Raw genomic sequence first — 125924 nt, 5'->3', positions numbered from 1 at the left:
TGTTATAATATTTTATTACACATTTTTTTGTAAAAAGTCAAAAATAAATTCCCAAGCATGCATATTTTTTTTCTCTACTTTTTTAATTAAAAAGTCAAAAAGTACATTTATATAGATCATCCCAAACAACCACTTAACCTAAGTGGACTTTAACAAAACTTGGCCCCTTGAAAAAAAAAAAAAATGATTTGGTACTTTTAGAAATAATTTTTTGAGTTTCAATCCATATTTTTTTATTAATTTTTTTAATATTTTTATTTTTTTTACTTGTTAAATTCACTTAATTTGTGAGGCCCCTGACTTTTTTTGTAAACCTTATTAGGTCCCTAAATTTTGAATTATTATAATAAAGTCCTTAGTTCGTCGATTAATCGTAAATTAAGCCCTAGGACTGAAAACGCATCACGGGCGAATCCATACAAACCCTAATCGATCCTGGAAGCTTAGAAATCACTTCTAACACTCTAATATTAACTACTTAACTCTCAAATTTTAGATCAATCGCTCTAAACCTTAACTTTCAATTTTTACAGTCATCGTTCGGTTATTTACCTTTAAATTCAAAGCAAGATAATACAAACTGAATTTTTTTACACTTGAAATAGATACTTTAATTGAACCCAAGCCCGCACATTTTTATTAAATCACAAATTGACCCCAAACAAGTACTATTATATATTTATATATGTACACTTTTACCCAAAAATCTTTTTTAATAATATATTTTACAATTTCCAAGATTTGTACAATATATATATATATATATATATATCATGTCCATCAATTCACCATCACATGGCTAGCCATCATAGCCCCCCTAGACTATAATCATTGTACTTTAAAATCTCTTGAAATCTTGGAGCAATAATGACTTTGGTACCTATAAAGATTTGCTATATATATGTGTGTACTTCTAACTAGAAGATATTTACATTAGTCCTAGACCTAACTAGATCATAATTAAATACATCATTAAGGTTCTAATCCTCCTCATTTCATTACATTTAATGTGAAGCCCCGGAAAAATGTATTTTCTTTTTTTTAAAAAAAAAAAAACCTTTACATTTGAATTATTTCCTTAAAGCCCCTCAGTTTCTTAAACTATCTCGAATCTTGCCTGATAGCATTTTTAATTTTTATCGGAACAGGAATTACACTAGCCGGAACAGGAATTACACTAGCCGGATTAGGTTCCCTAACCTAATTTAATTTAATTCTACATAAGTAAGGTTCCAATACATGAGTTTAATTCCAAGCCCTCACTTCTTTATTTAAATTCTAAATTTACCCCAAACTAGTACTTGTACCTTGTACCTTGGTATACCATCAATCTTGCAATATATATATATATATATATAGGTATATGTACACCTTGAGGGATGTGCCTAGGACCAAAATTAATTAAAATAACAACCCATCACACTTCCCCAAGACAATGATTAAGATATTCTAGGAAATCCAAACCTAGTGACCTACCTAGGATACAAAATCCAAGAATTAGTTTTATTACAACTAGATGTGGCCTAAACCAATGGAACACACCTCCTAAGTCCCTTCCATTCCTTTAGAATTCAAGCAAAATCCTAACTTTCCATCCGATTCCAACTAAAGGGCTTTTATGTCCTTTTACCCCCTATTTGCCTATATATATATACCACACCCTCTAGCTTACAAACTCACACAGCACACTCACTCACACACACATTTTGGTTAGAGAGAGAGAGGAGAGAAAAGAAGAGGAGTCTAGAGAAGGAGAGGGAAGAAGAAGAGATTTTTTTGTGCAAAGCTAGAAGGTAAGCCACCAACACAACCTTCTCTTCATTTTCTTTTCTAATGCATGTTCTTTTTTTAAAGATTTTAAGTGATGTTTCAGATCTGTTATTATCATGTTCTCATGTTAAAAATACCAAGATTTGAGTATTGTTTCCATTTCTCTTGTATTTTCCTCATTTTGGTACAAACCATCTTCTTTTTGTACAAATCTCTCAACCTTTCAAGGGTACTCTTTCAAACAAATTTTCTGAGTTAAACATGGGATAGTTAGCATGTTTTCTTCACAAAAGAAATGAAACTTTTCCATGGTGGAACCCCCTTTTTATAAATTTTCTTGTTTTGGCATTCCACCTTAAAACCTGTTTTTTTCAGTCAACTTTCAAAAATTCCAGAAAAATGTACAAAAATATTCTGAACCTCTATTTTATGTCAAAACCTTCCTTAAGGAGTTAGCTTTCAACTAAAATTGGTTTCATCGAAAATGAGTGGTTTGCAAGAAAATCAAGTTTTCGTAACAGTCGACAAATTTGGGCAGATTCTGGACAGATTCTGGAACAGTGCTAGACTATTTTCTAAATAACTTAAAATCGGGAAAAGCAATCCCATTTCCGAAAAATGTTCTAGGAACTAGATCAAATTCTCTACGAACCATAGGAAAACCGAGTCCGGTGGATGAACCTAAGTAGTCCTTCCATATTAACCTTCATGTGATGTTAAATCTGGAAATTTGTTATGTTTGGATGTTTTATACCCTTGTATTCGTGAAAATGTTTAATGGCTTATTATCATATCTTGGCATAATGTTGTATGGGTATGTTATGTTATTTATCTTCTTATCTTGAGGAGGCATGCTTATGTGAATTTTATTTTATCGTTTAGTTGAACTAACCTTGACTTAAAACACCTAATTCAACGGGAAACCTAATTGGGTGGGTATTGGGTTTTCGAACACTTGAGTAATGAAAAGATGAGAAAATGTGATATATGGACTGTTGGGATGCGTTCCCTATTCGAAAGTTAAAGTCTTGCGCAAGTGGTTTTCGAAACCCTTGAACGGAGCGGTTGTATTCGGACCCTAGGTATTTGGTGTGAGGAGGGATTTGGGCAAGGCCCTATTTTACCGTCTCTTTTGAGGCCCTGCGGTTGGCGCTACGCGGTATATAACCGTTGGTAGGCATCCGAGGTTAGTTCTGCAACAAAGCAGCAAAAGAGGGGGCATACCGAATAATCCGCGTCCGATTCTTGTGGTTGGGAGGACGAAATCTCTTTGGGGGATTTCTAGTTGCTAACACCTAACCTAACCCTTTATTTATTTATTGAAGTATCATACTTTACTATTTGACGTTATAATTGTGATTGTGTATTGGATTGGGAAAAAGGGGTGGGGTGTGTGTGTGTGTTTACTGGGCATTCAAAGCTTACGGCGTATCATGCCAGGTGACGAAGCGGAATTTATAGCTGGAGACGACGAGCCCGAAACCTTCGAAGACTTTTGGCTATCTTAGGAAAGCTAGAAATTTCCTTTTGTAATTTTGTAAGAACGCATGTGAAGTTTTAAAGCTTTTTTTGGGATGTAATGTAATAGAACAAGCTTTTGAAATTAAGGATATTCGTGGTTGTTATGCACTTATACTTTAATATTTACATGTATGAACCTTATCGTTGCTTATGAGACCTTGTGTCAATACCTTTTAAGATCTGTCAAAAGGGTAGTGCGATGCCTAAGAAAGCTGGACTTAGAAGGGAGGCTAATCTGACTCCTCCGGCGATCTGGGATCTTATTGGTTATTGACCATAGGACTCATTAGTGACTCTCCTTTGACTGCAACCAATGGTGTAGAACCGGGGCGTCACAATATGGTATCAGAGCCTAGGTTCAACCCTTACCCACGCGTTTCGACCTGAGGTTAGAGACTACCTTGCCCAGACTATGTTATATTATTACACTACCTATTCTATCAAGGACATCGAAAATAGAATATTTCTTGACCTATCTTAGGAAATTTCTTCGAATTTCGAGCACGCCAAGATCAACTCATGAGGACCTACTTCAGGATCGTGAAATGGTTTTAACTTTGAGTGCGGCCTCATCGCGCAGTAGGGAGGGTACTATTAGTTCTACGAGTCTTCTATCGATTGTCGTACCCTCATCTTGTATTCGTAGCCTTTATTCAATGTCACCCTTTCCCAAAACTTAGTCTTGTCCATCTAGTCTTGTTTTATATACCACTATTTGTAAATTTGACCTCCTTGACCTTTGAATATTTTGTTTAGCTCAAGGCTTCTTGTAAATAATTTCATTTTCTTTGCTCAGTGGTGAATCTTGGATATTCAGTTTGAAACACGGATGGCAAACGCTGTTTCAAGTTAAATATCTAGTTTAGTCACTACATCTATAACCTTGATCACATTGAAGTTTGAAACCATAACATCATACCATTCATCCATATTTCAGTTAATCCTGATGTTATCACCATAACTGCTTCGTATTCCTCATCTCCACTTCAATCCAATTTTAGGGATCTTGTAATTATTATTATGTATATATGAAGTGATGATGTGTAATTAAAATCTAACTTAAGATTAGTAGCTTACCCATAAGGAATTGCCTCTGACCCATAAGGAATTGCCTCTGTAGTTAGAATTTGACTTGCGCCTCACCCCATTCAAAGGACAACAAATGGTAGACCATACTTTGAGACAAGTAATAGCATGAGCTTGCAAGCAACAATAGAAATGCGATACCAGGAAATTGAAACCTTAAGAATGGACTAGCAAGCGTGGCTAAAACCCCGAACCCTATCAAGAATCAAATTTTGGAAGAGTCTTACCATCTTTGTGGAAATAATCGGCTCAACATTGACCTCAGAACGAGGGGAGGTAGAGTCCAAGAGGACTCGGAGCTTGTGGAAAGGAGACCCAACTTCATAAGGGACCAGAAAGGAGCAACCGGCAGAATCTTCGCCTTGCAAGAGGAAGAAGCGGACCCGTCTGTAATTTAGTACTACACAATTCTTGGGTGCATGTTTTATTTGATACTGGTGCATCATATTCTTTCATATCCTCTGCAGTTCCATCTGACTTTTTCTTGCAAAAGAGGAGAAATAAGCCTTCACAAAATATGATACTATGAAGGAGCTTTGGAAAGCGCTGGAAGACAAGTTCATGACAAAGAGCATTGAGAACCGACTCTACTTGAAGAAGAGGTTGTTGCGTTTCGACTACAAGAAAGGTATTTCAATGAATGAACACCTAAACAATTTCAACAAAATTCTTGCCGATTTGAAAAACCTGGATGTTCAAATCAATAATGAAGATAAAGCACTGTTATTGTTAAATTCCTTGCTTGACACATATGACCATCTCACCACCACTTTACTGTATGGTAAAGAAAAGATCAAATATGTTGATGTTTCAAACGCCTTGGTAAATAATGAGTTCAGAAGGAAAGATAAGTCTACAAACAGGGACTCAGCATCAGAGGCATTGACAGTCAGAGGCAGGACGAATAACAGAAGATATACAGGGCGAGGAAAGTCTCGCTCAAAATCTAAAGGGAGATCATCAGATAGAAGATGTCTTGCAAAAGACGAGTGTGTTGCATGTCGCCATAAGGGGCATTGGGCAAAAGATTGTCCCAATAAAGACAAGAAAAAGAAAAAGCTGAGCGTTGCACGAGATGAAGATAATGGTGAAGGATCAGCATTCATAATTTCATCACTTGGCCATTCTGATGAATGGATTCTAGATTCCAGATGTTCTTACCACATGTGTCATAACAAGCAGTGGTTTTCGAGCTTACAACAGTTCGATGGAGAAATTGTGCTAATGGGCAACGACCAAGCTTGCCAGACAAAAGGGATTGGAACAATTCGACTAAAGATGCATGATAGAATAATCAGAATTCTCGAAGATGTTCGGTACATACCGGATTTGATGAAAAATCCCATCTTAATGGGAATTTTAGACTCCAAAGGTTACAGAGTAAATGTGGAAGGTGGAGTCCTCAAAGTTGTTAGAGGAGCATTTGTTGCAATAAAGGGTACTCGGAAGGGAAATTTATATTTCCTAGACAGCTCTACAGTCATAGGGATAGTGATTGTCTCTACCAGCTCAGAAGATGATGCATCAGACACTTCCAAACTTTGGCACAACAATTGGTATCGAACAAGGCCTAGGGCATGTCGGTGAGAAAGCTTTACAAGGGTTAGTAAAGCAAGGCCTGTTGAAAGGCGCCAAAACAGGGAAGCTTGAGTTCTACGAGCATTGTGTACTGGGCAAGCAAACAAGAATCAAGTTTGGTACTGCCATTCATCGTACCAAAGGGATTCTAGACTACGTTCACACAGATGTTTGTGGACCTTCCAAAAATTCTTCTTTGGGAGGTAAACACTACTTTGTGTCATTCATTGATGATTTCTCAAGAAGAGTATGGGTTTACACAATGAAACATAAAGATGAAGTATTAGACATCTTTCTTACATAGAAGAAAATGATTGAGACCTAGACAGACAGGAAGATCAAGAAGCTTAGATCTAACAATGGCGGTGAATACACATCAGATCCCTTTTTTTGAGGTTTGCTAAAATGAAGGGATAGTGAGACATTTCACAGTTAGTGAAGCACCGCAGCAAAATGGAGTTGTAGAACGCATGAACCGCACTTTGGTAGGAAAAGTCCGATGTATGCTGTCACATTCAGGATTGAGCAAGGCATTGAACTATGCTTGTCATCTTGTCAATAGACTACCTGCAGGAACACTAGATGGCATGACTCCCATGAAGGTATGGTCAGGAGTGCCAGCTAATGATTATGATCAGCTACGTATCTTCAGATGTCCAGCTTATTTTCATGTTACAGAATCTAAGTTGGATCCTAGAGCCAAGAAAGCTGTCTTCTTGGGCTTTAGTAATGGTGTTAAGGGATACAAACTCTGGTGCCCTGAATGAAAGAAAGTTGCCACTAGAAGAGACGTTACCTTTGATGAGTTTACAATGATGAAACAACCAAATCCTCAAGAGAATGAGGAAGCTTTGAAGAAGTCAGTTCAGGTGGAGTTTGAGACTCTAGCATAGACTATTTAGACAGTCAAGAATCCTGAAGAAGTTTCAGTTGATAGCTCTGAAGAAGATGCTGAAGAGAGTTCAAATGAGAATGAAGATCTAGAGGTCCCACAACAGTTAGAACCCATTGCAATCAAAAAAGAAAAAAGAGTTACTAAGCAACCTAGTTGGATGACCGATATGGTAGCCTATACACTTCCAATCATTGATGACAATGTTTCATGCACTTTCAAAGAAACCATGCAGAATAAAGAAAATGTCAATAGAAGGAGGCTATAGATGAAGAGATTCGATCACTCTATAAGAACCAGACTTAGGACTTGGTACAACTTCTAAAGGGCAAGAAAGCAATTGGGTGTAAGTGGGTTTACACTAAGAAAGAAGGCATCGTAGGCAGAGACAACATCAGATTCAAAGCTAAATTGGTAGCTAAAGGCTATGCCTAGAAAGAAGGAATAGACTACAATGAGGTATTCTCACATGCTGTGAGGCACACATCTATTTATATCTTGCTATCTTTAGTTGCACAGTTTGATCTCGAGCTCACCTAACTCGATGTCAAAGCTGCCTTTTTACATGGAGATCTTGAAGAAGAGTTATACATGTCCGAGCCAGATGGTTTCAAAGTTGCTGAAAAAGAGAATTGGGCTTGTAAGCTAAACAAATCATTGTACGGGTTGAAGCAATCCTCGAGACAGTGGTACAAGCGATTTGATCAGTTCATGAAAGAGAAAGAATAAGTCAATTGATCATTATGTATATTTCCGTAAGCTTTCCGATGGTTCCTTTATCTATTTGCTCTTATATGTAGATGATATATTGATTGTATCTAAGAGCACGTTAGAGATTGACAAACTCAAGGCACAGTTAGTAGGAGAGTTTAAAATGAAGGTTCTTGGCGAAGTAAAGAAAATGCTTGGCATGGAGATCAAAAGAGACAGGAAGAATGACACGGTTTGTTTGACGTAAACCCAGTATTTGAAAAAGGTGCTAGATAGATTTGGCATATATAGGGGGGAAAAAAAAAGCTGTGAGTACACCATTGGCCCTCATTTCAAGCTTAGTGCTTCGATGTCTCCACGCATAGAAGAAGAACTGAAGCATATAGCACAGGTTCCATATGCAAATGCAGCTAGTGCATTAATGTATGCTATGGTTTGTACAAGGCCTGACATCTCACATGTTGTGAGTATGGTAAGCAGATATATGTATGCTCCAGGAAAAGGTCATTGGTAGGCAGTGAAATAGATCTTGAGGTACTTACATGGCACAGTTAATATGGGTTTGAAGTTCGAGAGAGATCTTACACTCGAACAAAATCTGGTTGGATATGTGGACTCAGCTTATGCTGGTGACTTGGACAAACACCGGTCAACAACAGGGTATTTATTTATGCTTTCTAAAGGGCCGGTGAGTTAGAGGTCAACGCTTCAGTCAACGGTGGCTTTGTCTACTACAAAGGCAGAGTACATGGTAGTAACAGAAGCCTTTAAAGAAGCTATTTGGCTACATGGGTTGATTGAGGACTCGGGTATTGTTCAGAAGTACGTTGAGGTGTACTGCGATAGTCAGAGTGCCATTTGTTTGGCAAAGAACCAGGTTCATCATTCTCGGACCAAGCACATTGATGTCCGTTTCTATTTCGTCCGAGAAATTATGAATAAAGGGGATATTCTGCTTCAAAAGATTAGCACTGCAGATAATCCGACTAATATGCTCACAAAAGTGGTTTCTGCGATCAAGTTCCAACATTATTTGGACTTGGTCAACATCTCTTGGAATTGAGTACCTTCGGGTGCGTGGAAGTGTTGATCAATCACTATGTTGGATAGAGAATCCTCGCCAAGGTGGAGATTCGTTGAAGATTGGCTCTGATTTTCTTTGTCAACAATGGTTGCTGATTAAAGACAAATGAAGAAGCTAAAGATTCAGCCGAGCTACTCCATGGTAGGGTGGCTGATTTTCAGATCCTGTTGGTGGCTGCCATAAATGTTGTCGGTGGCTTGTTGAAGACTTTGGCACTCCCATTGCATCTATAAATGGTTAGTGAATGGGAGGGGTTCGGTGTGGCAATCAGAAGAGAGTGTAAGCAACTGAGTGAGTGTGAGTGTGAGTAGAGTAAGAGTATTGTCTCCTCCTCCTCCATTGTTAAAATCTTTGTATTTCTTTCCATAAAGTGAAATCCGCTACCCGTGGACGTAAGCGCATTGCTGAACCACGTAAACCTTATGTTCCTCTTTTCTGTGTGTGTGTTTGGTCACTTTGGCATAACAAAAGGAAGGGCCTATTGATGCCATCGACCCAGGAGCTATTGGTGATTGAGCTTCTTGTATTTGAAATATTCATTCACCATCATCACTATCAATCTTGCAGTCATGGACGCCAATCTGTATACAAACAAACATGATAAATTAATACTAGTGCATAAATATGTATGTATTTATTTATTAAAAAAAAATAGTAATCTTAAAACTTGTGAAGATTCTTCACCGACCTTAGTGTTGTTAACATCCATGCTTTCCTTACAGAAATGTGGGGAGTGGGCTTTTTCCCTTGGTGGTGCTGTGGGTGGGAAAGATGATGCATAATGCGTTTGTTTTTGGTGTTTCTAAATGGTAAAGTATGTGTTTTTTTTCCTGGGAAAGAAAATAGTGGGAAACTTCACCAAGTTTCTAAGAAGTAGAGAGTAAAAAAGCGCACTTGGCCCATTGAAAATAATTGTTGAGGTTGGAAAAGTGTGTGTGTGTGTGTGTGTGTTTTTTTTTTTTTTTTTTTTTTTTTTTTTTTTTTTTTCTTTTGAAAGAAAATAATGAGAAACTTCACCGAAGTTTTTAAGAATTAGTGTAAAACAACACTGAGCGCATTAAAAAAAATAAATGTGGGTGGAAAAAGTGTTTTTCCCTTGGTGTTAGCAACACAGTTGCATTCCAATTTATGAATTTGAAATGAAAGAATTTCAACATTAAAATAACCTTGCTATAGATTTTGGTATTGAATTTATGAGTTTTACCGTAATGGATGATTATAATGGATTTAATAATAATACAAAAATAATTATTGAAGTCATTTGTACTATGAATATTATAATTGTACAAAAATTAACTGATAAGGCTAACTCAGTTTGCCAACAATGTTTGTACACTTCTAGCTAGAAGGTTAGGATCCAATCTTTGCTAAATCCATAAATTGATAATTTCTTTCATATTATGGGAATTTGTTAGGCTAGTGGTTTCTTCTTCATTATAGTGATCTTTTGTTGAACATATATATAATTGTCTATGTAACACCTCATTACTTGCTAGGCCAAGTAACTTGTGGGTCAACCAACAATACCCAAAAGCTTACGTCCAAGTTACTTAGTAGTAAGGTAGCGGTGCTTTATATGCCCAAGATCACCTATGCAAACTTCCGATGAGGGACAGGGTGTTACAAACTCCTCCACTTATAAATCATCGCGTCCTCGTGAGGGTTTATAATCAATCAGAATACCACGACAAGCTCGTGGCCAGCCCAGAATAAGTGGCCCACATGGTTGTGTGCATGGGTCGACTCTGATACCATTTGTAACGCCCCACTACTTGCTGGCCCAAGTAACCTGTGGGTCGACCAACAATACCCAAAAGCTTAAGTCTAAATGGGTGATCTTGGGCATATAAAGCACCACTACCTTGCTACTAAGTAACTTGGACTTAAGCTTTTGAGTATTATTGGTCGACCCACAAGTTACTTGAGCCAGCAAGTAGTGGGGCGTTACAAAGAGTATCAGAGCCGACCCATGCACACAATCATGTGGGCCACTTACTCTGGGTTGGCCACGAGCTTGTCGTGGTATTTTGATTGATTATAGACCCTTGCGAGGACGTGAGGATTTATAAGTGGGGGAGTTTGTAACACTCTGTCCCACGTCGAAAGTTTGTATGAGTGATCTTGGGAAAATAAAGCACCACTACCTTGCTACTAAGTAACTTGGACTTAAGCTTTTGGGTATTTTTAGTCGACCCACAAGTTACTTGGGCCAGCAAGTAGTGGGGCGTTACAGTCTAATTGTAATTTTATATATTATAAATACTTTGATGGAAAAAAATTATAAAATATAATTATTTTCTTACTCTACTTTAACTTTTCCTCCAATTTCGTAATTATCAATAATAATCAATTCTCTTAAATTTTTATAAAATTTAACTTCAAATAATTTTATTTGAAATATATCTATTCAAACGGAACCTAAATTGACCCGGAAAAGAATAAGGGTGGGAATTTCATATTTGTAGATGGATCGAAATAGTGATTTTGATAATATAAAAAAGGATTTAGCTTGTCTCCAGGCGAAAGTTGAATTGAATCAGACAGTTGAGATCTTTGATCGATAAGAGTTATTAAACGGAAGATTCAAATTTGTAAGAGTTTATGAAAATATGGCCTAGTTAACTTTTTTTTCAAAGGTTCTTATCAATAAGAGTCTTTCGTTTAATAACTCTTACTAATTAGAGACTTCAAATATTCAATTAAAATTTTAATTAGAAACAAGCCATTCCTTATTAAAAATAACCTTCTCCATTGAAAGCAAAATAGAGGACCTCAACCAAAGATCATGATATTTGGATGATAACAACGTTGGGCCCATTGAGGAAAATTTTTGAGGGACTTACCAGCCGGTCCCATGGAAGTAAGTTAATACCGGCCAAGTCATGTCCTATTTTCGTTTCCAATTTTACCCTTCAATATCACACCACACGCATGAAGCAAGAAGCTGCTCACGAGCTCTCCCCTGTGAGCTCTCCCCTGTATGTTGTCTTCCTTTTGTTCCTTATATGTTATTTCTTTTGTTCCTTTTGTTCTCTCATACTCACATACATACACACTCACTCACTAATTCACAAAAACACATCCACACACTTACTAATTCATAAAAGCAAATTTACAATAATTTAGCAGTGATAAATTTATCACTGATAAAATGTTATCAGTGATAAATTTCATACTCAAATACATATATACTCACTTACTAATTCAGAAAAACAAATTTACAAAAATTCAACAGTGATAAATTTATCACTTGTTTAAACAAATTTATCATTGGTGTATCACTAGTTTAAATAGATTTATCACATTCTTCATTAATACGCATACCTCTAAATCTCTTTCTACATATTCAATGGACTATCTGTTCAAATCTCATTCATTCCCAACCCATTCTCTCTCATATCTTCTCTCTTTTTCTCTTTCTCTCTCATCAATCTCAGATCTGAATTGCCACCACCATCGCCGTACGTTGTCCTTCGCCACTCCACCGTCCACGTTGCGCAATCTCAGCGTGGACGATCTCACCATCCCTGTGTAGCTCGACCGAGCACAATCGGAAACTCGTCGGAAATCATCCATGTGTAGCTCGGCGATGGTGGACCACGACAATTATAGATCTAGACTTCGTAGTGAACATTCTCCTTGAATGCGGTAGCAATGGTGGCAGATTCTCTCACTCTCTTCCCCCCTGACCATCCATGGTATAGATATGCTCAACCTCTCGGTTTCTGGATCTGGATTCATAAATCTGGCTTCTTCTTCTTCGATCGGACCATCCATGGTGTCGTCGACAGTCCACCAAGCAAATATATGTTTCCTCTCACAACCATCTCTCTCTCTCTCTCTCTCTCTTCATTTTTCATTTACACATCTAAGTATAAAAACATGAGGGCAAAAACGGAATAAACAAAAATGTTCAAGATCTATAGGTAAAAGAGTTTCCATTAAGGACCTGTCGGGTAATAACCCTTGAAAATAGGACTAGCCTATAAAATCCTAATTTTTTTTTATTGAGATTGTGGTATGCATCTTTTTTTTTTATTTTTTTTTATTTTTTAAGGGCAATTATTGTACAGTGGTGTCAAAGAAAAATTTATACATTAATAATAGAAACTTTCATTTTCATTATTAGTATGTACAATATTTATCACATTTTAGTAATTTTTTTCTCTCTAACCATCACTAATAAGTTATTTCTCCCCTTCTTTTTGGTAAATTACAAATACATTTTCTGAAATTTCTAATTTCATAACAAATCGCCTTTTTAGTAATAAATTATCAAATCAATTAACAATTTTTAATAATGTTAAAAACATGCTTCAATTAATAATTTAAGTAATTTTATTATTGTATAAGAGAGTAATTATGAATTTCATTTTTTTCAGTTAATTTAGTTAAATAAAAAATTATGACAATGAGATATTTGTAATTTTTTAAATTATAAGAGGCAATCTATATTTTAAGCAAATCTCAAAGAGTGTATTTGTAATTCAACCTTTATTTTAACTGTGTAACTTGTAACATTTTTCCATAAGTGTAAGACTAGTTCAATCCATCAAAATGATCAGACTATTAGTTTGGATATGTGAATTCATCACGCATTATATTATTATGTAAATATTTGTGTAGAAATTATTTATTAGAAAAATATATTTATTTGATAATTATAGTTACGTAGTTTTGTAAACTTGTTTTCAAACAATAGACAAACATAATTTTAAAAATAATTAATTAATTTTTTTAAGGACAAATATAACAAAACTATGTAATTACAATTATTGAATTACTATAATTTTTTTATGAATAATTTAAAAATGAATAGAATCTAACAAAATTGAATTCATGCATAGGCCATATTGGACAACTGTCTCCAATTAATAATTGGGGAAATTGGATATATGTGCAGTAGTGGAAAAAAATTACATTACAAATGGATTTTTTTTGGGTGTAACTCTGACACACAAGGAGAATTACACTAAATATATGAATGTATTTGTACCATGCACATAGTAGAATTGTACCATACCACCATGAAAATGTAATTTTTTTCCCACTATTCCGCTAAAATACAATTTTCCCTTAATAATTCGGTCTCTCCAATTATGATGTGGTCGCGCTCAATAGAATTTAACAAAACAATTCAAGATTTGAATCTGGTAACAAAATGAATCTTCAATTTTTAATTTTGTCAATTTATAATCTAATATTTTGATATGTTTTTAATCTATACTATTTAGTTATTTTTGTTAAGTATCATTATTGAAAATATATATTTTAATCACTAAACTAATTGAAAACGGGTATTTTCGACATTTTTTGTACACCTATAATGTGTTTAATGAATAAAATATTTTTTTTTGGGGTCAATTTTACTTAATGAAAATAACAATAGTTTAGATTGAAAATAAATCAAAATATTAAAATTTAAATTGATAAAATTAAAAATTAAGGATATATTTTTTTACAAGGCTTCCCTAAACCACTCCAACATATCCTATCATTTTAAGGGTAATCATCGGGAGTACCATGGAGTATAACATTTTGGGAATTTATGTGTAGGTCCTAATAAGTGGATTTATTATCCAATATATCCTATGATAATTAATGATATTTTTATCAAATACTATTAAAAAAAAGTCACTAATTGTTCATTTTTAACGACCATTTAAAAATTGTCACAAAAAATATCACTAATTATAAGTTTTAACATTAGTTTTAAAAAAAAGTCACTAATTTTCAACTTTCAGCGACAGTTTGAAAAATTCGTCACAGAAAAATGTTACTAATTGTAAGTCTTAGTAACAATTTATAAAAACTGTGATAAAAAAAAGTCACTAATTGTCAATTTTTAGTGACATACAAAAAATCGTCACAAAAAAATTTATTTTTAACAACAATTTGCTAGTACTTGTTTTTAATAAGACTTGATTAGAATTAAGTCAAACTATTAGAATTTATTGGTAGTTTACCCTAACATATTTCTTACTTAGTGTTCTAAACCAATTATGTAGTGAAAATTTTATCGCTAAAACATATTGGCTCATCTTAATTAGACAGGTAGGAGATAAAGGATTTGTTATCATTTTTTTATTGATTGAGAATACTATGTAATGGTACAATGACCATTTATTTCTGAGATCTTATCTTATCATATGACATATCAAAAAATATTGTCAACATAATATTTTAAATATACATAAATTATGAAACCCATTACATTAATATTGTGTTAACAAATTATCATAAAATTGTTGTTTCTCAACATCCATGTCCCTTTTCCTCTTTCTATTATCATCTAATTTTCCAACATACTGTTGGTGGTGTGCTTGCCAATAATATTACATATTTCGAAAAATAAAATGAAAAATCATAAAATTCTTAAAATTATTGGTCAGATCAGAGCAAAGAGTTAAGAAATCAATACTCTCAATATGTATATATATATTAATTACAAATACAAGCATTACATTAAATTGGACAGTTAAAGTTCAACAATAACTAGAAAGCAAATAATCACCAAGTCTAACAACCACCATAAGAAATAGCTTAAACTTACAAATATCACAATGGGAGAAAAATAAACACCATAAAATATATTAAACTCCTCTCCATAAGAAATGAACTGACAATCTCACACCACAAATCACTAGGCCAAAGGCCCTAGTTAATACTACCAAAATAGCTACATTGCATAAAATATAAATACTAATTAAACTCATTAAATTAAAGATAGAAATCAAATTATGCCCTTCATCAGTTGCTCCTTTCATATTAGCAACTGTAGAAATTGCTCTGAGAAGACAAAAGATATTGAGAAATTCAAGCCTTCCAAATCCTACCAAGAATGCAAAAATATATGTCAGAATATGTAACAAAAACTTTGTAAAAAGGAATCATGGAAAGAAATAAAGGAACGTAAATCTACAAACAACTATTAGAACAGAGTGATTTGAAGTTGGCCCTTACAAATTGAGGCCTATGACTCACGTTGATACTGTTGGGATCTGGGATCCCGCCCAAGACCTTATAGAAATTATTCCATGCAGAAAAACACACCCACACTCAAGGAGACACAATATTTAACGTGGTTCGGCCTCAATGCCTACGTCCACGGGAGAGTAGCCGGTTATCACTATAACAATGGAGATATTACAGAAAGATTACAATAGAGGCGGAGCTCACACTCTCCTCACTCACCCACTCACCCGTCTCCCTCGCTCACATCGAGGGAGACGGTCTCTCCGCCTCACATATCTCACTCTCTGTGGCTTTTGCTCTCTATCTCAAACCCTTCCCTTAACCTTCATTTATACTCAATCAGAATGGAGATGGAGAGGCTGGCCAACACATGGCCAGCTTGTGCCACTTCTTCTTCACATGGCTTCCTAACATGGCCAGCTCATGTGTGTTGGCTTTGCACATTGCCAACACTTGCAGCACATGGAGGATCACCCCTCACATGGGGTGATGATATTCCACAAATCACCCCCTCAACCCATGTGAGGTGATCCACTGTACACATTGCTGCTAATCTTGTCACGCCCAAATTCAACACAGTTTGCATCTCCTCACTGAGACGCTGCATCCCTTGAAAGCTAGAGATAATACACCAGAGATACAGGAGGAGGAGGAGGGAATCCTACATTCTCAACTCAACTCACACCACTCTCTGATTTGGAGAGAACCGCTGCTCCTATCTCCTACAGATCTCTTCCACGCGTCCTATCTCGGATGTCTTCAGCATAGTCTGCATCTCCTCACTGAGATGCTTGCACCCCCTGAAGCTAGAGATAATACACCAGAGATATAAGAGGAAGAGGGAATCCTACATCCTCAACTCAACTCACACCACTCTCTGATTTGGAGAGAGCCTCTGCTCCTATCTCCCACAGATCTCTTCCACGCTTCTATCTCGGATGTCTATACCTGCTATGCTTGAACTTGCGCAACCAAGATATCCGACACCCCCTGATTGGATGTCCTGCACCCCCTGCTAGGATGCCCTTGACTGTCATGCATTACCGTGCAACTCCTTGCATGATGAACACGGGAGCAACTAGAAAACTTCAGAGTTTGACACATCAACATCCTCAATTTTCCTTGCTCGGAGCTTATTTCTGAACAACCAGCCTTTGCTTTCTGCACTTCAGAACAACTTCCCAGCGATCTCATACGCCCGTTGTCTGTGCTGCAATCCCTGATGTTTGGTTCTGTCTCACTTGTACGTCCGTACTGATGTTTGACAGTTAGCCCTTCTGTCAAGACAACTTCCACCGGTTTGTACAAGTTACCACTATGCAACTCCGTGCATAGTGCTCACACTCATGGCTTCTGGTCTCCCTGCGTCAAGCTTGCTTGAGAGATCTGCATCAACTCTATCATCTGCTGCCATGGAACTAAAGAAACCACCATAGAGAAATAAGACTTGCCACTCCTTGGCACGCACTTTTGCGTTTTACCTGTCTCAATTTCTCTGTCTGGAAGTTCCTGTGAACTGTCACCAACCTGTTGCTGCACACTCTTCTCGCGCCTAGGATGCTCTTCTGCAACTATTGTTCTACATGTCCACATACCATTAGTACCTACTCGTATACAGTAGCTCCAACAGCCACAGTATTTCCCTGAGCCTGTACTGGTTTCCAAATCATCTATCCGTCGATGAATGGTCTTCTCTTTTGATTGAACCAGATCCTCCAACGAACTCCGGAGATAATTATCTTTGCAATCCTCTTATCACCCCTGACCAATCCTGATCTCCCTTGATTTGCCATTTGATCAAGCCTGATCTCCTCTGGTCTTCAATGATCTATCTCAACCTGTATCTGGTTGTCCAATCTGGTCAGAATCTGCCCATTCTAACCTCTTCAGTGAATTCGCAGCATTCCATAATATCCGGCAACCTTCCTTCGAGTATTGAAGATGGCAAACACCTATGTTTTTTCAATCTTTCCAAACCGTTCAGAATTTCACTATTCTAACCTCGCGGTTGCTTTCGGAGCGGTCCGTTTAGCTAGAACCAACCTTTGCTGCATTTCCGGGGACCTCACTGAACACTATCCCCGAAAGCTGGGCCACACCACAATTTTCTGAAAATTCTGGGCCAAATTGCAATTTTCAGAAGTTCAGGGAATATTCCGTGTACCAACAGAATATTCTGTCCACTGTCCCTGATGTCGTTCGTCTCTTTAATCTGCCTCCTTTTTACAGAAACTCCATCTCCAGAATCTGACTGTACGGATGTGTCCGGAATACTCCAAATAGTTGAAAACCACTATTGGATCGCCAAAAACGGACTCCAAATGGCTTAGATCTAGCCAAAACATTTTGTACGCCTCAGATCTGCGGCTGCACCGTAGCCGCGTCGCACTGGATTTTTCTTCAGAGTGATGACGTGGCGCGGACGTGTCTGCCACGCGGCGATGATGTGTCTGACACATGGCGATGATTGGACGATGACATGGCGACCACGTGGCAGCCCCTGGCTGACAATTGTGCCACGCGGTGATGACGTGGCGAGATGACGTGGCGCGCATGTTGATGGCGCGTGTATGGCACGCGCTGTTCCCTCAGTCGTCGTCCTCCTTCATCCGCACGTGGGGGCGCGTGCCTGAGACTGGGCCGACGCGCCGACTGCCTTCACGGCGCGTGGAGGCGCATGCCGCGACTGGGCCTCACGCGCCTTCTTCAGGAGGCGCGTGAGGGCGCCTGGGGACTCCTCTGGGTGTCTGCTTTAGATGGTTGGACTCCTCTTCTCGAGCCCTTGCTCCTGGTATGCTCAAAACTTGATTTCGAGCAACTTGATTTCTGGGCAGTTTCAAACAACATGCTGTTTTTGTTCCGAAACGCCACCGACGAGGCTCTGATACCAATTGTTGGGATCTGGGATCCCGCCCAAGACCTTATAGAAATTATTCCATGCAGAAAAACACACCCACACTCAAGGAGACACAATATTTAACGTGGTTCGGCCTCAATGCCTACGTCCACGGGAGAGTAGCCGGTTATCACTATAACAATGGAGATATTACAGAAAGATTACAATAGAGGAGGAGCTCACACTCTCCTCACTCACCCACTCACCCGTCTCCCTCGCTCACACCGAGGGAGACGGTCTCTCCGCCTCACATATCTCACTCTCTGTGGCTTCTGCTCTCTATCTCAAACCCTCCCCTTAGCCTCCATTTATACTCAATCAGAATGGAGATGGAGAGGCTGGCCAACACATGGCCAGCTTGTGCCACTTCTTCTTCACATGGCTTCCTAACATGGCCAGCTCATGTGTGTTGGCTTTGCACATTGCCAACACTTGCAGCACATGGAGGATCACCCCTCACATGGGGTGATGATATTCCACAGATACAACTTTGACATAGACAAGAAGTGTTGGGATTTTTACATCCCACTCCACGAATGTGAATGGAAGCACATCTCCACACACCATAGAGAAAATGCACACAGAGATTTAAATGATTCTGCACATGCTGTGTACCACGAGATAATTTCCCAAAGTTGCTACTTATCAACCAACCAATGAATTCTAGTCTCACTCAATTGTTAAAAGACAAAACCCATTCCAGATTCCACAACCCAATCCAAATACATATACGTTGTATTTGGTTGAGAAATTTGGGAAGAGATTTGGAAAGCAAAAAAAAAAATGTAGGTAAAATGTGAATAAAATATACCTACATTTCACATAGTTTCACACCTTTTTCCTTTTTCTTTCCAAATCACTTCCCAAATCCCCTTACCAAGCACAGCGATAGAGAAAAACAATAATTGTATAGTCCCACATAATACAAGGCGCGCACACAAACAAAGTTCAAACTATGAGGTGTAGCTTGCAACCAATCATGACATGGGTGAAATCCCTATCCAAATTTATCACCCCAACACAACCTGAAAAGAAGTTTAATTATATGTCATAATCAATTTATCAACCTCAACTCCTACTACTTCTATTGCACTTTGTATCATTTTTATTGTCAATTTGATCTACATATATGATGATATCTTGCAAAATTGGATTTACCTCATCAACCATGAAAACAAGCTCCATTTATTATTGCTCTCTTCTCCATCAACCACTTGAGTAGAACTACCCAGCCCTCTAACCAAAGTAACAGGAAAAGTCTGAACCTCTTGTCCACAAGAATCACAGTAGTTGTTACCTCTCGTTCTTGACCATTTAGCTGCACATTCTTCATGGATGAGGGCGTTACCGCATTTACATTCCGTCTTGAGTATATTTTCTTCTTTCAAATTGTGAAAACAATTTTTGCAAACTGCCTCTTCTTCAAAAATCTCCTCATCACCTTCCATTGGAGCTGGACCATTGTGTTCTAATTTGCAAAAAAGGACTTAAACGTTATATGGAAAGTAAAACTGAAACTGATATATGCCAATTACAAGAACATCAGGTCAACAATTTATCCAAGCAATCTAATTATGGTTTATTCACAATCCTATACATAGCAGGTGTCCAAAAAAAAAAAAAATACAATTAGTATTGTTAAGAGAAAGTAAATGGTTTAAACTTTAAGGAGCAAAATGAGTAAGAAATTGAAATATTAGATAATATGTGCATAGGATGTACCTTTAGGATTTGTTTGACCCAAAGTTCTTGGTCTTACAAGAACAATGTTTTGGCCAGGCACAGATTGGCTTGTGATTGTAGCCCTAACCTTAAAAAAAATAAAAATAAAGGAAAAGTAAAAGTTTAGATTAATTTCATCTATCATTACACTTCAATTTGCTTCTATGGTAGTTTTTATCAAGCATGCATAGTGCCTTCTCTCTTTTTCTTTTTATTTATTTATTTATTTTCAAGCGTTCACAACGCTAATTGTCACAAGTTTAATCAATCACTATACTTTCATGGAAAATGTTATTCATACATAAAATTCATATAAAAAACACAATACCATTTTGGTAAAGTGAATGGTTTATATTAAGCCACATCATTACGTATACAAATTTTGTAAGAATTTTTTAGTTGTATATTATTACTCTACGTTCATTTTTATTTTTCTTGAAAAATGTTGCATTTACATGGTAATTTTCGTCATCCTCATCAACATTAAATGAATAGAACAGTAATATTTTACCTTAGACTTAAATGTGTAAAGGGTGTGTTACAATTAAAATGAAAGGACTAAAATAAAATTTCACTAAAATAATAGGATGGTAAATGTAATTACCCATGTGAATAATATTAAAAGAAAAGGTAAATTACACTTTTTACCTTTATAATTTGACTTAAATTTTACTTTAATCTATATTATTTCATCGTGAACAATTTAATCTCTAAACTTTAAGTTTAGTTTCAATTTAATCATTCCATCCAAATTTCTATTATAGCTTTCTACGTGTACACCTTACGAGATTGATAAGTGTTTTAAAATAATTAATTTTAATCTTTACTTTAAATGAAATGACCAGACTGAAACTTAAGTTAAAAAATAAAGACCAAATTATTTAAATTGAAATAATAAAAATTAAAACAAAATTTAAACTAAGGAAGTTAAAATCATAGTTTACATATATATATATATATATACGTGTGTGTGTAACCTACATGATCAGATGCCCTCCGTCTAGCTTTTCTAAAAAATGAAGGGACGATACGAGGGGATTTGGCTGACTCTTGTGTGCATGGCAATGCTCGTTCAATCTGCACGCAAAACCAAAATGATAGACAATTTTTTTATTTGTTTTGAAGTTAGAAAAAAAAAAAAAGATAAAATAAAATAATGCATATGATCCTTATAATTCATTTCTTGTATTAATTTGATCTATATAATTTTAATTGTATTAATTTTTTCTTTTAATTTTTTATAATTTATCAATTTAGTCTAATTTAATAACACTATTAACAAATTAGACAAAAATTAATAATAAAATAGTCAATTAAAAAAAAGTACCCATTTTAACCATTGATTTCATGAATAATTTCACCATTTTATGACTTCATAGGATTTCCCCCCTTGGTGCTGTGGGTGGAAAAAATGTGTTCGGATTCTTTAGGGTGAGAAACCTCGAGTATCAGTGCAGCTCACAAAACGACGAAGTTTTGTGAAATGCAGGCAAAAAAAAACTACACCACAGAGTGGTGTGAGTAAATTTTAATTACAAATAAATATTATAATAAAAGTTAGGGTGAAGCACCAACAAATTTCAAAATGTAATCTTGCATTAAAGTGGAAATTATATAAAAAGACAGTCACTTACACGTTTAGGTTTAATTTTTGATGAATAAAAGTAGGTTTCTCCAAATGTGAAATTACATATTTAGGCAATCTACACTATAGAGATTTTGGATTTTCCATTCTTTTGGAACAAATCTCACATTATGAATAAGAACGTAATACTTCAATGTAACATACTAAAAAATCCTTTAGTGTATTTTTTCCAAATGTAACAACGTAACACTCCAAAAAAATTCCTTTGTATACTTTTTTCCAAATATAACATTTCAGTCAATGTAAATCTAAAGTAACATTCTAATGTAACACACAGAAATACTAAAAAATTTCTTGGTGTACTTTTTTCCAAATGTAACACGCACAATTTAAAATTGTACATTTTGTCCAAAACTTACTAAGGAATTTTTATACTCCTTTTTGAATGGTTTGAAGAATCCCATAACCTTCTCTTTTATTTTTTTGAAGTGTTGTTGGAGTGTTAGTTTGGAAAAAATAAATTAAGGAGTTTTTTTGTGTATTACATTGAAGTGTTACACTAATGCTATGTTTGGTTGACAGATTTGGGAAGAGATTTGGACAGAGAAAGGAAAAAGATGTGTAAAACTTGATAAAATATAAATATATTTTATTTACATTTCACTTACATTTTTCCTTTACGTTTTCAAATCCCTTTCCAAATCCCCCAATAAAACACGACGTAAGGAGTTTTTTTTTAGAGTATTAGATTGGAGTGTTACATTTATGAAAGTACATTAAGAAGTTTTTTGGAGTGTTACACTAAGGAGTTTTTAAAAAATTTCATGTTTGGGACAGTACATTATGGATTTTTTGGAGTGTTACATTTGAGTATTTTATTGGAGTGTTACAGTTTGAAATTATACATTTATCTAAATCTTACTAAAGAATTTTTGTACTCTTTTAAAATGTTTGAAGAATCCCACATCCTTTTGGAGTGTTTAAAGAATCTCATATTTTAAGTAATTTTTGTATTCCTTTTGAAATATTTGAAGAATTTCACATTTCAAGTAATTCCAAATGAAAAAGATTCACATATAAAAATTCATCCAAATTTAGTTCTCACAGGGTGTGTATCCTACCTTTCTAAAAAAAAAAAAAAAAAAAAGAGAAGGAAACATTATAAAAAAAAAAAGGTATAACCATAAATTTAATTTTCAAATAATATATTAAATCTATCTCTCTAAAATCAATGAGACTAATTGGTCTATAAAAAATTCTTGAAAATAAACAGATTATCATTCCTCAAAATGAGATTTATAAGTAAATTTTCCTTAAAATTATAAATTTTATCTTTGTGTCTCACTTAATAGTGTTTTCAAAAAGAAAAAAAAAAATATCATGGACACCAATCTGCATACCAACAAACATGATAAACTGATATTAGTGCATATAAATACATATCATAATTAAAATAAATTGATCATAACTAAAGAAGAAAATAACATATTTAAAGATGTATATGATAAGAGGTGTATATTATAGAATTCTCCTAAAACATTTGTTAGATAATGTCTCAATGAGACCACATAATTAAATGTGGTGTTATCATTTATAAGAAACCTACAATTTAAGTGATTCAATTTAGTTAATAGGCTTAAGGGTATATGTGTTATGGACCTAATGTGTAGATACTAGTTGTATAATTTCTATTTCTATGAGGGGCAGAAATAGAAATTAAAACATATTGGTTAAAGTTGGTTTTCAGTTTTAAAACCAATAATGGTTAATTTATTGGTTTTCATTACCTTTCAGTTTTAAAACCAATAATGGTTAATTTATTGGTTTTCATTACCTTTCAGTTTTGAAAACCAATTACAACCTTTAAAAGGTTATGGTCCCTATTCCTTCCCAAGTGAAAATAAGAACACTGTTTGTTTTTCTAAATCCTCTCAAGGAGAAACATAAGGCACCAAAATATTGATGGATATCAGAGCGGTTATATCATGTGTATTATCAGAATAGATATGCTTTTATTCATCCTATTTAGTTTCCTGGAATCAGATTATGTTTTTTGTTTTTCTGTTTTTTTCCTCTGCTGCAAATTCTGTTTTGTTTTCTGGAAATGGAACATAATTCGAATGGGCGGTTCATTTTTCAAATGGATAACATCATGTGTTTATATATATATATATATATATATATATATATATGTATGTATATAATTGGGATTGCTGCAGATTATATAACATATACGGGGTCACAAATTTAGAAATCTTTAAATTTAATGTAATTTCATACAACGTCTACAGAAATTTAATTTTCTAACATTCTCAATATAAGTCAATTCAAACAAGATGTCACAAAAGTGATCTCTCTTGTCTAGATTGTTTTATATGGAATGTTTTGAAGTTCATGTCTGTGTATCTCATGCGGGTATTTATCGGTTCAAAGACATGATTAAGACTTGGCAGAATTACACACACATTTTGTGGTGATAAACATGTGCCAATTGTCAAGAAAACCTAATGTGAATAATAAATCCATCAAAAGATAGATTTGTTATTTGACATAATTTATTGTCAATGTTTGATCATTACAACAAGAATACCACTTACAGTTAATATCACTACCCAAAGGCTTGGTATTAATGTTGTGCTAGGTATCTTGAGATGTTGTCATTAAATTAATTTATTTAGAGATTATTTCAAGATGAGGTAATTGTTCCTGAGGAACAACCTCTACAACCTCAACCTCAAGAATGTGTGCCATTAAGGCGATCCACCAGAGAAAGGAGATTTGCATTTTCAGATGATTATATTGTATATCTCCAGGAACATGAGGTAGAAAATGGAATGTCGAAAGATGATCCAATCAACTTTCGTCAAACCATGGAAAGTTCCAACTCTAATAAGTGGATAGAAGCCATGAATGAAGAATATAAGTCTATGCAAGACAATAAAGTTTGGGAACTTGTCTCATTACCAGTTGGTGCGAAGCCCGTAGGTTGTAAATGAATATTTAAAACCAAAAGGGATTCAAATGGTAATGTGGAGAGGTATAAGGCACGTCTTGTAGCCAAAGGCTTTACTCAAAAAGAAGGAATTGCAGTTTTATATTCCAATAACAACAGGAGCTCGACAAAATCAAAACATATTGATATCAAGTTCCTAGTTGTAAAAGAAAGAGTGCAGAGTGGACAGATTTCCATAGAGCACATTGGGACAAACTCCATGATAGTGGATCCACTTACGAAGGGACTACCACCCAAGGTCTTTCATGAGCACACTGCTCAGATGGGTGTTGTTCTATTTGAGAACATTCTGGTTTAGTGGGAGTTTGTATTTATATTACTGCTTTATGTCAGCCTTGAGTTTTATCTATGTAATTAGATTAATTTCTGCAGAAATGAAATATTCAGTTTATTACGCTCTGTTACGTATTGTAAAGTATTGATCTCAATAAAGTTAAGTAGGACCAGTTGGAAATAGGCATGTATGGATCACATCACATGTAATTTCCATGCTACGCATCCATGATTGATCTATGTCATTTAGCTGTATTAGTATACGTGACCATTGGTGGGTCGAGTTACAATTGATGTAACGAAGACCGCTTTGATCCTATATTACTATAGTTAATGGACAAGATTGTTTGGATACCCTCAAGTTATGATAACAAATTTCTGAGCTCACTAAAGTTAAGCACATTTTTCAGGATACATATGTGGTCCAGTGGGAGATTGTTAGATAATGTTTCAATGGGACCACATAATTAAATGTGGTGTTATCATTTATAAGAAGCCTACAATTTAAGTGATTCAATTTAGTTAATAGGCTTAAGGGTATATGTGTTATGGACCTAATATGTAGATACTAGTTGTATAATTTCTATTTCTATGAGGGGCAGAAATAGAAATTAAAACATATTGGTTAAAGTTGGTTTTCAGTTTTAAAACCAATAATGGTTAATTTATTGGTTTTCATTACCTTTCAGTTTTAAAACCAATAATGGTTAATTTATTGGTTTTCATTACCTTTCAGTTTTGAAAACCAATTACAACCTTTAAAAGGTTATGGTCCCTATTCCTTCCCACTGTTTGTTTTTCTAAATCCTCTCAAGGAGAAACATAAGGCACCAAAGGGAAAGGATTAGAAGGCTCTAACAAAGTCAATATCAAAGGTTTTATTGACAATTAGACGCTTCCGTTTAACCGTTCATTGATGGATTCGGGTAAGTTTTAGTCTTGTTTTCTTGATGATATACATGGTAGATGATCCGAAACATGAAGTTTCATGTTCTGAAATTTATGTTTACAACATTTACTTACTCTAGATCTAGTGTTGTCTTCCATGCTTTTCCTTATTTTCTTCTAAAATTCTGAAGAGATCAATAATACAAAATGGCAATGAGAAAAAATCTGGCTTTGAGAAACCACTTGGTAGGAGGAGCTGGTTTCCATAATTGTGGGTGGGAAGGTATTTGTAGGTGAGGAAGAGTAAGAATTGAGGTTAACAACACTTGTTGGCTCCTCAAAAGAACTTTTTTTTTGGGGGGGGGGGCGGAATCTGTTGTGAGGAAGAGTGTGCTTTTTCATTGGAAGGAAAGTAGAGGGGAATATATGCATTTCCTTTTGTAGGTGAGAAAGAGTGTGCTTTTTCATTGAAAGGAAAGTAGTGAGAAATTTCACTGAAGTTTCTAAGAATTGAGGTTTACAACAATGGTTGGCTCCTCAAAAGAATTGGGGAGGGGGGAGTTTCTCAGAATTGAGGTTAACAACACTTGTTAGCTCCTCAAAAGAATTTTTTTTTTTTTTTTGGGGGGGGTGGGGGGCAACACTTGTTGGCTCCTCAAAAGAATTTTTTTGGGAGGGGGGGAATCTTTTGTAGGTGAGGAAGAGTGTGTTTTTTCATTGGAAGGAAAGTGGGAGGGGAATATATGCATTTCCTTTTGTAGGTGAGGAAGAGTGCTTTCCATTGGAAGGAAAACAGTGAGAAATTTCACTGAAGTTTCTAAGAATTGAGGTTAACAACACTTATTGACTCCTCAAAAGAATTTGGGAGGAGGGAGTTTCTCAGAATTGAGGTTCTTTTATAGGTGAGGAAGAGTGTACTTTTTTCTTTGGAAGGAAAGTAAGGGGGGAATATATGCATTTCCTTTTGTAGGTGAGGAAGAGTGTGCTTTTTCATTAGAAGGAAAGCAGTGAGAATTTTCACTGAAATTTCTAAGAATTGAGCTTAACAACACTAGTTGGCTCTTCAAAAGAATTGGGGACTTTCACAGAACTTGGCCCCTTGAAAAAAAAAAAAAACATCATTTGATTGGGAATTTTTAAAAACAGTTTCATATTAATTTTTTTAAAAAAATTTAAAATATTAATTAAAATATTAAAAAAATTACTATAAAAAAATACAGATTAAAAACTCATATTATAATGACATAAGACATAAGAGATAATAAACATTATGTGATATAGAAATATAATCATTGTCATATTTTATTGACAAATTAATAGTGGGTATGAAAGACAGATTAGGTGAGAAAGAACACATTTTTCTTTTTTAATTTTTTCCCTTCCAAGGAAAATAAAAAGAAACTTCACCAAAGTTTATGATAATTGGATGTTAACATCACTGGCCCGACCGAAAAGACAAAAAGATAGAAGGGAGATCAGATCATGCTGACGGAAAAAAAAGTGGGTTGTTGAAGAAACTATAATTATATAATTGATTTTGATACAAAGCGCACTTTTGAAAAATAAAAATCTACGGGTAAAATAATAATTGAATTGTCAACTAATACCGTTAATATATCGATTACTGGAAGGGATGTGAGTGTAATATTGCTAAAATTCTGAGGTTGACTGTCCTTTATCCAAATCTTAGTATAATTTACCTAATTAAAATTGACAAAATTGGTAAAAAAAACCCACTATAATAATTGTCTAAGGCATTAGATCTAGTGATTTTTATTTTTATTTTTTGTTAGTGAGAGGTCCACACTTTGTGAAATAATTTGGTGAGAAGTCATGGAGAACATTTTATTTTTAATTTTATCCCCTAACTTTTTTTATCTGTTTGACTTTTCGTTGACTATCTATTCAAATTTATATTAATTTGTTCAAATTTTTTGTCTATTTGTTTAATTTTTTTTGTCTATCTATTCATTTTTTGTGTAAATTTTCTATCTATTCAAATTTTTATGTGTAAATTTTCTATCTATACAAATTTTATTTGTGCAAATTTTTTATCTGTCCAAATTTTACTTGTCCAATTTTTTATCTGTTCAATATTTTTATCTATACAAATTTTCATATTTGTAAAATTTTTATATGTACAAATTTATCTGTATAATTTTCTCAAGCACTGCCACTCCTTTCCATCTGTCCTTCTACACCTCCGTGGCTCTGGATCTAAGCTTTTTGAAAATTCCAAATCCAAACCATTTGCTACAAAACCAAATAAACACACAAACAGTATTTATTACCCACAAAGAGAACCCACTAACAAAAATATATATATAAATAATTCTTAAAACCAAAATGGGCAAAATTTGTGAAATGAAAAAGTCACAATAGTATAGATAAATTAAATTAAATAGTATTAAATGAGAGAGAGAGAGAGCAGAGAAAGAAAAAGGCACGTACCGATGACGAGGAGGAGGCAGCGCCGATCGGCAAGGGAAGGAGAAAGCAGCGGCGGCGGTGAGTAGAGGCTAACGGCGCAAATCGGCAAGGTGAGGAAGAGGAATGAGATGAGATGTTGTGTACAGCCCTAGTAGTGATGAATTGATGAAGATTGAGATGAAATTGGTGCTTTAATTGAGCAATTATTGTGTGTGTGTGTGTGTGTGTGTGTGTGTGAGTATATGTGATAGATGTTGGCTTGTTTTGAAAAGTTGGTTTTTAGCCACTTTTTTGGGTTTGTAGCAAAAGCTAAAAGTTGACTTTTATGAATTTTTTTTCATTTGGGAAGTTGGTTTTTAGCCAATAGTGAAATTACAATTCTATCCCTCATGGGTCAAAATGTGTTACATGGGTGAAATTGTAAATATTTTAAACTAAATAGGGATAGTTTGGTCATTTTATTATGATTTGACATCATAAACAAATATTAATTAAAAAAGCCAAAAGTAACTTTTTACCAACTTTTCAAATCATTTTTCTAAAAAAGTCAAAAACTTAGTTAAAAGCCAAAAGGTCACTTTTTACCATTTTTCCAAAATAGGCCGTTATATATGGTTGGAATTCACTTGTTGTATGTGTATATAACAGAGGTTTTTTTTTTTATACACAGAATGTGGGTCGGTTCGGTTTATATTGCGGGTTGGAAATTTTCAACCGCCACCTGCGGCGACTCGTCACCCCTGGGACCCCAACCTGCCTGTCAAAGTTGAAAAATTGTGCGGTTCGCACGGTTCGGAGCGATTCGGTGCGATTTTGGTGGGTTTGACGGTATTATGCATAGCCCTACCACCACATGAATTGATGTTTTGGCTTATATTTTTGTATTTTTTTTTATATTTATTTGTCATATTATTAGAGTTAACTTTAAAGCTTCAATTCTAGAACTTTCTATCACTATCGATGTATGTAATATTTGTATATTTAATGTTATATTAGATGAATATTTTAATTTTGACCATTTTAGTTAATTTATAAATTAGATCTTTTTACTCTTTCATTCAAGTTCAGTAATTTGAATTATAATTTTTATAAACCACCAATCCGCCCGAACCGCCAAGGCAAATCTACTATTATTTGCCAACCGAACCGCCAGTTTTCGATAAGAAAAATGACAAATTCTAATGGCACTTTTATCAATCGGCCACTTGTCGTACGGTTTCTATTTTGCTCCTAAACCGCACTGACCTGCACCGCGCACACCCCTATGTGGTGGGACTCACCAATAGAATTCCAAACTTTTCTCATATAAAAAAGTATATTCTTTATTGGGACAATTAAAAAAAAAAGAAAAAAAAAAGGGTTCCTACAAATTCTGTCACAATTTCACAGCGTTTTTTTTTTTTTAAGGTACATCCCTGCGTTTTGTTCTTCTTCTTTTCCTGACTTGACTATGTACTTCCCAGCTCTTTTCCTCGTTCATATCCAAAGAATGTTTCTATTCATTATTCTCAACCTGCAATGACTTCTCATTTCTCTGATCAAAAACAAGGCTCGGATTTTTTATTTTTTTTATTTTTCCTGGAGCGATCCTACTGATACGCAATCAAGGACCTTCTATTCTATCTAGTAAGTTATCATCCTCTCTCACTCAAGCTGACTTGTAAACTCACTCTCTCTTTTTTTAAGTAATAAATTAACAATGTTGAATTCTATTGTAATAAACTGCAAGAGAAGAAATTATTAGTAGTGGTTGGTTTTGAATCCAATGTCTGGATGTATAAACAAAAGTTCTGAAGATGTGGAATTATCATAAGATTTATATTTAAAATTCTATCTATCCCTTTTATTCTAGGAGTCTTTCTCATCAATTTTTTCTCTTGTGAATGCAACAGCTCAGGGTGAAAGTAATAGATAGTTTTTCGGAAAATTCTTGAATTTACACAGGTCTTGCAGCTGAAAGTGTTGTCTAGTCTCTCTCTCAACGTTAATGGGAAATAAATATGGAGGAGAAACTTGACTTCAATTCTTGAATTTGTGAACCATGGTAGATTGCCCTTTAAATCTGATTGTGTAAGAGAAATTGTAGGTAAATGGGATTAAAGATATAAAATATCCCTTGCTGAATAGTTCAACCATATTTTGATGCTTGTTTTATTGAACTCGGCTTAAAGTCGATTTGAGAGGTCGATAATTGTATGAGACTAACCAAGATATTGGAGCTTGGTTTTTTACACTACAACAAAAAGCACAAATGGCGACTAAAAAAAAAAATTTCGTCGCAGCGACTAAAATGGAATTAGTAGCCAAAAGTGAAGACTTTTGAAGACTTTTGGCAACTAAAACAGTTTAGTAGACAAATGTTTAGTTGTTGGCGACTAAAAATCAGTTTAGTCGCCGATTATATGGGTTTTAGCGACTAAAAAAATTTTAGTAGCGAAAAGTCAAGGTTTTTGGCTACTAAAACCATTTAGTAGCCAAAAGTATAGGTTTTGGCGACTAAAAAATAGTTTGGTCGCCGATTATACGTGTTTTACCGACAAAAAAAAATTTCGTAGCCAAAAGTGAAGCTTTTTGGCTACTAAAAAATATTTAGTAGCTTAAAGTCAACAATTGGCGACTAAAATTTAGTTTAGTCGCCCAAAGTGGAGGGTTTTGGCGACTAAAATTTAGTTTAGTCGCCAAAAGTGGAGGTTTTAGGCAGGAATTAATTCTTTTAGTGACAAAAAGTAATTAGTAGCCAAAAAGAATAGAATTGGCGACTAAAAAACAGCTTTAGTCGCCAAAAGTGGTCTCCTATTTTTTTAGTAAATAATTTATTTTTTACATAAATTATATTAAATAAAAATAATTATTTTTATATATATAGTTTTGTATTAATACCGGTCAATATACTATATAAATAATATATGTTGCATTTGTATTCATGTGATGTTATAGTGGCATAGTAGGGAGACTGTGTTGGTAAAGGTTTAGGATGTGGGAGGTTGGTGGTTCGAAACTTGGGAACAGCAGAGAGTAATTTTTTTTTTCTGAAATATGCTTTTGGCGACTAAAATGTGTGGTCGCCAAAAGCTTGACTATTGGCGACAAAAAAAATAGTCGGCAAATGTATAAATAATAAAAAAAATAATTCACTATTGGCGACTAAAAGATTAGTCGCTAAATGTATAATTTTCAAAAATGTAATTGACTATTGGCGACAAAAGCTTTGGTCGCTAAAGACCTGTTTTTTGCCGACTAAAACTTTTTTAGTCACCAATACCTCCGGCGACCATGTATTCACGACAAAACCGGCGACTAAAACATTTAGTCGGGGAAAGTGAAAAGTCGACTTTTGGCGACTAAAAATGGACTTTTGGCGACTAAAAATTTAGTCACCAAATGTGCTTTTTCTTGTAGTGTTATGGGCTCGAGTAGAATCTTGCTTGCGATCATTCATGCAATAAACTAGTAAACCTCAATCTTCATTTTATATCTCACCAATTTTTCTAATCAAGCTTGAGCAGCCATTACTTGGTTCAGCTAATATTGTTTTCATTGAACAATTTTGAAGAGTCTAAAAAAGGATAACCCTATGATTCTAAGTATGGTTACCAAAATCCCAATCCGGATCTTACGATTCATTTTGGCACAATCGATCCGGATCGTGTAAAAAATCCCTTACAGGTAGGATCATTCGATCTTGGTAATGGGATCTTATAAGATTGTGAAATCTCGATCCAATTTGTAAGCCTTGTTTTGTATTGTATAATATATTTTGTTGTAAATGTTATGTTTGTTGTCTAAATATCAATTCATGTGGTCCAAATGAATATATAAAAAAAAAAAACATAGTATTGAATCAAATAAACAAATTAGGATACAAACATTTAATAAAATACCAATTTAAGAAAACTGAGTAGTCGGAAAAACAAACTTAGCTTTAATGAGGTCTATATGAAGGATAACATGATTGTAATTTTACCCCAATTTTTTGAGAGACAATTTTTGTGACTTGAACCCGCTCCACTAGGAATGCTAATGACAAACCTTATCATTCAGTTAAATCGCTGATTTGACTTTTCAATCTATTTTCATATCCGACTTTGTCAAATATTGTTTTTTCACTTTTTATGCATTATTGTAGATTACAAAGTATTATGTTGTAGAATTTTTTTTATTCACCTTCTTTTTTAATCAAATGCAAAACTTTTACTATCAAGTTTTCTATTGTATAATATTATATTTACATTGTACATGGAGAATTATATGTTTCACAATATCTTCATTTCTTTTTAGCAGAATATAGTCTAGTTTTGTATATACTTTTTAAGAAATATTTATTTAAATTAAATTATTACATAATTTGCCTTTTCCAGTCGGATCTTACGATCCTTGATCTGATTCTACGATCCGATCCTATAAACACCTCCAACTATCCAACGTAGAATCCGGATTTTAACAACCTTTCCCACTTCAATGCTAACGGATCGAGAATTGAATGACGGTTTGTCTCATAAACATTCTTGAGAATGGCAACAATTTTACTCACTCAGATATCTCTTGTTCTAATGGAAAGACAATGCTGCAGAATATTGTGAGATTTCACCAACAATGTACGACAAGTAACTTGAATATGGACTTTAATTGTTCTGTATTGAAATGGTGAGTAATTAAATTAGCTTGGTTTTTTGAATGGAAAGTTTAAATTGCTGAACGTAAAATTAAAAGGTCTCGAACTTTGATTATTCTACCAAAGTCATTACATTTTAAGAAGAATGATGAAAAGAAACGTTCTTGCTTTTCTATGTTTTGTATGTAACTATTGAGAGTAAAGATATTATATATAATATGAACATTCCATCGAAAAGTTTTTGTTTCATTGGAACCCATATTGTAACTAGCATTTGTTTAAATATGGGATAACATGCTCGATAAGGCATGAGTTCAAACATCACAAGTGTTTCTTCATCGTTACATGGTTGATACTCAATATAGTTGGAATAATCACATTAATAGCTACATTGACAGTTATCTTCATTCCCAAATGTTATTATCCAAAGTTGAAAAAGTTCTCCACGTAACTAATGGAAATCATGATAGATCATGGAACCAATTGACTAAAAATTTCTTTTGTTTTGTTTTACATTCATAATACTATTACTTAATAGGTATGACATTTATAAGAAAGAAGTCTCTTTTCTCCTCTCTCTCTCTCTCTCTCTCTCTCTCTCTCTCTCTCTTAGTTTTTCTATTTTCCCAAGGCCTCATTTAGCATTAATGAAAGTAATGCCGCTGATGAAATGGTCCTCTAGGTGTTTGCCCATTTCAATTTTAGATGAGCTAAAGTTCAGTTATGCATCAAAATATCTAATTCTTGATTCATAGAAATCTAAGAGTTGGTGGGGACATTGACCACCTTAAGCAGGCATCGTATAATCATATTTTATTTTTGGGCATCGGAATTCAATTTGAACAAGTTCTTTGTGTTTTGTTTGGAACAGGGTATTGCTATTGCTTTTTAAGTAAACATGCAACAAAGTGTTAAAGCAGATTCTGTTTCTATTACTATCAGTATTGATGAAAAGCTCACTCAAATCTCACCTTCACCATCACGATCGGAGTGTTATATATTTAGAGTACATAAACAACTACGTGGAGTAAATGAGAAGGCCTATGAACCAGAGACTGTTGCAATAGGTCCTTACCACCGCGGTAAACATAGCCTACAGATGATGGTGGAGCATAAGTTGTGCTATTTGCAATTACTTCTTGAAAGAAAAAATGAGAGTAGTGCCGATAGATACGTCACTGCTATTATATCGCTAGAACAAGAAGCACGTAGATGTTATGCTGAACCAATAAGCCTTAGTGCAAATGAAATGATTGAAATGATGTTGTTGGACGGTTGCTTTATCATTAAATTGATGCGGAAGTTTGAGATGGCATTCTTGAGAGAAAAGAATGATTCTATTTTTCAAATGGATTGAATTGTTAGTAGCTTGCAGCGCGATTTAATGCTATTTGAAAACCAGTTGCCATTTTTTATACTCTACAAGTTATTTGACATGATTGAGGTTCCAAACCAACATAACAGGCTCATTTATCTTGCCTTGTGTTTTTTTTTTTGTGATCTTTTACCAGGTCCCGGTTATAGAGATCGTGTTAATGGAAACTCACACTTCAAGATCAGGCATTTACTTGGGTTGATTCACAATAATTGGCTTCCTTCATTTGCAGGGATTGTTCCCAACGGAGATGGCTCAAATAAAAAATGGATTATGCCTATGCAGAGGAGTTTGTGATCTTAATCCTATGATGTTTGCCACTTCGCTAACTATGTCGGAGATTGAGCTATCCGGTCAGCTCGCGGGGGTCCAGGGCAGCGCCCAGGCGGGGTCGAGGGGCAGCGCCCTAGAAACAAAAAGCAAAATTGCAGTCGAAGTTGTTTTTCCGCTTGAGTGGCCATTCCTGTGCTCGAGCAGAGATCGCGGCCTTTCAAAAGTTTCACTCGCCTGCAAAAATACTTGGAGTTGTTTTTTTTCACTTGAACGGCCATTTCTGCGCTCAAGCATAAACCCTATTTAGTCACACGTGTTTTAGTCACTCTGCTCGAGTAGCCATTCTTACGCTCGAGCGGAGATCGAGGATCTGTTTGTTATAAAAGTTGTGGTTCAATCAGGTTTAAGGGTACGGCTTCCAGATCTTCTTATTAGGTATTAGGGTTTTCATCTGAAGTTTTTTTGCTTGTTTCCTTTGATATCTGCGAGAGTTTAATCATGAATTGAGTGGATTATATCAAAGGGTTTGTTTAGTTTTTTTTATTCAAAAAAGAGAGAGTTGTTCTTTGGTGGATTTCGTGGAATTTGGGCTGGAAGCTTTGATGGATTTTGGAGTGGCTCATTGGCATGGATTCGACATCGGCGTTATGGATTTAATGTTAGACAAGACAATTCCGAGGTGAAGACGGGGCTAGAAGGGGCACATAGGGGTCGGTTCGATTTAGGCGTAGATTCACTAAGTAATTGAGAGAACACTTGTGTAATTCTTTTGTGTCTTCTTAGTGGATTGTTTTGTAGCTTTGACCCGTGATTTTTTTTATCACAATTGGATGTTCTCCAATTATGATTTTTTCACGTTAAAATCGTTCTGTCGATTTGTCTTGATTGTTTGATTGGAATTTGTTATTTACTGCTTAAAATCGATACATAATCACAAATCAATATCTCTGGGTTTTCTAGATTTTTTAGTAAGTTTAAGAAGAAAAAAATAATGAAGGTGAGACCCAAAATTCCACTAGGCACGGACGTAAGGACCTAGTCGAAGGTGAAGATAAAGTCCACTGGATCCCACTAGCTTCACAAACTTGACGAGATCATATCTCCCTTCAAAATAATACTGAGCAGACAAGTCAAAAATAAGAGAAACCATTTAGTAAAATAAATCTAACTTGTTGAAGTCAACCATGCAAGGCTATTACCTCAGATGGGATGGCAAAAACAATTACCGCACCTGTCCTCTGACTGGTTCATGTCCATTCCAAAATGTATAAGTTTGGATGACATCTGCCCCACCTTCCTTGCTCTTAGCAATCAGATCAAGCCACGTCTAACACCATTTGAGATATATCAGTTGGGCTTTCTAATGATTTCCCAACGAAACATACAGAAGAAACCTTAAAGAATCTTCAAGGAAGCATAATATTTTCCAAAGAAAATAAGTGCATAACAGAATATATGAACTACAAAAGAATGGCAAAAAAAGAACAATAAAAGATAAGAATAGCAGATGATACAGACAAAGAAAATTAAAATAGACTAAAATAAGCAAACAAATTGGTTCAACAATTGTCTGGTTAACACAAACCAACCTCAGACATGTCTACCTTTGCCACAATGCATAACCTTAGGGCTACCATTAGATTTGCATCTCATTCTTGGGGTTGGTGTAGAGGTTGGTAATAGCAAAATCAAAAAACCAAGTTCTATCCTTGGACATGCTGGCAATGACCTTATTCATAATGGGTGTTTAAAATCTATTATATAATTTCCCAAATATATAAAGGTTGGAAAAAATCTTGTGAACCAAGAGAATCACAAGAGCAAGTTAAATGCTCTGACTTCTTCTGATATTATAACAGTTACATTGCCTTTAAGACTCTTTTTTGAAGTTGAAAACGTAACAATCCTCTATGAACACCTAAAACACACCATTTCCAATTAAAGAAGAAAGTTAAATTTTGAGTGTTGATTTCTTATTTGTTCTCAAGTAGCAAATTTATAATTGCTGTCTATTCAAATTTCCCACAAATATTTTCCTATCCCTAACAAAAATGAAAAAATCCAAAATGTAGCGTTCCTTTCAAATTCCTGTCCAATGTCAACCAATTTTTGTCTCCCAGAAACAACCCAAGTTTTACTCAAGCATATACGTCGAGATTGAATAGCCTGTCCTTCTATTTATTTAGAGTCGTGCTACAAGCCTCGAATATTAAGGCACAAATTTGCCTCGAATTTGTTTAACCGATCATCAGACAAAGAGGCTGACAGCCGCGGTTGACAAGGTGACAACTGCGGTAGACAAGTGCTTTAACCGATCATCCGGGTAGTCGTCCAGCCGGTCGACCGGTAACCACAAATTCCCGCCTAAAGCTCTCGAGGCCTGAAGCATTAACTATTTATTTATTAGCATAAATTGGGAAGGTTTTCTAAACCCTACTACCATGGAGCACCAAGTGACCGTACAAGTGGCTGTACTACTGGACTACCGAATAATCACCCACTTAAAGTAAACTATTCAGATTAACAACAGACAATTCAAAACATAATAAAATTGAAATTGAATTAAACATAAACAAGACATACGATCATTATTAGAAACTCACCACGAAGAATGAAATTTAAAAAGTTGAATTTGATTTGTGGGTACCTCAGGAGTGGCGCGAGGGTAGTGAATTCCGGCAGAGTTAAGTATCTGACGCTTGCCATCGATGATTAGAGCTCAGTGGTTGTAGCTAACATTGAATGGCTTGAAGAACTTGCTAGCGATTACTGATAGCTGTAATGTCAACGCCAAGGCCAGACATTGAAGCCACGATCGTCGAGTCCTAACCATTTGATCTCTACACACACACACACACACGCACACACAGGGGGGTTGAAGCCTTGAAGAAGAATTGATTTGGATTAAGATACGGCTTCTAAATAAAAAAATTAATTAAAAGTAAATAAGAACAAAGACAGAGAGAGACAGAAAGAGAGAGAGTGCTCTGATGGTGCAACGTAACGAAGTGAGACGAACTAGGGAGTGAAGGGTTTCTTGGATTGCGATCGTTTACCTATTAGTCTTCCGTGTTTGGTGTGTGTGGGTGGCATTGGAGAAATTCGAGGTCACTTCGAATTTAGGCTTCGTTTGGGTTGAGTTGGTTGGGACTGAAATCACATATAGATAAATACGAATTTTTTAGCTTGAAGTTAAAAAAAAGTCACTTGAAAACTTTTTTACCAAACGACAATTTATAATGGGGCAATTTGGAAAGCAACGGTGTTAGGTAGCTTGAAAGTGAGCTGGTCCGATTGGTTCGAATGTCAAAACGACGTCGTTTTGACTTTTTTTTATTTTTTTATTGTCCCCTCTCTTTTCTCTCTGAAACAAAGAGACGAGAGAAAAAAGAGGGAGGAAGAGAGAAGGAAGAGAGAAGAAGGAAGAGGAACAGAGAGAGAGAGAGTAATTCAAGAAAATCAGAAGCATGAGGAGAAGAACAAATAAGGGTATGACAAAAAGCTTGTCATGCCTTGAGTTTGAGGAGCTAAAGGGGTTTATGGATTTGGGTTTTGTGTTCTCAGAAGAAGATGTGAACTCAAGTTTGGTTGAGATTATTCATGGGTTACAAAGATTGGCCAAGAAAGATATGATGGTGAAGAAAAAGTGAAAGAGCCTAGTAATAGTATAGTGTTTTTGATGAATCTTCAATTCTTTTGGGAGAGAGAGAGGAGAGAGAATCCATTAATGAATTAGTGAGTTTTTGGTTTTGATTTTAAGTATGAGGTGGAAGACGACCCACCTTCTTTCTCTTCTTTCTTTTTCTTTCTAGACAATTGGGTGTGTTGTTTTAGTCAGCTGGCCTTTATTTTGGCCGGCTGGTTTTATGAGACAAAACAAAAAACAGCATAGAGAGAGATGGAAATTTTACACCAAACAACATGCAAAATCAAACATTCAAAAGCTAATCGATTTCACATTCTGTTTGGTAAACATTGTAGGTAAATAAATGAAAAAAATTCAGAACTCCCTGCACCCACCGACACCGCCACCAATGTCGTAAACCCTTCTACCCACCTGCGCCGCCATCACCGGCAACCCTCCTCTGTGTGTATGTGTGTGTGTGTGTGTGTGTGTGTGTGTTTGTTCCCCTCCTCTTCTTTTTTTGTCCCTCTTCTGTCTATTTCAGAGAGAAAACATAGGGGGAAGGGAAAGAAAAAAAAAAAAAAAAGGGCCTTCAAGCCATTCGAGCCCCAACTTTTTTGAGCTACCATGCATTTTCCTTTTGAAAGTTAGCAAAAAGTTAGCTTTTAGCTTTTAACTATTTTGGATCATATCACCTCGCACATTTTTTATACACAAAAGGACAAAGAAGCTAAAAACAAGCCAAACACCTAGCTTTTAACCAATTTCCCAAATCAACCCAATATCTTACATTTTTTTAATTTAATGATGTGTGAATGAGATGATTAGTTAATTATTAAATAATATATATGAAAAAGAGTGTTATTTTTAATATTCTAATTAATTGTTATATTATTATACTTGAAAATTAAATCTAATTTTTTGTTTTAAATTATAATACTCTAATAAAAATCGTCTTAAAAGAGAATTTTATAATACACATCTCTTATCATATACACATTTAATTATATTATTTTTTTCTTTAATTATGACTAATTTATAAAGGTCATTTCAATAAAGTAACACCCTTCGCACTCTTAAAATATTAAAATGTACTGTTTTGGCCTTAGGGCCTCCTCTCAACCCCCCCCCAAAAAAAAAAAAAAAAAAAAAAAACTAAATGTACTTTTAAATTATTTTATAATACTTTTATGTCACAATTATCTGTAACCATTAGATTAACATGTGTACGTGTATATCCTGTTATTCTGTATATTATTACAATAACATTGCTCGATATAAGAGTTTGACTTGGTAGATGAAATCTGGGATTTGAAAGTAAAGTCCCGGATCATAAAAAATAAACTTGTTTCGAAAGACTTATTCAAAAAAATATTGCGGGATATTATTTATTTTGATACTAGTTATGAATTTTGTCAAAAATATGTTAACCCGGCTAACTTTAAAAAATTACTCAAACAAAGCTTCAACTCCAATTATTGAAAATCCAAATTTAATTTATTAAGGTCAGGCCATGCTTGCGCAAACAAATTTGAATAAAAGGTTGGACTTGGGCAATTCGTATAATTTGGAAGGAGTATAGACAACTCTTAATTTGGCTAAACCTATCTGAATTGAGGGGAAATTATTTAATATTCTTGGAGTACCATGCATTTGTATTCCTTAATCAATTATTATTCAATGGGTCTCCTCATGTTTCCCAATCACTCAACACAATATCCCATCTATCTATCTTTTCCACCAATCACAACACTATGAAATATCACGTGTCTATACTTTGGGCTTACTGAATAATTACTCTTGAATTGAGAAACAGGGGTAAGAGCCATTAATGGAAAAGTAAAATTTAGCTTCATTGCTTCTATCATTCACACTCCTTTTCTTCTATTTTTTTGTCTTTGACTTGATAATAAATAAATAAATAAACAGAAGAGGTAATCAACCGTAGCAATCATTTACCATAACTGTAAGAAAATATTTTCGGAAAATCAATTCAATGCAAATATTGGTCTCGGTCACAATCTATATTAAATGTACAGAATTTCAATAAAGAATTTCTTGTATTTTATTTTTATTATTTATTTGCATTGAATTGATTTTCCGAAAATATTTTCCCACAGTAACAACAATAATATGCCAAACTAATTGCTAAAGAAGAGACAATACTTCTCAGATATAATATAGATCACAAATTTATATCCCATATTTACATTTCAAATTTTAATGTCTGTTTTGATACATTCAAAGTAGTATTTTTTTTTTTTTTTTTGGCCCAAGTCAAGTTATTGGATTGATGATTGATTAGCTGGGAACCCAACAGTTCAAGTACATGACTTTTCTCATAGACACCTCCGATTGCTCCTTCGCCTTCTCTTCCCTCCTCATTGTTGTTATTGTGTTCGCAACCATGACCGACGATGAAAAGAGCTTCTTTCTTTGAAAAACTGTACTGGGTGTGCATATGATTGGGCACAATGCCACCTTAAAAAACATTCCCAATCAAGAAGCTGTCTCTCATATAGATATAGATAAATAAAAGTGGTGATACTCTCTTTTTACAAACCATAAAATCTAGGTTTAAATTTTAAATTTCATTGACTAATGAATGGGCTAGCCAATCAATATTTTTTTAATTGTTATTAAAAATATAAAAATTAAGAAATTTTTGTTTCAAGTTTTAAAGTTCCAAGAATATTTTGTTCTTAAAACTTCACGTTTACTTATTAAATTAATATATAGATATGTGTGTATATAAGTAGTTTTATCATTGAAAAAATATTTAATAAATTATACTTTTCCAATGAAATTTTCATCGAAACCTATTAACATTATGTCGTGATGACTAATTCATGTGTTAATAAAATTCCAAGAAAATTTTATCAAAAAAGTGAAACTTATTTTATATTTTTCTTTTTTTTATCAATGAAATTTTTTTTATTGATGAAAGGAAATGTGCAGATGAATATATTACTATATTTTTCCTTTTACCAAGCATGCATGGATAGTGCCTTTTCCTGCTATTTATTTATTTATTTATTTATTTATTCTTTTTTTGTTTTCCTTATTGAGCGTTCACAATGGAGATTGCACAAAGTCCAAGTGCAACCTACACTTCAAAGTGCCTTAGGTTGTCTTTAGTATCAAATCTATATCCAAATTTATAAATTAAATATAGCGTGAATGATTAAATGAAATTGATTTTAAAATAAAATAAAAAAAGCAAAAAATAAAATTTTAATGAAAGTAATTGAATGCTAAATATAATTAACCCATGTGAATAATGTTAAAAAGGAAATGGTAAATTGCAAATACACCTTCTGAAATTTAATTAACGAATTATCTCTTATAATTTGAAAAATTACAAATATCGCCTTGTTAAAATTTCTTATTTTGCAAAATTAACTAAAAAAATAAAATTCATAACTATCCTCCTATACAATAATAAAATTACATGTATTAATAATTACAATATATTTTTGACATTATTAAAAATTATTAATAGAATTGACGATTTATTAATAAAATGGATAATTTGTTATGAAATTAGAAATATCAAGAGGTGAAATGTAATTTTTAAAATCACAAAGAGTATTTCATATTTTAAATAAATCGTAAGAACTGTATTTGTAATCTATTAGAAAGGGAAAAGATGTAACTTACATGGAGCTTAATCATTTCATCAGATGTCCTCTGTCTTGTTGTTCTGAAAAAGGAAGGGCCTATTGATGCCGTCGACCCAGGAGGTATTGGTGATTGAGCTTCTTGTATTTGAAATATTCATTCACCATCATCATCGTCATCATCATCATCAATCGTGCAATCATGGACACCAATCTGCAGACAAACAAACATGAGAAACTCATGCTAGTGCGTAAATATGTATGTATTTATTTATTTGTTAATTGTTTATTTTGAAAAAAAAAAAGGCAAATTTTACTTTACCCCTTATGGTTTGAGTTGGGTACGATTTACCCCATGATATTCGGATATCACCACATAACCCCCTGTGGTTGATGGACTAAAACACACACTAACTTCTGTTAACAGAAGTTGTAAATTGACAATAATACCCTCATATATATATATATATATATTATTTCAGGAGAAATCTAGTTCTTTCTCTCTTCATCTTCATCTTCTTCTTCTCTCTCTCTCCATTTCAAACTTTATATGTGTACATACATATACATATATATACATATACAATCTCATCTTCATCTTCATGTTCATCTTCATCTTCTTCAACACCTTTATTAAAACCCATAATAATCACAAACATTTTCTGGGTTCTCTACTTTTTGGATCAAAGCTAAAGAAGGGTTCAGAGAATTAGGATTGTCCCATTAAATTTAATGATATAATATCTAATTATTATTTGAGAAATTATACAAACACTTTTTAGTTGTATTTGCCTCAAATTCAAACCAAAATGGGATCAAGAAAAAGTGTGATTGGGTTATATATATATAATATGCACATATATAAAAAGTTTGATTCAGAAATTATACAACTAAAATATATATATATATATATATATATATAAAGTTTGATTCAGAAGTTATAAAACTAAAAAAAAAAAAAATTGATTAGGTTGTATATATATATAAAGTTTGATTATAAACAATGACATCAATATCCAAATCTATAAACCTCTACCCAAGAAGGAAAAAAAAAAAAGAAAAAAGATGAAAGATGGTTTATACAAATGCAATCTCATCTTCACTGTGCATATATATATATATATATATATGTGTGTGTGTGTGTGTGTGTGTGTGTGTGTGTGTGTGTGTGTATATGTGTGCGCGCGCGTGTAAAATATAATTTTGGGGATGAATCAATTTGATGTGGGAGGGGGTTTAAGGATGGCGTGTGAGGGGAGGGGCTGCGGTGGTGGTGTGATGGACATGGGTGGTAGTTTGAGGGAAGGAGAGAAAGAGAGAGAGAGAGAGAGAGAGAAGAGGTGGTGAAGAAAAAGAAGGTAAAAATAGAATGGCATCTTTTGTAAATTTGAAGAGATAGAAAGGGTATTTTCGTCATAAAAATGGACTCACTCTCTATAGAGGCGCTTGACTTTCACATTCCGTTATCTTAGACAGAAAAGCTAACTGTGCATTTTAGTCTATCAACCACAGGGGGTTATGTGGTGATATCCGAATGTCAAGGGGGTAAACCATACCCTGCCCAAACCACAGACGGGATGTAATTAGCACACAGAGGTTGGGAGTTGTCATAAAAAACACCATAAACTTAGTCGAAAAAGGCCTTTCGGGGCCAAAAATTCAAAGCAGCCCCCGAACCACTCTGTGGATGGCACGGGTAGCTTCCTTGTGTCAAATAGGACCTGTGGAGACAGACGGGATGTAATTAGCACGCGTAGGTTAGGAGTTGGTGTGAAAAATGCCATAAACTTAGCCAAAAAAGGCCTTTCGGAGTCGAAAATTTGAAACAACCCCCGAACCACTCTATGGATGGCACGGGTAGCTTCCTCATGTGAAATAGGACCTGTAGGGACATACGAGATGTAATTAGGATGCGTAGGTTGGGACTTGGCGTGAAAAACGTCACAAACTTAGCCGAAAAAGGCCTTTCGCGGCCGAAAATTCAAAGTAGCCCCCAATATGGTTTACTGTCCTTGCCTTAGAAGGGAACCAAAAATCACTGACCATACAAGTACTGCATTGAAAGATAACATTAAAAAGAACCCTCAAAGCAAAGAGGCTAAGCTCCAAAATTGTGCCTTTTTAGCCCCAAATCCCATGAACACTATTCATATATCAATTATATGGAAAGCAATAACAACATAATTTAAGTTTTTTTCAAAGTCAAGTGACAGAGACTTTGTACATTTGAGCAATTCTGGAAAATTCATGTAACGCCCCAATTTCCTATGCCCAAATGATAATACAACCATCATGACTCCTTAAAGGAAAACTGAAATAATTCTTCACACTTGCATTACATGATACAATTAATTCCTCAATGCGATTATACATTTAATCCAAAACCAAATAAATAAACAAATAGATACCCACAAGGATTTACAAGTTCCCAAGGCTTAGGCCCTGTTACACAAAACGGTTATTCAAATCCACACAAATACAGCCCTTGGCTTACAAAACAGAGTCACGCAAAATGATAGCAATGTACTCCCAACACACATATTTCCACGCCCCTAGTTGGGTGGGATCACCACATTTTTTCCTGCACAAAAATCCCATAGGATGAGCATAAAGCCCAGTAAGAAATTCTTAACAAAGTATACACATTTTATACAAGTCTTAAGAGATGAAATGCACATGTCATGCTATGCCCTTTTTGAAGATAAATCACATTTTCATCTTTTGAAAACCATCATGCTCAATGATGTCATGCAATTTCAATTGTTCAAAACTTAACAATTTATTTCAAGGGCGGTAAATACGACTCTGGTAATCCCTATGTCGGTGTCTACAAGTAGACTATACAAGTACTACCAAATTGTCATTTTTACCAGTATTAATCGGAAGGCTCGGCACTTATCCACACGGGTTTTTGGTCTTTCACCTTGGACTCTTAGGCTAACTTATTCAATATCATCTACATCACCTATCAAGACTTACCAACGTATTTACTCCAAAACTATTCCATGAAAACTTGTTTCTCAACATTCTTTTCTCAATACAAGTTTTCAAATCAACTTTCAAAGTTTAATATAATCAAATGAATTGATATGTCAATTTCACAAGATGAATATAAATACTTTTATTTCAATTCATCATCCAAGGAATAACACAATTCCCCCTTCTCAAGTATCCTCAATAATTAGTCATTTCAAGACTATTTCAACGTTTTGAATAATAATTTCCAAAATGAACAACAATTCTCATATTCTATGAAATTCATCATTTATATAAATATAAATAAGAAAATTTCCAAACATCTATTTATTTGACACACAAAATAAATATAATAATATCATTCATGGATTTTCAATCTCTTTTAAAAATTCCCAATTTCTAGGTTTTCTCACCAAAACTATACAACCCAATTATTTTGAAAGAAAACTTTCCAAAATCATATTTTCTTCAATCAACAAAGATCAAGACCCATAAGATCATTTTAAAAGAACAAGAGACAAACCCACTTTCAAAATCGCTCAACTTCTTGAATCAACAATCAATTTTCAAAAGCTATCAATGGATGATTTCGAAAATCATCTAGATCTTGCAAAAATATATATATATATATATATAACTCAAAGAAAATCCCTACCTCAAGTTTGGAGAAGAATAGAGATGAAATCCCAAAATCAACGATGCCTAAACTCGATTTTCACCGCACACAACGAAGCCCTCGAGATGATAACCCACTTTGATGAAGAAGCAATGGCAAAACTCAAATGGATCTTGAGAAATCAAGGTTTTTGATCTAGTTTGTGTAGAGAAATGTAGAGAGAGGGGAAAGGAAAGGGTTTTTAGAAAGAGAGAGATATACAAAAGTGATATGAAATATCAGATTCACGAACTGATATAACATGGTTCGCTCGAGCGTGGAAAGCCCCGCTCGAGCGTCAAATACATTTTCCCAGTACTTTTGCAGACAGGTCAAACTTCTGGAACCAAACATTCTCCGCTCGAGCGGATAAACGGCCACTCAAGTGGACAAGCAACTTCTAATGCATTTTGCATTTTTGCGTCGAGGGCGTTGCCCCTCAACCCTGCCAGGGTGCTGCCCCTTGGACCCCCATAAGCTGATCGGGCAACTCGATCCCCAACATACTCAACGAAGTGGCAAAACTGGGATTGCTACAATTCAGCTTCTACAAAAATATCATGTTACCAAGTGAAAATTGTAATGCTTCCAAAATATACCATAAATCCAACTGTTATGAGGAAGATATAACAGAAATAAATACTTTCATTCATCAGAGTTTACTTATAAAAGTTCACGTATAGTCGAATGCCCTGTAGGCTTATATTATAACGATCCCGGTATTTCCTGTTGTTGTTTAACTGTAATCCGGACTCGGTTCCGTAGATTCGTTGTTGTCTTATCCTCATTTCTATCCCCTACTCTTTTAATTAGAGTTTTGGGTTGTGTTAGGCAAGTTGGGAATAAGTTGGTCGTGTTTTAAAACTTATAAATTTTGCCCAGGTTTTGGTCTCTCAGCTCGAGCGGATATTTGACGCTCGAGCGGGATTTTGTTGCTGCCTTTCCGCTCGAGCGGACGTTTGGACGCTCGAGCGTGAATTTCCTTCTCTCAGTATTTTGGACATCTGCAGAAAATTCTGGGAGAGTGCATCCGGCGCTCGAGCGGATCTTGGGACGCTCGAGCGTGAACCTGTGTCTGACGCTCGAGCGGGGTGTTGTACGCTCGAGCGGACCTGTTTTTATATTAGTCCGTGAAATCACTTTTTTGATCACTTTTTGATTTCCTTTCTCTCTCTTACTTTTTCAAGACCTCCATTGGAGAGCACCTCACTCTAAAACCCTAACTTCTCTCTTAGAATTGATCTAGTAGGAGTTGTTTTCTCACCTTGGGCCTTTACAAAAGTTGTGTTGATCGTAGAGGACTATCTTTTAATCTGAAAATTTCGGGATTTGGAGCATTTCTGTTTCTTCATCTTATTCGTTGGGTCCCATCATTCGAGGTAGGGATAACCTACTCCATCTTATGAGCTTTGTCTTTGAATTTTAGCATTTTGATATGTTGGGGGTTGTTGGGTAATTTTGAGAAAGTTTGGGCCTTTGTGTAATTTTACAAAAGTTGGGGTTTTAAATATATAAACCTATATGCATGTTAGGCGTAGAGAAATGAGATTAATGTTGGGACATTGATGGAAATGGAACCTTAGGGTTGTTTTGTGAACTATGGTGATTTGCCCTAATTGGATTAATTAATTAATGCATACGATTAATTGAAGAAAATGAGGAATTGAATTGAGAATGTTAAAATTGGGAATGTATATGACTAAAGAGTGTAGACGAATCTTTTATTGCTCATCTAGTTGAAATGTTGCTATATTATCCATTTGTGCATTTATTTCCTACTTAGAAATAATTGCTTTGGGCTACCGGTGGAGGGTAGTGTTGATTGTTGTAGACAATGCATGATGATTAGGCAAATTAAAACTAATCAATCGGATGTGTCATAGAGTATGACGGTTGGTAGAATACATTAATTGTATGTATTGAGTGATTGCGTATATGACCAATGTGTTTATATTGCATTATGTGTAGACGGTTGGTACGGTTGGTAGAATACATTAATTGTATGTATTGAGTGATTGCGTATATGACTAATGTGTTTATATGCATTATGTGTAGAGGAGGAGATGGGGGATGTACTCCACGGTTTAGGGGAAGATGGGGGATGTACCTCTAAACCGGATAGGATTGGGAGGAGATGGGGGATGAACTCCGTAGATACAGCTCATATGCTTGTCTAGTTAAGTGTAGATACAGCTCATATGCTTGTCTAGTGAAGTGTAGACACAGCTCATATGCTTGTCTAGTGAAGTGTAGATACAACTAATATGCTTGTCTAGTGAAGTGTGGATACAGCTAATACGCTTATCTGTGGATGTGTAACATGCTTGTTTGTTGTGATGTTGATATAGCTCTTATGCTTATCTATTGAAATGTTGATATAGCTCATATGCTTATCTGTTGTAGTAGTGATGTAGCTCACATGCTTATCTATTGAAGAGTTTGTTTGATTTGATATAGCGCTAAAATGTATATCATCATCGTTTGTGAAGTATAGAAGTAGTTCATGTATTAGTGATACATCATCAAATGTTTTGGCCAGAATACTGAGCCTTGTTTTCAAACTCATAGTTGAATAAGAAATGAAAAGTGAATTGTAACATAGACTTGGTTGTCTTGGAATTGAAATAGGTGTAAGTATCGACCATCATTCAGTTGCTAATCTTTTAGGCATTGTTTATAGTTGGTTTAGTATATCTCTGCTGGGCTGTGGCTCACCCTATATGGGAACATCATTTCAGGTACAGGTACTTGCCACTTCCAAGGACATAGTTTGGGAGGCTAGAGGCGGGCAGACTCTTGTTCTCTTATCTCCTTTTTGATGTATTACATGTAAATTCAATGCCAAGGGCTTAATGTGTAACCGAGTCAATACTCTCTTTTATAACCAAGTGTTAACTTGGAAAGCTGTAAGCCCGTAGGGCATTTATTCTTGTTGTGGACAAGTACTACTTTTGTAATGAGGTACTCTAATTATGTGAGGAAATGTAGATCTTTTGTATCTAAATGCATGTTTATATTGAAGGGTTTAATGTTATTTTTTTGAGGGCGTTACATATATCTTCCCAAGCCATTGCTTGGTCACACAAAAGTGAGTCTCACTCATTACATCTTAAGCCCTTGGCCTTTCAAATAACAAAACATACATATAACAAAACATAACTAAGAAGCTCTTGCTTCCCAAAAGTCCCTCCACGCTATTGCCTTGGTGGAAGCATATCACCTACACCTGAAAATGACGTTCCCATATAGGCCACAGCCCAATAGAAATAATCTAACACAATATATGAGGTTTAGCAAAGGTATAAGTACCATGTGCACAAATAATGCCGGTACTAAAACATCCACAAACTTGTATATTCATTTCATGCTAAGTTGTTCAAACCTTAATCCATTTTCCTTCAATTCATTACTAGTTCATTTATACTTCTCAATTCATGAGTTAAATCCATTATCTTTCAATAACCAATATACTTCTCAATTCATGAGTTAAGTCCATTATCTTTCAATAACCAAACTGAGACTACAACTCAATGATTTTTTTCAATTATACAAAACACACATAACTTCTCCAATCTGCCATTTTACAGATATTTCGTGTCGCGACCCAAACCTACCCCTAAGGGTTTAGCATCATAACCGGCCAGTAATCTGCGATTACCAAAGGCCTGCTTAACAGTAATGACAATAATACAGTATAAAGGGACTGGCGGAAGCCAATCAGTAATAAAAGATGTACAATGAGCTGTGAAAACCTGAACGGAAAAAGAATTCCATGGACAAAACCACATTCATAGCCATATACCAAAAATACATGTACAAACTAGCATACAGGTTAGGGACCCAATCCCATCATCAAAACTGTACAATCAAAGTCTTAAACATTCTTTACATTAACAGAGACAAAAAGGGTGAAACTGAAACACCCCAAAACAGCCTTGACTCGTGTAGGTTCAGAACCTCGATGCGAGGCACAATGGCTAGCTTGACAAAACGGGAGCTTGTCCAGTGTTTGGCTACCTATATATATATATATATATATAAACTGTGAGCTAAAGCCCAGTGAATAACAAATGCGTAAAGGGGTTAAGAATGAATGTCCTTTTGGTAATTGAAACAGTCATTTGCATCAGTAAATCAATTATTCAATTAGTGACTCATATCTCAAGTCATAACATTCAATTGAAACCATAGCAGTCATACGTGGTATATCCAATAGCAGAACAGTACCATAGGTCTAAATAGACTGAATAGTCAGTTGATGGCTATCAAAACAGTAAACAGTAGTAGTTCCAAACATTGGAACTGACAGAGATCTCTGTAACAGTAGCAGTAACAGTAACAGTAACAGTAACAGTAACAGTAACAGTCAGTCGCTATGGATGCCACGAGTACAGTTCATAAAATAGGACAAACATTCATTCGGTAAACAATGTCATTTCAGAAAACAGTGCAGTCAATCGTTCAGAAAATAATTATAATTGAACATAGCTTTACAACATTGTTACTCACAGATTACTAGGCTATAGACAGGCTAATCAGTATCCTTGGGTGCCAAACCTATACAGTTGCAGAACGAACACACACTAAATTACACACCCGAAATTAATAACTTAGCCCCTTGCTTGTTTTGGTATGGTTCTAAATCATTATCCTCATTATGATGTCTTAAACATGGCCTAGGAATGCCTAGGATGGGATAAGGATGTAAAAATGTACTTAAAAACATTTTTCAAAACTTGCTGAAAACAGGGGTCTCGCTTGAGCGTGGCTTTCTTCGCTCGAGCGTAGATGCAGAATGTAATTGGTCGCTCGAGCGTAGACTCCTTCGCTCGAGCGATCTGCAAAAATGTAAAAAGTACTAGTTGTTGAAAATCTCCGCTCGATGCTCGCTCGAGCGTGAGGAACAATTCTTCGCTCGAGCGCAAGTCTTGTCGCTCGAGCGTGCTTTTGCACACGCAAAGATTCTGAGAGCTTACAATTTACGCTTGAGCCAGCATTCTGTCGCTCGAGCGAAAGTATGAAAAAAAGGTGGTCACTCGAGCGTGAAAACCTTTGCTCGAGCATGGAAGCCAAATTCTGGGTTTTTCAGATTTGCTTCCAAACTTCAAATCATGAATTCAACATTGCAAAACTCATCCTTTTGGGCCAAAATTCTAGAAAACACAACATGTTTTGAAGATCATTTCATAAAATCAAAGCCCAAAAGTATGCCAATTGTACACAAAATCAACTTGAAATGGAAGAACATGGTGTAATTATGTCACGCATGTACTTATTTGTATTCATGACTTCCAACACATGATCATATAAGCTATTCTTTCCAAAAACATGATGAATTCTTAGATTACAACTATAATATGAACAAGCATGTGAGAATTTCATGAAAACAACTTCAAAATTCCATGATATGGGCATGCATGCATGAATTAATATTTCTTTTACTTCCCAAGCTCAAATCTCCTATCTCATAGTTCAATTCACTTGAATCCATAGATGATTCAACTTAAATTCAAGACTAGGGACTTGACTTCTTACCTTAGATGTTCAATTGGGCTTTAGGTGCTAAATTCATGAGCTAGACGGACAAATCTTCAAAGTTGCTTCTTTTCTCCTAATAATTCCCTTTATTTTGAGTTCAATTCTTGAGCCTAGGATTCAATCTCCCTATTCTCTCCCTATCTCACGTTTGAGCATCATATAAGAAGGAATGAGGTGTAAGGCTCTACTTAGTGGGGTCAAAAATGGCCTTATTAGTGGCAATTTATCAAAATAAATCAAATGGCATTAATTTAATCTAGTTTAATCATTCCGAACCGAATTTTAATTAAACTTACCATAAAATCATATAATTCCTAATTAGCATATAACACAAGCCAATTTTTGAATCGGTCGCCGATAAGGCTTTCAATTCGCAACTCGAAATTAAAACATGAACAGATTGTTCTATATCAAACAGATAGAAATGCAATTAAAACAACACACTCACATAATCAATTTGGGATTTCATCTTAATCATTTACTTAGCATGCTTAATCATGAATTAATGCTAAACATAGGTCAGGGTTGTCACATTTCGTCCGCGGGAATCGACACCAATATATATATATATATATATATAAGATTTCGAGATTTTCACCCAAGATACTCCGGCCAACTTATTTTCAATAGAGTTTATCCCCTTCCTCCTTCCAACACAAATACATATACAATGTATTTAGAAACATAATCACATATGGAGTACACCCCATTTCTCCTCTCAAACAAACATATATATACAATGTATTTATAAATGTAATCATACATATGGCGTACATCTCCTTTCTCCTCCCAACAAGCATACATATACAATGTATAATAAACGTGGTCATATTCAATGACAACCAACAATGGATTAGTATTAAATCACATAATCCTCATGCAATTTCTACAACAATCATAGTTATCCTCCACCGATAGCCCAATACAGTTATCTCTAAACAGCTATTCAATCTTAAGATAAATGGTTTATTCAAAACTTCCAAAGGTGTAAGATAACACATATCTAATTCCACCATTTATATCCATAACCATCCAATTTCACATTTTCAATGTTAATCCCAATTATTTATACAAAATAATGATTTAATCAAATTAGGGAAAAATCAACCTTTTTCCAAATATCAGCCCAAATACCAAAATCAACTATTTTGGCACAACATGACCTCATATTCAAACCTCATACTCATCTATTTTGTATTTATCAAAACCCATCCTTTCTACATCACACCCAAATCCTAGATTTGTCCAAACTACAACCAAATCTCACCATCTATACATAATAGCAAATAACTAAGCTAAAAACCATATAAGAGTGTAGAAAATCCTTACCTCAAGTGTAGAAGACCCAACAACAAGGAGGAACTTCAAAGATGACGAAACCAATTTCTTCTTGGATCAAAATGAAGCTCTTGAAACACTCTACCTTATTCTCAAAGGCACTAGGGTAGAGAGATCCTTAGATCTAGGTGTATTTGTAGAGAGAAGTCAAATTCTAGAAAGAGAAGCAGCTGATTTAGTGTTTTTGAGTGAAAAGAAATCAATGTGCTGCTGGGAACTGATATACGCCAGGCTCGCTCGAGCGACGGAATGGTCGCTCGAGCGACCAGACATAATAAGTCACCTTGCTCGAGCGTAAGAAGCGTCGCTTGAGTGCAGAATACATAGCTTCAGAAGTTTTTCAGATGCACACCCTCGCTCGATTGCAAGAAGCCTTGCTCGAGTGAAGGACTCTTTTCGGTGAAAGTGCTGGGAGCTCACAAAGCTCGCTCAAGCGAAGAGGCAAATTTCTGGACGACACTAAGTTGAACAACTTGCAACTAACCTGCTCCAAACACTCCCAAGACATTCCAAAACTCAAACTCAATGAGTGGAAGGAAGAAAAGACATGGATAATAATATCAAACCATGAAACTCGAGTCCAGAACACCACAAATGACGGGCCAAAAACCGGAATCGCTATAAAAATTGCTTAATAAGAAGAAAAATAATACACCCTTTACAGTATCAACATCTATACAGGGAAAATCTCATTACACGGAAATCGCTGCAGTGATCAAAACATTGTAACTAGAGTTTTAAATGTAATTTGCATTGTTTAAGCGGACCTTGACTCACTGATCCACATTGATTCCAAAAATACAGACCTTGTGCATGTGTGGGCACTTGGCAACCACCAACACAAAAACTGTCAGTGTGTTGAAGAATAGCATAGGGTGTTGGTAGTTAGTTGTGTGTGAGGCTATCAAGTACCTACCCAATGAAACACAAGATGAGCATAAATTGATTATTAATAAAGTGAAATTTCCTGAGTTTTGTAATGGCTAATAAGAAAAATGACAAATCTCAAGTGAGAAAGTAAAGAGTCACCAATAAATGCAGATAATCATGCATAGAATCTTGACAAAACAGAAGTAATTAGTAAAATAACAATAAAGATACAAGCAGAATCTTGACAACCAAGTACTGGTAGAGGGTGATCTTTTCCAAGTTAGTCAACTACAGAGATGTAGCGAATGAGTATGTTCACGTGCTTCTCAGAAAACTCAAACCCATCAAAACCTTGTACAATGTAAACTTTCCCTTCAAATTGACTGAAAACTAAAAGGACCATGTAAGGAGACAAAAAGTTTCATTGAATCACAAATGGAAATTTTAACTACTTCAGCTACTATAAACTAATGAGACACGCATAACTCCACATACTTGACTCATGAAGACTAGTGTACTTGGCATCATATTCAGATCTGGACAAGATATTTTACTAGGTCTCTTTCATGATGCCTCATAAGTTGCAACAATAATATTGACTTCAAAATTGCAAATTTCAATTTTTGGGTTTTGAAATTATTGCCACTAGTAGCACAACTGAAAGTGCATGTTACTTGAAATCGTAGTTTGTGGGTTTACTTATGTGCGTTTGTTTGCGTTCCTTTATGGGTTTAAAAAAAAAATAGATTACATCATCAAAATAGAGGATAATATACAGAAGAACATATATTCCATGCATCTTGGGAGTTGGCATGAAAAGCGCCATAAACTTAGCCAAAAAGGCCTTTCGGGGCTGAAAATTCAAAGCAGCCCCTGAACCACTCTATGGATGCCACAGGTAGCTTCCTCGTGATAAATAGGACTTGTGGGGACAGACGAGATGTAATTAGCACACGTAGGTTGGGAGTTGGTGTGAAAAACGTCATAAACTTAACCGAAAAGGCCTTTCAGGGCCGAAAATTCAAAGCAGCCCCCAAACCACTCTATGGATGGCACGGGTAGCATTCTCGTGTCAAATAAGACCTGTGGGGACAGACAGGATGTAATTAGCACGCTTAGGTTGGGAGTTGGCGTGAAAAATGCCATAAACTTAACCGAAAAAAGGCCTTTTAGAGCCGAAAATTCAAAGCAGCCCCTGAACCACTCTATGGATGGCACGGGTAGCTTCCTCATGGCAAATAGGATCTGTGGGGATAGACGGGATGTAATTAGCACGCATAGGTGGGGAGTTGGCGTCAAAACGCCATAAAGTTAGTCGAAAAAGGCTTTTTGGGGCTAACTATGTTGCACAACCTTACATTGATTGTAATTTTTTAGGGGCTACATGTTTTCTCATCATTGTTGAATATGTTACACAACCATAACTTGATTGTCATTTTTAAGGGGCTACATTTTTCCTCATAACTGTTGAATATATATGCTGCACAACCTCACATTTTTCCTCATAACTGTTTAATCCTGTGCACTTTGCATTGTTTGGTTCCTAACATTTCAATAATGTTAATTTCATTTTCAAAATTTTATGATTGAGGGATGAAACCACCTCAGCCAAAAAATAAAAATAAAAAATGAAAAAAAATCCCTTTACAGATCTATTAACTTTTTTTTTTTTTTTTTTTTTGCGTGGTCTTATGTTAAAATGGTATATGGAACTAATGGGTGTAATTTTTGTTTTGTAGATGGCTTTTGGCATTGACATGTGGTTCGTCCATTTTTTTTTTTTTTTTTGTCATCCTCTACTTCTTGTGTGAAATTTGGATGAATCGTACATATAATTTTTTGTGGGATACATAGCACTTTTGACATGAAACTTGTATTTATTGCTGTGGTATATAAATTACCTTTTGTCGTTGTCACGCCCCACTTTTTATTACTCGGAGTCATTACCCAATTCTCTAACTTAATCCACTTTCAGAGATAACATGCGGAAATAAACTCATACATTCAATCCGTAGAAATGATTAACAATACTCTCATTCGTATGCAAAGTAAACATTACATGAACTAACTTAATAAATTGCCCTTGGGCTTACATCATTAAAAGTACAAGAAGAAGGGTGTAACCCTTTACAACAATGGCATTCCGCCAACATAACTAAGGCCCCGTGGCCAACATATAAGAAGATCCAAATCTTGTAGCACACCCTGCTAAACACTTGAAAAAAAATTCAACAACGTGGGATGAACATATAGTCCAGTAGGGAACTCAACATGCTCCTTAACAATAACAACATTACAGATAGCTATGATCATGAACACCCATTCTCATACTAGAATAATAATGTGACAGTTTATACAAAATATATATATATATATATATGAACTTTTCTTGAAAACAATCATTTAATTCACCGCTATAAGCGATTTATCCTCCCTTTTTCCTTTCATTAACCCCCGTTCCCAATCTTTTATAACATTAACAACTACTTAGAAACATAGATTCACTATGCCCATTACTCTTCCATTTGCCACACATACAACAGATGTGCCTTTTCAAAACATATTTGGCATTTCAATGCAATTCCAATTATATCATAATTATCCATGCACACCTCTATAAAAAAAAACAACTCAACTACATACATAAAATCAATCAATGAGTCAACTCGTCCCTCCAACACTGTAACAAATACAATCCACAATGTTTCCATAACAAAACAACACTGCACTACTAGCTATATGCGTAGTAAGCCAAAGATACACTTCTCACCACAATCTACCAGTTTACCAGGCGCTAGCTGGAAGGGTATGGTACCTTAGATTATCAGCGCGTCAGTTCTCCAGGCGCTAGCTGGAAGGGTATGATACCTTTGATTATAAGCGTTGAACACATAGGTGTGTGGAGTCCATCCCCTATCTTCTCACACACACTGGAGTACAACCCCTCTCTTCTCCCAAACCAGTATACAAATATAATGTAATTCAGCATTTCATTACATATAATGTTCAATCAATAATGGTGTATTACATACACAGCAATTCAACACAACCACGTCATCCTCCACCGATGACCAAGGATAAAACCTCTAGATGCAAATATTTAGTACACCTATTAAAGACTCAATTACTATGAGACCACAAACCCGACAACAACATTAACATGGTAGTTCAAGATACAATTCCACACGTGTGTGTTCAACACTCATGAAACAATAATCAAATTTTCATACGTATTTCAAAACACTTTTCCCATTTCACAAAACAAGTTCCACTTCCCTCTTTGTTTTAACAAAACCAACTCCATCTCTTTAGTTGTCACAAAACCAAACCCATCCCTTTTATTTTACAAAAACCGATTTCTACCAATAAGGAAGCCATAACTCACATTAGTACACTACATACATTTCAAACCCATTTCAAAGCCAAAGTTAACCCCTTAGGCATTAACACCTTCACCCACTCACATCAACAATAGAGAGTTACAATTTAGGTTCATTATTCTCCATTTTAATTTATCAATCAAAATATGATTTAGGCCTTTTTCCTTTATCAACTACAACATGCTAATTTACACTCCAATTAGCCTAAAACAACTCTCAATGATAACATAACCATTTTCAAATACCCAACCCTAGGTTCCTTCCCATGATTTCAAACAAATCCAACATGGATATGATTTTTATGCAATACAAAATTACCACATGTCTATCTATAGACGAAGTATTGAAAAAGAACAAGGAGAATCCCTACCTCGAATAGAGAAGATGGAGATGAAGACCAAAGACCCACGTGCTCCAAATCCCAAGTTTCTCAGATTAAAACCAAGCTCTCGCAAAGCTCTACCTTTCTTCCAAAGGAACTAGGGTAGAAGACCACCGGGAATAGATCAAAACTTAGAGAGAAGGTAAGAGTAGAGAGAGAAACTCTCAAGGGGCGGTTTTTAAAAGTTAAGAGAGGAAAAGTAGGTCAAAAAGTGATCCAAAAAGTGAAATCACGGACTGATGTAGTCGACTCTCCGCTCGAGCGTAGAAAACCCCGACTCGAGCGTAAGACACAGACTCACGCTCGAGCGTGAAAAGAGCCGCTCGAGCACTGATTGCACACTTCCAGAAGTTTTGCAGTCTACTCTCCGCTCGAGCGTAAAACTCCCCGCTCGAGCGTATGGACAAAAATCAAAGGATCACGCTCGAGCGTAAAAACTACCGCTCGAGCGGACTAACTGCAGAGTAAAGTACTGGGAGATGGAAAATCACACTCGAGCGTCCAAACTGCCACTCGAGCGTAAAGGCAGCAACAAAAGCCCGCTCGAGCGTAAAACCGCCGCTCAAGCGGAGAGACCAAAACCTGGGCAAAATTTTCAAAGCTTTAAAACACAACCAACTAATTCCCAACTTGCCCAACACAACCCAAAACTCTAAAACAAAGAGTAAGGGATAGAAATGAGGATAAGACAACAACGAATCTACGGAACTAAGTCCAGATTATAGATATACAACAACAGGGAATACCGGAATCGCTATAGTCGTGGTACATATTACCTTGGTAATTTGTACCATGCCAAATGGTCATTACAATGCATAGTAGTTTTAATATTTTTGTGTATGGAGGACATTGTTTTGGTATGCTTATTTGTTATGTATGACGTTATTATTTCTGATTGGAATAGATATAGTTGGTTTGTATATAACTTTACATTAAAAGGCATTCTTTTTTGTTTGATGGTTGTACGTGAAATATGCGTTATGGAATGGCTGATAATATATACATACTGTTTTGTTTGTATACCTATTACAGGTTGTGGTGGATACATACAGGTCGTGGACAAATTAATTAAAATGAACAAAAAATAAACACATAAAATGATATTTTTGGCGACAAAACAATTGGTAGCCAAAAATAAAGTTAAATATTTTTAGTGACTAAATAGTTAGTAGCGGAAAAAGAATTAAATCTTTTGGCAACTAAATATTTAGTAGCCAAAAAAGAATAAAAGCAGTTTGGCCGACTATTCCTTTAGTAGCCAAAAAAAGAAAAACCCTTTTGGCGACTAAGTATTTAGTCACCAAAAACATAACAATTATATTATAGGCGACAAAACCTTTGCTAGCTAAAAAAAAAGTTAGACTTTGGCCGACTAACCTGTGTAGTAGCTAAACAAGAAGTTGGACTTTTGACGACTAAACATTTAGTAGTTAAAACAATGTAGATGCACAAAAAAATATTGACGACTAAAACTTTGGTCGCCTTAGATGAAGTTTTGGCCACAAAAAAGTTTACTAGCTGAAAATGTGATTTAAATTAAATTAGTAGCTTTGGGTGACTAACAGATTAGTCGCCAATTTGCCTTATCAGGGACTAAAGGTTGTTTTGTCGCCAATACCTTTTACTTTTGCCTACTAAAACATTAGTCGCCATTTATAAGACTTTTGGCGATTAAATTTTTTTAGTCACCAAAACCTTCCTCGACAATCTTCCCGTGACAAACCAACGACCAAAATATTTAGTCGGGAAAATATTTCAACGACTAAAATCCTTACTTTTGGCGATTAAAAATTTAGTCACCAAAAGTGTATTTTCTTGTAGTGTATAATTTATTATGTAAATATTTGTGGATAAATATTTATTAAAAAATATATTTATTTGATAATTATAGTTACATAGTTTTATAAACTTGTTTTCAAATAATAGAAAAACATAATTTAAAAATAAATAAATAATTATTTTAAAGATAAATATAACAAAACTATGTAATTACAATTATTGAATTAATATAATTTTTTTATGAATAATTTAAAAATGAATAGAATCTAACAAAATTGAATTCATGCATAGGGCCATATTGGACAACTGTCTCCAATTAATAATTAGGAAATTGAAAATACATGGTGCAGTGAAAAAAAATTGTACTACAAATAGACTATTTTTTTTGGGTACAATTCTGACATACTAAAAGAGTAGCACCAAATACAGAAATGTATTTGTACTATGCATGCAACAAAATTACACCATCATAAAAATGCAATTTTTTCCCCACTAATAGAAATTTCCCTTTATAATTCGGTCTCCCTCAATTATGATGTGGTCGCCCTCCATAGAATTTAACAAAAGAACTCAAGCTTTAAATCTTGTAACAAAATGAATCTTTAATTTTTAATTTTATTAATTTAAAAATTAATATTTTAATTTATTTTTAATCTAAATCATATGGTTATTTTTGTTAAGCATCATTATTGAAAATATATATTTTAGTCACTAAACTCATTGAATATGAGTATTTTAGACATTTTTTGTATACCTACAATGAGTTTTATGACTAAAATAAATTTTTTTTTTGTCAATTTTACTTAATAAAAATAAGAATAATTTAGATTGAAAATAAATTAAAATATTAAAATTTAAATTGATAAAATTAAAAATTAAAAATTTATTTTATTACAAGGCTTCCCTAACCACTAACATATCCTATCATTTTAAGGGTAATTATTGGGAATACCATGGAGTATAACATATTGACTATTTTTATTAGACAGTTGGGAGATAAAGGATTCATTATCATTTTTTATTAATTGAGAATATTATGTAATGGTGTAATGACTGTTTATTTTTACAATCTTATCTTACCATATGACATGTCAAAAAATATTGTCAACATAATATTTGAAGTATACATGAATTATGAAACCATTATGTGTGGGTAATTTTCTTACCACACTGCCCGCCTAGTAATCAGCTAGAGAGCACCGGCAGAATAGATGGCTTTAGTAACCTGTAACAGAAAGAAAAAGGCTCCGGCGGTGGCTCTTCCACCCGGGGGCACTCCGACGATCAAGTCAGTATATCTCTCAAAGATAATCAAGTGCTAAACTCACAAGCTTGAGTATAAAACTGCGTACCTTAGACCCATGGGGGTGCCTCTCTTTTATAGTTTACTCAATCCTAGTCCCACTAGAAGCCTGACTTCTATGGACTCCAATTCAATACTGACTTTGGATTCTTCAAGAGATAAAGATAAACTCCCTAAGAGCTTTATCCTTATCTTGGCTAAGTCTCCTCATTGTCCTAGGACTCTTGTCCCTTACCTGCTTATCTCGGATTCCGATATCTTCGGAGATAACCTCGGCAACTCCGAGATCACCTCGGCGTAACTACCACGACACGTGGCACTTCGGCTGACACGTCGGCGTCGCCATGCCACGTGTTGGTATCTAAAAAATATATCCCCACAACTGCCCCCTAGGTTCTATTACCTCGGCATTCTGAGGTGATGGAACCTATATCGATATACTTTTCTGCATAGTGGCTAAAAAACTGTTTGGCCGAGATAATTCATTTTCAAGCCGATGTATTTTCTTCGGAGAACAAGAATTCAAATGAACTCCACCACGCGCATGAGCTGTCATGCACATCTAACCGTTCCTTTCACGTGCTTTGCCTTCATTGGCCCGTGTATCTGACGCGCCTGAAAGCTGTCTTTCACTCGTCTGCGCCGTCTGATGTGTGCGTTGCTCCAGGCGTAATAAATACCCTGCTTTCCGTTTCAAGTTTTTTGATAAAACTTTTCTTTCCCTCTTCCTTTCTCCACTTTTTGCATTCTGATTTCTTGCTTTTTCTCTGTCTAAAAGCTCTAGCATTCTTCGAATCTGCCATTGCTCTAAGCCCCAAATTCTGCGATCGTCTTTATTCTTCCATTCCGCGAAGCTTTTGCCACTGTTACAACTGTCGTCTGATCTCGGCGAATATCGCTCCGGCTTCATTTTATCCGGTAAGCAACTGGCCCCCTTATCCTCTTTTTCTAATTCTTGATTGTTTCTGAAGTTTCTTGCTATTACTGTTCTTCTTTAGACATTATTTGTGAATCATTCACCTGAATGCGTCTTATTTCACCTCTGTTCACATGCCATGAATACTTTGCACTATTTTACCACTGTTCTTGGCCCTTAACCCTTTGTATTTTTCGTGTTCTTGATAGCCCATCCCTGTTCTTGTTTCTGAAACTTCGCTTTTGTTCTCTGTTTTTTGTGTCTTTACCAAATCTGTGCCCTCGATCATCGTCTTTATAGTTTTAGGTTTGGGATTTGTCTGTAGAACCTTCAATCTTTAGGAAAAACTGAAACAAACCTTACCAGTCCTTACCCAGGTTTGAAACCGAGGTTCTAGCAACCCTTCTGAAACACCTATCTTTTGAAATACAACCTTCTTTGTTTAGGCCGACATAATGGGTATGTGGAGACACCGGGTAAACACCCCAACTAAACTTGAATTTTTTAGGCAAGAATTCTCCATTCCTGCCGATGTCCACCTGAGGCTGGCTGAAGATAATGACTCTATCATGCCCACGGATAATTCAATGCCCTTTCCTATAGTAGCTTTTACTGAGTGCGGACTCCGGCTCCCACTCAATCTCCTTTTTCGTGAGGTTCTCCACTTCTATAATTTGAACCCCATGCAACTTACCATCAACTCCTATCGAGTGATTAATGGTATTATAGCCCTAACTAGGCAGGAAAATGTTAGGATCACCCTTGCCGACGTACAATATTGTTATACCATGTGCCCCCTTAACCTGAAGGAAAGAGGTTACGTCTACTACCTCAAGCCGAGGTCTACTGAATTCAAAATTGTAGCCGACCTCCCGGACTCTAACAAGGGAGCCGGGGATGACTTTGTCATTGCTTCGGGAAATTGGGAATTTGGTCCAGACGAAGATGTTCACCTCTACCCTCTTCCTCGAACAGTTAAAGAGGGCAAGGGTAAGAGCCCAGCATCAATACTTAGTTATTTCTAAGTCTTTAAAACTTTGTCTGTTTCTAATGTCTGTTTGTTCTGCAGATCTTCATCAGCCACCAAAAAACTTTCGCCAATCGTACTTCCCAGGAAAAGATTTAAAGAAGCTCCTTGATCTTCCAATCCACAAGCGCAAGGCTCCCCTGTTACTGAATTTTATTCCGACATACAAATCCACACTACCCGACGTCCCAAAAAGGAAGAAAAAGAGTCTTTCTCCACGTTCTGCCACAACTCCTCCCATTGCTTCCACATCACGAGCAGACGAAGGATCCACTTCTGACCCAGTCGATCTGCCATCTACTTCAGCCCTATACTTAGTCCCAATACCAGAAAGAAAACATCGGCGTCGACTTGTCAAGACTGCTGAGATGGGTCGCCCGAAACCTATTGCAGTAGATCTTTTAGCCGACTTACCTGCCGATGTTGATGCTATTCCAGCTCAATCCATGCCCCCACCAAAGCCCAAAAGAATCAAAAAGGCTCAGCCCAAGGCCAAAGCTGCTGAGGTTGAGGCTGAGGATGCTTTGCCCATCTCTCAATTGGCCGAGAATAGAAAGAGTACCTTTACTTCTGCCAAGAGGTCTGCTGAGGCCCAACCATCAGGGTCCACTCAATCAAAGAAGCCGAGGTCATCGTCTGCGACGACCTCGGGTTCCAAGAAACCTGATGTCCCCTGGGCCCCAAAGTTGACTTTGGAGGATAGGCCAATTATGTCAACTGAGAGTGCCGACGACATTAATGTCGGTGTCGCCCTCAGTACTGCTCTTCTTCTTCCAAGCGATCTGGAGCGAAATGCTGGGTACAGCGAGTATGAAAACTACGCGCTAATGCTCCAGCACTCCGTTCAAGTAAGTGTTTCCTGTTTTGACTTTTCTTTCTGCTTCATACTTAGAAGATTTTCTAACACTTCTGTTTTCTTTCAGGCCATCCAGCATGCCCATTCGTTTTCAATGCAATCTTTTGAAAATCGGCAAAGATTGGCCGACATGAAGAGGGAGGTTTCTGCCATCAAAAAGGAGAACAAAGTTATTCTGACAAAGATGAAGAAGCTGGAAGATCAGGCCGAGGCTGCCACTAAGGCCTAACAGATGGCCAAAGAAAAAGCGGAGTCTGCTGAAGCCATCAAAAAAGTTGCCGAGGCCAAGAAGAAAGATGCCGAGGTAAAAAAGGCTCAAGCCGAAAAAGAGCTCGAGCAGGCCCTGGCCACTAAAAACGCCGAAATTACTGAAGCCGATGAAAAAGCTTACGCCCAAGGAATGGCCGATGTTGCTGAAGACTACAAACTGCAAGTTAGGCAGGCATGCAACAGGGGCTTTTCCCTTGGTTGGATGTCCTTGGCCAAAAAGCTCAATGTTCTTGAAGATTCTCCTCTGCACAAGGCTGAAGCTATTCCTCTCCCATTCCCTCCTCCTGCTCCATCTTCAAGTCAAGCTGAAGATGAGGTAGAATCTGAGGCTGAGAATGAAGATAATAATGAAGATGAGGCCTTGGTGAGGAAATCCAAGGATGCTACTGAGGCCAAGTCCCCTCCTTCAACTGAGCAAGTCATGGACTTAACTTTGGATGAAGAGGGTGATGAGGTTGGGGAGGCGCCTAGGGAAGCTGTTACAGGGATATTATCATCCGACCTCCTTTTAGCTGAAAGAAGTCTTGACAAAACGCTTGCAGAGATTGATGCCGAGCTTGAAGCAGAAAAGATTGCCGAGGAGGTTCCACCAGAATCTTCCAAGGTCCCAGCGCCTCCAGCTGTTAATGCTGAAGAATCCTGATTTGAATGTCTTTATTTCCTTGCCTTTTTTATACTCTGTTTTGTTTTCTGAACAATGTAAACTTCCTTTTATGGCCGATGTGCCTTCCTTTGTATATAGCTGCAATTGTTTTTCTATGGATGCTTCAATCTTTTAATTTCTCTTTGATTTGTTTCTGCATGGTTGTATGCTTATTTTTTGCCATCTTTGTGCAATCTCCTCGGGGTTACATACCTCGGGTACAACAACATCAAACTTTATTTCGGCAAGATACAGACCTGAAAATTCTTGATAAATTCCAACAAATGTTTAACATATACTACTCAATATTAACTCTGCAAGTTTCTTCTCAAGTTTCAACAAGTATGTAAACAGTGATCTCGGTCTAACCTACTTGTAAATTGCTACAAATTTCAACAAGTGTTAAAATATACTGTAAACTGTTCTCAAGTTATAACGAGTGTTAAATAATGGTCTACTTGTAAATTGCTGCAAATTTCAACAAGTGTTTGAACAATATACTTAGCTTTTACTTCAACCTGCAAATTGTTGTAAATTTCGACGGATGATCACATGTCGGCTTAACATTATCTTGTAAATTGCTACAATTTTCAACAAGTGTTAAGCGTCTTCTTTGGTTGGATCAACCTGTAGATTGCTATAAGCTGCAAACTATAACCTCGGCTTCACTTTGACTTGTAAATTGCTGTAAATTTAACAAGTGAAGAGAAACAGTAATCTCGGCTTATCTTCAACTTGTAAATTGTTACAAATTTCAACAAGTGAAGATAAGGAATCAGCTTAATTCCAACTTGTAAATTGCTACAAATTTCAACAAGTGAATTAAGGAATCAGCTTGACTCCAACTTGTAAATTGCTACAAATTTTAACAAGTGAAGACAAGGAATTAGCTTGACTCCAACTTGTAAATTGCTACAAATTTCAACAAGTGAAGACAAGGAATCAGCTTAACTTCAACTTGTAAATTGCTACAAATTTCAACAAGTGAAGATAAGGAATCAGCTTGACTCCAACTTGTAAATTGCTACAAATTTCAACAAGTGAAGACAAGGAATCAGCTTGACTCCAACTTGTAAATTGCTACAAATTTCAACAAGTGAAGACAAGGAATCAGCATAACTTCAACTTGTAAATTGCTACAAATTTCAACAAGTGAAGATAAGGAATCAGCTTGACTCCAACTTGTAAATTGCTACAAATTTCAATAAGTGAAGACAAGGAATCAGCTTGACTCCAACTTGTAAATTGCTACAAATTTCAACAAGTGAAGACAAGGAATCAGCTTAACTTCAACTTGTAAATTGCTACAAATTTCAACAAGTGAAGATAAGGAATCAGCTTGACTCCAACTTGTAAATTGCTACAAATTTCAACAAGTAAAGACAAGGAATCAGCTCGGCTTAACTTCGGTTAAGCATCACCTCGGTCTAATTTCAGTTTTAAACATTATCTTGGTTTAACCAACTTGTAAATTGCTACAAATTTCAACAAGTGGTAAACGCATTCTTCTTCTTCCCGCCCACAATGTGAACCTGAGTTCTACTTGGGTTCTCATTATTCATGTCTCCAAAAACATATGTAATTTTATCAGTCATATGTGTTGAAAGAATTCTTGAAAAAAAACTTTATTAAAGACATCGGCAAAAAATACTGCACATCTAATGATAGAAGAATTTCAAATTACAAGTGTTCCAAGGTCTTGGCAGTGCTTTGCCCTCGTTATCTTCAAGCCGATAGGCTCCATTGCCTAATACCGAGGTAATTCTGTAGGGTCCTTCCCAGTTTGGGCCAAGCTTGCCCTCTCTAGGATTTTTTTGTTGCCGACGACTTTTCTCAAGACTAGGTCGCCGACTTGAAAATCTCTTGGATTGACCTTTTTGTTGTAAGTTCTAGCAAGCTGCTGCTGGTATACTGCTAGCTGAATTGCAGCCTTTTCTCTTCGTTCTTCCAAAAGGTCCAGATCTCAGGCTAAGAGTATGTCGTTAGTGCCATTCTCTACTCCCTGGGTCTTGATCCCTGGGATGCCGATCTCCAATGGGATGACAGCTTCTGTGCCATAAGCCATGGCAAAGGGGAATTCTCCAGTTGATCTTCTCGGCGTAGTCCGATATGCCCAAAGTACGTTGGGCAATTCGTCTACCCACTTTCCTTTTGCTGCCTGCAGCCTCTTCTTTATTCCATCCAGAATTACTTTGTTGGATGCTTCTGCTTGCCCATTACTTTGGGGAAAACTTGGTGTTGAAAAGTAATTCTTGATCTTGAATTTCGTACAAAAGTTCTTGATGAGTTTGCTGTCAAACTGTGTTCCGTTGTCGGCAATTATTGCTCTTGGAATCCCAAATCTGGTGATGATGTTTCTCCATATAAAGTTCTTAACGTCCACATCTCGGATTTTGGCAAGAGGTTCTGCCTCTATCCATTTTGTGAAGTAATCTATTGCCACCAACAAGTATTTTCTCTGTCCAGTTGCCTGGGGAAGTTTCCCAACAAGATCCATGCCCCATTGGGCAAACGGCCAAGGGCTGGATACTGGGTTCAGGTCAGCAGCTAACTGATGTATTAAAGGTGCAAACCTTTGGCATTGTTCACACTTTTTCACGTAGGCTTCAGCATCCTTTTGCATGTAGGGCCACCAATACCCCTGGGTAATGACCCTGTGGGCTAATGATCTGCCCCCAGCATGGCTTCCGCAAATTCCTTCATGAATTTCATATAGGAAATCTTCAACCTGCAAAGGGTGTACGCACCTTAAAAGGGGTCCAGTGAAGGATCTTCTGTAAAGATGTCCATCTTCTGTCAGACAGAATCTTGCAGATTTCAATCTGACTTTGTGTGCCTCCTTACGATCTTCTGGTAACTTTCCTTCTTTCAGGAATGCAACAATTGCATCCATCCAGCTTGGCCCCATGTCCACACACATTGCTTGCTGTCCTGTGTTCTCTGGTTCTATGCTCGGGCCCGACATATAGTCGATCATAATTGTTCTTGTTTTTCCAGTCTGTATTGAACTTGCCAGGTAAGCCAACGCGTCGGCGTGGGTGTTGTCATCTCGGCTGACTTGCAGTAGTCGGCAGTTCTGAAATAGGGCTGTCAATCTAATGACCTCTTTTGCATATGCCGACATCCTTTCGTCCCTGGCTGCAAATTCACCTGTTGACTAGTTAGCAATAAGTTGAGAATCACAAAAAACTATTACCTCGTCTGCTTCTGCTATTGCTTCTAGTTTTAACCCTGCAATTAATGCTTTGTATTCCGCTTCATTGTTTGAGGCCTTGAACCCCAAACGGATGGACTGTTCTATTATTTCTCCATCTGGAGATATCAGCAGTACTCCTGCCCCTGCTCCTTGTCGGTTCGAACTTCCATCGACGAACAGTCTGAATGAATCGCCGATGTAGATGCTGCAGGGTCTGAGTTTTTCCTTCCTTTGCTCTTTTGCCTTTGGCTGGGCTTCTCCTTGCTTGCTGGGATACTGCTCATCTCGGCTCAACGGAGCCCAATGTTCGATGGTTTCAGGAGTGAATTCTGCCACGAAGTCGGCCAAAACTTGGCCCTTTATTGCTGTTCTCGGCTTGAACTCCAGGTCATACTGACCCAGGGCCACTGCCCATCTTGCTATCCTTCCTGTTAAGTCTCCTTGTTGTAACAAGGACTTCAGTGGATGCTCTGTTAGGACCACAATCTTGTGCGCCTGAAAGTAATGGTTCAACTTCTTTGAAGCCATTACTAAGGCTAGCATTAATTTCTCCAGTGGTAGATACCTTGTTTCTGCGCTGGCCAAGGTTTTGCTTACATAGTAAACCGCCTTTTGCTCCCCTTTTTCTTCTCGGATTAGTACTGCACTTACTGCGTGTTCTGAAACTGCCAAGTACAAAAATAGTTCTTCCCCTGGTTCTGGATTGGAAAGAACCGGAGTTGTGGTCAAGTACTTCTTTAGGTCGGTTAGAGCGGCTTCGCATTCTTCTGTCTACAGAAAGTCTGTGGATTTTTTCGCCAAATTGAAGAAGGGTCTACATTTATCTGAGCTTCTGCTGATGAATCTGTTTAGGGCTGCGGCCCTTCCAGTAAGCATCTGAACCTGTTTTGCCGACGTCGGGCTTTGTAGCTCTAGGATGGCCTTGATTTGGTCTGGGCTGGCCTCAATGCCCTTTCTCGTTACCAGATACCCTAAAAACTTACCTGATCCAACTCCAAATGCGCACTTTGATGCGTTGAGTCGGAGCCGGTATGTTTTGAGTATATCAAAGACCTCTTTTAGGTCGGCAAGATGACCCTTAGATTCCTTGGTCTTCACGACCATGTCATCGATGTAGACTTCTACCGTTTTGCCAATCAGGTGCTTGAACATTTTTGTTACTAACCTTTGGTAAGTTGCTCCTGCGTTTTTCAACCCAAAAGGCATTACCTTGTAACAGTACAAGCCTTTAGGGGTGATGAACGTAGTCTTCTCCTTGTCTGGTGGGTACATGGCAATCTGGTGGTACCCCCTGTATGCATCCAAAAAACTCATCCTTTCGTGCCCTGAAGTTGCATCTACTAGCTGGTCAATCTTGGGCAGAGGAAAGCTATCTTTGGGGCAGGCTTTGTTGAGGCTGGTAAAGTCTACACAGACCCTCCATTTACTGTTCTTCTTTTTCACTACTACTGTGTTGGGCAGCCATGTCGGATAGTGAACTTCTCGGATGGCCCTAGCTTCCAGAAGTTTGTCTACTTTTTCTTCTACTGCTTCGACGTGTATCAACGTCGGTCTCCTGGCTCGTTGAATCACGGGTTTTGCCGACCTGTCGACATTCAGTCTGTGGCAAGTGACCTCGGGGTCAATGCCAGGCATTTCATAAGGTGTCCAGGTGAACACCTCAATGTTGGCTCTCAAAAAATCTTCCAGTTCTTTTTCCTCTTCTTCGGCTAAGCCTAAACCAAGAAGAAAGAAACGTTCTTCATCGCCCTCCTGGACTAGGATTTTCTTTAGTGTCTCTTCACTCTTTTCGGTTGGCTCCTTGCCGACATCATCTAGGACCTCCATGTCCTCGTCTTCAATCTCTGTCTCTTTTGGCTCTCGAATGTTGCAAGTGGACTTTGTTGCTGCCATGGAGTAACTTTTTGCCTGCAGTTGATCTCCTCTGATTTCTTCAATTCCATGCTTTGTGGGAACCGTAGTAGTTGATGCAATGTTGAGGGAACTACCCCCATTGCGTGCAACCATGGTCTTCCCAAGATGATGTTATATGGTGAGGGTGTGTCAATCACCATAAATTCTATTTTGATCCTCTTAGTACCAGCTTGTACTTCCACGCTTGCTGCGCCCAGTGGCCATGTCGGCGTTCCATTGAAGCCGACCATAGGGTTGCTGGATTGTTCCAGGTCGTCAGGATGAAGGCCCAGCTCCTTGTAACATCTGACGTACATTATGTCACAAGAGCTGCCTTGATCTATTAGGATACGTTTTACTTGGCATTCCCCAACCTGGAGGGATACTACCAAGGCATCATTATGCGGATACTGGACCATCTCTAGGTCGGCTTCAGTGAAGGTTATCATTGGTCCTTGGCTTTCTTCAGGCCGAGGTCTTTTTTCCCCGATTTGGTAGACATGCTGTAAATGCCTTACCCTCTGGGTCTCTCCTCTGACTTCGTTCTCGTTGACCCTTAAGTGGATCACATTAACCACCCTTGGCCCTCCTGCCTGTGGTTGCTGTGCTGGAGGTGGTGGAACTACTGGTGCTTGAGGCAATCTTGTCTGTTCTTCTCTTGTTCTGGCCTCATCAATAAGGTCCCTCAGATGGCCTTGTCTTACCAAGTCTTCTAAGTGTGCTTTTAGGGCTCTGCAACCCTGAGTTGGGTGCCCTTCTTCATTGTGGTAAGCACAACGCCTACCAACGTTTTTTCCCATGTATTCCCCTGGTGTTCTTACTGGAGTTCTGAAATAGGGTTGGTTTCGTATTTGATCTAAGACTTTATGGATAGGGATTCGGAACACCGTCGTCACTGCCTGTTTACCCCTCAATTCTGTTTCTTGCTTGGTCGGCCCGTTGTTACCTCGGCCTCGTTTCGGCGAGCCGTTTCCTTTCTCCTACTTTATCTCTTTGTTTCCCAATGTATCTTCCTCGGCTCTGGCGTACTTCTCGATTCTCGCCATGAGTTCTTCCATGCTTTTTGGCAGTGTTTTTGCTAAAGACTTCCGTAATGGGCAGTCATCTTTCAGGCCGTTCTTGAAAGATACGACCGCTACTTCTTGGTTACATTCGGGTATTCGATTGAACACCTCGTAGTACCTCTTCGCGTATGCCCTAAGGCCTTCTTCCTTGGTGATCCTTAAAGCCATCAAGGCATCGACCCTCAAGGGCTATAGTTTGTTTGTCACAAACCTGGCCACAAACATTTCGGCCAGGCCTTCCCATGTCTTTACGCTTCCCTTCGGTAGTTTATGGAACCAATCAGATGCAATTTCCCCAAAGGATGAGGGAAATACTTTGCAGAGCAATGGCTCGTTCCCACTGTATAATGCCATTGAGTTCAGGTATAGTCCAACATGAAAGTTGGGGTCTGACTTGCCATCATAAATTTGGAACCTCGGCATACTGAATCTCTTTGGTGCTTCAAATTTGTCCAGTTCCACCGAGAATGGTGTTCTCGGCTTAACTTTGGAAGTGACCTCGGCTTCAACATTCTGCTGCCTCCTTTTGAAGTAGTCCCTCAAGTCTTCCTTACTCCTACCTGGAGCTCGGCTATCTCTGGACTTCAATCTTTTTGGTACACTACTTTCGGCCTCGTGGTGGGCCCGTTTCGATCTTTCTCCATGGGTTGTGTCAAAGCAGAGTGCTTGCCCTTGAACATGCCGATGTTCTTTGGGCCCTGGATGCTTCATACGATGTGTCCTTTGGGACTCTTCTTGCCTTGGTTCCTCTCGTCCGACTTCCCTGGAAGGTCGGTGAGAGTGGCTTCCACTCCTGGTGTGCTGAGGGGCTTCAGGGATTGTTTTTCTTCCTCCCTTCTGGGTATTAATCGCTGGCATCGGCGTATCTTGCAGCGGGTATGGTGGCTGCATAACATTATTTTGCATCATGAAGTTGACGACCGACTGTAGGTCCGCCAACTTATTTGCCAAGTCTTTTACTTCCTCATCCCTCCGTAGGTACCTATCCCTCCATACCTGAAGGTTATCTTCATTATAGTACTGGCCTTGGTCTGTTTTCTTTGAAGTGTTGCCCTCTTGGCCGACGTCTTTCTCGACATGGCCTTGGTCATGAATTCCCGCATTATGGTTGTCTCCTTCAACATCAAGGTCAATTGGTCTGCCACTCCCAGTGGGAGTGTTGTCCCCAATGTTTTCCCTCTGTTCGTTACTGGCCATCTATTCTTCTAAGATTCCCACAGACGGCGCCAAATTGTGTGGGTAATTTTCTTACCACACTGCCCGCCTAGTAATCAGCTGGAGAGCACCGGCAGAATAGATGGCTTTAGTAACCTGTAACAGAAAGAAAAAGGCTCCGGCAGTGGCTCTTCCACCCGGGGGCACTTCGACGATCAAGTCAGTATATCTCTCAAAGATAATCAAGTGCTAAACTCACAAGCTTGAGTATAAAACTGCGTACCTTAGACCCATGGGGGTGCCTCTCTTTTATAGTTTACTCAATCCTAGTCCCACTAGAAGCCTGACTTCTATGGACTCCAATTCAATACTGACTTTGGATTCTTCAAGAGATAAAGATAAACTCCCTAAGAGCTTTATCCTTATCTTGGCTAAGTCTCCTCGTTGTCCTAGGACTCTTGTCCCTTACCTGCTTATCTTGGATTCCGATATCTTCGGAGATAACCTCGGCAACTCCGAGATCACCTCGGCGTAACTACCACGACACGTGGCACTTCGGCTGACACGTCGGCGTCGCCATGCCACGTGTTGGTATCTAAAAAATATATCCCCACACATTACATTAATATTGCGTTGACAAATCATCATAAAATTGTTGTTTGTCAACACCCATGTCCCTTCCCCTCTTTATATAATCATCTAGTTTTTTCAACATACTGTTGATGGTGTGCCTGCCAATAATATTACATGTTTCGAAAAAATAAAATGGGAAATCATAAAATTCTTAAAATTATTGGTCAGATCAGAGCAAAGAGCTAAGAAATCAATACTCTCAATGTGTGTATATATATATTAATTACAAATTCAAGCATTACATTAAATTACAAAGAACTAGAAAGCAAACAATCACCAAGTCTAACAACCACTATAAGAAATAGCTCAAACTTACAAATATCACAATGGGAGAGAAATAAACACACTACAAGAAATTTCGCTTTTGGCGACTAAAAAGCCTATTTTTTAGTCGCCAATCACTTTTGCCGACTAATATATTTGGTCACCCGTTTGGTCGCCAATAGATCGTTGGGAAAACAATCGGCGACTAAATTTTTTTTGTAGCCAAAAATGGCCTATTGGCGACTAAAACTTTAGTCGCCATATATTTTTTTAAAATAATTAAATATATATATTTTTACTTTTAGCTACTAAATTATTTAGTAGCCAATTGAGCATGTATGTTTGGCGACTAAATTTTTGATAGCCAAAAGTTTCACTTTTTGAGAATTGGTAACTAAACATTTAGTAGCCAAAAGTTTTTTTACAATTAGCGACTAAAAGTTTAGTAGCCAAAAGTTTCACTTTTTCACAATTGGCAACTAAAATTTTAGTAGCCAAAAGTCAACCTGTGATATTTGTTTAATCGCCAAAAGGTCTCATTTAGTTTTTATAATTTGTTCTGTAATATTTTTTGTGCCACCTGAAACCTGTGCATATACAAAATTATTTATTCATCCATCCATTCATTCATTCAATTCTCAATCATTCAATAAAAATATTTCTCAACCTGTAGCATTCAATTTCCAACCATATACAAAATTTAACTATTAAAAGCCATTTGAATGCCTTATTCCTTTTATATTAGGAGATGTTACTGCAGAAATTGCTCTGAGAAGACAAAAGATATTGAGAAATTCAAGCCTTCCAAATCCTACCAAGAATGCAAAAATATATGTCAGAATATGTAACGAAAACTTGGTAAAAGGAATCATGGAAAGAAGTAGAGGAATGTAAATCTACAAACAACTATTAGAACAGAGTGATTTGAAGATGGCCCTTACAAATTGAGGCCTATGATTCAGGTTGATACAACTTTGACATAGACGAGGAAGTGTTGGGATTTTTACATCCCACTCCACAAATGTGAATGGAAGCACATCTCCACACACCATAGAGAAAAATGCACACAGATTTAAATGATTCTGCACATGCTGTGTACCGCAAGAGATAATTTCCTGAAGTTGCTATTTATCAACCAACCAATGAATTCTAGTCTCACTCAATTGTTAAAAGACAAAACCTATTATGGATTTCACAACCTAATCCAAATACATATAGAGAAAAGCAATAATTGTACAGTCCCACATAATACAAGGCGCGCACACAAACAAAGTTCAAACTAGGATGACTAGTTAAAGAATGAAGTGAGTTGTCAAGGCATGCACACAAACAAAGTTCAAACTATGATAACTAGTTAAAGAATGAGGTGTAGTTTGCAACTCATGACATGGGTGAAATCCCTACCCAAATCTATGATCCCAACACAACCTGAAAACAAGTTAAATTATATGTCATAATCAATTTATCAACCTCAACTCCTACTACTTCTATTGCACTTTGTATCACTTTTATTGTCAATTTGATCTGCATAGATAAGACTTGCAAAATTGGATTTACCTCATCAACCTTGAACACAAGCTCCATTTATTATTGCTCTCTTCACTATCAACCACTTGAGTAGAACTACGCAGCGCTCTAACTAAAGTAACAGGAAAAGTCTGAACCTCTTGTCCACAAGAATCACAATAGTTGTTACCTCTCGTTCTTGACCATTTAGCTGCACATTCTTCATGGATGAGGGCGTTACCACATTTACATTCCGTCTTGAGTATATTTTCTTCTTTCAAATTGTGAAAACAATTTTTGCAAATTGCCTCTTCTTCAAAAATCTCCTCATCACCTTCCATTGGAACTGAACCATTGTGTTCTAATTTGCAAAAAAGGACTTACAAGTTATATGGAAAGTAAAACTAAAACTGATATATGCCAATTACAAGAACATCAAATATAAATGTAAGGTCAACAATTTATCCAAGCAATCTAATTATGGTTTATTCATAATCCTATACATAGCAGGTGTCCCCAAAAAAGCATAAAATTTTTTGTGCATTTGGTTTGAATTTTTTGGATTAAGTTTTTTGAAAATTGAGTTTTTTGTTTTTCTTGTTTTTTTGTTTTTAGTGAATATTTTTAAAATCTTAAGCATTCTTTTTTACTTTTTTAGATGTACCTTACTTAGATGTATCTAAAAACTAAAAAATTTGTGAAAAAATATTTTTAAAAATTAATAAATACATAAAAATACGAAAAATATGCTGAATTCTTTTTTTTTTTTTTTGTATTTTTAGTATTTAGTGAATTTTTGAAAGATTTGTTTCACAAAAAATATACTTTTTATGTGTATTTATGTTAAGTATGTCTAAAAATTAAAAAACAAAATTGCTTAAAATATTAAAAAATTCAGTAAAAATGAAAAAACACAAAAAATAAGAAAGTAAAATTTTCTGAAAAGTGTTTTTGGAAAACCAAAAACAAGTAAATGGTTTAAACTTTAAGCAGCAAAATGAGTAAGAAATTGAAATATTAGATAATATGTGTATAGCATGTACCTTTAGGATTTGTTTGACCTAAAGTTCTTGGTCTTACAAGAACAATGTTTTGGCCAGGCACAGATTGGCTTGTTATTGTAGCCACAACCTAAAAAAATAAAAAAGGAAAAGTAAAAATTTAGATTCATTTCTTCTGTCATTTACACTTCAATTTGCTTCTATGGTAGTTTTTATCAAGCATGCATACACAATACCATTTTGGTAAAGTGAATGGTTTATATTGAGTCACGTCATTACATATAAAAAATTTATAAGAATTTTTTGATTGTATATTATTACTACACTTTCATTTTTATTTTTCTTAAAAAATGTTGGATATGTACATGTTAATTTTCGTCATCCTCATCAACATTAAATGAATAGAACAGTAATATTTTACCTTAGACTTAAATGTGTAAAGGATGTGTTACAATTAAAATGGACGGACTAAAATAAATTTTCAATAAAATAATAGGATATTAAATGTAATGAACCCATGTGAATAATATTAAAAGAAAAGGTAAATTACACTTTTCACCTTTATAAGTTGACTGAAATTTTACTTTGATCCCTATTATTTCATTGTGAACAATTTAATCTCTACACTTTAAGTTTAGTTTCAATTTAATTATTTCCCCCAAATTTCGATTATATCTTTCTACAAGTGCACCTTACAAGATTGACAAGTGTTCTAAAATAATTAATTTTAATCTTTAATTTGAATGAAATGACCAAACTGAAACTTAACTTAAAAAATAAACACCAAATTATTTAATTTGAAATAATAAAAATTAAAGTAAAATTTAAACTCTGGAAGTTAAAATTATAATTTACCTTTATATATATATATATATGTGTGTGTGTGTGTGTGTGTGTGTGTGTGTGTGTGTAACTTACACGGCGCTTAATCATTTCATCAAATGTCTGTCCAGCTTTTTTGAACAATGAAGGGCCCTTAGGAGAAGGTATGTCTGACTTTGATGCTGTTTGGTATAGCTGTTAAAGTAGATTATAGATTATAACATAACAGATTATAGATTATGACTTTAATCAGAAGTTGTTAATCTGTTTGGTATAGTTGTTGGATTATAGATTTAAGTTGCTGAGTAGTGTTTGTTAAATAAGCTGTGAAGTAGTTTTTTCAATTAATTTTTATTTTTTATTATTCACTATTTGCCTAAATTTCTCATAAAAAATAATAATAATATTTTATAGTCCATTTGGGTCTTTTTCTATTTTAAAAAAAATAAAAAATAAAAAAATTTAAAAGTATAACAGTGAATTAACATGTCCACAGCAGAAGTTGATAATCAGAAGTAAGGAGTGAGCAGCTTCTCAAAATCAGCTTTTTTGACTTAAAATAAGCTGTTAGAATCAGAAGCTGTTTGAAATAAGTTTAACCGAACAGTCCAAAATAACTTTTTAAAAGCCATATGTCATAAATTGGTTCAAAAAAACCCCACCAAACACCCCCTTTACTACCCACTGCACGCAAAACCAAAAATGATAGACGATTTTTTTATTTGTTTTGAAGTTAGAAACAAAAGATAAGATTAAATAAAATTATACATATGATCCTTATAATTTAGGCCTCGTTTGGGAACAGACTAATTTAATAACTTTTTGGTTATTTGGCTAAAATATGCGTAAAAAAAACTAGTATGTTTGGGATGACTTTTTGATTTTTTACGAAAAGATGTGTAAAAAGTAGAGAGAAAAGACAATCTTTAACTTTTTGGTATGGTGTAGACACCCCATTTTTGACCGTCCTCAAGACTTGGACGTCACAGTTTGAACACCCGGTGATTATCCATGTTTGTGTTCGTTTGGAGTTCCCGGAGGTCTCGGCTCGCGTGCCTTGCCTCAGGATCTCCGAACTCGACCGTTTAGTGTCTGGTTTTGCACCAAACACTTGTATCCTGCCTTGGAAGGGCAGGGTGGGGCTTGTAGACCATCCCCACCCATCACCGGCAGTGGCTAGATGCCACCGGCTGGTTTTTGCTGCCACCGGCAATATAGTTTGCCGGCCGGCACTCTTTGTTGCCGGTCAGCACTATTTTGTGCCGGTCGGCACTTTGTTTGGCCGAGATGGCATTTTTTGCCGGCCGATTGCTGTTCATCTGCTTTTGCAGATATTTTTGGACAGCTGTATAGCTTTTGCTCCCCTCCATACACGTGTATGGAGGGATCTCCCTCTTGCAAAGCTTGTCTTGTAAGCTTTACAAGAGGCATATAGAGAGAAGCTCTCTCTAAGGCAAAAAAGGAGAGGCTTAGACATTTTTGAGGGAGAAAATACAGAGGAGAGCTCTGGTTTTCTAGGGTTAGGGTTAGACATACACAACCTATCTCTCTTTTCCTCTCATTTTTGCATACTAGGTGTTTTGTGTCTCATTATTGCACACAAACACCTAGTGTTTCACCTTCCTCTTGGAGCTGAGGTTCTAAAGAGTGTGTTTTGAAGTTTTTGTCTTGGATTCAAGCTCAAGGAGGCCATTGGAGCATCTTTGTTGAAGAAGGCATCAAGGGTGAGAAACTAGTCCTTTTTTCCCCCTTTTTTGCATTGATTTTCTACTAGTCTTAGAGCTGTTTTTGTGATTATTGTATAACATAAAAAAGTTCTATTTTTAAGCCCTCTTTATTGTTTATTAAGAGTGTTTTGTTGTTTGAGGGTTGTTGACCACCCTTAGGCCTCAAAAGGCCTCATTTTGAGCCATTTTGTGTTAGCTCCGGGATTTTGGTGTTGAGGTCTCTTCACCACTGAAATCTTGAGGGATTTCAGTGGTGAAGATGATGCTTTGAAGTCCCAAGAAGGAGAGGGCCACCCCCTCTCCTTGTTGTCCTTGAAAAGGGCATATTTTGGCCTCTTAAGGAAGCCTATGCTTGAGTGTGTGTTGAGCATGTTTGGTTTGTTTTTCATGCTTATATATCCATGATATAACATGATTTCAAGTTGGTTTTGGAACTCTATGCATGTTTAGCATAGTTGCCATGTAATGCCTTATTTGTGCCTTAACATGTTCTAGGTTGTTAGCCTTTGTTGGAGCATGTTTTAGGCTTGCATTTGTGAAGTTTATGTGCTTATTTTGCCATGTTTTAGCTCTGTCCATAGTCGTTTGGGTTGATCTTTGCATGCATTATATAGCTCCTTTGTATTTAGGCTTGTTGGCCTTGAGTATGTGTATGTGTAGCATGACATCTTTGCATCGATTTGGTGATTTGGGGTCCCCCCACATGCTATTTCAGTCCCATTTCCATGCTCGTTGGATTGCCTTGCATGTCTCTTTAATGCTTTGAAAGCATGTGTTGCAATGCTCCATGTTTTGGCCATGGTGCATGCCTTTGTATTTGGGCCACTTAGATGCCATCTAAGGAGTCCTTTGGCCTTGTTTTAACATGCTAAAAATCTGTTTTTAGTTGTTTAATGTACGCCATGTTTGGTCATGATAAGTGTAGTTCAATGCCTTATCGATTTGCCTTGAACACTTGGACTTTTTGTTGCATGCTTGACTTGATTTATAACTTGATTTGGCATCATTTTATAACATGATTTTAGGGCTCATGTTGCATGCTAATTTGTCCATGTTTCCTTCTTTCAAGTGTGCTTGAATGTTGTTTGATTCATGCTTAAGTGTTGGTCCTTATGTGCATGTGTGTGTGCATGCCATTTAGCTCTCACTCTTTAGCACTTATGGCCACTGTTTTAGGCCTATTTTAGAGTTGCCTAATTCATGTATAAGTCCATCTTGCCATCCATTTGCATTGCCATATGTATGCTTGCATGATTGCATAAGTGCCTTGCCATGTCATGTTGCATTCCTAGCTTGTATGCCTAGGTTGCATTGCATTTTGCATGCATGCCTTGTTCCTTGAATTAGTGATAGGAATAGGGCCTAATTTGTTTGATTGGTTTGCATGCATTTGAAATCAAAGTTGCATACTTGGTTCCTTGGGCCATCATGTATGGAAATGCGTGATTGGTGGTCCGAGAACCGAGGCACATGTCCCTTTGAGTCATTACAATGATAAGAGACATGGTTGGTGCATACATGCCTTGAATTGTGCTGCCATGCCTTGTTTTGCCCTCTGTTGCTGTGAGTTGCAGGTTCTGCAGGAATACTCTGCCGACCGGCAGTGTAATGTGCCGACCGGCACTATTTTCTCTGCCGACAGCTTCAACTTTGTGCCGATGGCCATACAACACTGCCGGTGGAAATTTCATCTAGCCGGTGATGATCCCCTCTGTCCAAGGATGTAGTCCTGAGGTTTTGACAACCTCCAGAGGAGGAAAGGGAGGAAAACAGAGGCAGCTTGCGCATGGCGGCGCGCTTCTCGAGACGTTTTACTGTTTTCCTAAATTAGTTAATTTGTTAATTAATTAATTTGTAATATTTAATTAGCTTGCGTAGTTAATTAATTTGTAATATTTATTCGGTCCCTCCGAGCGAGGGCAAATCTGTAATAAGTGTGTGTGGGTGGTGTGTATGTCTTCCAACCTCACTTCTTTCTTCCCTTTTACTTACCCGCTTTAATGGTTAGTATTAGGACACGTTTAAATTAGCATACCTTATGCTATGCATGCGTGCATCCATACATTTGTACTGCATGCATTAGGCTCGGTACATCACGCTAACTGCATTCGTACTTCAATTCAAAAATTGACTATGTGATAGTTGATCGCATTTCATATGCCATGTTTAGGGCTAGCCGAGCCTGCCTAGATCGCATTTTGCATGTGATGCATTAGCCACTTTTAACATGAACTAGGACACGCATGTTTGCTAACTAGTTTACTGTTTTGGCACGGAGTACGATGTAAGTATTTTTGCTTTAGCATCCAGCATGCGTGTGAATGTTGCCATGATAGCATGATCACCATGAGGCTAGCTGCTTATGTGATATAACTGCTTGAATGCCTGTGGATGGAGGTTGAATTACCTAAATTGGAGTAATGCATTAAAACTGTGAGTTTTAAGCCCACTAGATAGTGGCAAAATCATCTTTTCTAAAAGCCCACTTGAGGGTGGCAAAATCTGCATTTTAGCCTACTTGCGAGTAGCAAACCATTTTCAAAACAAACATGAAATGTTTTGTTCCAATTTGGGCGATTTGGTCTATACTTGTTTGCTGCGCGCATAACATAGTAATTCTAGGCTAACAATTGGTTTAAGAACACATAAAGTTTTCAAAAACGGATATCACGGTTAGTAGAGGCCGGTCTTCGGACCGGGCGAAAGGGGGTGCTCATAGCTGACCTTCCCCGATCGTACCCAAGCTCCCGAGCCGAGACAACTCCGGTGATGACGGACATGTGGCCTTCGGCACCGAGTCAGGGTTTCCTAAATTCTCCCATAAAAAAATATTTAGGTGGCGACTCTGTATCTGGCAAAGCAGTCCATGTTTGGCACTACTTTTTCAAAAATCTGTTTCTCAAAACGATTTGCCAGATTTGGACTCTTTGGTTCAGATTAAGAACCGTGACACAAATCGAGTCCGAACTGTAGCATGAGGCCCGCGGGCGCTGTTACAGTTTCTGGCGACTCTGCTGGGGAGTTTAGAGAGCTTGACTCGAACTCGTGATATCCCATTTTGACTTCATTTATGTGTTTCTTTGCATTGCATGTGCATTGGTGCGCCTAGGAACACAGTGTTTGCCATCTGCCATTCCTGAACGGTTTGCCGGAGGCTTGTCTTGTCAAGGCATGTCCATAAGGCTGACCGGCTATGGGCTCTGACAGCATGGGAACACAAACCCCGGTTTACCGGGGCACCCTTTTTTGACCATTCGACCTAGTGCATATTCGGAACCATAGTGACCATTCCAAGCTAGGACAGGTTGCTTACCCGATGCTAAGTTGTTTGAAACCGCTGTGTGCGTAGTGAAACCCTAGTTCCTGACAAAATAGGACAGGGAAACCCTACCCCAACATAGGGGTGTTTTGTTCTCTTTACTTGCTATGTGCTTTTAGAGTGTATCTCTACAGGAACGCATATACCAGTTTACGAGTTTGAGTATCGGGCCTGAAGGCGCCAGAATCAGTATTGTTGAGAATCAGTTATCAGGAATCAGTTATCCGCGGGTATCAGATTCAGTATTTCGGGAACAGAAATTTGGGAACAGTGATCAGCAGTAGGGTACAGTTGTGTGGCTACACCCGTGTTTGATCAGTTTGGGTTGAAATGCTGTCTGTTTTTCCTTTCAGTTCAGAGAGTGGCAGAGTTGATACAGAACAGCCAGTGTCTCCCCTTTGCTGAGGCAAGATTTATGGCGACACAAAGTTCAGAAGAAATTGTGGTTATGACAGCCGCACCGGAGCAGGGAACCACTCCGCAGAGTGAGGCCAGCGTCAGTATGTCATACCCGCCCAGGTCGCCCGTTGTGCACCCGGTTTGGGCTCCCCAGTTATACCAGGCTCGTGAGCCCACCACCTTCGAATTGATGGGGATGATAGGCGATCTCCAAAGGTCTGTGGCAGACCTCGCCTATGGAATGTCGGCTTCACCGCCAGCGGCGCCGTACGCCGGGAATTTTGTACCACAGGAGCCCCCGCTACTAGGGCGGATTGTGATAGAGCTCAGCCAACCAGAGGTGGCTTCCGGCTATAGCCACGACATGTCAGCACCAACCCAGACCCTCGATCAGGCTGAGGCCAGGGGAAAGGACAAGGCAAAGGTAGACGCCGACCCTATTGAGCAACTGCTGTGGGCAGTCGAGGCTTTGAAGGACAGAGGGATGAACAAGCAACAAACATCTGCAATAGTGACCAAAGCTGTAGATGATGCTTTCCCCGCTCCAACCAAGGGCAGTTCAAGCCAGACAGAAAACCGGGATGGGCCCCGTCATGCCCAGACAATTCCAGTAGCTCCCACCCCTACACCGGGAAAGGTTCAAAAGGCCAAGGCCGCGCCAGCTGATCCTTTCGCCAGCGCGTCTGGCAAGAATCCTCAAAATACAAAGTACCTGCCCCGAGGGCGCAGGGTCTTTCACGACCTCCACATGCCTTTGTCTAGGGCATTGCTAATATTGGCGAAGAATGGGCATCTTAAGCCTTTGGAGCCCCGGCCACTCCCGAAGAATCTCCCCGCCACTCATGATGCTACCTTGTACTGCGCGTACCATCAACAGTCCGGTCACAGTACCGATGGATGTTCCCGCCTTCGTCATGAAGTGCAGGATTTGATTGATAACAAGGTTATCCTACCACCCACCTCGGGCAAGCCCGTCACCACTCAGTTGCTGGATTTCGAGGGCTCAGATACTGCAAGTATGTAAAGTGAACCGCCTGCGGGCAACATTTGGTGTATTTTTGAAGCGTCTGCCACGCATTTTTGATCATCGGTGAAACCGAGTTTTTGTAAATCCTGGCTTGGATATCGAGTCAGTCTTTTGTTTTGAGTCTGTCTCTTTGTCTTGAGTCAGTCTTTTTTGCTTAAGGGTCTGTCTTGTTGTATCGAGTCAGTCCCCGTTGTATATAATACCTGGTGATTCTGGGGTTTGTTGTCCCGAACACCATTTTGTTTTGTAATTATTATCTGTTTTGTTTTGAGTCTGTTTCTGCCGAGGGGCCAGTTGCACCAACAAAGCCGATCAAAACAGCTGTTGCTGTCTCAACCTTCATGCTTGCTTTCAGCATAAGTGGCGGAGAATTTGAATGGGCTGACAGTACATCTCGCCTGCTCTCCTGTGTGCCAAACTCATTGCATTAACCTAAGTTTTTCACAAACAAACTTTTTGAACACTGCGGTGATGAAAACGAAGAGGAAGGAATTCCTCGGGTTTTGTAAAATTTTGATCATTTTGAGAGAAAGAGAGGCGTGCTAAGCCTTTTTATGAATGAAACCATGCTTGTCGGCATGAGTACTGAGAAGGACCCTGGCCTGATCCAGATTGGTTCCACACTATCTTCGGCGCGAGCGATTTGTCGCTTCCTTAAAAAACTTTCAAAAGCAAATGTTTTACGCGGCCCAGCGAAGACATGTGTGGAATCCCTCTTGAGGTCGCGCAGCCTAGGATCGCTCTCAGCCTCAAGATTCAACCTATTTGTTTTCCGAGTTTGAACCCGTTCAGAATATTCAGAAAGTTCAACGGACAAACGCCATGGAGGCCCGTGTGGCCAGTTTCGAAACAGCCCTCGAGCAGGAGGCACCAAAGCCAAATCAGAAGGAGTAGATCTCGTCGGAAGAAGCTCATAGAGCAACCGGGATGGATTCTCCGCAAATCAGTGCAATAGCCGTTCTCCTAGACACAGGGAGGCTTCAATTTCAAAAAAAAAAAAAAACCCATTTGGCATAGACTTGCTACACTTTTACCCTTTGAGAGGCTCGCTGGGCCGAAAACCCGGAAGGGCGGCCCAGGCAAAAGTTAGAGCAAGAGAAAAATACAAAAAAGAGAAAAATACAAAAAGAAAGATTGAAAAAGAAGAAAAGAAAAAAAAAAGAAAGAAGGAAAAAAAAAGAAATAGAAAATGAAAAGAAGCTCGCAAGGTCGAAAACCCGCATTGGGCGCCTTGGCAAAAGTGAGAGCCTAAAAAAAGTGAAGGTTAAAATACCCGAGTGGACCTTAACCGGAACTACGTAAGGCTTGATTCCCATGTTTGGGATACGTAGGCAACTTCATCATGAAGTCCAGCCCCCAACGCTTTCATAAGCGTCTCAGTCCATGCAATGGTTTCAATTTCGTTCCAAAGTCCAGTGGCCAACACCCTTCAAGGTGATTGTGTCCATATATGTGTTGTGACTGTCTTCGTCATCGCTGTGTCCAAGAGCTCGACCACCGCCAATGAAGACTGTTTACAGATTGCTGCGGCACCATCCCAAACAAGGGGCAACTTTCCGTTGCCACAAGCCGTCGTGAGACGCCATTCAGACTAGGGGCAACTTTCCGTTGCCTCACACCCCCCTTCAAACCAGGGGCAATTTTCCATTGCCTCCGATCCGAGGTTGCGCGTCTCGAAGGGTAAGCTCCATGCTTGTTAAGCATCAGCTGTTTGAAAAATAGTTTTTGAAAATTTTTACTGAAGTTGACTATTTTCTCGCAAATTATTCCATTTTTCCAAAATCGGACCATTGTTTTGGACCCAAAAAAGGAAAATTTTCAGTGCTTGCTGCCTGACTTGCATGCTTTTCAAATCAAAAATTGAACAAGTACGTTAATCCGACTCTCGTTTTGATCAAAACCGTTTTAATAGAAAGCAAAAACGAAAGAATGGTTAAAATGATGAACTAGGGGCACAGTTGAGCCAGGCGTTCTGTCTTTCCCCCGTCATCGACGTACTTACCAGAAGAGCACTCTGTCTGCCGGAAGAATAGCTGTGAGCTAACGGCATCGGGCGTGAACCCACACCTTGCTATTTATCCATCAATCACCCCGGGGAGGGATGAAAAATGAGAGATATGAAGAATAGAGAGGTGTAAGTTGAGAGAAAAGTGAGGAAAAGGGTTTTGAGAGAAAATCCGAGCTTGAAAGTCGAGTGATGTGAGAATCACAAATCAGAAAGGGTGGGAAACAATACCCAGATTGAACTGGCTCCTCGTGGTCCGAGGTCCCCCATCTTCGCTTACGCGTCTGTGTGTCGTGTCTCTTTCATTTGACGGTCTCGTCTTTTGTTTTGAGTCTCTCCCGAGCGTGTCTCGTTGTGTTTAGGTCGTGTACCTTTATATTTGAGTCCTCCCCGCTGTGTTCGGTTGTAGGCTCGATATCCCGGTTTGAAAAACCCTCATTCGATTTCAAAAATCATCTATGCTCAGAATGCTGTGCCATTCTCTACATTTGAATCTGTTTTGACCCCAACCGGTTCCATCTTTGAGGTCCGTCCTGTCAGATTGGGCCGTTTGTTCAGAAGTTTTCCGTGTGCAGAATGAATCGAATGCTGTGTTATGGGCTGTATGCAGATTAATCCCCAACAGAGTAAGGGCTGTGTGTTCAAGAATCAGGCAGTGGATTGCTTGGGTTATTTTGCTGTTGGCTGTTTAACTTATCTGATTATTACAGTGCAAGTGTTCAATTTTCAGACAGCCAATCAGTTCCATTTACATTGAGGTGTAACATGATGAGATGCGATGCAATGCATGAAATGTGTAAATGTAAACACTTTTTTCAGATAAAAAGTCCGTTTCATTTCATTATCTTTTCAAACGTACAAGTTTTGGAAACAAAAATCTGCCTGCGGCAGTACAAGGTAATCTATCTACCAACCAAAAAGAAAAGTACAAGAAAGAAAGAAAAGATAGCAAAAATCTGCATCCATGTCGAGCACTCCAAGGGCTGTCAGTCCGTCCTGGTCCTCTTCCTGGACGAGGGTCCAGGAGCATCATCAGCATCGTCGTCAGAGCCCGAGCTAGAACCGTCTCCGGTCTCCTCCTCCGATGACCCTGCCTCCGCCTCTGACTCCTCGTCGTCGTCATCGTCCAGGACTGGAGCTCGCGAACTACTCCCGACGTGAGTACGCCCTCCCCTGGTACGGGGAAATATCCTGCCCTCCTCATCTCTCCCCCGAGCAGGGACAGAAGGTCTAGCTGGAGCACCTCCTGCCATGGGAATCTGGAAAGGAGGCTGAAAAGTTCACAAAAAGGGAAATGCATCAGTACACTGTGAACAGTTTAAAGGTGCAGAATGCAACGTATGAATACAGTAAGAGTGCCGTGAGCAGTTTATCAGTGCAGAATGCAGTGTGTAAATATAGTGTATAAATGCCGTGAGCAGTTTATCAGTGCAGAATGCAGTGTGTGAGTTCAGTATGAGAATGCCGTGAGCAGTTTGTCAGTACAGAGTTTAGTGCAGAATGCAGTGTATGCAGTGTTCAGATACTGTGAGATCAGTGTATCGGGTGTTGTGCCGTGCATCAGATTATACAAAGCAGTGTATGAATGGTTTGAGGCCAGTGTCAGAAGGACATACCGGTATGCTGTAGACGGCCAAGAGGTCAAATGTCCGCTGGAGCATCCCCATCATCGAGGCATTCATCGCCAACGACTGACGGGTGTACTCAGAAGAAGCCTGCAAAGGTATCAGATGCATTAGTATTCTGTGGAATATCAAGTAAACTGAAATGAAATAACTGTACGAAGTGCAGTGATACATACCGGAGGTAGATCGGGGACATCGATGAACTCGTGACCAGCCAGTGGAGGGGCGAAGGGGATCTGATAGGTCGACCCACCCTGCCCCTGGAAAGTCAGTACAGCAGGCAGGGCAGGCCAGCCAGCTCCTCGTCCTCCCCGCACTCCGCCCCTGCCACGGACCCGGGCCCTCCTCGAAGATCCAGCCCCTGCTCCCGCTCCGGCCCCAGCCGCCGATGCCACAGGCCTGGTCCCCTCTGCTCGACGGCCGCTCAGAGGTCGCATCAGGTACGTCTGCACGTACTCCTGATAGTCGCCGGTGCCTCGGAAGCCGGCCTCCTCCCAGCCGATGGAGTAATCATCCAGCTGCTCAGGGGTCAGCCCCTCGGTCCCCCTCATCTCTGCAGGAGGGTGAGCCGGGACTATCTGCTCAGGTAACCCGCGGGTCTGGCGTAGAAAACGTTCCCCCAGGTAGCAAGCCCGACAGACCGGGCCCTCAAGCAAAATCTGAAAACGCGAGGTCTCCTCAGCACCAGGGAACCGACCCCGCATCGCCGACGGCAACGAAGCCCATGGCCGCCATGTGATCTGAAAATGACAGGCAGTTTGTTATCTACTGTTATTGAAACATGCAGTGGGAAAGCGAAGCTAAATGAACTGAAAGTAAAGCATACCTCGGCCGGGGTAATGGTATCGAAGTATCGACGGAAGAAGCCGAATGTCTCTCGTGGTCGCCGGGTGCATCTCCCGTCAAAGCGAATCGAGAACGGGACAGCCGGAGGAGGCTCCGCAACTGGTACAGGTGCAAGCCTAGGAAAGTAGGCGTAAACCCACAACTGCAAAACAGATGTCAGTATGACTATCGGGTAAAGCAGAATATACAGAATAAAGCGGAAATAGCAGAGCCATGTGTTGTGCAGTGTATTGTGTGCAGTGCATAGTGTGAGCAGCGTACAGTCAGTGTGAAACAGAATGTATGTGTGTGCCGTGTGTACAGTATACAGTGAGTGTAAAGCAGACCGCAGTGTGTGCAGTGTACAGAGTGCAGAGAATATCGGACATAAATGAAAAGCGGAGAAGAAATGTACCTCCCAAGCCCGCCAGTAACCTCCGAGCAGCTGGCCGCTGCCGCGAGAAGCCGAGCTCATATAGCCGTACAGGGTGGCCAGAGCAGCGCCGCCCCAGTCGTAGTGCAAGATGTCTCGGACGTCCACCAGTGCGCTGAGAAGGCAGAGAGGCACGGTGTTCGCCCGGTCGGCGAAGATAGTAGTCCCGAACAGGAACATGAGGAAGCCGCGGGCATACCTCTCCACGTCCTCCTCGGTCATCTGCACCTCCTCCCCCAATGCGGGCTGGACCCTGAACTGTGCCTCGAACCAGGAATATCGGACGAAGCCTGGACGAGCTAGCGGTGGCGCCTCCCCCAGTAGATGGACCTGAGCGGCGGTCCACTCATCCATGTCGGTGTCGAAGGGGATCGGATCACCCCCTACCCCGATGCCTGTGAGCATCGAGAAGTCATAAGGGGTCATCGTCATATCCCCCGCAGCAGAAAAGTGGAAAGAATCGGTGGTGTCCCACCATCTCTCCGCCAAAGCGGCAAGGAGAGGTCTGCATGTGGAGAGCCTAGAGAGCCCTCGGCAGAAGGTGCCGAAGCCCGCTCGGTCCACGATGCGCTGGACCGCATCGGGGAGCTCGTCATACCACTCCCGCGCACCAGTATTCCCATACCCGCGAATGGTATGGGAACCCTCCTGCAAACAGAAAATGACAATGGCAAGACAACATTCAAAATGCAGTTTTGAAAAGACAGATATGGCATGTATGCAAGTTTGTCAGATTCAGGAAAATACCGGGTACCGGTGTGCTTACAGTGAAATACGTGTGCTGTGTCAGCGTGTTTGAGTGTTTCAGAGCAGATGTGGCATGTATGCAAGTTTGACAGATTCAGACAAATACTGGGTACCAGTGTGTGTGCAGTAGAATACAGTGTGCGCCGTGTGTTTGGGTGATTCAGGGCTAGTGCAGTGTGTGTGCATGTGTCAGTCTCAAGTAGATATCAGTTGTATGTATGTTTACAGTCAACTACGGTCTACGGCATATCAGATTTCAGCAATTAGAGAATACAGCTAACTATGGCAGTTTTGTATCCTACATTGCATAAAGTAAAGCAGAAGATGAAGAGTTACCTCGGGAGTGCCGAATGAAAGGTGGGAGGTAGGCTCACGCTGCAGTAGCTCAGGGGCCGCGTACCTCTCAAAGCTCCGGAACTGACGCAGGCCGTCTGGGGACAGAACGTGAATCGCCGGCCGGTAGGTCGCCGGGTCGAACGGGCGCTCGCTCAGTGGTAAGACCTCGATCCCGGGATCCATCTCGTGGTTCGGGGGAGTCCCGCCACGTGGAATGTCGTCCGCCATGTAGAGAATGGTGTGAAAATGGCCAGAAAAGGGAAAACCGAGCTGGAATACGAAGAGTCAACCGAAAGGTCAACTCCCGAGAGGGTCGGAAATGGCCGGGAAGGCCGGAATGTGAAGAGGCACGGAAATGAAGAGGAAAGTGAGGGGAACAAACCCCGAGAAGGCGAGAACGCCGAACGAGGCACCGAAACGAGAATGTGATCGGTGGAAAATGTCCGAAACGCGAAGAGGATCGCGAATCCGACGACGAAACGGGCGTAGAACGCGAAGAAACGGGCGAAAAATGAGAGAGAAATACCGTAGAGAGAGAAAGGAAGGGATTTCGGCGGTGGAGAAGTGAAGGAATAGGGCTTGAAGCCCTATTTTATAACACCCAAGGTGAAAAGACAAAACTGCCCCGCACCAGCAACTGTTTGCCGGTCGGCACCTTTTTGTGCCGGTCGGCACTTTTTTGTGCCGATGGAATTGTTTTTGTGCCGATGGCCAGCCGGTGGCCTCATCTTTCGGCCGGTGGGGTTCCCACAGCCTTGTTTAGGCCATTTGAGAAGTTTGTGGTCTTCATAGCTCAAGAAAGTGCAAGAAAGTGCATCTCCGACGCTCAACCGACCTCCGTTTTGACCGCAGGCCGTGTCTCCAGTGCGTGGCACTCGAATTCATGCAAGGTGTATCCTTTTTGTATCCTTTTGAATTCAAAAAGTTGCCCCATGTGTGTTGCACAAGTTCATCACACTACTTCGGTGCATTACATCGCACTGTTGTGCGCCGCACATTTGCATTGTTATGCACGTGTTACATGCGTTGCAACACGCACCCCTTTGCATTGTCGTGCACATTTCTCATGCATCATTGCATTTCCATTCCATGCATTGTCATGCATTCCGGAATACGTGCGTTGTTGTGCATTTAAGCCCATTTACACTCCGTGTGACATGCACGTCACACTTTTTTATCGCACTGTTTTGTGCATTGTATTGTTCGCGCTGTTTTGCGCATCGCACTGTTTTGTGCATTGTATTGTTCGCGCTGTTTTGCGCATCGCACTGTTTTGTGCATTGTATTGTTCGTGCTGTTCTGCGCATTGCACTGTTTTGTGCATTAAATTGTTCGCGCTATTTTGCGCATCGCACTGTTTTGTGCATTGTATTGTTCGCGCTGTTTTGCGCATTGCACTGTTTTGTGCATTTCAAAATTGTTCGCGCTGTTTTGCGCATCGCACTGTTTTGTGCATTGTATTGTTCGCCCTGTTCTGCGCATTGCACTGTTTTGTGCATTTAATTGTTCGCGCTGTTTTGCGCATCTCATTGCATTTTGCATGCATTCCATCGCACTGTCCTGTGCACTCGCGCATAGCGCTGTCTTGCGCATCATACCATCGTGCAACGCATGGTCTGGCGAGACCTTAAACACGCACGGTCTAGGAGACCTTAAATCCTTTGGAGGTGCGAAACCTTCAGCGCATTGTCACGCGTCTTGTAAATACCCCCGTGGTCTGGCGAGACCTTAAACACGCATGGTCTGGCGAGACCTTAAACACGCATGGTCTGGCGAGACCTTAAACACGTACGGTCTAGGAGACCTTAAATCCTTGGAAGGTGCAAGACCTTTATTGCATTGGTGTGCACACTATTGCTTTGTACATATCTTAAGCCGCGTGTTGTCGCGCATTCCATGCAACATGCATTTCACTTGCATCATTTGCATTTCAAAAAAAAAAACAAACAAAAACATGCATTGTCATGCATACATTTTGCATTCCGGTCTGGCGAGACCTTAAACACGTCCGGTCTAGGAGACCTTAAATCCTCTGAAGGTGCAATTCCTTCAGTGTTTGTCGTGCCCGAACGACTTTTCGGTGGTCTGGTAAAGCCACCAGTCTGTGCTTGCGATGAGTTCCTAGAAGACCAACTGGGACGGTGGAAACTAGAGTTCGAACGGCTTATGCCTAGAACGCAAAGGTTCGGGAGTTCCGAGACTAAAGTCTGGTTTAAATACCCAGAGGTTTACCCTCGGCTTGAAATCTGTATGGAAGCCCCATAGGTTGAGACGGCATGTCTACGCCTCAGTTCTGGATACTGAACCAACCTAGTATATCACCCTGTTGGTAAGATAGGGAAAGTTGCAATCATAGTCATTGCATCATAGTGCATTGTCATATTTGCATTTTCATTGTAGTTTGCATGCATTCATTGCATCACCTTCCGCCTATGGCTTGCGCCTTTCCAGGTTGAGCTTGGTCTGGTATGTGTCCTTACATTTCATGTTAAAGCACAGTTCTGTATGTGTATCGCGCCGATTCCACGCTGATATGTTGGTTGAGGGTTGCGGCACCTTTTCTGTGTTACACATGGCTCGTACGTGTACATGCCTTTCTTAGGCAAGATTTGGTTTGGCTTGCGTGCCATATCCATTGTATCCATATCCACTCCATTGCATATTTGTAGATATTACATTGTAGATTGCATGCATTCATTGCATCACCTTCCGCCTTTGGCTTGCGCCTTTCCAGGTTGAGCTTGGTCTGGTATGTGCCCTTACTTTTCATGTTAAAACACAGTTCTGTATGTGTATCGCGCCGATTCCACGTTGATATGTTGGTTGAGGGTTGCGGCACCTTTTCTGTGTTACACATGGCTCGTATGTATGCATGCCTTTCCTAGGCAAGATTTGATTTGGCCTGCGTGCCATATCCATCCATTACATTGTAGTGCAATTTTTGCATCCGGCATTAGGATCGTAGTCCTCTCTCCAGCGGGTTGTTTCCCCACTTATGTCAATTCCACCCAATGCTTGTTCTTGCGTCTGTCTACAATACTCATAGTTCAGTTGACCGTTCTATGGTAGACAGACTTGTTACCTCCATCAATCTATTTGACATAGGTGTGGTTTCGAACCGTTCGTGATTGGATCACGATCCAAATGCTTTGCATGTAGCTTGCATTGTTTCAATTACATTGCATCTTCATTTGCATTGTTTGTACATTGTTTTGTATATATTGCATGTCGTCTTGCATCCATTTTGCATTGTCATGCATGTTGCTAACAATATTGTACCTGTTAAGTTTGTTTTCTTTTCAGGCACGATATTGTATGTACGGTTCATTTGAAGCTGGTGCAACCAGACGAACCGCACAGGTATTGTATCTCCCGAGTGAGACGTATTGAGAATTCCATAATTCTCTTACATCCTTTCTGCATTGTAGTGTAGTTTGGTATGCTAGCTTAAAATTGTCGCATGTTTGCTTCATTACAGCTTTTTTTGCATGATCATAAGTTATGCTCGGCTTCGTGCATTGTCTTGCATTTTGCCCCTGCCTCCGGGCGCATACCTTATTTGTCTTGTTTGTTTGTCTGAGTCTTCGGCCTTGTCAAAAATGGGTCGTCTCTGGGCTTTGACATTCACTCCCGTCATTGTTATGACTTTCGAGTTCTGTCAAAGAGGGGCAACTGTAGACATCCCATTTTTGACCGTCCTCAAGACTTGGACGTCACCGTTTGAACACCCGGTGATTATCCATGTTTGTGTTCGTTTGGAGTTCCCGGAGGTCTCGGCTCGCGTGCCTTGCCTCAGGATCTCCGAACTCGACCGTTTAGTGTCTGGTTTTGCACCAAACACTTGTATCCTGCCTTGGAAGGGCAGGGTGGGGCTTGTAGACCATCCCCACCCATCACCGGCAGTGGCTAGATGCCACCGGCTGGTTTTTGCTGCCACCGGCAATATAGTTTGCCGGCCGGCACTCTTTGTTGCCGGTCAGCACTATTTTGTGCCGGTCGGCACTTTGTTTGGCCGAGATGGCATTTTTTGCCGGCCGATTGCTGTTCATCTACTTTTGCAGATATTTTTGGACAGCTGTATAGCTTTTGCTCCCCTCCATACACGTGTATGGAGGGATCTCCCTCTTGCAAAGCTTGTCTTGTAAGCTTTACAAGAGGCATATAGAGAGAAGCTCTCTCTAAGGCAAAAAAGGAGAGGCTTAGACATTTTTGAGGGAGAAAATACAGAGGAGAGCTCTGGTTTTCTAGGGTTAGGGTTAGACATACACAACCTATCTCTCTTTTCCTCTCATTTTTGCATACTAGGTGTTTTGTGTCTCATTATTGCACACAAACACCTAGTGTTTCACCTTCCTCTTGGAGCTGAGGTTCTAAAGAGTGTGTTTTGAAGTTTTTGTCTTGGATTCAAGCTCAAGGAGGCCATTGGAGCATCTTTGTTGAAGAAGGCATCAAGGGTGAGAAACTAGTCCTTTTTTCCCCCTTTTTTGCATTGATTTTCTACTAGTCTTAGAGCTGTTTTTGTGATTATTGTATAACATAAAAAAGTTCTATTTTTAATCCCTCTTTATTGTTTATTAAGAGTGTTTTGTTGTTTGAGGGTTGTTGACCACCCTTAGGCCTCAAAAGGCCTCATTTTGAGCCATTTTGTGTTAGCTCCGGGATTTTGGTGTTGAGGTCTCTTCACCACTGAAATCTTGAGGGATTTCAGTGGTGAAGATGATGCTTTGAAGTCCCAAGAAGGAGAGGGCCACCCCCTCTCCTTGTTGTCCTTGAAAAGGGCATATTTTGGCCTCTTAAGGAAGCCTATGCTTGAGTGTGTGTTGAGCATGTTTGGTTTGTTTTTCATGCTTATATATCCATGATATAACATGATTTCAAGTTGGTTTTGGAACTCTATGCATGTTTAGCATAGTTGCCATGTAATGCCTTATTTGTGCCTTAACATGTTCTAGGTTGTTAGCCTTTGTTGGAGCATGTTTTAGGCTTGCATTTGTGAAGTTTATGTGCTTATTTTGCCATGTTTTAGCTCTGTCCATAGTCGTTTGGGTTGATCTTTGCATGCATTATATAGCTCCTTTGTATTTAGGCTTGTTGGCCTTGAGTATGTGTATGTGTAGCATGACATCTTTGCATCGATTTGGTGATTTGGGGTCCCCCCACATGCTATTTCAGTCCCATTTCCATGCTCGTTGGATTGCCTTGCATGTCTCTTTAATGCTTTGAAAGCATGTGTTGCAATGCTCCATGTTTTGGCCATGGTGCATGCCTTTGTATTTGGGCCACTTAGATGCCATCTAAGGAGTCCTTTGGCCTTGTTTTAACATGCTAAAAATCTGTTTTTAGTTGTTTAATGTACGCCATGTTTGGTCATGATAAGTGTAGTTCAATGCCTTATCGATTTGCCTTGAACACTTGGACTTTTTGTTGCATGCTTGACTTGATTTATAACTTGATTTGGCATCATTTTATAACATGATTTTAGGGCTCATGTTGCATGCTAATTTGTCCATGTTTCCTTCTTTCAAGTGTGCTTGAATGTTGTTTGATTCATGCTTAAGTGTTGGTCCTTATGTGCATGTGTGTGTGCATGCCATTTAGCTCTCACTCTTTAGCACTTATGGCCACTGTTTTAGGCCTATTTTAGAGTTGCCTAATTCATGTATAAGTCCATCTTGCCATCCATTTGCATTGCCATATGTATGCTTGCATGATTGCATAAGTGCCTTGCCATGTCATGTTGCATTCCTAGCTTGTATGCCTAGGTTGCATTGCATTTTGCATGCATGCCTTGTTCCTTGAATTAGTGATAGGAATAGGGCCTAATTTGTTTGATTGGTTTGCATGCATTTGAAATCAAAGTTGCATACTTGGTTCCTTGGGCCATCATGTATGGAAATGCGTGATTGGTGGTCCGAGAACCGAGGCACATGTCCCTTTGAGTCATTACAATGATAAGAGACATGGTTGGTGCATACATGCCTTGAATTGTGCTGCCATGCCTTGTTTTGCCCTCTGTTGCTGTGAGTTGCAGGTTCTGCAGGAATACTCTGCCGACCGGCAGTGTAATGTGCCGACCGGCACTATTTTCTCTGCCGACAGCTTCAACTTTGTGCCGATGGCCATACAACACTGCCGGTGGAAATTTCATCTAGCCGGTGATGATCCCCTCTGTCCAAGGATGTAGTCCTGAGGTTTTGACAACCTCCAGAGGAGGAAAGGGAGGAAAACAGAGGCAGCTTGCGCATGGCGGCGCGCTTCTCGAGACGTTTTACTGTTTTCCTAAATTAGTTAATTTGTTAATTAATTAATTTGTAATATTTAATTAGCTTGCGTAGTTAATTAATTTGTAATATTTATTCGGTCCCTCCGAGCGAGGGCAAATCTGTAATAAGTGTGTGTGGGTGGTGTGTATGTCTTCCAACCTCACTTCTTTCTTCCCTTTTACTTACCCGCTTTAATGGTTAGTATTAGGACACGTTTAAATTAGCATACCTTATGCTATGCATGCGTGCATCCATACATTTGTACTGCATGCATTAGGCTCGGTACATCACGCTAACTGCATTCGTACTTCAATTCAAAAATTGAATATGTGATAGTTGATCGCATTTCATATGCCATGTTTAGGGCTAGCCGAGCCTGCCTAGATCGCATTTTGCATGTGATGCATTAGCCACTTTTAACATGAACTAGGACACGCATGTTTGCTAACTAGTTTACTGTTTTGGCACGGAGTACGATGTAAGTATTTTTGCTTTAGCATCCAGCATGCGTGTGAATGTTGCCATGATAGCATGATCACCATGAGGCTAGCTGCTTATGTGATATAACTGCTTGAATGCCTGTGGATGGAGGTTGAATTACCTAAATTGGAGTAATGCATTAAAACTGTGAGTTTTAAGCCCACTAGATAGTGGCAAAATCATCTTTTCTAAAAGCCCACTTGAGGGTGGCAAAATCTGCATTTTAGCCTACTTGCGAGTAGCAAACCATTTTCAAAACAAACATGAAATGTTTTGTTCCAATTTGGGCGATTTGGTCTATACTTGTTTGCTGCGCGCATAACATAGTAATTCTAGGCTAACAATTGGTTTAAGAACACATAAAGTTTTCAAAAACGGATATCACGGTTAGTAGAGGCCGGTCTTCGGACCGGGCGAAAGGGGGTGCTCATAGCTGACCTTCCCCGATCGTACCCAAGCTCCCGAGCCGAGACAACTCCGGTGATGACGGACATGTGGCCTTCGGCACCGAGTCAGGGTTTCCTAAATTCTCCCATAAAAAAATATTTAGGTGGCGACTCTGTATCTGGCAAAGCAGTCCATGTTTGGCACTACTTTTTCAAAAATCTGTTTCTCAAAACGATTTGCCAGATTTGGACTCTTTGGTTCAGATTAAGAACCGTGGCACAAATCGAGTCCGAACTGTAGCATGAGGCCCGCGGGCGCTGTTACATATGGGTTGTTGGTTTTTTGACTAATTTAGTAACTTTTTGACTTTTTGGCTAAAAAATTCGATTGTCAAACGAGGCCTTATTTCTTGCATTACACTTTCACCATTTTATGACTTCATAGGATTTCCCCCTTGGTGCTGTGTGTGGGAAAAATGAGTTCGGATTCTCTAGGGTGAGAAACCTCGAGTATCACTGCAGCTCACAAAACGACGAAGTTTTGTGAAATGCAGGCCCAAAAAAAAAAAAAAACTACACCACAGAGTGGTGTGAGTAAATTTTAATTACAAATAAATATTATAATTAAAATTAGAGTGAAGTACTAATAAATTTCAAAATGTAATCTTCTGAACTGTTTAGTCTTTCCTTTTTTCTTACGAACCCAAAGATCCTATTAAAGTGGAAATTATATAAAAGGATAGTCACTTGCATGTTTAGGTTTAATTTTTAATGAATAAAAGTAAGTTTCTCCAAATGTGAAATTACACATTTAGACAATCCTCACTATAGAGATTTTGGATTTTCCATTCTTCTGCAACAAATGCTACATTACGAATAAGAACATAACACTCCAATGTAATATATTAAAAAACTCCTTAGTGTACTTTTTCCAAACATAACAATGTAACACTCCAAAAAAAATTCCTTTGTATACTTTTCCCAAATGTAACATTTCAATCAAACGTAACATTCTAATGTAACACACAAAATATTAAAAAACTCCTTAGTATACTTTTCCCAAGTGTAACACGCACAATTTGAAATTGTATATTTGCCCAAAACTTACTAAGGAATTTTTGTACTCTTTTTTGAATGGTTTGACGAATCCCACAAATTTTTTTTTTTTTTTTTAAATTGTTACATTGGAGTGTTACGTTTGGAAAAAGTACATTAAGGAGTTTTTTAGTGTGCTCCATACCAAGAGGCTAAAGGAAGTTATGGTTCAAGGAGGGGGATAAAAACTCTAAATTTTTCCATATGGTGGCTAGTTAAAGACAAAGGAAAAACTCATTGGGATGCTTAACAGTAAATGGATCCAGTGTTGAAGATCCAGAATAGATTAGAGTGGATGTCAAAATGCACTTTCAGAATTTTTTTCTGAAAGATGGCCCTCAAGACCAAAATTTTCAGGCTCTTTTGAGCACCAGCTATCAACTGATGAAGCAAGACAGCTAGAATCGTCATTCTCAGAGGCAGAAATCTAGGATGCAGTTAGGGAGTGTGAAGGGAACAAAGCACCAGGGCCAAATGCGTTCAATATGAAGTTTATTAGAAAGAGCTAGCCAATCATTAAGGAGGATATTTGCTTATTCATCAAGGAGTTTCATCTTAACATCAAAATATCTAAAGGTATAAACTCTTCATTTATTACCTTGATTCTTAAATCACCAAATCCATCATCGCTATCTGATTATCGACCCATCAGTCTGATAGGTTGTATTTATAAAATTATTAAGATTCTGTCCAGGAGATTGAAATCAATTATGCCTAAATTGGTTAATGAATCCCAATCTGCCTTCGTCAAGGGCAAAAAAATCTTGGATGGAATTCTTATAGCTAATGAAGCAGTGGATCTTTAGAAGTACAATTCTAGAGGTGGACTTCTTTTAAAACTGGACTTTGAGAAAGCCTTCGATAGTGTCAATTGGAACTTCCTTCTCCACTTGCTTCAAATGTTTGGATTTGGGGAGAAATGGGTCTCGTGAATTGCTGAATGTACATCATCATCACATATCCCTGTTTTGGTAAATGGATCCCCCACACGGGAATTCTCTCCGAAAAGAGGATTACGACAAGGTGACCCTCTTTCTCCATTTCTCTTCAATCTTGTTGTTGAGGGATTAAACATTCTTATGAAAAAAGCCAAAACTTTGAATCTCATTAAAGAGGCTGATATTGGTTCTGTTGGGTTGAATTTAACTCACCTGTAGTTTGCCGATGACACTCCCATATTCTGTTACCCAGACTAGAATGAGATACTTAATTTACAAAGAATACTCTGTTGTTTCCAATTAATATCTAGGTTGAAAATTAATTTTCAGAAATCTATGTCATGTGGAGTTGGCACAAATAATGATTTCACATCTCAAGTAGCAGAATATTTAAATTGTTCGGTGGGTAAATTACCAATCAAATACCTGGGTCTGCCTCTAAGAGCCAATCCTCAGAGGGTTGCAACTTGGGAACCTATCATTGATAAGGTTAAGAAAAGGCTATCATCATGGAAAAGAAGATATCTCTCTTTAGGGGGTAGAATTACTTTAGTTAAATCAGTTTTATCTTCGCTCCTCCTTTATTATATGTCTTTTTTTTAGAATTCCCTCCAAAGTGGCTAACACCATTGACAAGTTCCAAAGAGCCTTTCTCTGGGGAGACAGTGAAGAAAAGAAAAAGTTGCATTTAGTTAGCCGGGAGACCTGTTCTTTGAGCAGAAAGTTTAGTGGTCTTGGGTTTAGGAAATCTAAGGATAACAATGAGTCACTTCTTTGCAAATGGTGGTGGAGGTTTGCTGAGGAACCTGACTCTCTATGGAAGAAAGTCTTATGTGCTAAAAACAATATAAATACTAACACTTGGCTGCCAAGTTCCTCAACTTTCAAGAATTGCTCAGCGGTATGGAAGTCCATTTTGGACTTGGAAACATCCAATTCAAGAGTGCGTAAATTATTCCTTGAGAACCTCTAGTCAATATTGGGCGATGGTAGAAGGATCAAATTCTAGACTGATGGATGGCTTTTCGATTCACCTTTGTCCTCCCTATATCCCAGGCTTTTCTCACATGCAAATGATAAGGACTTCTATGTTCATTAATATCTACCACTTCAGATTTTAGACAATCAGATGCTGTGGAGTATTTCATACATGAGACCACTGAGAGCTTGGGAAGAGGAATTGCACCATGATCTGCTTGGGAGGTTGCAACAGGTCCAAAGAAACAAAGATCCTGTGGAGGACATACTGGTCTGGTCTCCCCTTTCATCAAGTATCTTCTATGTTAAGTCTCTTTATGATTTATTTGAGAACTCTATTCAGCTGCCACCTTTTCCAGTGATGAAATTATGGAAGTCAGTTGCACCACTAAAGATAAAGGCATTTGGATGGTTGGCGTGGTGGGAACGAATCGCAATTGCAAATCTGCTTCTCAGACGACATATCATCCATATTCCTATTCAGTGTGCATTCTATGGTAATGAAGAAGAGTCAACAGTTCATTTGCTCATTCATTATTATTATTTTTGGAGGATTTGGTCTGCAATTGTCAACTAGTGGGGTTTTATGTGGGTCACTCCTGGTTCCATCCAATAGATGTTGGTTTGGTGCTTTGGTCAAAAAAGAAAGCACCTGGGAAGAATTATTTGGAAAGCCATGCCTTTGGCAATCCTCTGGACCATTTGGATTGCTAGAAATGAAAAGGTGTTTAATTCCAAAGAACCTATTTGGGTGGATTTGGTGGAGAATATTAAGATAAGATTGAGTTTTGGGTAAAGCAATCGATTAACTTGCCGGAATTCTCACTCTATGACTTTCTATTTTGTTTACATGGCATCAAGGGCTATAGAGCTAGGATTTCAGGATGATGCTTTGTTTTTTGGCTTGTTTTTGTTGGAAAAATTGGTTTATATAGACTTATTTTGGGTCAATTTTGAGCCCAAAATTTAGTGGGCCCCAAACGTCTTTTGGGGTGGGTCCGAAGAAGTAACGTGTTCCTTGCCGCATGGCAAGTCACACAGTGAAGACGGAATGTCAAAACCATTTATGAGTGAATGGGAAGTTGACGTCGTTTTGAGGTCTAACATTAATTTTTTAGACAAAATTCATTTGAATTTTTTCAATAAAATTATTGTGAGAATTTAATTTAAATCTAAATTCAAATTTTTGGGTTCCTTAGTGGTTTCCTAAAAATTGTATCTCTTCATTTTTTTGATTAAACTATTCAAATAGTTTAATAAAATTATTTCAAATAGTGAACAGTTTTATTGATTAAACTATTTTAATAGTTTAATAAAAAATTATATTCCAACAGTTTAGAACTTAGTCCACCAACGGCTACTTTTTCAAATTGTTTGGAAAAAAAAAACTGTTCCATGTGCAACGGGCAGAATCTGTTTGAAACAGTTTGCACCTGTTCATTTGAATTCACATCTGTTCATTCAAATTATGGTACCTGTTCAGACAGCAGTTTTGCCTGTATATACCAACTTTCCAGCAGTGGTTAAGTATCCGAAAATCAGTCTGAAAAGGTTCCTTTGTGCTGTCCATTTTGCTCTAGTGCATTTATTCTTCATATATAATTTTAGGAAAAAATAAAGAGAGTATAGAACACAGGTTTGGTTTGCCGAACAAATTTATTTGAAGTGCTTCTACAATTTTGTGAAGATCATTGTATCCTGGGAGATAGACGCCACTCAACCGTAAGCACCGTAGCGGGGCGAATCTGTCTTAAGGACAGAGTGTCACACACTCGACTTAGTCTTTGAATTTTCTTTTCATTCGGTTTAATAAATAAATTCGGTACGTTATTTATTTATTTGTTTGAATTTATTTCAATTTATTTTATTTACACAGAATATTGTTCTAACAATCTTAAGACAGATTCGAATTATTCTGTTTACAGAATTTTTCGTTTGTTTCCTTTTCTCTTTCTTTTTTTAAGAAAATTATTTTTTGTGGATTTACAAAATAATATTCTGGTTGGAAAAACAAATAATGATTATATGCTATTTGACAGATAGTAGTAATATACTGTCTCTTTTCTTTGACAACTAGTAGTACGATACTGGTGTCATTAACAATTCAGAATATATTTTTGTGGAATTTTTTCAGAATTTAATTTTTGGTTTTAGAAATTATTTTCTGAGTGTTCATTACTTAAAATTCTATTTTTGTATTTTAATTATTAAAGTGTTACAGAAATTAATTTTCTGTGTGGAATTAATTTGGTTAAATAAAATTTTATTTTATTACCAAATTAATTGAAAAAATAAAAGCTATTTTCTTATTTCTTTTATTTTACAGAATTTAATTTCCCGTGTGGAATTAATTTGGTTGAATACAATTTTATTTTATTTCCAAATTAATTGGAAAATAAAAGTTACATTCTTGTTTCTTTTATGTTTTACAGAATTTAATTCTGTGAATTTGGTTTAATTTTCTGTGTAGTGTAAATTCTAATTCTAATTTTGTTTTGTAAATTAGAATTAATGGCTACTGAAACAAATGCTCAAACAAGTACTACTGTGGTGGCTGCAATGACGCCAACCCCCTCTCTTGTTGTGACAGTACCGGTAAATCACGGTGAAAAGTCAGAGAAGTTCTCAGGAACTGACTTTAAAAGATGGCAACAGAAAATGTTGTTCTATCTTACAACTCTGAACCTGGCTCGTTTTCTCCGTGAGGATGCTCCTATTTTGAAAGAGGATGAAACCGACAGGCAAGTGGTTGCTGCGGTTGATGCCTAGAAACATGCTGATTTCGTTTGCCGGAAGTACATCTTGAACGGACTTGACAACATATTATACAACGTCTACAGTCCTATCAAAACAGCAAATGAATTTTGGAAGTATTTGGAGAAAAAATACAAAACAGAAGATGCCAGCTCAAAGAAATTTATGGTTGGCAGATTCCTGAATTTTGTGATGGTTGATTCAAAATCTGTGATCAGCCAAGTTCAAGATTTCCAACTCATTCTGCACGACATTTACGCAGAAGGCATGTCTCTTAGTGAATCCTTCCAAGTTGTAGCCTTAATTGAAAAATTACCACAAGGCTGGAAGGAATTCAAGAACTACCTCAAATACAAGCGCAAAGAAAAGTCTATGGAAGAATTAATTGTGCATTTGAGGATTGAGGAGGACAACCACAATTCTGATAAGCAGGCTAGTAAGCATCCTATGGAGTCTAAGGCAAATGTGGTTGAACATGCTTCAAAAACCAAGAAACGAAAGTCTTCTGGAGAAAGTTCATCACAAGGCTCTAAAGGAGGGGAAAATAAAAAGTACAAGTTTAATGGCAAATGTTACATCTGTGAAAAAGAGGGACATCGGGCCAAAGATTGCCGTAGCAAAGGCAAAAGCAAAAGAAGAACAAACAAGAAGCCTGCTCAAGCCCATATGATTGAAGTGGACAAGATTTCCAATGGTGTAGATGACATCAATCTTTCTGCAGTTGTTTCCAAGGCAAATCTTGTCGAAAATCCTAAAGAATGGTGGGTGGACACTGGTGCTACTCGCTATATTTGTGCCGACAAAAAGATGTTCACATCTTATTCTTCAGTGGACAATGGTGAACAACTTTTTATGGGCAACTCCTCAACTTCCAAAGTTGAAAGACAAGGAAAGATTGTTCTCAAAATGACATCAGGAAAGGAACTCACTCTCAACAATGTGCTGCATGTGCCGGGCATTCGCAAGAATCTTGTTTCCGAATCTCTGTTGAGTAAGAATGGGTTTAGGCTAGTATTTTAGAGTGATAAATTTGTATTTACTAAGAATGGGATGTATGTAGGAAAAGGTTACATGTCTGATGGCCTTTTCAAGTTAAATGTAATGACCGTTGTACCCTCAGTTATTAATAATAATACATCTTCTTCTTACTTGCTTGAGTCTTCAAATATATGGCATGGTAGACTAGGACATGTTAATTATGGATCTTTGCATAGATTAATTAATATGGAATGTTTACCTAAATTTGACATTGATTCAAATCATAAATGTGAAATTTGTGTTGAGGCAAAATTATCCAAAACTCCTTTTCATTCAATTGAAAGAAGTACGGAACCACTTGAATTAATTCATAGTGACATTTGTGATTTTAAATTAATTCAAACTAGATGTGGGAAAAAATATTTTATCACTTTTATAGATGACTATACTAGATATATTTATGTTTATTTAATTCGAACCAAGGATGAAACTTTGGAAACTTTCATTCAATATAAGAATGAAGTTGAAAATCAACTTGGTAAGAAAATCAAGAAACTTAGAAGTGATAGGGGTGGTGAATATGAATCACTTTTTGGTGAATTTTGTAAAGAACATGGAATAATTCATCAAACCACCGCTCCTTACTCACCTCAGCAAAATGGAATTGCTGAAAGGAAAAATAGGACTTTAAAAGAAATGATGAATGCCATGTTAATCAGTTCTGGATTACCTCAGAACTTGTGGGAGGAAACAATACTTTCTGCTGATTATATTTTAAATAAAGTACCCCGAAAGAAAATAAATCAAACACCTTATGAATTGTGGCATGGAAGAGTACCATCCTACAAATACTTAAAAGTGTGGGGGTGTTTGGCTAAAGTGGTTATTCCTTGTCCTAAAAAGACTAAGATAGGTCCTAAAACCATTGATTGCATTTTCATTGGTTATGCCAAGAATAGTAGTGCATATCAGTTTTTGATTAATAAATCAGAACATTCCGAAATGCATGTAAATACTATTATTGAGTCTCGGAATGCATCATTTTTTTAACATATATTTCTAAATAAGACTGGACAAGGGACTAGTAATAATAAGAGATCTTTTGATGCTATTACTAGTAATGATCAAGAAAAAGAGGGAGATCAAAATGAGGAAGAGGAACCTAGGCGTAGAAAACGTGCTAGAACCTCAAAATCTTTTGGTCCAGATTTCCTAACATTTTTGTTAGAAAATGAGCCTTTAACTTTTAAAGAGGCTATGTCCAGTTCTAAAGTTCTTTTATGGAAAGAAGCTATCAACAGTGAAGTTGAATCCATCTTGCAAAATCACACTTGGGAATTGGTTGATTTGCCACCAGATTGTAAACCTCTTGGGTACAAATGGATTTTCAAAAGAAAATTGAAAACAGATGGATCAATTGACAAATACAAGGCAAGACTTGTGATCAAAGGATTTAGACAAAAAGAAGGTCTTGATTACTTTGACACATACTCACCAATTACTAGAATAACATCCATTAGAATGTTAATTGCCATTGCATCTTTGTACAATCTAGAAATTCATCAAATAGATGTTAAAACCGCTTTCTTAATGGTGAGTTAGAGGAAGAAATTTACATGGAACAACCGGAAGGGTTTTCTGTTCCAGGGAAAGAAAAGAAAGTATGTAAATTGGTTAAATCATTATATGGTTTAAAACAAGCGTCAAAGCAATGACATGAGAAATTTGACAAGGCAATGATGTCAAATGGATTTAAAATTAATGAGTGTGACAAATGTGTTTATATTAAAAACACAGACAAATGTTATGTCATTGTATGCCTTTATGTAGATGATATGCTCATCATAGGTAGTAATAATGATATGATTAAAACTACTAAGAAAATGTTGAATAAACATTTTGACATGAAAGACATGGGCATTGCTGATGTAATTCTTGGTATGAAAATTACTAAAACATCATAAGGATATGCTTTGTCACAATCTCATTACATTGAGAAAATACTTGACAAATTCAACAAAGATGATGATCATCTTGCTAGAATACCTGTAGATGTTAATTTGTATCTTTCTAAGAATGTACAGGATAGTATTTCTCAATTAGAGTATGCCCAAATTATTGGAAGCTTAATGTACTTGATGAACTCCACTCGCCCAGATATAGCTTATGCAGTAAGTAAATTAAGTAGATATACGAGTAATCCGGGAGTAGAATACTAGAAAGCAATTATAAGGGTTCTAAGATATCTCCGATTTACTCGTAACATTGGGCTTAATTATACTAGATATCTAGCAGTACTTGAAGGATACTGTGATGCTAATTGGATATCAGATACTAGAGACTCGAAGTCCACCAGTGGGTATGTCTTTACTCTTGGAGGGGCGGTTGTATCTTGGAAATTTTCCAAACAGACTTGCATTGCTAGGTCTACTATGGAATCTGAATTCATAGCTTTAGACAAAGCTGGGGAAAAAGCAGAATGGCTTCGCCACTTCCTTGAAGATATTCCAATATGGCCAAAGCCGGTGCCTGCTATATGCATACATTGTGATAGTCAATCAGCAATTGGTAGAACACAGAGTCATATGTATAACGGTAAGTCACGACACATTCGTCGTCGACATAACACAGTGCGACAACTACTCTCCAATGGAATTATGTCCATTGAATATGTGAAGTCTAAAGACAACATAGTGGATCCACTAACCAAAGGGTTAGAAAGAGAGCTAGTTGAGAATTCATCGAGGGGAATGGGACTAAAGCCTATTAAATAAGAGTTACCACAACGGCAACCCAACCTAGTTGACTGGAGATCCCAAGATCTAAGTTCTAAGGGACAACCGAGTTGTGAATGACTCAGAAGGATCACTGGGGAGTCCAACTCCTACCCATTTCTTTGATGAAATAGTGATGTACTGCAGCGTTTTAGGTTAAGTAAAACTTTTAATGATTCTTATATCTACGTAAACCTAGTGGAGTATAGCAGGATACTCTTTATAAGAATCACCTATGTGAGTGTGAACTGGGCCGGTTCTATGAGAATTGTGAAGGTCTACAAATCTCTAGAACACTCATGAAAGACCAGGTTGTTCAGGGCCAAAATGAACACAATAGTGAGAACTAAACTGTGTCTGGGAATATACTGTGTGAGTTATATTGTCTTGGTTTACACAAACGGCTAAACAGTTCAAGACATCATGTTCACTGGTTAGCTAGTAAATCCGATAGTGTCTCACAAGGGAAGGTTCAAAGCCAAAAGCTACCTATCCTTTGCAGAATATTTCCAATTTCTATACTTTCTGTAATTAGATCATGTTGCATTTTCTCTCCGTCAAATTCCATTCATATGGGGGATTGTTAGAAAAATTGGTTTATATAGACTTATTTTGGGTCAATTTTGAGCCCAAAATTTAGTGGGCCCCAAACGTCTTTTGGGGTGGGTCTGAAGAGGTGACGTGTTCCTTGCCACATGGCAAGTCACACAGTGAAGACGGAACGTCGAAACTATTTATGAGTGAATGGGAAGTTGACGTCGTTTCAGGTCTAATATTAATTTTTTAGACAAAATTCATTTGAATTTTTTCATTAAAATTATTGTGGGAATTTAATTTAAATCTAAATTCAAATTTTTGGGTTCCTTAGTGGTTTCCTAAAAATTGTATCTCTTCATTTTTTTTATTAAACTATTCAAATAGCTTAATAAAATTATTCCAAACGGTGAACGGTTTTATTGATTAAACTATTCTAATAGTTTAATAAAAAATTATATTCCAACAGTTTAGAACTTAGTCCACCAACGGCTACTTTTTCAAATTGTTTGGAAGAAAAAAGCTGTTCCATGTGCAACGGGCAGAATCTGTTTGAAACGGTTTGCACCTGTTCATTTGAATTCACATCTGTTCATTCAAATTATAGTACCTGTTCGGACAGCAGTTTTGCCTATATATACCAACTTTCCAATAGTGGTTAAGTATTCGGAAATCAATCTGAAAAAAGTTCCTTTGTGCTGTCCATTTTGCTCTAGTGCATTTATTCTTCATATATAATTTTAGGAAAAAATAAAGAGAGTATAGAACACAGGTTTGGTTCGCCGAACAAATTTGTTTGAAGTGCTTCTACAATTTTGTGAAGATCATTGTATCTTGGGAGATAGACACCACTCAACCGTAAGCACCGTAGCGGGGCGAATCTGTCTTAAGGACAGAGTGTCACACACTCGACTTGGTCTTTGAATTTTTTTTTCATTCAGTTCAATAAATAAATTTTGTATATTATTTATTTATTTGTTTGAATTTATTTCAATTTATTTTATTTACACAGAAGATTGTTCCAACAGTTTTCTTCATTGTATCTCTTCCGGTTGAAAGCTTTTCAGCCTTCTTTCGGCTTGTGTCTGCACATGATTGGGTTCTCTAATATGTGCCAACATAGTTGGGACGTATTTTTGATCTACGATGCTTTTTTGCCAAGCCTTTTTGTTCTTCTTCTTTATCAATAAAATTCTATTTTCTTTGCTAATCAAAAAAAGGAGTTTTTTTTTTTTTTTTTTGTGTGTTACATTGGAGTGTTACACTAATGTTGTGTTTGGTTGAGGGATTTGGGAAGAGATTTGAAAAGGGAAAGGGAAAAGGTGTGTGAAACTAGGTAAAATGTAAGTATATTTTATTTACATTTCACATACTTTTTCCTTTTACGTTTTTAAATCCCTTTCCAAATCCCCCAACCAAACACAGTGTAAGGAGTTTTTTTGGAGTGTAATATTAAAGTGTTATATTAGAGTGCTACGGTTAGGAAAGTGCACTAAGAAGTTTTTTGGAGTATTACACTAAGGAGTTTTTTAAAAATTTTACATTTGGGACAGTACATTACGGATTTTTTAGAGTATTACATTTGAGTGTTACATTCGGGTGTTACAGTTTGAAATTATACATTTTTTCAAAGCTTACTAAGGAATTTTTGTACTCTTTTTGAAATGTTTGAAGAATCTCGCATCCTTTTGAAGTATTTAAAGAATCTCATATTTTAAGTCATTTTTGTATTCCTTTTGAAATGTATGAAGAATATCACATTTTAAGTCATTCCAAATAAAAAAGATTCACATATAAAAATTCATCCAAATTTAATTCTCATAAGTTGTGTATCTTACCTTATAACTGTAAATTTAATTTCTAAATAATGTATTAAATCTATCTTTCTAAAATCAATGAGACTAATTGGTCTATAAGAAATTTTTTGAAAATAAACAGATTACTATTCCTCAAGATGAGATTTATATGTAAATTTTCTTTAAAATTATAAATTTTATCTCCCTATCCCACTTATAGTGTTTTCAAAAAAAAAAAAAAAAAAAAAAAATTATCATGGACACCAATCTGCATACAAACAGACATGATAAACTGATACTAGTGCATAAATATGTAAGTATTTATTTATACATACATATGATACTTAAAACAAATTGATCATAATTAAAGAAAAAAATAACATAACTAAAGATAGAGGTGTATATTATAGAATTCACTTAAAACATTTACTTACTCTACTTTTAGTGTTGTGTTTCCTGCTTTTCCTTCTTTTCTTTTGAAATTCTGAAGAGATCAATAATACAAAATGGCAATGAGAAAAAATCTGGCTTTGAGAAACCACTTGGTAGGAAGAGCTAGTTTCCATAATTGTGGGTGGGAAAAGAGGGTATTTGTAGGTGAGGAAGAGTGTGCTTTTTTATTGGAAGGAAAGTAGTGAGAATTTTTACTGAAGTTTCTAAGAATTGAAGTTAACGACACCTGTTGGCTCCTCAGAAGATTTTTTTTTTTTTTTTTTGTCGGGGAGGGGGAGTCTGGATCCTCTACCGCCTTCCTCTGCGACTGTTCTTGCGGTGCCCCAAAACGACGTCGTTTTGGGGCAAAATTTCAAAGCCTTCCTCTGCGGCTGTTCTTGCGGTGCCCCAAAACGACGTCGTTTTGGGGCAAAATTTCAAAAAAAAAAATAAATACACAGCATCAGAAATCGAAGAAGAGAAAGGAGAAAAAGAGCCAAGCACATAAGAAGAGAGAGAGGAGAAGAACACCTCTTCAAACCCAAAACAAGAAAATAAGTTAGAAACCTGAAGAGGTGTTCTTCTTCTTGAAGCCCAAAACAAGAAAAAAAAAGTTAGAAAACGAAATGCATCCTCTGTTCTTCTTCCTTTCATTTTTGTTGATTTGCAGAGAAACAAAAGGTACCCAGAAGCCAAAACCAGCTTATTTTGAATGAGAAAGCTAGTTTTAAGACCAAGCTCCAAAAGGGTTTGTTTGGTTTGATGTAATTTCCTGATTAGAACCCATAGATCAAAGGCTTGAAAACAACTTCAAGCAAACCCACTTTCTTTGTTTCAAAAAATAAAAAACAAATTTACAGAACTCTATGAATGAAATTGAGGGATTCCAAAAACAGTTCAAAATGGAAAAGATCCACCATCTAAGTGGATCCATTGTGCTTTCGTGTTCTCTCTTCCATAAATTGTGTGAATCCCAACGCCGGCTAGTCCAAATCTGTTTCAACAGATGAACAAACGAGGCCGTTGGCGGAGGCAGTGGGTGGACGAAAAGCAAGGGCTGCGACGGTGGCGGAGAAGCAGTGGGAGTTCGCCGGCGAGAGAGAAAGAACAGGTGCTCTGTTCGTTTGAAGAGGTTTTTCTTCTCCTCTCTCTCTCTCCCTATGTGCTTGGCTCTTCTTCCCCTCTTTCTCCTTTGATTTCTGATTCTCTGTGTGTGTGTTTTTTTTTTTTTTGGTGAAATTTTGCTCCAAAACGACGTCGTTTTGGGGCACCACAAGAACCGCTATAGAAAGCTGCGGCAGAGGATCCGGACTCGGGGGGAGAAGAGTGTGCTTTTTTCATTGGAAGGAAAGTAGAGGAGGAATATATGCATTTCCTTTTGTAGCTGAGGAAGAGTGTGTTTTTTCATTGGAATCGAGGGGGGGAAGTGTGTGTTTTTTTCATTAGAAGGAAAGTAGTGGGGGAATATATGCATTTCCTTTTGTAGGTGCGGAAGAGTGTGCTTTTTCATTGGAAGGAAAGTAGTGAGAATTTTCACATAAGTGTCGCGGGGGGGATGGGGTGGGAATCTTTTGAGGAAGTGTGCTTTTTTCATTGGAAGGAAAGTAGGGGGGGGAATATATGCATTTCCTTTTGTAGGTGAGGAAGAGTGTGCTTTTTCATTGGAAGAAAAGTAGTGAGAATTCTAGGAATTGAGGTTAACAACGCTGGTTGGCTCCTCAAAAGAATTGGGGACTTTCACAAAACTTGGCCCCTTGGAAAAAAAAAATCGTTTGATTGGGAATTTTTAAAAACAGTTTCGTATTTTTTTATTAATTTTTTAAAAAAAATTAAAATATTAAAAAAATTACTATAAAAAGAAATGAAGATTAAAACTCATATTATAATGACACAAGACATAAGAGATAATAAACATTTTATGATATAGAAATATAATCATTGTCATATTTTATTGAAAAATTAATAGTGGGTATGAAAGACAGATTAGGTGAGAAAGAACACATTTTTCATTTTAAAAATATAAAAAATAAAAAACTTAATTTAAAAAAAAATTCAATTGAGAAAATTGACACAAAACAAGTTGCACATACTCTTTATTTCTTTAGTTAAAATATAGGAAAAATTAGTAAAACATCTCTATTTAACTTTGTATAGTAGGAGATATTTTTTTTTTATAGCTAAAATCCTTCGATGAAATTTTTCTGTAACCATACTACAGAATGTGTTAGGATAAAATTTCTCTAAGTTGAATAAATTTTTTTTTTGTCGAGCGAAATTTTTCTAAGTCGAATTTTTTCTATAAAAATATTAAGAGATCTTAACTATTATAAGAATATTATATACTCTTTATTTTATAAAATTTTAATATCAAGACCTTAAAAAAAATTCTCTTAAAATGTATATATAAAAAGTATATTCTTTATTGGGACAATTGAAGAAGGGGGGGCAAAATCTGTCGCAATTTCACAGCATTTTTTTGTTTTTTAAGGTACATCCCAGCGTTTTCTTCATTCATATCATATCCAAGGAATGATTCTATTCATTATTCTCGACCTGCAATGACTTCTCATTTCTCCGATCAAAAACAGGGTTTGGATCTTTTATTTATTTTTTTCCTGGAGCGATCCTACTGATACGCAATCAAGGACCTTCTTTTCTATCTAGTAAGTTATCATCCTCTTTCGCTCAAGCTGACATGTAAACTCACTATTTTTTTTTTCTTTTTCTTTTTTAAGTAATAAATTAACAATGTTGAATTCTATTGTAATAAACTGCAAGAGAAGAAATTATTAGTAGTGGTTGGTTTTGAATCAAATTTCTGGATGTATAAAAAGTCATGAAGATGTGGAATTATCATAAGACTTATATTTAAAATTCTATCTATCCCTTTTATTCTAGGAGTCTTTTTAATCAATTTTTTCTCTCTTGTGAATGCAACAACTTAGGGTGAAAGTAATAGATAATTTTTGGGAAAATTCTTGAATTTACACAAGTCTTGTATCTGAAAGTGTTATCTAGTCTGTCTCTCGACTTTAATGGGAAATAAATATGCAGGAGAAACTTGACTTCAATTCTTGAATTTGTGAACCATGGGATGGGATTGCCCTTGAAATCTGATTGTGTAAGAGAAATTGTAGGTAAATGGGATTAAAGATATAAAATATCCCTTATTGAATAGTTCAACCATATTTTTGTGGGATATCATCACCCCATGTGAGGGGTGATTCTCCATGTGAAGAAGGAGTTGGCAATGTGCAAAGCCAACACACATGAGCTGCCATGTTAGGAAGCCTTTAGCCATGTGAAGAAGGAGTTGGCACAAGCTGGCCATGTGCTGGCCAGCCCCTCCATCTCTATTCTGTTAGTGTATAAATGGAGGCTGAGGGGAGGGTTTGAGAGATAGAGGAGAACAAGAGAGATAGAGCAGAGCAAGCCACAGAGAGTGAGATATCTGAGGTGGAGAGACCGTCTTCCTCGGTGTGAGCGAGGGAGACGGGTGAGTGGGTGAGTGAGGAGAGTGTGAGCTCCTCCTCTATTGTAATCTTTCTGTAATATCTCCATTGTTATAGTGATAACCGGCTACTCTCCCGTGGACGTAGGCATTGAGGCCGAACCACGTTAAATATTGTGTCTCCTTGAGTGTGGGTGTGTTTTTCTGCATGGAATAATTTCTATAAGGTCTTGGGTGGGATCTCAGATCCCAACAAGTGGTATCAGAGCCTCGTTGGTGGCGTTTCGGAACAAAAACAGCATGTTGTTTGAAACTGCCCAGAAATCAAGTTGCTCGAAATCAGGTTTTGAGTATACGAGGAGCAAGGGCTCGAGAAGAGGAGTCCAACCATGTAAAGCAGACACCCAGAGGAGTCCCCACGCGCCCTCACGCGCCGCCTGAAGAAGGCACGTGAGGCCCAGTCTCTGCACGCGCCCCCATGCGCCGTGAAGACAGTCGGCGCGTCGTCCCAGTCGCAGGCACGCGCCACACGCGCGGCTCATGGAAGAAGACGAGTGAGAGTTGCGCGTGTCCACCACGCGCACGCCACGCAAGCCCACGTCAGCAGCCACGTCAGCAAGAGTTGCCACGTTGTTGCCACGTTATCAGCCAGGTCACCGCCACGTGGCCAGCCACGTCATCGACACGTGGCCATAGAGCATTGCCACGTCAGCACAGGTGTGCCACGTGTCTGCCACGTCAGCAGTGGTGTTGACCAGTCAACCTGAGGCAGGGAGGGATCTAGTGCTACGCGGCAAGGGTGTAGCCGCAGGAGGAAGGATCCAGTGCTTCGCGACTAAGGTGCAGTCGCAGATCTGAGGCGTACAAAATCTTTTGGCTAGATCGAAGCCATTTGGAGTCCGTTTTTGGTGATCCAATAGTGGTTTTCGACTATTTGGAGTATTCCAGACACATCCGTATGGTCAGATTTTGCAAATAAGTTTTCAAAAAATTGCAGTTTTTATTTTGGCAATCCGAAGTACTTTTCCGGCTAATTTGAGCAGTCCGGACTTCACAGCAAAGCCTGTTTTTCAAACAGAGATTACTTTCTGGATGATGGAGGAATCCACATCAGTTTTAGGGCCAATGATTCGGTTGAACGCTTCTAATTAGGCGATATGAAAGCTGCGGATGGAGGACGTCCTGTATTGTAAAGATTTGTTTGACCCTATAGCGCTAAAGGGGGTCAAACCAGATGGAGACAAGGATGGGGACTGGATAAAAACCAACCGGAAGACTGTCGGTCAAATCAGACAGTGGATTGACCACAGTGTGTTCCACCATGTTGCCCAAGAGACAGACGCCTATGCCCTATGGATGAAATTGGAGGGCATGTACCAGTCCAAGACCGCACAGAACAAAGCCTTGATAATGAGAAGGCTTATAAACCTGAAGTTGAAGAATGGTGTGTCTGTTGCTGAACACACCAGTGAATTCCACAGCCTTGTGAACCAGCTTGCATCAATCAAAATGGAGTTGGAGGATGAGATGCAAGCATTATTATTACTCAGTTCCTTACCAAACAGCTGGGAGACGTTGGTGGTTTCTCTCAGTAATTCTGCACCCGAAGGGAAGCTGACCATGGGGATAGTCACAGACGCCTTATTCAACGAGGAGGCAAGGAAGAAAGAGATGGAAGGAGAGCAGTCCCATGCCCTTGTCACAGAAAGTAGAGGCAGAGATAGAGAAAGAGGCAAAAGTAGAGGAAGAAGTAAAAGCAGAGGGCGTTCACAGTCCAGACAGAACAACATGAGGAGGTGTTTTTACTATGATCAAGAGGATCACGTAATAAGAGATTGCCCAGAGAAAAAGGCGGACAGACAAGCCAAAGAGAAGGCTAAGGGACACGGAGGTCCCTCAACTACAGCAGTTGTAGTGAATTCCTCTGACGATGAAGAGGTAATGCTTACAATCTCGTCAGAGTTGGAGACACCCGGCTGGATTTTGGATTCAGGGTGTACGTTCCACATATGTGCGGATAAGAAGCTTTTCTCCACTTATCGAAGAGTCAGCGGTAGCACTATCCAGATGGCCAACAACACAGTGAACAGAGTTGTCGGCATAGGGACAGTGCGGTTCCTTGCTAAGGCTAGAAGAAAAGTAATTTTATCTAAGGTCCGACATGTGCCAGGAGTACGGAGGAATCTAATCTCCCTGAGTATGCTAGATCTAAAAGGAAATTGTTTCTCATCTAGTGGCGGGGTTCTTCATGTACACAGAGGTGATAGAGAAATGTTGCAAGGCAAATTGTGCAACAAACTGTATAGACTGGAAGGAGAAGTTTTGACAAAGATGAGTGTTGTCAAATGCCAGTCGAAGGGTACAAAGAGAGAACATACGCAACCAAAGCGTATGATTGAGCAAGGCTTTCATCAGGAATGGCGAAAACGGTGCACGAGAACGCAAGGAGGCAGTTCAAAGGTGCACAGATCTGAGCAGTGAAGCCAATCTTGAAGAAAGTTCAGAGCAAAGAAACCAAGTCTGTAGAGACTATGCCAGTGAAGAAGAGAGCTTCTTTTGCTCCCGTGTTAAAGACATTTTGCAACCTCTCAAAAGATGCATTGAAGGGAGGGATGCAATTTCGAGTCACAAAGTGAGCTTTGCAATGCACTCCAATAAGGGGGTGCAAGCACTATGCACGGAGTTGCATAGTGGTAACTTGTACAGACCGGTGGAAGTTGTCTTGGCAGAAAGGCTAACTGTCAAACATCAGTACGGACGTACAAGTGAGACAGAACCGAACATCAGGGATTGCAGCACAGACAACGGGCGTATGAGATCGCTGGGAAGTTGTTCTGAAGTGCAGAAAGCAAAGGCTGGTTGTTCAGAAATAAGCTCCGAGCAAGGAAAATTGAGGATGTTGATGTGTCAAACTCTGAAGTTTTCTAGTTGCTCCCGTGTTCATCATGCAAGAAGTTGCACGGTAACGCAAGGGTATCCCGAGCAGGGGGTACAGGGCATCCAATCAGGGGGTGCTTGATACCTTGGCAGCAGGTTTTGTTATGGATCACCTCACATGGGCTGAGGGGGTGATTTGTGGGATATCATCACCCCATGTGAGGGGTGATTCTCCATGTGAAGAAGGAGTTGGCAATGTGCAAAGCCAACACACATGAGCTGCCATGTTAGGAAGCCTTTAGCCATGTGAAGAAGGAGTTGACACAAGCTGGCCATGTGCTGGCCAGCCCCTCCATCTCTATTCTGTTAGTGTATAAATGGAGGCTGAGGGGAGGGTTTGAGAGATAGAGGAGAACAAGAGAGATAGAGCAGAGCAAGCCACAGAGAGTGAGATATCTGAGGCGGAGAGACCGTCTTCCTCGGTGTGAGTGAGGGAGACGGGTGAGTGGGTGAGTGAGGAGAGTGTGAGCTCCTCCTCTATTATAATCTTTCTGTAATATCTCCATTGTTATAGTGATAACCGGCTACTCTCCCGTGGACGTAGGCATTGAGGCCGAACCACGTTAAATATTGTATCTCCTTGAGTGTGGGTGTGTTTTTCTGCATGGAATAATTTCTATAAGGTCTTGGGTGGGATCTCAGATCCCAACAATTTTGGTGCTTGTTTTATTCAACTCATCTTAAACTCGATTTGAGAGGTCGATAATTATATCAGACTAACCAAGCAATCAAGCTATTAGAGCTTGTTTTTTTATGGGCTCGAGTAGAATCTTGCTTGAGATCATTCATGCAATAAACTAGTAAACCTCAATCTTCATTCTATATCTCACCAATTTTTCTAATCAAGTTTGAGCAGCCATTACTTGGTTCAGCTAGTATTGTTTTCATTGAACAATTTTGAAGAGTCTAAAAAAGGATAACCCTATGATTCTAAGTATGGTTATCAGAATCTCGATCCAGATCTTACGATTCATTTGGACACAATCGATCTGGATCGTGTAAAAAATCCCTTATAGGTAGGATCATTCGATCTTGGTAATAGGATCTTATAAGATTGTGGAATTCCGATCTGAATCCAATCCAATTTGTAAGTCTTGTTTTGTATTGTATAATATATTTTATTGTAAATTTTATGTTTGTTGTATAAATATCAATTTTTGTGGTCCAAATGAATATATATATAAAAAAAAATAGTATTGAATCAAATAAACAAACTAGGAAACAAACATTTAATATAATACCAATTTAAGAAAACTAAGTGGTCAGAAAAACAAATTTAGCTTTAGTGGGGTCTATAAGAAGGAGAACATGATTGTAATTTTATCCCAATTTTTGGAAAGACAATTTTTGTGACTTGAACCTGCTCCACTAGGAATGCTAATGACAAACCTTATCATTCGGTTAAGCCACTGATTTGACTTCTCAATCTATTTTCATATCCAACTTTGTTAAATATTGTTTTTTCACTTTTTAGGCATTATTGTAGATTACAAAGTATTATGTTATATAATTCTTCTTCTTCACCTTCTTTTTTAATCAAATGCAAAACTTTTACTATCAAGTTTTCTGTTGTATAATATTATATTTACATTTTACATGGAGAATTATATTTTTCACAATATCTTCACTTCTTTTTAGTAGAATATAGTCTTGTTTTGTATATACTTTTTAAGAAATGTTTATTTAAATTAAATTATTACATAATTTGCCTTCTTCAGTAGGATCTTACGATTCTCGATCCAATTCTACGATCCGATCCTATAAACACCTCCAACGATCTAACGTAAGATCCCGATTTTAACAACCGTTCCCACTTCAATGCTAACAGATCGAGAATTGAATGATGGCTTGTCTCATAAACATTCTTGAGAATGGCAACAATTTTACTCACTCAGATATCTCTTGTTCTAATAGAAAGACGATGCTGTAGAATATTGTGAGATTTCACCAACAATGTACGACAAGTAACTTGAATATGGACTTTAATTGTTCTGTACTGAAATGGTGAGTAATTAAATTAGCTTGCTTTTTTAAATGGAAAGTTTAAATTGCTGAACGTAAAATAAAAAAGTCTCAAACTTTGATTATTCTACCAAAGTCATTACATTTTAAGACGAATGATGAAAAGAAACGTTCTTGCTTTTCTATGTTTTGTATGTAACTATTGAGAGTGAAGATATTATATATAATATGAACATTCCATCGAAAAGTTTTTGTTTCATTGGAACCCATATTGTAACTAGCATTTGTTTAAATATGGGATAACATGCTCGATAAGGCATGAGTTCAAACATCACAAGTGTTTCTTCATAGGAACATCCACGAATTTGATTGATCATTACATGTTTGATACTCAATATAGTTGGAATAATCACATTAATAGCTTCATTGACAGTTATCTTCATTCCTAAATGTTATTATCCAAAGTTGAAAGAGTTCTCCACATAACTAATGGAAATCATGATAGATCATGGAACCAAATGACTAAAAGTTTCTTTTGTTTTGTTTTACATTCATAATACTATTACCTGAAAGGTATGACACTTATAAGAAAGAAGTCTCTTTTCTCTTTTCTCCTCTCTCTCTCTCTCTCTCTCTTAGTTTTTTCTATTTTCCCAAGGCCTCGTTTGGCATTAATGAAAGTAATGTCGCTGATGAAATGGTCCTTTAGGTGTTTACCCATTTCAATTTTAGATGAGCTAAAGTTCAGTTATGCATCAAAATATCTAATTCTTGATTCATAGGAATCTAAGAGTTGGTGGGGACATTGACCACCTTAAGCAGGCATCATACAATCATATTTTATTTTTGGGCATTGGAATTCAATTTGAACAAGTTCTTTGTGATTTGTTTGGAACAGGGTATTGCTATTGCTTTTTAAGAAAACATGCAACCCAGTGTTGAAGCAGATTCTGTTTCTATTATAATCGGTATTGATGAAAAGCTCACTCAAATCTCACCTTCACCATCGGAGTGTTGTATATTTAGAGTACATAAAGAACTATGTGGGGTAAATGAGAAGGCTTATGAACCAGAGACTGTTGCAATAGGTCCTTACCACCGCGGTAAACAGAGCCTACAAATGATGGAGGAGCATAAGTTGCGCTATTTGCAATTACTTCTTAAAAGAAAAAATGAGAGTAGTGCAGATAAATATGTCACTACTATTAAATCGCTAGAACAAGAAGCACATAGATGTTATGTTGAATCGGTAAGCCTCAGTGCAAATGAAATGATTGAAATGATGCTATTGGACGGTTGCTTCATCATTGAATTGATGCAGAAGTTTGAGATGGCATTCTTGAGAGACAAGAATAATTCTATTTTTCATATGGATTGGATTGTTAGTAGCTCGCAGCACGATTTAATGATATTTGAAAACCAATTGCCATTTTTTATACTCTGCAAGTTATTTGACATGATCAAGGTTCCAAACCAACATAACAGGCTCATTTATGTTGCCTTGTGTTTTTTTCGTGATCTTTTACCAGGTCCTGGTTATAGAGATCGTGTTGATGGAAACTCACACTTCAAGATCAGGCATTTACTTGGGTTGATTCACAATAATTGGCTTCCTTCATTTGCAGGGATTGTTCCCAACGGAGATGGCTCAAATGAAAAAGGGAATTGGTGTTTCATTCCTAATACCATAGAGGTTCGAGAAGCTGGAGTCAAACTAGTGAAGATTGAAGGAGCTAGCTTATTTGATATCAAATTCGAAAATGGGGTAATAAAGATTCCACCTTTAACCATTGAAGACAGGACTTAGTCATTCTTCAGAAACCTCATTGTGTACGAGCAATATTGTCCAGATAATCAACTCACTTATATCACCGATTATGTGAGATTCATGGATTGCCTCATCAACTCTCCGAAAGATGTTGAAATACTCTCTCGCCGTGGAATCATTGATAATTGGTTAGGCGACAATGAAGTGGTTTCCACGATATTTAACAAGATCAGTGACGCAGTGACAGGGCCTAGCAGCCATTTCCAGTATGATGATATCTTCAACCGGGTGAACATACATTGCGGCAAACGTAGGAATCAGTGGATGGCGAAGTTAAACCGGAACTATTTAAATAGCCCATGGGCAGTTATTTCGATTCTGGCTGCTTTGGCACTACTACTCACTTCTACACAAACTGTGTTTACTATTTTTCCTCGCAAATAATTATTGTGTATCTTTCTTTCTCAAATCTGCTTTAGCTTTTTTGCTGTCTTCTCTCTTTATTTTTTTCCCTCTTGTATCACTTTTCTCTGTGAAATCATGTAAAAGGAAAAAAATAAAAATTATGAAGGGTGAGTTGAAGATGGAGATGGTAACAAATTCATTTATGCATTTGCATTGCATGTTTTACTTGTTATAGGTAAGAAAATGACATGGCTTATGGAATGTGGATTGCCAGAAGAAGAAACAAAGTTAATGCTTTGAAATCACCTCCATATTTTTGTAACAGTATATCATTATTAGGTTCAACTTTTGTCTGTTTAAAAGGCTAATTTTGATGTTGGATGTTCGACCGTCGTTGGTTTCTTTGGTTGTGTGGCTGATGCCAATTTGCTTTTATAATACTATTTTACCCATCTAAAAAGAAGGGGGGCTCATTTTGATAAATAAATGAAAAAGAAAAGCATTGATAAGCATTTTTACATGTCCAAATTAAATTAAATAAATAGTGAGGCATAGACACTTTATAGCTGACACCCCTTTTTTAAAAGCAAAATAACACTACATGATTTTTAGATTCTAATGTACTTATGTCTGGGTACAAATTTAATAATGTTCACTCATTTTTAGTATAACATGATATTTGATTTTTAGATACTAATGTACTTATTTTTCTTTGTGAAAAATTTGTAGTGTGCACTCTCTTTGGATATAATGTGAAATATTTTAACTTACAACGTGATGTATTTAAAGTCATCGTCTAATCATATTATGCCATAATTTCAATAATTCAATAAATCATAAATCAAAATAACAATCAAATGTTACGTCATAATAAAATTATTATGTTGCCTCTTAATTAAAGGGAGTGCACATGATGTACATGAATGTGTATAAAAAATGTGATTATGTTGTTTTGCACTAATGGTTCCAATATGTTTTTTACTTTAAAATTTTTTTTTACATTTTTTATACACTTTTCTTCCTTTTAAAAATAAAAATATATCTTAAGAAAATCCCCGTCAATAAATATAATCCCTAAAATGTCAGGTTTTAATGTTGAAAAGCAAAACCAAAAGCAAAAAGAAAAAGAAAAAGAAAAGAAAAAAGGCTCACAAATAGAACAATAGAAGCGGAGGAAAATGAAAAGGTAAAAAGAAGAAAATCTATTTGGTTTTTGGTGCGGGTAGCCCTATACGCAATGTTTAGCATACAAGGAATGGAAAAGAGGATAGAAAGGAATGGAAGTGAGTATAAAATTGGTTTACACTTATACCATTACAAATTCATATATTTAGGGTTAGTTTGGAAAATATCTCTTTTCAGTGTTTTCTAAATTTTTTTATTAAAATATAAAGTGAAAAAAATTAATGTGTTTAATACTGTTATGATCATACTTTATTTGTAATGTTCAACCAAAAAAAAAAAAAATACTCAATTTGTAAATCCCAAAGGATTTAGCTTAGTGAAAGGAGAAAATAACCAAAAAATTTATCACTTAAAAAGTCGCAGGTTCAAATTTTACGAAAGCCAAACATACATCTCAAATCTGGGGAAATCTCACAAACACCAACACAAACATACCAAATCTTAGGGGCTCCGTTAAAATACAAATTGCCATGTGATTTGAAGAATTACAAATATCTTCTTGTAGAATTTTTATTTAACAAAATTAACGTTTTCCTATACAATAATAAAATTATCTAAATTATTAATTAAAAAATATTTCTAATATCATTAAAAACTATTAATTGACTTGATAATTTATTAAGCTCTATTAAAAATGTTTCTCATATAAGTTTGGATAAAATTAGGATAAATTACAAATACACTCCTTGAGATTTGCTTAAAATAAAAATTATCTCCTGTGATTTGGAAAATTATAAATACCTCATTGTTAGAATTTTTAATTTAACAGAATTAATTAAAAAAATGAAATTCATAACTGCTTTCTTATATAATAATAATATTACCTGAATTATTAATTGAAAAATATTTTTAACATCATTAAAAATTATTAATTGACTTGATAATTTATTAAATAAAATAAGTGATTTGTTATAAAAATCTTAGGAAATGAAATGTACTTTTCAGAACCACATAAACGATTCATATTTTAAGCAAATCTTTTAATTACCTATAAAATTATTGGCCATGAAAATGTGATAACAAATTTACATTTGGCCTTCTTGTTTTTTTAATTAAAAACTGAGTAAGCCCTATTGTACCTGATTAAAATTAAATTTATAACCCAAGACGCTTATCTTTTTATCAATTTATAATTTTCCTTTTAAAATTTCTATAAATTTTCAATATTTCCTTCAAACATTTCAAAAAAAAAAAAATTATATTATCAGTCCCTATAATTTGAGACCTGTGCTACTTTGGTCTTTGACTTTTTAATTATAATATATTTGACCTTAAATTTTAAATCTTATTCCAAATAAGGATAATCAAAGACATATATATATATATATATATTTTAGCAAACAATCCATTTCAAGTGCAAAGTTGTCATACAATTTATTTTGTGTTTTAACTTGTATGTTACTTGAAATATAATGACCCATTTTTTTAACAAATAATGTTGAAATTTTCTTGGTTAAAATGTTTTTTTTTATATTTATTTTCGTTAAATTAGTTTCAATTTTTTCAGAAGTTAAACATAACGACAACTTTGATATTATTATTAAACCAATCATTAAATAAAAAAAAATCTAAAATTAAAGTTATATCATATATTAAACATATCAATTACATATTAAAAACCTAATAACCATCCATTATATGATAATCATTCAAAAATATATGTTAACAATAAATACGGCAATCTATTACATGATAATCATAAAAAATATCAACAGAATTAATCACCCATTGCATGATCATTATCCAAACATATACTAAAAATTAATTTGGTAAAAAAATAAAAAAATAAAAATGTAAAAAATTTATCATTTTTACATAATTTTATCTTTCGTGGATATAAATAATTTTCAAAAATTTAAAAATAATTTTGACATTTATTTTTGTTAAACTAGTTTATATTTTATCAAATTGATGACTTTGCCTTTGAAATAGAACAATGATGTCTTCAATTGTCATTATTTGGAATAAGATTCAAAATTTATGATCAAATATATCACAATTAAAAAGTGAGAAACTAAAGTGATATAAGCCTTAAATTATAGGGACCATTGGTATAATTTGTTCAAAAAAACATAGATAGATACCCAAAAATAGATGTAGAGTGGTTAATGAGGATTGTATGGAAAAGAAAACGAGGTCCCCTCTTCGTGTCATCATATAAGGGGAGGAGGCTTGGTATGGTACTTGGCTCAACTTATTTGCGCAAAGTGTTAATGTACACCTAAACCTACTCCACTAAACCTAACCCACTATACCACTCCACCTCCACTTCACCTACTCCACTACACACTCCACTTCACCTACTCCACCACTCCACCTCCACTTCACATCTCCATCTCCTATATAATGTACATACAATACATCAAAACATACATCAATCAATAATACATCAGTTTCTTTACATGGTATCAGAGCAAGGTTAAAGATCTTGGTGTTCTTCGCCTTCCGGCGGGCGGCAACCTTGCCTTGACCGCCCGCCGGATCTCAACCAATTCAAACCTCCCTCTCCCTCTTGAGTCTTGGCCGAAAGGCGTTTGAGAAACTCGTAGGTAGTGATCATGGTGGTTGCTGACATTGACATGGAAGCCCAGCAAGGTCCAAGTCCTCTATAACAAGCCATCCATCCACCTTCTCTTACCAAATTCCGAACAGTTTGTCGCATTGTTGGTACCCCTTTACGCCCATTATTATTCTCATCTCCATCCAAAACCTGTAACCTTGTCTTGATTGTATCAAGTGGCATCTTAATCAAAGCCGAAACCCCACCTGCCATGGCTGCACTCACCTCCTGAACTGCCATTACAGTCTTCGAATCTGGTCTAAAACTGTTCCCACCATTCTCATTCCTGCACGAGTCTTTCTTGCAAAGCTAACATCCAATTCCACCCCAAACAGGCCTCTGCGCAACAGCGTAGGATGCCCACCAAACTGCATTTGAAGGAGCATAAGTCAGTATTGAAATCCCAAATCCTCTATACAGACCCCTCGGTCCATCCGTATTCAGAATCTTTCTAAACGCATCGAATCCACCAAATCCTTCTACACCTCACCCAGAGGCCTCACCCTCTTCACTCGATCATGGCTTCCCCTTTCCAGCTCCCCTCCACGTGGCGTCATCCTGATGGTCCACGGCTACGGCAACGACATCAACTGGACATTCCAGTCCACCCCAATCTTCCTAGCCCAACATGGATTCGCCTGCTTCGCCCTAGATCTCGAAGGCCATGGCCAGTCCACCGGCCTCAAAGCCTTCCTCCCCGATGTCGATCTCGTCGTCGATGACTGTCTCAATTTCTTCAAATTCATCACTACCTAAAACCTCACCAACACAGACCTCTTTGCACTCCTCTCTCTCGCCCCTTCCCTTTCGGTGATGGCACCTAGGCAGTATGGTTGGACAGGGTTACAGGAAGGGTTTGTCTGTCAATCTCGGCAAAAAGGGTTGCCCCATGATGGTGACGGCAAATCACAAGGGCTCTTTCTCTCTCCTTCCCTTTCTTTTTTAATCACACCCACTCATTTCTTTATTTTTTTTCTTTTACTCACCCATGTGACCCATGATGATCAGATTCTCCAACCGCTACTTTTTCTTTTCATTACACTCTTGTTCCCCACTTTCTTTTATATATATATATATATATATATATCTCTTTTTATTATAGTTTAAAAAAAAAAAAAAACCAAACAAAGAAAAAAAAAATCATCTCTCCTCCGTTTAATTTCAAACTCCATTATTTTTATTTATTTTCTCTCATCTTTCATTTTTGATTTCAAATATATTTTTATTATTTTTTCTTTCACATTATTTTTAATCTTTTTCCAATTTCATTCATACCATATAGCTTTGCACACCAAACTATATTTTATTCATCTCAGAGATCCACCCCGATCACAATTTTACACACAACAAAAAAAAAAAAAAAAAAAAAAAAAAAAAAAACAACAACAACAACAACAACAACAAACCACCACACAACAGCTTTGTTTTCTTTTCTGCAGCCGGCCACCAACCGACCTCACTTCTTCACCTATTCCGCCGGTCTTTTCTTCTTGCCTCCGTCCTGGGCGGCCCTTGACGGTGTTGCCTCCGTGTTTCCCACTCCACTGGGCACGATCACTCCACCTTGCTCCTCCACTACAGCATATGGCGGACCTCCAAATCGGAACATAACGGTGGCCTTCCGCTTCAGCTCCTTATTTTCCGCCTTTAGCACACTTATCTCTGCTCGCGCATCCTTATACATGCGTTGGAGCAGAGCCAGTTGGGCATTTAACTGCTGCACCTCATTTGTCCTACTCTGCACCCGGTGCGACAGGTTTGTGACCGCCGTCATGGTCTCCACACATGACTTCAAAGTATACTGATTGGCCTCAATATCAGTTTGCACTGCCATTTTTTGCTCCACAGACCGCATCGGAAAGCTCAACGGCGCAAAACCAGAGGCGCTTGGTTGCGGTTCACGGGCCACTGCATCAGTTATCTCTCTTGTTGACTCGTTGAGGTCGGGAAAGAGAGTGAGCAGACCACGGGACGAAGAGGCCATATTCTGGGTAGCTGAACGGGAAGACGAGGCCATGTTCTGGGCAACCGAGTGTTACAGAGTGTTACAGAGTTTCTCTCTCCGCAAACGCAGACTTTTTTTTTCAGAAGTTTTTCTTCGCAAGTTGTTTGTCTTCGCCTCAGCCTCAGCCTCCGTCTTATAGCCAAGGCAGACACGCGCATCATGCGCCGCTCGGCGCTCGACGACAAACTGGGCACGCATTTTGATGGCACGCCTTTTTATGGATTGGGCACGCCTTTTGATGGCACGCCTTTTGATGGCACGCCTTTTGAAAGATTGGGCACACCTTTTGAGGGCACGACTTTTGAGGGCTCGATATCTATATCCATGTATATCTTTTGGGCAGCCTATATACACACTCATACAGTGTCTTCTACACCGGTCAGCTTTATCAATCCCTTTGTTTCAACCTCAAATAGGTTTCTATCTTCACACCTATTTGAGTTTGAGGGGGGGTTATACACAGTATCATGTATAAGTCTCTCATGGCGCACTCCCTAAGTCGCCCTCTTGGTGCACCACTACAACGGTCCGACATGACCCCATAAACTGTCCCGATATTGATTCCGGTCTGCTTCTACTACGGTCCGGCATGACCTCGTAAACTGTCCTGCTACATCGGTCCCGCATGACCTCATAAACTGTCCTGCTACAACGGTCCGACATGACCCCGTAAACTGTCTTCTACATCGGTCCGACATGACCCCATAAACTGTCTTCTACATCGGTCTGACACGACCACACAGTGCCTGCTACAACGGTCCAACATGACCCCATAAACTGTCTTCTACATCGGTCCGACATGACCCCATAAACTGCCTTCTACATCGGTCTGACACGACCACACAGTGTCTGCTACAACGGTCCGACATGACCCTGTAAACTGTCTGCTACAACGGTCCGACATGACCTCAAAACTGTCTGCTACATCGGTCTGACACGACCATACCGTGTCTCCTATCCTGTTTTATTTTATTTATCAGTTTACTTTCCTGTTTTGTTACTCTCTTCAAACTCAAGTTGGTTAGTTCCTATCCTCCTTGAGTTTGAGGGGGGCTGTTAATGTACACCTAAACCTACTCCACTAAACCTAACCCACTATACCACTCCACCTCCACTTCACCTACTCCACTACACACTCCACTTCACCTACTCCACCACTCCACCTCCACTTCACATCTCCATCTCCTATATAATGTGCATACAATACATCAAAACATACATCAATCAATAATACATCAGTTTCTTTACACAAAGAATTAAAGTCGGCACAAGTGATTGGCACCATTACACTGAATTTATTGCTTTTTCACATCCGAACCAGACTATCTTTTCTCTTTTTTTTTATCGGCAAAAAGGAAGCTTTATTGATGAAAAAACATAACGAGTATGATAACTTACATCAATAAAGAAGATGGTGCAAAAAGCATTACAGTGAAACATTTAGATCCCAACTAGGTTGGCACCTAGATGCACACCAAATCATCTGCTAGCAAACACTCGAAGCTCCAAGTTGGTGAGAAACCAACATGCAGAGCAGAACAAAAACAAAACAAAAACAATAAAGCAACAAAACACCTCTGCTGGAGCATAAGACAGAACACCATGACTACTTCAATAACCTCTGGCTTTGACAGAGCACCATGACTACTTCAACACAGCAGACCAGCCTAAGCACCAAAGCTTCAGGTTTGGAAGCCTTCAGCAGCCTAAGAACTACTTCACCATAGAGACATCCACCACCAAAGACAGCATTCCAGAGAGCTGCTGACCCAGACAACTGCATACATGACAGTTTGTTTTTGTTAGCATCCAACAGATTCAACCACACCCAAGAATGCTTCCTCTGGGCTTAAAACTGGACAGATTCATCCACCATTCCTACAAGCATCTGATGAGCCAATGATAAGCCTATGAGTCTGAGTCCATAGCACAACAGCCTATGAGTCTATGAGTCCATAGCAGATTCAACCACACCACAGATAAGCCTATGAGTCCATAGCAGCCCATAGCACAAGACAGTCAACCACAAAACAGCAGACAAAACAGATAAGCCTATGAGTCCATAGCACAAAGCAGATAAGCTTGTGAGTCCATTCAACCACAAATAGCAGCCCATACTATCAGTCCACCAGCAATCCATCATCAGACCAGCAGATCCAAACAAAACAACAGCAGTCATTGAGACTCCAGCAGTAGCATCATACACTGCAGCAGCTCCAAATTTGATTAAAGCCATCAGACCAGTAGCTGACCTTAACATACTAGAACCTTGTCCAAAACCAATTCCTAATGCGTACTTGAACCTTTGCCATCAGCCCAGAAATCCAGCATAATCACCCACACCCCCCAAAGGCAAGACACCAGCCCACCCACACACAGCAGAGATCATACCAGCAGTGTGCTC

General features: G+C 37.7%; 2 protein-coding genes, 1 long non-coding RNA gene and 1 pseudogene across 6 annotated transcripts; 1 reads left to right on the top strand and 3 right to left on the bottom strand.

The window, feature by feature from the left end:
- Positions 1-15126: 15126 nt before the first annotated feature.
- LOC145789165 (uncharacterized) lies at positions 15127-108014 on the bottom strand. Of its 4 annotated transcripts, none has more exons than XM_082875139.1 (5): positions 26130-26534; positions 21217-21312; positions 20236-20323; positions 19672-19981; positions 15127-15474 (listed from the first exon to the last, which is right to left on the bottom strand). In XM_082875139.1, the coding sequence occupies exons 1-5, from the start codon at positions 26151-26153 to the stop codon at positions 15459-15461; spliced, it is 534 nt and encodes a 177-aa protein (XP_082731265.1). In that variant the 5' UTR covers positions 26154-26534; the 3' UTR covers positions 15127-15458. The 4 variants fall into 4 exon arrangements, with proteins under 4 accessions (XP_082731265.1, XP_082731263.1, XP_082731266.1 ...); XM_082875137.1 differs by lacking the exon at positions 15127-15474 and adding an exon at positions 19001-19538 and having other exon boundaries at positions 26130-26539; XM_082875140.1 differs by lacking the exons at positions 15127-15474; positions 21217-21312 and adding an exon at positions 19001-19538.
- Positions 35685-37726, bottom strand: LOC114273940 (uncharacterized). Its single transcript, XR_014333377.1, has 3 exons — positions 37332-37726; positions 35884-36011; positions 35685-35788 (listed from the first exon to the last, which is right to left on the bottom strand). It is a non-coding gene; the product is annotated as an uncharacterized LOC114273940 (long non-coding RNA).
- A 7242-nt stretch (positions 108015-115256) lies between the features above and the next one.
- LOC145792983 (UPF0481 protein At3g47200-like) lies at positions 115257-117969 on the top strand (annotated as a pseudogene).
- A 2648-nt stretch (positions 117970-120617) lies between these two features.
- Positions 120618-121755, bottom strand: LOC145793729 (mitochondrial glycine transporter-like). Its single transcript, XM_082876601.1, has 2 exons — positions 121455-121755; positions 120618-120637 (listed from the first exon to the last, which is right to left on the bottom strand). Exons 1-2 carry the CDS (start codon positions 121753-121755, stop codon positions 120618-120620), a joined length of 321 nt encoding a protein of 106 aa, XP_082732727.1.
- Positions 121756-125924: the final 4169 nt, after the last annotated feature.

The sequence above is a fragment of the Camellia sinensis genome, chromosome 6, assembly GCF_055761805.1.
Source record: "Camellia sinensis isolate YWXY chromosome 6, ASM5576180v1, whole genome shotgun sequence".
Classification (NCBI taxonomy): domain Eukaryota; kingdom Viridiplantae; phylum Streptophyta; class Magnoliopsida; order Ericales; family Theaceae; genus Camellia; species Camellia sinensis.
Note: the sequence above shows the minus strand (reverse complement) of the source record. Positions and strands in the feature narration are given on the sequence as shown.

Bases quoted from the DNA above. Each gene is read 5' to 3' on its own strand.
- LOC145789165 (XM_082875138.1), bottom strand. From the start codon at position 107,381: ATGGAAACTAGCTCTTCCTACCAAGTGGTTTCTCAAAGCCAGATTTTT. The intron at 74,705-107,249 runs GTAAGTAAATGT...TTATTTTTTTAG, and splicing joins AACACAACACTAAAAGTAGA to GTTGTGGCTACAATAACAAG. The intron at 73,935-74,616 runs GTACATGCTATA...TTTGCAAATTAG, and splicing joins AGGTCAAACAAATCCTAAAG to AACACAATGGTTCAGTTCCA.
- LOC145793729 (XM_082876601.1), bottom strand. From the start codon at position 121,755: ATGGCAGTTCAGGAGGTGAGTGCAGCCATGGCAGGTGGGGTTTCGGCT. The intron at 120,638-121,454 runs GTTTGAATTGGT...ATCATGTAATAG, and splicing joins GACTCAAGAGGGAGAGGGAG to ATTGCCGTATTTATTGTTAA.